Raw genomic sequence first — 144,179 nt, 5'->3', positions numbered from 1 at the left:
CAGTGATCTTGACTTTCCTTTGATGCGTCACAATAAAGGCTTTTTTATGCTTTTAATGTGAAGTAGCAACAGTTTGAGATGTTTGGTTTGCATGTAGCTATTAATTAACACAGCTTTAATGTGGGTGTAGGAGAGTGAACAGAGAAGCTGATGTTAATGAGATAACATAAAACAGTAATGTTATATTACATGTTACTGTGTAAATCCATTGAAGGGATTTTGCTGCAGAAGTGGCAACACTAACTTGGTTTCTTTTTATGAAAGGCTTAAGGATTATAACTTTAACCTAGATTGAGCAAATCAGAACTGAGAGCCACAACAGTGAAATGTTGCTTTCATAAGCAACAATTTCAGGAAGCACTTTTGGCACAGTAGGTTTAGGACAGCAGTGACGGCAGAGTTAAACCCAAGTGGCATCATCCAAGGCAAAAAAAAATGAAGCCAACGCAGAAGTGCAAAAACCTTCTGGAGAAGTGCTCCGGAGTGAGTCAGTCCTCATAGACTCCCATGTTAAAATACTCAGTTTTACAGCAGAAATAAACATGTTTAAAGGCTGCTACAAAAAGCACTTTTGGTCTCTGTAGCTAATTTACCCCTTCATGAAACTGTACAGGGGTGACTGGTTGTATAACTCACCTGTTTAAATGTTATTAAGGCGTGAATTTATGCATAATTAAGCTTTGAGTGACAGCTTGGTGCTGTCCATTGGCAAGCTCCTGCCACGACAACAACGTTGATCAGGTATCGTAACAATTGTGTAACCCCAGACTCACAGAGTATAGGTGTAGCTGTAGCAGTCCCTTTTATCAGTGTGTTTTCAGGTCATGAAGGCAAATTGTAACATTTTGGTTGCCCGAAAAAAGTCTTGTTCAGTGTTTGGTTGTACTGTAAGACCTTTCAAGAAGTCGAACATTCAGCTTTTCCGTGAAGTACATTTTGTTTTGATAGTTTAAGTTTGTTTTTTGCTAGCAAAAATTAGCACTAGAATTAGCATTATCACAGCTTACCATAGATTGTAATGCACCATGCTAACCAAGCTAGCAGCTAACATTTGGAGTATCTCCACCCTCTCGTCCAAAAATGGTCACTTCTGGCTCCAGAAATTCTAGATGGCGACATAGTGAACTCAAGGTCCAAAAACCAGTGGGTGCCATCACGGTGGCTATGTCCATTGTTATGTACTGTACAGTCTATGGTTTAACCCTGCCTTTACTCTCTCAGGAGAGGACGTCCTCTAAAACCTTCAATGAAGAAGTGCTGTGGAACTGCTGGTTGGAGTTTAACATTAAGATCAAGGATCTGCCTAAAGGAGCACGACTCAACCTCCAGGTGAACATTTAATTCAAAGGACAGGTGTAGTAGAGAAGAATTAAAGAACTCTGAATTCTTGGTCTTTGTACTCTGTAACTAGCTGTTATTGCTCTGCCCATTTAACCTCTCAGGTGAGCTGCGGGAAGCAGCCCTTGACACCAAACTCCAAGGGAGCCTCAGCCTACCAGGATAGTACAGCAGGGACAGGCAGCCATGATGGTGAGGTCTACTAACATTTAAGTGCCAACTGTATCTTGCTGACAATGGTTAGAGCAAGCCTGTATCCATTCGTCTGTCCATCTTTCAGGTAAAACCAAGAGCCGACTTCTGTACTACGTCAACTTGCTGCTGATCGACCACCGCTCTCTGCTGCGCCAGGGTGAGTTCATCCTCCACATGTGGAAAATGCCAGAGAAGAGCGAAGAGAGCAGCAGCAGCATAAACGCAGACAAGCTCACCTCAGCCACCAACCCAGACAAGGCCTCTGCCATGGCCATCGCCATCCTACTAGACAAGTACTGCTACCCTGTGGTGCTGCCCAAGAGTCGAGATGTGGGCCGGGACGTCGGGGCCGGAAGTGAGGAGGCAGAGGGAGGAGAAAGAGGTCAGAGAGAGATGCCGAATCACCTGAAGAAACAGTTTGAAGCTATCGTGGCCACCGACCCCCTGCATCCTCTCAGTCCTGAGGACAAAGAGCTGCTGTGGCACTTCAGACATGAGTGTATGCGTGACCCCAGGTACTTATTTTATTCTAAAGAAAATGGACTACAAAGTGTTGTATCATCACTGCTTTTGCTGTTCCTGGATATTCACTTTAGCCTCTTCCTATACTCAGGGCTTACCCAAAGCTTCTGGGTTCAGTCAGGTGGGGGAAACAGGAAGATGTTTTGGCAATACACCGTCTACTGGAGCGCAGCAGCGCGTGGGACAGCAGGTAAGAGCGCCTTCACACTGCAGCTATACGTCTTGAGGAGGTTCAGCGTCCCTTCACCTGTCGACATGTTGTTCCCGTTCAGTGGTCTGGATGTTGGTCTGGCCATGCAGCTGCTCGACTGTCACTACTCAGACGCTCAGGTTCGCTCTATGGCTGTCAGGAAGCTGGAGACTTTGGGAGATGATGATGTGCTCAGATACCTTCTGCAGCTCGTACAAGTGAGTATGTTCTATTCTTTCTTTTTAAGGCTGATGAGGCACCTCTTCCAGTAACTCTGCTGTTCCACCTGATTCACAGTTACACTATTTCACAAGCTCGCGGGGAGAGGCAGCTCAGCAGATACATGCTGCGTGTTTGTCTTCTGATGTGTTTCCATAGTTGACTCTGTGGTTAACTTTGCATGAGCAGTATGAATTTTGAGCAGAGGCCAACAAAGGGCCGTTTGGTCTGATAGGAAAATGACTCCTACCTTCACAGTATACTGTTGTCTCTGTGTCCTTTGAGCTTTAGTTATATGTGGAGGGTGTCCTTCTAAAATATATTCCAAGCTATACATGTAGAGAAATACTACTGCCTAATATTCAGGGTATTATAGATTGTTCCTGAAAGAGTGACAACTTGCTCTGCAAAGGAGTTACACTGTCATTTAAATATGTCTCCGGGAGGCATTCTGTTTTCGTGTTGTCTGTTACTCAAGAACGCCCTGAGGGAATTTCTTCAACAAACGTTAAACTGATTAGATTTTGGTGATCAAAGGTCACTGTGACCTTGCATCTGTCTCATTCTCATAAATGCAATATCTCAACAACACCTTGAGGAAATTTCCTGAAATTTGGCACAAATATCCACTTGGACTCACGCTCCTTTGCCCAAACCTGTATTTTTTTTTTTTTTTTTGGCAAGCTTACCCAAACACACATATTGAAGCAGGCAAGACTAGCCTTCAGTGGATGCACCCCAAACATTTCAGAGCAGAATATACTGCTTATTTTTCAAAATTTTGAAACCTGATTTTATTTGTTGGAGGTTTTTCAAGCATTAACATTTGGCTGGATTGTTAATAACACATATTTCCATTGTATGACAGAACATATTTAACATTTAACATATATATTCTTTAAGTCTGGGTAAAATCAGATATTATTTTAAGATAATATTGTAGTCATTTTATTCAAAAAGCACAGAGCCCTGTAGGTGATATTTTTTGTTTTGGCTGCACAAGTTAATCATCCTTTGGGAACAAGTTGATTATCTTGTATGCACAAGTTAGCCTATTATCTGGTTGGCACAACAAAAAATCACCTTTCAGCACTTTGGGGGCTCTGTAGTACAATAAGTAATGGATTAATCAGTGATAAAAAAAAATAGTAGTTGCTTCCCTTGTCCTCGATATAGAAACACTTCATTCAAGACATTGTTCTACTGCAGAAGCCTGAATTGCAGTAAAATGTTTGCAATTCTCAGGTCACGTGATCATACCATTAAATATAGTTTACAGTTTATCTGCACTGCTGCTCGTCTTCATCACTCCTTTTTCTGCCGTCTGTCTGGCTGGCTACACCTCTGACCCGTTGAACCGCTTTCTGCTTCCTTCACTTAACATTTGAATTGCAGTCCTGTGTGAGCACAATGAGCTCTTTATTTTCCCTGCACTTCCTGCACCACTGTTTGCCTCATCACTCTGTAACCTCTGAACTCAGTCTGTTAAAGATACCCTGTGAACATTTTTTTGTTTGTTTTGTAAATTTTGTGTGTCCCTGTTCTCTTGAAACATTTCTATGCACTTCCTACCTCACCCACATTTTTAAAAAATTGTTCCACAACATATTGTATGTGGCTTTGTTTACATCAGCTTCATCTCCTTGTTGTCTGTTCTGTTGGCAAACACATTGTCAGTTAAATCACAATTTACAAAATAACTTAATCTCCAGTAAGTCCAGTTTATTTACATATTTCCACTATAAAGCAAGGAGTGTATTCCGGGGGGTTGAATGGGTTTCATGTGACAGCATTTTTGTGTGTGTGTGTCCTGCAGGCAGTCAAGTTTGAGCCCTACCATGACAGTGCCCTGGTCAGGTTCCTGTTGAAGAGAGCACTGAGGGTAATCAGGACTAACAACTGTATCTGTTTCTTACACTGTCTTACAGTGTTGCCATTCCACCTGATGCTAGCTGCAGAAAGTCATTATGATTGACATTTACAGTTAAGTTTTTCTCCTTTTTTTTCTTTTCTCTCCACAGAGTAAGCGCATCGGCCATTTTCTCTTCTGGTTCCTACGGAGTGAGATCGCCCAGTCAATGCATTACCAGCAGAGATATGCTGTCCTGCTGGAGGCCTACCTCAGAGGCTGTGGTGAAGACATGCTGCAGGACTTTAGGAAACAGGTGAGACAAGTCATGTCTTGTACACGACTCCTTGAACAAAATGGTGTGTGTAGTTTCGGCTTGGATGATATCAAGGTACTACAATATACTGAGGTGTTTAGAAATCCCAAAGGTATGATTTTCAGAACTGTCAAGAGTACACATGCTACTCTTTTTATTAAACTGATACGGAGATGCTGTGTTAAGGTGATGTATTGCAGTGCACAGCACACGCCACCAGAGGTCAGTCTCTACTGGTGGAACAGGCAGCTGAGCTGAGAAAGATGGCAGAGAGTGGCAGGGATAACGTTCAGGGAGCTGTAAAAAAAAAATTAAACCCAGCAAGACTTGTCTATGTAGGCTAATTGCATTTTGGAAACACAGCACTGTAAACAATGACATACAAGCTACAGTGATTTCTATTACTAGTAGCTCAGCCTTTATGTTTTTTTTTCTTACATAAGTGACATCATATACTGTATACCCCTGAAAAAACAGATGCCGCCCAAGCCTAATGTAGATTTGAACTAAAACACAGTTCAGATTTACAGTCTGTCAGCTCTGTCAGTAACTGACATGATGAACTGATGCTCTCCAGGTGGAGATGACGGAGGCTCTGCAGAAAGTGACCCGTGAGATGAAGGCCATGTCCGCCGAGAAGTACGATATTACTGCACAAGGTGAGGAGGAGAAGTGAAACTTTGAAGCCATCCTGCTGCTCTGTAGCAAACCACTGATACTAACCTGCTATATTCAGTTCCCGTAGCTTATCTGTGAGTTTTGAAATTAAGACAAAAATTATTTTCTAATAAGCACAATATCTACATTCTATGGAGCAATTTCCTCTCCATACTGCACGAGTTCCTGCCTTAAATGTAGGTGTTAAGGACTAGAGGATTCAAATAAAACATATCTCCGTGTACTGAAGCTAAGCTGCATGTGTATGTGTGTTTTGTGCACTTGACAGTGGTGTTTCAGTTGCGTCAGAAGCTGGAGGCACTGCAGTCATCTGGTCTGCCGGAGAGTTTCAGAGTCCCTTACGATCCTGGACTAAGAGCTGGAGCCCTGATGGTGAGGGAACACAAACACACACACACACACACACTGGCAGTTAATCTGCCTTCACATGGAATCAAGCAAACATCAAAGCAGGTACCATTTTAGTTGACGATAGCAGGACAGTTAAATTAGGTGAGGCCAGCACACAAGAAGAAAATGTAGGTGATCTGGTCAGTTATTGGACATTACTGGAATAATCACATGAAATTAGGAACATGAAATAATTTCATTAAATGTATTTTATTCCTTTCTTTGTAAACAGTGCAGTTTCACCATTGCAACATATCGTCATGCATGTTTCATTTTAACATCTTGCCGTTCCGAGTGTTAGTCTTTCGTGTGCCATCTGGAAATTATTGTCTATCGTCTGTCTGCTGTTGCCTGATTCTATGTGAATGCGGCATTAGGGCTGCAGGATATGAGTAAAATACGCAATAACATGTACTCAGTTCTGCCTTTCTGCTGCTTTCAGTTTCCGGCTGCTAAGATACAACAAATTGCCTGTTGAATTACTAATGATTGTTACATTTTAAAGTGTAGTTTTCTAATGATACTCTCTTTCACCTAACTCAAAAAATCCCTGAGTGCAGTATCACAGTCTTGCATGATGTGTTTCCCTAGCAAGTTGACATTGCAATGACAGTAAAAACTATATATTGTGCAGCCCTATAGCAGTGGAGAAAACTATACACACTCATACCCAGGTGTCTGCAAGTAGAAAGCCAATAATAAGTTAAACGTGAAACCAGTTTCACGAGTGAAATAAACAATAATTGAAAGTGGACATATGAATAACTATATCACAGAATTTCAAGACAAATACTGTTCATGCACGTTCAGATCGAGCAGTGTAAAGTGATGGCATCTAAGAAGAAGCCCCTGTGGCTGCAGTTTAAAAGGGCCGACCCCAGCACTCTCTCCAAAGACCCCATCGGCATCATCTTCAAAGACGGCGATGACCTCAGACAGGATATGCTCATCCTGCAGGTGAGCCGCAGCACAGTCTCTAACACAGAAGTTAGAAGATTATTGCAGACAGACTCTTGAAAAGACTCATTTACCTCTTGTGTTCAGATTCTGCTGATCATGGAGTCGATCTGGGAGACTGAATCACTGGATCTCTGTCTGTTACCGTACGGCTGCATCTCCACTGGAAACAGAATAGGTCAGTTATTCAACTGGACTGGAAACTGGATGGAAAACAAATATTACAGTCATTCTGTGAGATTTACCCTTCCTATGTCTTTATTGTTTTATCATTGTAGGTATGATAGAGATTGTGAAGGATGCCACCACCATAGCTAACATCCAGCAGAGTGTTGTGGGAAGCACTGGAGCTTTTAAAGATGAAATCCTTTATCAGTGGCTGCGGGACAAGTGTGTCAGTGAGGACAAGGTACACATCACGACCAGCTGTCATGAGATTCAGCACAACAGATAACATAAAAATAATCATTTGGTTAATTATATGGACTGTGGAACAGAAACATCCGTCCATCCTTTCATTCATCCATACATCCATCTACTCACAAAACATTCAGTCTCCAGCTGCACCAGCTTCTTTGTCAGATGTTAGAGGAAGTGGCAGTGCGACAGACAGGAAGGAAGCACCCCTCAGGGGTCTTCCTGTCATCACAGCATTCTACTTTTAGCTGTGACATCTGCACCACCAGTGTTGCTACAGGGGTGCAGACTTGTCACCTTTAAGTGAAAATTGTCGTTTTCACTCTGAAAGATGTCATCTGTGTGATTTGTTTAGATCTCACGAGTTTTTGAAATGTAGGGTTGGTGGGTTAGGATCTGGTGTTAGGGGTTTGAGTTGTTTTGATTATACAATTTGGATGTAAGGTCATTTCCCTGTAGACCTAATGCAAGCTAGCCTACTTGTTATTCTAATTCCCATTTCTATGTATATTGTTCCTGACATTAGCGCTCTGGGACTACTCATTTAACGTTAATAATGTTAGCATTTAGCGATTACAGCACAAGTTAAGCCAATCAGCCAAAGTGCCAACTAACTCAACGGTTAACATCAGCCCCGGATGGTTGAATTGAATTGAATTCAATTCAGTTTTATTTAGAAAGCCCAATATCACAAATCACAATTTGAAAAAAATGGTAGAAACCACAGGAATGCCTCCGTGCCAGCTATAGCTGTAGCCGTGGCCTAAAGAGGTACACATCTGCATTTCCTGGCTGCAAGGTCATTAATAAGGTCATTAAGCGGCAGTAGCTCAGTCCATAGGGACTTGGGTTGGGAACCAGAGGGTTGCCTGTTCAAGTCCCCGTACTGGACCAAATATGGAGCATGGACTGGTAGCTGGAGAGGTGCCATTCACCTCCTGGGCACTGCCGAGGTGCCCTTGAACAAGGCACCGAACCCCCCAACCAGTTGGGGCGCCTGACCAAGGCAGCCCCCTTACTCTGACATCTCTTCACTTTGTGCATGTGTGTGTATTTTGGACCTGTGTGTTAATGACAAAAGAGTGAAAAATTGCCCTCAAGGGGATTAATAAAGTATATAAAAATTTTTTAAAAAAAATAAAATATATATATATATAACAGCTGAACGAGTTCTGCATTGATGCTAAAGACAGCAAAACCACCAAGACGTTCCTGTTTGTTGTTTTGATGAGCTTAATTTTAGAAAACTCAGCAGGGGCAACTGACTGTATTAATAAATGAAGCTTTGTGTTAGCTCATGCAGGACAGGGAAGTCATACACCCCAGCTGTAATCAGCTGACAGCCAGCTGATTGGATCATTGTTTGCTATGAGTCACACACCTTTCACAGCCCATTTAAATATGGCTTCCTGTTCACTTATCACTGCTACACCCATGCTGCCACACACTGTTGCCGCTGCTGCTGGCAAAGCTTTACCTCCACCACCCCAGCCTCCACCTTTCTAATTCAGAGCCCTAACATCGCTCTAAGGTCAAAATGGTATTTAATGTCTTGCTTGGTCTCACTCTTCTGTACCCAGGGGGTTTTCTGCATTGCACTCCCTGTTTGGTCATAGCATGCCGCTTGGGAGCACCTCAAGAGAGGAGCCTGCAGCGCCAAGCACAACTGTATTTCCTTTTTGTTGCAATAAAAAGTTAAATCTATGACAAGAGTGTTCCAATCTGAACTGCAATAATAACCCTAAAACTGGGTGGACTGCTCTGTTCGGTGCCTCCTCCAGCCCTGGTGCCCTATGCACAAAGTGATGCATGTGCCCATAGCTGACAGCAGTAAATGATGGCATGGAAAATTAGCCAGAAAGGTGATTTATCATGTGACGAACAGTTTCTCTCGGTCTTTGTAGTTCCAGCAGGCTGTGGAGAGGTTCCTGTACTCCTGTGGTGGCTACTGTGTGGCTACCTACGTCCTGGGTATTGGGGATCGCCACAATGACAACATCATGATCACTGAATCTGGTAAGGACGTTTTTGGTCTGCACTTTCATCTCACTGTAGGACAAACGAATATATTTAAATATAATATATATAATATATATATATAATATTTTTAAGCAAGTTCTTATGAAAATATTGATAAGTCTCAATAAATGTTTTCATTTTGTTCATCCACATCTACAATTTAATGTTTTTTTGCCACCCTAAATAGCTATAAATAGACTGAACTAGACGATCTAAATTTCAATGTTGAACAAAATTCCTGTCCAGTAGGTTTCACTTGTAGTTTTGAAATCAAATACTTCAATTAAACTGCCACGTTCTGTTTTTTAGATTTATTTAGCAGTTATTGAAACACATCCCATGCGGCCTTCAGGAAATACTGAAAGCTCCTTTGTGTTCCTGCAGGGAATCTCTTCCACATCGACTTTGGTCACATCCTGGGGAATTACAAGAGTTTCATGGGAATCAGTAAGGAGTGGGTCCCCTTTGTGCTCACACCTGACTTCCTATACGTCATGGGAACATCAGGAAAGAAAAGTAGCCCCAACTTCCAGAAATTCCAGGTGCAGTAAATGGGATTTTTTTTTTTTTTTTGACGTAAATACACAAAATCCTCCACACTTCGGGGTGGAGCTCGGTTCATACACATGAACAGATCAGATGCATTGACAGATGCACAAATATCCATCAGCCATTCTTTAAACATTAAATAAGTCAGAAAGGTCAACCTATATGAGATTTATTTGCAGAAATCAGATAGTAACCAAGTTACGATAATCCCATAGCTAGAGTATAGCCACTGTTGGCGTGATGTCACCTCCAATGGGACAAATTGAATGTTAGATCTCCTGCATTCGTGTGTATGAACAATACAGTCTGTATGCATTACACATCTGTCATCTCCATCTCAGGACGTGTGTGTGAAGGCTTACCTCGCCCTTCGACACCACACCAACCTGCTCATCATCCTCTTTTCCATGATGCTGATGACCGGTAAGACTCCCTTCATTGTAAAACACAAAGCCTTTTGTGTTTTGTGCCCTTTTGCAGCAGCATTATTAAAATCATGTCCTTTTCCTCCTGTGTCACACTCACACAACACTGAGAGTTTTGGCTTGGTTTAAAATGTAATTTTAGTTTTTAGATTTACACTATTGTCATATCAAACTTGCTGACTAAGTCATTCAGTGCAACCTTTTTTATTTTTGTCTGTCAAAACAATAAATACTGATAGATGTTCACACATTCACACTTATTTTTCGGCTGTTAACAGGAATGCCCCAACTGACTAGTAAGGAGGATATTGAGTACATCCGCGAGGCGCTGACTGTCGGCCGCAGCGAGGACGAGGCGCAGCGTCACCTACTGGACCAGATAGAGATCTGCAGGGAAAAAGGCTGGATGGTTCAGATCAACTGGTTTGTTCATCTGGTGCTGGGGATCAAGCAGGGGGTGGAGAAACGGTCTACTTAAGACTCTGTATCACTGAGGAAAGATTAAGATTTGAGGGTTTTCCTCTTAGGATTTTTACTTAAGGCATTTCTGTTTTTTATTTGATGTAAATAAGAGTCTTAAAGGAAGGCTCCAACAGAAGACTGAAAAGTCTAGAAAGCTATAAAAATGATCACACATTTTTGTTTATAAAGATTTTTAATTTTAGACCACAGGTCATCTCAAATATGAAGACATTTTAATGAAGAAGATTAATAAGGTCAGAATTATAACTAAGAGATGGCATGTGACCATCCTGTCAATACCAGTCATTTCAACTGTGGTAAAAGGCTGAAAAAGTCTGCAAGAGAGATTATGACACTGCATGTCTGCAGACTTGGCACCAAGATGCATAAATGCTGAATTAAATGTAATTATATTCTATGGTCAGGAGACGTAGAGCAGAAAATAATTTCCACAGGAGCGACTGTTGTCATTGCACTGCTTCAACCAAGTCAAACATTTACACCAAAATCAGTAGCATTTATAGGAGGTTTTTTTCTCTTTTGCCTAACTAATTGTTATGGCAATCATTGCATAAGTCTTTCCCTTTTCACAGACATTTTAAGGTGTTTCTTTGATTAAAAACAGTTTGCTATCTGCTTAACCACCCCAAACAGTTGATGATAATGATTTTGGTTAAATAAGGAACCCTTTCAAAATAAAAAACAGAGAGGAAACCCTTTTTTACATGAGCAAGGAAATGGATCTCTACACCCTCTATTTGTATCCTTTGACAAACCACTTCCTGTTCCTAATTGTCTCATTCAAAGCCATGTCCTGCTGAGGACACACATTTCCTTCACATTGTCTTATTTTTAAACCTTAGTACATGTTACACTGTTTATTGGATTATCGTCCAAAGCTGTTAGATTTAATATTAAAGAGAGAGTCTGTTAAAAAATGTTCATTATTCAAAACATTTTGTTATACTGGATATAGATAGCTTCATCAATAACTATTTAATGAGTCTGAGATTGATAATAATATAATACTGACGAAGCGTGAGAGTTTTATTATTTATATCATTAACAATCTTTTTATTTGCACTGATTGTTAAGGAATACTGCACTAAGATGTCCAGGTGCTCCTGAAATTTAAATTCCAAAACATATATTAAAGGTCAAATTTAATGAAGTTAATATATAACTACTGTAAAAGACTGTTAAAGGCTGTACGTTCTGGCTTGCTGGTGATATTCAGCACATGCTGGTCAGTGCTGGAGTCACTTATTGAATAGTGGAACATGTAAATTATTTCTTTGTCTACTGCCAAATGATTTGGAACATTTCAATTACATCATAAATTTTAAAACCTGTATGTGAGGTCATAGTTTCAAGCAAAGTAAAATCCCATACAAGCCAAATTTGATAGAATGCAACAAGTTCATAATGAACACATCTCTCAATAAGGTTTTGTTGAAATGAATCCTGACAAACGTATGAGATGGCAGCTGGAGACTGAAGCAGGTTAAAGCTGGGATAGGCAGTTTTATTTTGGCTTCATAGGGCAGAAATCCCACAATAGCCTTTAAACATGTTGTAATTCAAGTTGACTGAGGGAAAACGGCTGCACCTCCTCTTGGCTCTGTTTTCAGGCTTTAGAAAATCTAGCCCATAATGGGAGACCGTGGCCAATGGCAGGTCATTTCAGAGAGAGAGCATTCCTATTGGCTGTTCTACAAATGTAGATTTGTTTACACTTCCCTTCAGATGGTGAAAGCCTGATTCAGTGACAGAGAGCCAACAGCTGCCAACTTTGCAAAGCAACCCCCTAAAAAGGAAGATGGACTTATTAAAAGAGAGTCTAAAAGAGAGTCTGACAATAAACGCATAAAAAATATGTCAATATTGGCAAAGCGTTTCAGAGAGAGAGGATATGTTGCTAATAGTTTAGCCTTCTGCTAACCAAAGCTAAAGGCTCATGGCTGCAGCTTTAAGTTCACGTTTATGTAGCTTAGGTTAGCTAGAGCCTCAAATCACAGTCTGTCCACCGGCTCACTCTCCGCCGCTACAGACCATCTCGTCGGAGGGAGAGCAGGCAGCAGCACCAATGATGGACCTATATTCAGTGATGCAAGCAACTTTACTAGCCAGTGCAAACCTCAGCTCTAGGGGATCAGACAATCCTGACTCCCCATTGGATCAGCTAACAGGTTAGACCTGGTGTTGCCGTTGGCCGCCAGCTCACTGTGACACTCTGAGCTGGAGGGTTGCACTGGCAGAATTCAAGCCGCTACTGCCATAGACCAAAGGTCCATCTCTCGAGCCACTGCCTTCTCTCCTTCCGGAGAAGCAGTCCATAGCAGCAAGGAGTGAGGAAGAGGGACTGTGATGTGGCAAGCTAGATATAATGAAACAAGATTAAAAAATAAACCCGTGTATGGAAAACACTGGGTTATTGTATGAAGTGCGTACCCATGCCCTTGGTCATCTTGTAGGAGGGGCTTAGGAAAGGGAGGAAAGAGCTGCATGGGGAGGGTGCATTTTCAAATTCTGCCAGTATTTGTTGCCTTTACTTTATCAGATTTCTGCCAACCGCACCTTTGGGAGACAACATAAAACAAAAACCACAGTTAAATTCTGGAGTGTATTGATCATCACAGATTGTAGATATATAGGAAATGGATCAGATATTCTGTCACACTTTATGAGCATAAGTTATTTCCCAGTTGGAAATGAAAGCTACAGTAAGCATCAGAAGTTTGAAAATCAGTATTTTTTTAAACTTTTTTTTTTGTCAGAAAAACATTTTGTAATAAAATCTTTTGTGACTGCAAGTGCTTTCAAAAATTGTTGGTTCTATAAATAAAATTTCTACATTATTGTATCAGACAATTAAAGTTCTGTACTCTGCGGTTTGTTTTTCACAAGTCAACTACTGCTTGTTTGCATTTCATAGATGAATAATTTACATTCCCCTTTCTCGTATCTTCCATCTGTACATGCTTGTCTCAAAAAGGCCTCTAGAAAGCAGGAATATTCTGATCCTGCCCCAGATCCAATTTGAAGCTCATTTAAACTGTGATTATTGACTTTAACCACAAGATGGAGCAACACCACAAGTTTCAACACTGACACCATATCGAGCATCTCATCCTCTCCTCCTTCGCCTCTTTATTCCATAATTTACCTCTCCCAATTCCCCTCTTCCTTCCTGTCAGTTTCCAAATCACCTCTTCCCTTCTCCCTCTTTTCCAGCACTATTTTGACAGGAAGATTTGAGTGGGTGTGAGTGTACTGCATTAAGAATACATCTCTTTCATGTCACTGTCATGTGGCTGTAAACTGCTGTATATGTCTTGATATACAGAGTGTTGAGGGTCTAAATGGATTAGATGTATAAGCCTCCTCATTCCCCACAGCTTTACGGACACTTTCTATACTCTGCTAAATGTAAGCTTTTTAGCATGCCTATAAACTGTGTGGAGGTGTATCCATGAAGTGATGGGGCTGAATAGAGCGAACCAGAACCTTGCCTCCCTTTGTTACCTGTTTCTATTTAGCATTCTTATTGTTGCAGATGCATTTGGTGATGTTTTTATCTTCGTTGCCTCTGAGTGCCAGCTAACGTTAAAAAAAAAAAAAAATGTATCTTCAAGGAATCAGATTATCTGAAAAATGAAGAAAGGCAGCTTCTTTGTTAAATCGGCCAAGAGCCCTTTGATGAAATTACATGGCTGGATTTAAATTTGTTTCTACTGTCACATGAGCTGTGCTCTAGGATTATAAAAAGGGAAAAACCATCAGCAATTATATAAAAAATGATCAAATTCACACACTGAATAAGATGTAGTCTGTAACAGAGTCATTTAAAAGAAAAAAAAAGGAAAATCTAGTGTGAACATGAATGTGTAAGATGGGATTCCAGTTCAATTACTGTTATGCAAGGGCAGTAATGCAAACTATAACAAGTGCTGACCATATTCTGTGTTTACCTCAGAAGTCAGAGGTCAGATCTGGGATCGACTGCGCTCCAGTACAACAAGCCGCAAGATAAAGATGTTTTTGACAATACCAGTTCTAACCAGGTTAACCATTGTTAGCAATACCAGTTGATAAGAATGCAGAATGCTTTAGGGCACTATGATGGCATAAATAGTCAAACAAGTATGACATTTGGCAAGGTGTATCCTGACTCAAAGGGGAAAGTGGCAAAATAGGATTCTGAGGCTTGCTGCCATGTTATTTCAAAATATCACAAACACCCCCCCACATCACCTTCTGTTTAATATCACTGCACATAGAAAACTTCCCAAGATAATAAGCTTCAATTTGAGACCAAGTTCACCTTCCTGTCTTGAAAAATGGCACTTGCTTTGGCCTAAATCTGTCACTATACCTCAAATCAGAGAAAACAGAATTTTCAGTCACTAGCCCTCCAGAAAGTCAATTTCCCAGCACAGTGAACCTGGTAGTGTTGACTTCCTCAATGTTTTATGTTGGAAAGGTACAGTATGGGTCCCCAGTATTTAGAAACTGCCAGATGCTAATTTCCATATGTTGGGGAATTTGCATTGTTAGAATAATTAGCACTGATTAGCATTATCACTTATATAGAAATACAAATACAAATGGAATGCATCAGTCGCTCAAGTCAAAGTCATTGCTCAGGAGAGAGATTTTGACTTTACTTTGGAAAGTCATATCTGTTTTATACTGAAATCACTGATGCTAAATATTCTTTGCTAGTTAGCATCTTTAAATACAACCATTTTCATGCAGTTCATCCCATAGACTGTAGAAACAATGGACATAGCTATTGTAATGTCACCCATTGGTTTGTGGACTTTTGAAGCCTTGAGTTTGGCGTTATGGCCATTGCCATCTTGAATGAATGAATGAATGAACTTTATTTACATAGCACCTTTCATGCACAAAATGCAGCACAAAATGCTTGTAATAATGCAATAATTAATTGATAATTAATCAAGTAATACAAAAAAAACATATATATAAAAAAAATAAAGAATAGTACAACAGGTAGCTGCTAGTTAAAGGCTATGTTAAAAAGATATGTTGTGAGTCGTCATGTAAAACTGTCCACTGAGCCAGTAAGTCTAATATTTCAAGGCAGGGTGATATTTTTGGGACATAGTAGGTAAAAGAGGCATTCCCAAGGTTTTTGTAGTGACATTAGGAACAGATAAAAGGGCAACTGCTGAGGATCTCAGGGTTCGTGGAGGGACATACGGTGACGGGGAGTCCATGATATAAGAGAGGGCGATGCCATTAAGAGCCTTAAAAACCAAAAGAAGGATTTAAAAATCAACTTTGTGAAAACCCTGGCAGCAGCATTCTGAATGGGCTGTAATTTTGTAATGGCAGTTTTAGGTAGGCAAGTGTATAGAGCATTACAATAGTCAAGACGACTAGTAACAAAAGCATAGACAAGTTTTCAGCATCTTGCTGGCAAAGTAGAGGTGGTACCTTATCTATAATGCGAAATGATAAAATGCAGTTTTTGTTAACAAATTAAAATGAGCTTTAAAATTGAGATCACAATCAAAAATGAAATAAATAAATAAAAAATTACTTGGAGCCAGAAGTGACCATATTTGGGTGAGAGGCTGGCACTGTGTAGGAGCAAGAAGTGGATCTGACTGAGAGGCTGAGGACACAGTTGGCCGACAGTCTGTCGCTCAAAGTGATCTGCCATTAATTATATGTAACTTTAAGCCTTAATAATATGTAAACAAATGAGTTATGGAAAAATGTACCCCCTGTATAGTTGTCAAAAAGGAGGAAATTGGCTATGAAGACCAAGGCTGTACCAGGCTGTGAACACATTTATTTCTGCTGTAAAGATGAGCATTGTAACATGGGGGTCTATGAGGACTGACTCGCTTCTGGAGCCAGCCTCTAGTGGCCATTCAAGGAACTGCAGTTTTGAGCACTTGTGCGTTGCTGTCATCTTTCAGCCTTGAATGTTGCAGCTCAGTTCATTGACATGTTATCTGTATTTTGTCAGAATGAAAAGTTATCCCCTGAAAAGACTGTAGTCTACATCTAGCCTGGAAGTTATCCACCTGTAGTTAATAATCAGATGGGAGTTTTAAGGTACCCTGCGGAGGTTGTGACCACTTGATACACAATGTTGTAAAGAAGACCTCGTGCCAAATTTCGTAAATATATTTATTGTTTTTTTGAAAGTTTTTATGCCACAAGATTATACAAGTTACAGAGCATGTATGTGACTTCAGTACAACTACTCATCCCCCAGCTACAAAGAAGCACTATTTATAAAATGTGATGACAAATTGAGACCCCCACTACACACCCACACAATTATATATAGATTACAGAATACCTTCAGGTGAATAAGGGAAGAACAAAATTAGATAATCAAATAATTGTATTAATTATTCAAACAACCGGAAAAAGGGAGAAGGTCCCATAATGGGATATTAATGGGCTCCAACCTGCTTTTTAGAAAGTTCCTGTAACGAGTCGTAGAAATCCAGAATGGCCTTTCACATAATAACCAAGGTTTAAGAGGACGTTTTGTGTGAATTTAATTTTATAGCTTTAAAAAAATGCACAATACCTTTGACCAGACGAGGAAAGGACAGAGGAGTTTCTTTTTAAAAGGATCAAACGTCTTAGAAGGAGTGTTGTGAAAGCTATGAGCACAGGCTTTATTTAAGAGAGCACAGATTCCTTTGATGTTAAACCAGAGAGTGCACAGACTGAGTCCGGGTCAAATCTGGTTTCAGACGTCTCACTCATGTTGTCAGGTCTGAAGCTTACACATAATGTGTTTTGGTGAGTAACACTGAATCAAACGATGCATGAAAACTCCACAGGTTAAACCATACTGTGACTCCAGTGTGTGAAAAATATAACATAGCAAGCACTCTAAATGAAATGTCAGTACATTTAACACCTTAGATTTTGTATTAATGTTAACATTTTCTTAATTGAACATGTTTTATGTCATCACATAACACTTTGTTGAATGTCCTCCCACAGGATTTTATTTTTGTTAGCATGGAAGAGCCTCTAAAATAGCATTTAGACTGTTATGTGACTCGTTCACCAAATTCAGATGTATCTTTTTGATACTATATGTCTTGCTTGCTGACAAACAAACTGAAACAAACACTGAAGAAACTTTGTAGAATTAATGACCGCCCTCACAGGTGATTATTGATCTGTAACTTTAATTTTTAAGCCATATATTACAATTTTTCCACTGCTAGTAAAGTCACAGCTGAATGCCTCACTAGCGAGGTTTAAAAATCACTTCAAGATCCTTGATACAAAAATATTTTTGTATCCAAGACATACCTTGCTTTTGAAATAGTGACTGACTTTCAAGGTGCCACATTTGTTCACGTACGCTGTGGCTTTTATGGAATAACGCCCTCAGCTCTGACAGGTGTGTGCGAGGTTGGTGTGGGAGGAAACTGGAAGAAACTGGAGCGTCGAGAATCGATTCGCTCCCTTTCTCTATTATCTCTGGTTCCTCTTCAGGAAGACATGAACCAGATCAGACGACGGGGGAAATCACTCTGCCTGTGTGTGTGTGCTGATATGTACCCTATGCGTGACTCTGTGTGGAACAATTTGAGATTTAGATCTTCAGGGTGAACACATGTAGCTTGTCCTTGCTTCTCCAAGGGGTTATTTTAGGTTCAGGACCTGGGTTGAGGTTAATTGGAGTGAAACAGTACATATTAAACTATGGGTTCAGGTGATGTATAGAGCTAAAGGTTATGAACTAGGGAAGGCTCGTAGTCAGTGACGGCCATTACAAGTACTGAGATCCTTTAGTATGTGTGAGATTAGTACATACATGTTTACACATCTGCATATGGACTTCAAAGTAAATGTAAATGCTGATATACTGTATATGCATGTATCTGATCATGGTGTGTGGGTGTGATGCACTTCACTCTATTTATGTGGGCTGCCTCTGAGTGGTTCTAACAATATAAATACAGATTTAATGCTTTGCCTTTGAATTCACAGTGTGACCTGTGGATCTGTTGAACATGTCTCCATTCATGCATCATCTTTTTTGTATGTGTAGCATCGATTTGTTCTCCGTGTTTACAAGAAAATGCTAACTGCTAAATGTATTATGAAAAGGTTTATGAGCTAGTTTACAAATCAGTCCTAGTAATACCACTTGTTTGTCTTCCATGATGCTATTTCATAGTTACTATCAGCACAACTCTGCAACAGGGGGGGCCTGGGTTGGCAAGGTGAACCCAGGTTATTATTAGTGGAGAACCCCAAACTGTGTCCCCACCAGCTAAGCAGGGTAAGGGTGCTGTTAGATGGAATGGAAAGGAAAATGTACACCTTGCTTAACTTAGTATAAATAAAGCAAGGTGTACATTTTCCTACCGACATCACTCTAGCTGTTAGCTAGCTAGCAGTATAAACACAGATTGTGTTTGCACTGGACCATAACTTAACCAGGAACTCCACTCTTATTTTCCTTTTGGTATATCACAAACAAGTGGAGCCTTCAGTTCACATTTTTACTCACGTTGAAACATTTTAAACTCATAGTAACGTGACTTTGCCTTTATGTGAGCCACTTAGCGTGAATTTGCCTTAAATGTTATCTTGCTGTCTATAAAATTAGCTTCGCATTCAATCAGAACATACCTTAAAGAAGTAGTATGACATTCCCGCCATTCTAGACCATGCAGATACTTTACAGATTAAGTCCAATTTTAACTCTGAATCAGTCTCCCCCAAGAGGTTATCTACAGGTCTGAATAGTGAAGCCAATGTGGAAGTGCTTTCAACTTGCATTCTTTTAAAGGCCAGCAGGTGGCGACTCCACAGGTTGCAAAGTCGCTGGGCTTTATAGCCAATTTTCATAGTAGCCAAACAGTGGAATTACAAGTTGCGGGATCCATCAGGTGATCCCCTGTGTCCCTAAAAGACTTTTTCCTATTGACTTAAATGGTGAAAGAGATGTCTGTAAATCAGTGGATCAGTTGTTGCACTATCTGGATTTAATCTTACATTTCAACGGAGGGCTAAACCGTAAGTAGCCAGCTTGGCCAATGGAGTTCTATAGGTTTTCTGCTCTATGGGCCATACAGTGAGGAACCAGTGCCCAATTATCCGGGGAATTTTATACACTGCATCTGAACCAATTCTGACAGCAAAAATGCCAAACTTGAGGCTTCAAAACCTTAGTCTACAAATTAATGAGTGACACCTTGGTAGCCACTTCTATGGTCACCCCAGACTGATTTTAAAATCAGGCCAAAGTTCTGCCAAATGCTTTGTTATATAACGTGCAGTTTGAGGGAGGTAACAAAAACAAACAGAAAAACATTATTAGCCTAAACAACCAATTATCTGGCCGTCAGATGACTGGTTGGATTTCTAGCAAATTGTGGTTTGTGATAAAATGTTAAAATTACATGTTGGCACTGTGGAAAAAATGTCAATGCAAAGTCAATGGGTATCCTTTTTTGTGATGGAAACACTAATTCTCTGGGCTGTGTCACAAATGTCTGTGTAGGGTGTGATGATTCCATACAAACACAGGACTTTTGCACGCGGGACCACTGCTGGCGTTCAGTGTAAAACCAAAAGTAACGTAGGCCTATTTAACATAAAACTTTTACATCCCATATGAAACTCACCAAACTATAACCATATCACATTGTTAACACCGTATTTAAACCTGCAACTGTTTGTAATTGACTTTCCATTGGCATGGTTCCCGTGGTGAGAGTACGAAATTTTAACACATTACGTGGCACCACCATGTGACGCTGTGTTAAGAGGCTGTGGTCATTTCATAAGTTTTTGTGAGGTCAGGTTCTACCGTATGAACATGACGCTACTACCAATCAAATTTTGAACTATTGCTTTTTTGGACAGCAGCAGATGTAAAATGAAACGTTAATTTACGGATTAACATAAAATTGTGCAGGAGTGGTGTGTAACTGAATCCTTAATCTAATTCATACATAAAAACTTAAATCCAACAGAAGTAACTGTTTTGGGTTGTTTTTTTTTCACTAAAATGAGATCTTGTGACCGAAGCCAGTTATAAAATGTGCTTGAGTGAAGCCTGAATGTGCTTCAAAAATTACAGCAGCATGTAGGAGCCAGAAATAATCCCAGTAAACGTCCCTTCTGTGATTCTTGGGAGACATGTCCCATCATCCACACCCCACAGGGGCCTGCTTTGATCAAACTCTGAAACTTATGTCCTCATTTGGGCTAACACTGAACTTGACTCCTACAAGTCAACATTTAAGAAGCGCTAGCTGGGAAAGCTACGTAACATGCTCAACCACATGACCACTGAGCAGCCTGTAGTCTGAACTTGACCTTTTAACGCTTTCCTAGATTACAACACGCAGCCGTTAATATTACAGTCTTTAATATTTTACACCCTGAACATATCTGCACCCACTGTAACTGGACACTAGTAGTCAAGGTGTGTTTGGGTGTGTGCACATATGTGTGTGGGCGCTGCTGGTCCGTGTGCCACATTAGATACCCTTATTGACAGAATAAGAGGGTACATGGGAGTGTGTGCTGGTGTGGGCATGCTTTTGTGTGTGCAACCTGACACTGCCTCTCACACTCTATCTGTATTTAGCATCAGTTACCATCAGGTAGGACAATTAGTCACTGAGGAGGCTGGCCAAGCAATTAGACTGGGAGGAAGTAGAATGTGCAACACACACCCCTGCAGCACATTTGATCATTTATTTCATTAATTACTTTCCTTAAAATGGTGGAAAAGAAACTAATATCTCAGAGTACCAGTCGGATGGAGTAAAACATTGATATGCAAATGTCACTTGATCTCCTACACAAAATGAACACACACAGGCTGTTTTCACTAACTGTCTGTATGTTTTCCTCTGAAAAGTGATGCACCCAAATTCGTACATATCCTTTGTATTTTGAAAGGCTGCAGTCACATGACCAATGCGTTGACGAGAGGGTTAACAAGGAAGCAGTCACAAGCGGCCTTGTAACAATGCAGGTTGGGGTGGCTGGGTCACAAAAACCTAGACTTTCCCCTGGGACTTTAGCTTGGAGTCACGTGTGAACTTGGAATAGTTTTAAGCTACATCCTCACCATGTTTCTTTTCCTAAACCTAACCACAGTAACTTAACTTGCTTAAACCTAACCCTACATAACTTTATGTTATTTACGTATTTGTACATTAATAAGGACATAATGTCATTTGTGGGGCGCTAACTGTAGGATATAATTTGAACTGTCATACATGCATTTTCCATAGGATATCATGAGAGCTGTTCTATGAGAATATGTTGATAACACACAACAGTTTGTATGATATCCTAGGACTTTGCGGCTCACAAATGACATACTTAATGTAAAGTTATGTAATTAACGTAAAGTTACAGAGGTTAGGTTTAGAAAAAGAGACATGATGAGGATGTACCTTAAAATGATACAAAGTTCACACAGTTCTCAACAACAGTATCCTAGGAAAGTCACATGTTTTGTGACCCAATGACCACCCCAACCTGCCTTCTTAAGGGACTGCTTCCATCTCCACTCCCGTCAGCACATTGGTAAGGCTACGCAGCCCCTCAAAATACATGGGTTATGCACAAATTACTGGCTGGAGATTATGTGACATAGGTTCAAATGTTGGTGCACTACGTTTTGTAGGAAAATGTATGAACAGTGCATGAGAACAACCTGTTAATGTAGGCAACTTTGTTTCTGTAATGCATTTACAACATAAACTAAGACAAAGTCCTTTCCATAAGACATTAAGGCAACAAAAAAACCCCCACAAAAAGTAAATTACCATAAAAAAATGGAAAGAATAAAATATTTTTTAGTTTTAATTTTAGTAAATAAAGTAAATAAGTAAAGTAAAGTAATAAGCTTTGTAAGTGTACAACTCCCAAGGTCCATTTCGGCAACAAACACCCTATTACCAAGCTTGAAATTCTGCCGCCTAGATAACACCTTATACAATCTGCACATTAAATCAGCCCACTTTGGATTTCTGGGTCAATTGTGGGTGAATTCAGCAACTATGATGCTGTCTTTTGCTTACATCAGTGATGACATTTTGACTTTGCTACAACTCTGATTCGTGCCTCTGGTTGGCCTCTTCTTCATAGCAATGGCAGCCAAGACTCAAAGTAGCCTACTGTGGTATGTAGAGCCATCCATCATGCCAAACATGACAAACGCAACATGATCTCTCAGAAACAATGTTGAAATAATTACATAGCATAAATCACTATGATTGTTTCATAAACAGAGTGTCTGTTTTAATTTTAATTTTAAAATTGAGGATTTTCTTTAAAGAAAAATTTGAAAGAGGAACACAGAATTGGGAAAAACAATGTTTTTCAAAGGCTACGTTCATACTGTAGGGCAATCAGAATGGCCTCTCAAATCAGATCTTGGAGACAGACTTTGATCACATCGGATTGGTGTGTCAAAACATCACCATCATCTTTGTCACTGACCAAATCCCTATTTTTTGCACTGAAGCTCTGCTGACCATTTTCATTTACTGTTGTTGAAGAGAGTGTGATGCAGCTGACAGCTCTGGAAAAAAAAAAAAAAGAGATCAAGTGGACCTTTGAGTGTAGAGATTATTTTGTCACACAGTACCAGTATATTTAAAGCAATTCTTTGACAGACTGGAAGCCAGTTTAGACATTTGAAGACTTAATTACAACTTTATTAGGAGCTGAGCAGCAGCGCTTAGAGTGAGTGCTCTGAGAGCTTTTTGAGAAACACCTGAGAAAAGCCCTTTATAGTAGTCCAGCGCCTTTGAGAAAAAGGCAACGATTAGATCTTATTTATCTTTTTTTGGAGATTAATTCTCTGATCCTCTGCTGTAATTTTCTGCTGCTAACAGCCTCACTTTGTTGTCTCAATGAGGCTGTACCTTGGACCTGTCACCGAAGACCTTAAGTCTTTATGCAATGGTGTTGTGAGGGGTTCTTCGTGGGGGGTTGCCCACCCTGACACAATCTCTGGCTGACAATCTTTTAAAATAACAGGTGTTTCTAAACTGACTTGTTCCCAGTAAATGTTTTGTCTTTGCAATTAATGTACTCCTCAAATTAAAGAGGTATATTTGTCTTTTCAAGGACAGGACAACTAGTCTATTGAAGAACAATGAATCAGTTAACACATACAGATACATGATACATTAAAACAGGATTGTTGTGGAACTCTACATGTCAATGCTGATTTCAATCAGCATTGGCTATCCCAAACTTTAGACTCAGCAAAATCCCAAAAGATTTGCAACTTGACTTGGACTTGGACTAACATCAGTGACTCATGACCTCACTTGGACTTCAGCCTTTTGACTTGAGTATGCTTGATACCTTCATCCGATCCCAAAGATTAAAAGTATGTTATTTAAAAACTGTGCCATGATTTAGTTCATTTCCCTCCATTTCCTGAATCAGCTAACATTAACTCTGTTTATTCCCAGCAAGTTGACACTTGATTCCCCAAATCAACAATGTTTGAACCAATCAGACATCCTCCAATCACAGTACAGGAGAAAACCATGAAGAACTCACTTTACATCACTTACCAATTGGAAAAAATGATACCAGTTTGCGTATAATAACTGCAGAGTGCCTGGGTAAGTACGCAAAGTGCTTGGCTAGAAAATTAGAGACACAACAAATTACAACTTGCTTTAACAAATCAATACAAAAAATTTTTAAAAAATCGTAAATTTAACATATTATTATTTGGTTGAACATTTGGTAAAGAGTGCATTATGGCTTGTTTAGGACTTGAAACTTGAAGTTTAGGACTTGGTACTTGACGTGGGACTTGAGTGCCAAGACCTGTGACTTGCAAAGCAATGACTCAGTCCCATCTCTGTCAGTATGTGATTCCTTAACTCTCATATTGACACAGTTTTCAACTAACCTATAAACTATATAATAATAGAAATCCTGAAATTCAGTTATGGCTTTTATGTCTGGTGTACCACCCTAAGATTTTCAGTGGCTCCATCTGGCCACCCCTATGACAAATTTCTAAGACTGCCACTGTCCGTATATCACACGTGCCTCCCTGTTTTGGGTGAAACTCTTTATTGTATAACTTTAATTTGCATTAGGGCACCTCTCTCCTATCTTAAGCTCCACACAGCGGACCCTTAAGACCCCACAGGTTTGCGTCTAAACCTCAACAGAAGGCACAGTAATTAATGCACATTAGAGGGCCCAATAATCTCTGCTTGTCTCTGTGTGGCTGTAATTCCTTTGCAGAACACCCAATCAGCCAGCCGGTCTGTTACCCATGAGCCCCGGTGTGCAGTGTATTAGGCGAGTGTACACAATAAGCTGAGTTGTGGAGTTTCTGCTACCCAGTCAGCCATTTGGAGGAGCGTATTATCTCAGCAGAGCTAAGCCTCTACTGAGCTGAGGATTGCACTACTGAGTCAGAGTGTTGCTGTTGTTCCTCTCACCTGCTGCTGAAAGCAAACCAGCATGGCTGACTGACTGACTGGGAACTCAAAGACTGAAACGAGGCCTGCCTCTCGGCTGGTGTCACTAAGAGTTGAGGCAAAATGGCTCTCCGTAAATCCCCCTCCTCTACCTGTGCAGGTAAGTGTTGCGGTAACATATAGGAAACCAAGCAGGACTCCTTTGTGTGGCCTGTCCTGCCTGTCCCTCCTGTATCCTCACCCAACAAAAAGGACACAATAGACAGGACCACCGTAGACTAACCCACCTATTGTCCCATCCCATTTCCCCCCAGTGTGTGTGTGTGTGTTTGTGTGTGTGTGTGTGTGTGTGTGTGTGTGTGTCAGCAGGCCGTGTGGGGCAGCCGTCAACAGGCAGCTCTTTATGGCAGGCTGGGTATACAGTTGCATGTGAGGCTGCTGTAGTTTAATTTGCTTATTCATCCAGACCCCTCTGTGCTAATGTAGTCCCCTCATTGTCCTCAGCTTGTCTCCCAGAGGAACTCTTACACCCAGTTTGAACAGAATGACTCAGTTTTTAGGATGACTTTATCTTAGAGATGTGCTCCCTGGCAGTAAAGCTCAGGCAGGGCGGTAATCCGGGTTAGTCTGCATGGCTGACTGCGGCTGTGCTTTAGTGTAAGTGAGGTGACGAAGCTCTTATGGCTGATTTCAATTGACCTTAAAATTCTCATAAACCTTGAAAGGCAAAGGCTGAGTGAAACATCCCTCGCTGTTTAGAAACTGCCCAGAGCTGATTTTATTGGGCTGCTCCAGGGGAAACATTTTGACACGATGGCAGGCAGGCGATATTGACTGCAACTGGGGAATGATTTGGCAGCCCTGGGACGTCAGAATTTACTATCGAGCCTCCTGGAGGTTTTATGTTCCAAAGTCATTATTATACCGTATCTTTGACGGGAGATGGCCCATTGATAGCCAATAATGACGTCCCAGCTGTTGCACACACTGCCTTGCTTTGGCATCCAAACCAGGCTTCTCTGAACTTTGTTTACTCAGAATGGAGCGTGTGGAAAGTTCAATCAGGGCTGTTGGGTGGAAAATTAAAGACCCCCTCCAGACATGTTTGAAGACATAGAAATACTCTGCTAGGAATAACAATTTGTGGCTGATACAGAAATAATTACATCGTTTAAAAATGTTTAAAATTACTCCTTTGCTGTCATGAAAAAAATCTATATGTAATTTTTTTTTTTTTTCAATTCAAAAATTTAATTACTAGACTACCAACCCATTCTCATTTACAGATCGTCAAATTCTGATGCTTTGACATGCCCCTCTGCATCTCATAATGAGGCACAGGGCACAGTTAAGCCTATCTATGTCATGTACACATTATAATATGTGGTTAATGTGGTGAAACAGTCGCGATTAGGTTTCAGACAAAACATTACTTAGTTAGGTTCAGAAGAAAAGATCATGTTTTGGGTTAAAATAAGCATTTATCGATAAAAATGTCCATACGTAAATTATGTTATGTTACATTAAAACAACAGTGACTTTTAGTTTCACACATGAACTGTGGTCTCGTGGGTGAAAGTCTTGTTTTGTTTGACCTGTCCACCACCCCTCTCTCCCACCCTGTGCCCACTTTCTCTCTTTATACCATGTTGGTTGCTCTCAGTGTCAAGTATTCTGTGGATTGGTTTACATTAGAGTTAGCTGAAAGCCTGGTGCATCTCATAAAGATGCTAAAGTGTGCTTTTGGCGTTGATGTCACACACTGGGGTGTATGACAAAGTGTAAGTATTTGACAGCCTGGGGATGAGGACGGACTGAAGCTACTGTCTATTGCCTGAAATTTTTCAGTTCAGTGCACTTGAAGCTTCTGGTTTCTCACACTTATTTTACATTTAGGTTACATTTGAGTTACGTTTTGGATCATGATTGTCTTCCAAACTAGTTGTGATGTGTGACAAAATCCTGCTCGTACGTCCACTTGTTAGATTCCGCTTTAAAGGGGCCCTTTGGAGTTTTCTTGTAGACCAACAAAAGTTATGTTTATAGTCAGTGTTACTCACCATTGTGTGCACTGCAAACTTGTTGAATGCATTACCTTCCTCATAAAATATTTGCAAAGCTGATTTCAAAAGGTATACTATGCACAAATTGTCAGTTACTGTTTGTTATTGCCAATGAAAATGAAAGCCAACGCCAACACCAATGCCAATGTCAACCCCAGCTTTGTCTGCTTGGCATTTCGCCTCACCATATTTGCATTATTTTGTTGCTGTTCCACAAATTTCATAGCTTACTCTTAGATCTCTTAGATATGTGCTGTTTATTGTCTGGCACTGGGTTGCTACCCAACCTCACCTGTGCGCTGTGACCAGGAATGTCCCAAATGAAGCAAAATGCAGTAAGAAGGAAATAAAATACAGGCAGAGGGCAGAGTCTCTGCAGAAAAATACATGGCCTCACACTTCTTCTTGGTCATAAGTGATGACTTAGAGGGATTACTTTTAAACGAGTTATACATTGTTTGTTAGGATAACCCTGCATAGTATATCTTTAAGTGTTTACTTAGCTGTCTTTTCCTCCCCATTTTTCTTGGTGTCCTGCTTTGCTTCTCAGTGCATTACCACCATCAGAAAAATAGTGTGAAACAGGACCGTGAATCGCATCACCCACATGAGTGCATGTGCATCCTTGTGCATGTGCCACGGGACAAATAACAGGAGACCCGTTCATAAAAAAACAACTCCATAGCTTTAATATAGGTCAGAAACTCTACAGGGAACCTTTAAGAAGCTCAGAGAAACTATCTGTCTGCAGTGGATAAACAGCCAACTAGTGTCAAACATCCTTCTGCAGTAACAGAACACATTTTTGAATTTTTTTTCAGCAGATTTCAGCACACCTTCAAAAACAGGTGTTGCAGAACTTGCACATCACTTCAAAATGCTGAAAATCTTTACAGCTGCGATTTTAAATTAATCAAGATGGTAACAACATGAAACTAAAATAAGACAGGGTGAAGGCTTCCACACAATCAGCGAGGCAGAGCTGAGACAACATGTTTAAAAGCATCAGCATTAAGGCTTTGTGCAGTGCTGCTGCTCATTAGCTGCTCTCTGAAGGATGCCCTTTGTCTCAGCCATTAGAAATGACTGTGATAGAGAGAGTGTTTATCTTACACAATCAGTCTGAGAAGCAGGGGCAGTGTGAAATTCCAAAAGGTCCGGATATTATATCAAGCAACTTTTTTAGGAGACAGAGGAAGCTTTTTAACTCTTGGGCACACAAAAGGGGAAACAAAGTGAAATGTTAAATCCCAATTTAGAATGTTAATTCTCCATAAACACCTTGTGTAAGGAAATGTGGTATTAAACATGATAACAGAACGACATAAATGAGCAAAATGTATATTAATCTTTACATATTTTCTGACAAATTATGCTAAATGAACATGGGCAGATTATGTGGCAATGGGCTCCTGGGCACAGACATCCAGAAGGGCCCCATTGCCTCTTCTGCACTGGGGGGAAGACGCACAGACTTTGTGCTGGTTTTGCCTTCTTTGTTGTTGTTTTGTGTCTCTTGTTGGTAATTTTGTGTGTCCTTGTGGATTGTGTGTGTTTCTGTGTAATTGTTTAATTTCTCTTTGAAGTCATTCAGTGTCTTTTAGGGTATATTTGTGTCTATTTTGGTCGACTTGTTTTTCTTCGTAGTCATTCTGTGTCTCTCTGCATCTCTTTGTGGTCATTATATCTCCCTGTTGTTTTGTGTCTCTTTGACGGTCAGTTTGTGTCTCTTTGAGGTATATTTGTGTTTTGTTGGTCATTTTCTGTCTCTGTAGTCCTTCTGTGTCCCTTTGCAGTTCCCTTTGATGTCTTTGTTGTTGTTTTGTGTCCCTTTTAGACCATTTTGTATCTCTTTGTAGTCCTTCTGTGTCCATTTGCAGTTCCCTTTCATGTCTTTGTTGTTGTTTTGTGTCCTTTTGAGGCCATTTTGTGTCTCTTAGGGATATATTTATTTATTTTTTGGTAGTTTTGCTGTCCCTTTGAGGCCATTTTGCATTCTCTATGATGTATATTTGTGTATTTTTGGTCGTTCTGTGTCTCTTTGCAGTTCCTCTGCATCTCTTTGTAATTATTTTGTGCCTCTTTATGGTTGTTGTGTGTCTCTTCATACTTCCCTTGCGTCTTTGTTGTCCTTTTTTGTCTTTTTGAGGCCATTTTGTGCTTCTTATGGATATATTTATGTCTTTTTTGGTAGTTTTGCATCTCTTTGTAGTTATTCTGTGTCTTTTTGCAATTCTTCTGCATCTCTTTGTGGTCATTTTGTGTCTTTCTGTACTCATTGTGTATCTCTTTGTAGTCATTTTGTGTTTCTCTGTTGTTCCTTTGCATGTCTTTGATGTTGTTTTGAGTCTTTTTAAAGGTCAATCTGTGTCTCTGTGAGGTATATTTGTGTCTTTTTTCATTCTGTGTGTCTTTGTAGTTCCTTTGTGCCCATTTTGTGTCCTTTTATAGTTCCTTTGTATGTCTTTATTATCATTTTGTGTCTCTGAAAAGGTCCATTTTTGTCTCTTTGAGGTATATTTGTGTCTATTTTGGTCGTTTTGTATCTCTTTGTAGTCATTTTGTGTCTCTGTAGCTCCTTTGCATCTCTTCGTGGTCATTCTGAGTCTCCTTGTTGATACGTGTTCATTTTAGTGTTGCTAATTTGACATTTTGCAGGTAAAAGCCAGGGGACCCTCACAACCCCCAAAACCTATTTTGGGAATCTCTACTCGAAAATGTTCGAATGTCTGTTTCCATGTGCATAAAATGTGTTTGTTTAACCTAGTTTATACTTTATTTCAAAATCCAGAAACATTCAGCAACATGTTTTATTCTGTGATGCCCTGCTTTATATTTATACATGAGGGATTTTCTCATTCATTTCCCCTCCTACTAGATTCAAACTGGCGACCTTCCAGTTACAGGCCTGCCTCTCTAACCTCCAGGCTACTGAGCTGCTGTCAAGTGAGCAGTGAGGAACACAAACACAACTGTTGCCATGAAATCTCTGTCCTTGTAGGCCCAAAATACTTCAAAAGAGACATTATAAAAATATTTTCCCCTCTTGACCTGGTTCCTGCTCACTCACTATGTTAAAGTGTTGTCCAACTGTGTGTGGATGAGGGAGAGGAAGATAGAATGAAATAGAGCGAGCTGTCCGTGGTGCTGAAATGAGAGCACAGCACGTGGCCTGGTGCGTTACTATGGCTACAGCTGTCTGTATCCCTAAAATAACCATACGCACACATAGTAACCTTATTACTAAAAAATCTGTTGCAGCTCCTGACAACACAGCAATCAGCTTGATAAAGATGGAGGAATGTCTCATTTGTCACCACTGAACTTTAAACTCCTCCGAGAGGAGCTGTTTGGAAAAAATCACAGTTCTCAATATAAACAGTGGCTGAGCAACAAGTAATCTGCTGGTGTTTTCTTCCCTGCACTGTGTACACAATCAAACTCTTTTACCATTTACAATATTCTCTGTCTTGTGTTTTATTCTTTTATTTGTATTATATTGTGTTCTTTGTGTTTTGAGACTGATTGTTGAGAAGTGAGCTCTACGTAGGCTTGTCATTTGTGCGTGTTGTGTGTGTTTTGAGACAGGGTTTGTGATTGACTGACACACATATCAATTTGTACAGTGTGAAACAAAGCTTCACAAGGACACTTTGCATATTTGTGGCTTCAAATAATAGGAAATCGTGAGGTTGCGTCATAACCAAAAGGTCCTATATGTAGGTTTGATAAGGAAATGTGTGTGAGGAAAGTAGGTGGGTACTGCTCCAGCCAGCAGCATGTTTGATTAGCTTAGCATAAAGACTGGAAACAGGGGCAAACGACTAGCCTAGCTCTGTCCAAAGGTAAAAAGAAATAAATACCTACCAGCACTGCTATAACTCGTGGTTTACACATAACATCTTAGTTGTTAAATACATACAAAAGGTATTAAAATGACAGGTTGTGATTATAAGGGGGAGTTATGTGGCAGACTATTTCTTAGCCAGGAGCAGTAACTTCCTGAAGCCTACGCAGATTTCCTAGCAACCTCACAGTGACGACAAGTCTTCACTCCACCAAGAAATAGTTACATAACCCCACATAAAACCACACTACATCCTTTAAAAATAAAAGTTAAACAAAGACGATATAAGGTGTTAATTCTTGACATTTAAAGGAACACTTCACCCCCTTAACGATAATTTGTGTATCAATAACTCACCCCAAGCTTGAAATTCAAGCAGAAAATTTTGCTTTGCTTGCATGCCTCAACGGTGAATGAAGAATCCAAAAACAGAGAAAATTCTTAGTGAACTGAAGTAATGGGGGGCCGTATTTTACAACAGCAAAACTACATCAAAACATTTGTTTACAAACTCCATGCTGTATAAACCAAGTCACTTCCGCATATACTGTCTCGGGCACGGACGAGTGGTGCGCCTGAGCTGTTTATGTGAAAGTGTTTGAAATAGTGAGGTTTAAGCCAAAATGCGTGTGTTTGGGAAGTACTGAGACTTGGATTATACTGCACAAGCTGTGTGAGAGTTTGTAAAAAGAGTATGTTTGGAATGGAAAGGACATGGAGAGCATTAGAGTAAGGGAAAAGAATATGAAAATCGCAAATTTGCACATAGGCCTACCATTTTCCTGTATGATTTGTTTTATTATTATTATTATTATTATTATCATTATTGTTTGTTAGCTAAGTTTATTTGTGTATTTCTTTTTTGCTCTTGTTTTAGTTCATGAAAAATACAAAAAAAAATATAAAAGATTACAATAATAATGTGGAGGGTGCTCAGGGAGAGCTTGCCCAGGGTGCCGAATGTGTTAAGTCCGGCACTGCCTGTTTCCTGTCTTTGTGCTAAGCTCAGCTAACCAGCTGCTGGCTCTGGTCTTATGTAGACATGAGAGTGGTATTGATCTTCTCCTCTAACTCTGGGCAAGAAAGCGAAAAAGCTTATTCCCCCAAATGTCTTGGAGATCAATGAGCTGTGGGGCAGAGACGTTTACTTTTATCTCTGGTGAGAGATGCAACTTAAGATGCAGCAACAAGTTTCTCCCCTGGAGGCTTTTTCTTCCACCCTTAAAGTTACCACAACCCATGTATCATAAGTGTTGGCAATAACTGACAGCTGGCAAATCAACCAAATTTGAGAACATTACGTTAATAGTCATGCTGTTGTCTCAATTATTTTAGGATAGAGACACATCCTCATCCTTTTTTTATTTTTATTTTACGACTATTCTGAAATTCATAAATGGGAAGCAAGCTTGAAAGTTTCAATACGGCTGGTTTACTTTGCCTCGGTAAACAAAAGAAAGCTGCACAGGACAAGATGTGAAAATACACCTGAATCAATACAGCTGAATCATCCAAGAAGCTCTAGTTTCACCTTGTTTCACTTTTCTGTTTTTGTGGCCCTGGTGGGAAATATTTACCTGGAGTAAACTGGACCCAGTGTCTATAGATGCACCTCTTCACCACCTCCATGTCTAAAGTGTTGAGTTTTAGTGACTAATTTCTACTTGCCTCAGCATAGAGTTCCTTTGTGTCCAATCAAGATGCTGAGTTACAATCTTTGCATTTCCAAATAAATGTCTTATAGAATCATGGACCAATGGTGCAAGCTTCATGCGAGTGACCACAGCCCTCAGTGAGTCCTCCTCCATCCACAGCGACGCCCTGTATCATCTGACCAAGGACATGTCCGGGATGGGACTGGACCCCATGTCCTACAGCATCCTGGAACCTGAGCCTTATAAAGAAGAACCCTGGACTGAGGAATCACAGAATTTGTTACAGGTGATTAAACGAACACATAAAGTGTGTGTTGGTAAAAAACAACACATTGATGTACTTTTCCTTCCTGTTTTGGGAACCAGTTTAAGGTTAAAGCCTGCTCAGACACACTAGGAACAACTTGTAAAAATGAGTTAATCATGTAATATTTCCTGTGAGGGAAACGTATTGCATACCATTGCATCATTTTATGACTCAGCATAAAATAGAAAGAATCTCATTAAAACGACTTCATGACTTTTAATCTGTTATGATGATGGAGGGAGCTGTTCTCCCAAATTTGTTTCTCAAGATGTTTATTCTTGGAGTCTTTCAAAATAAAAGTTGTAACTGAGATATCTGGACCTGAACTGACTTTGACCTGAATTTCAGTAAAAAGCATGAACACATCAGTTCAAGGTTAATGTTAGTTTAGGGAAAAGACAGCTGAGGATTAAGGCTGATATTAGAAATAGGTTAATGGTAAAGCCTGAGGTTAGCTGCGCCTCAGAAGGTATCTGTGTGTGTGTGTTTGTGTGTGTGTGTCATGAAATATCACCTAAAAATACTCATTCTGAGGAAGACAGAAATATATTCCTGGGACAAAAACTATGCTTCAATTACATTTTATATTATTTTTGCTTCTGTGATTATGATGTAGCTATTAGGAAAACACAGGTCTCTCTCCAAGTTACATCAGTGGGCTGTCTAAGCAACCAAGGCTGCTCCCTCTCTCCACACTACAAAAAATATACATCTTAACCTGTCATTTTTAAAAATGAGAGCAAGATAAGTATATCATTTTTAAAAAATATGAAATAGGGGGAAAGGGGCTGCAGGGAATGATTACGTAGCTCTACATTTTAATGCAATTTTTTTTTTTCTTTTTTTCTGTCAGGTAAAATTTGAGATAGCCTGTAATGTATATCAGGAACCGGTCAGTCCACAGAAATGGCTCTGCCCCTGACAAAGTCTATCCTAGGCTGTGTCTCAAATCGCGTACTTCTGTACTTACACTTAATATTTTGAGTGCATAAGTGCATTCACACTGAGAAGTTTGGAAAAATGCAGTGCACTATGAGTACCCCGATGGTGCACTCAAAATGGTCAAGAAGTTGAGTGTGGAACCCTGGACACTTCTCGCCATCTTGGCTACGTAGCGGAAGGGGAGGGACCACTTTTCAAACTGGAAATAGCGGCCAAGGAGTGTGTGACTGTGAACGCCGCTGCATTGTACAAATACATGTGTTTTTTGCACTAAGCACCACTATATCGTTGTTGGGTATAAGCCAGCAGTATGTTTACTGGGTGTTAGCAGTTAGCAGTCTGTAATGATTTGGTGCCGCGAACGATAACGCTAATGCTAATGCTAGTTTGCTAACTAGCTAATTTGCGGTCATCATTTCCGGTGAGTGCAAAACAGCCGTGTTTGGTTTGAGACAACACTACCCTGTCGAAATTCTACACCACTACACCAATGAGTACGTAGTGCACATAGTATACTACACTGAAGTGTACTAACGGAAGTATGTGATTTGAGACACACCACTAGTTTAGATCACAGACTGTATAATAAAAATGAATGACATGACAGCTCCCCAAAATTGAAGCCAGAACATCTTGATTGCCCCCTGGTGGCTGGCTGCAGTATAGGTCATAAATCCTGCCCCCTCCATGTTAGCAAAAGTGAAAGATCAAAGTGCACATCAAATAAATTTTTCCCAAAGATGGTTTCAATCATTTTAGGTAGTTCTTATCACATTGCTGTTTGTTCAATTTTTGGTTTTTCTTATAAGTTTGGTTCTAATTTGTTATTTGATGCTATACAAAGGAGGTTTGATGTTACGATTAACAGCTATGTATGCCAAATGATGCGCTCACGATCAATGGTGCTGCTTGCGATTGGTCTGACGTGTGTATGGATGGGAATTTGACACAACAGAGAATGCTATTGTGCAGACTCTGGCTCCAAATGATGTCATCAGCACAAAATGGCAGCGGCTGTAACTGGGATATTTTGGCTTCACTTTTGTACAGTGGAAGGAAGTTGAGACGCGTCATCCATCTTTATATAAAGTCTATGGTTTAGATCAGCGAACCTTTTAGGTCATGTGGCTGGCTTTTTTTTCTGGCAAAGGCTGTGTACAAAAAAAAGTGACTAATACCATTTTCAAGAGTTTTTTTTTATTTTACAGCTTTTTACAGTATACATTTGACTGTAGAATGTTTTTGTTGTTTAACAAGTACTAATGAATATTTTGGTTCAAAATAAAAATTGTCTTTCATTAGGCTACTAATGGATGAACATGTTCATACTACAGGCTTCCAGGGGCCCTTTCCATCTTTTCCCCCCTTATGGGCGGCCCTGTTCATAAATAATCAAAAATATCTATAAACACTTGAAACCACACAGGAAATTATTTGAATTTTCACCAACTTGGCAGAAATATTTTATTCTATTTATTTTTTTATTTAAAACGGAATTTTGAGACTGAGCATCACAACCAAAACAACAAGCTGAGCACAGACATTTTTTACAGTGTGGCATACTCCGTGCCAAAAGCGCCGGCGGTGCGCAGGCAGCCTCCAGATCACACAGCGGGATAGATGGGTATCACCAGCATGCGATCAGGCTGCTGAGTCTATATGTGTGTGCTCAGCCTCTTCTATCTCATTGATCTACTTTATAGAAAACAATGAGCCCTGGTGCAGATGAGCCGTCGCTCCTCTTGGACTGTGGACTAACTGGAGTGACCTCAGGTGTCATTTGGGGATGACGGGGGTGAAGGTGGTGATGATGAATCTGGCTGTCTTTTTCTGCGAAAACCGCCAACTTTCACTCCCTCTCTTCTTCTACTTCTTCTTCTTGTACTTCTCTATATGTCTTTAAAGCGCAACAGCATGCAGATCTCCCCGACTGAAGACAAGATCCCTGTAAGTACAGCAGTATCCATCCGCCGACACTCTGTTGCTTCTCTCGTCTCTGTCTTGACTTTAATTAGCTTCACCTGTGGCCAGTCTGTGTTACGCCCTGCTGGTAATAGTTTCACTGTCATTTTACATTTGGCGACATTGTTGTGAACTCCGTGCTGCTGTTTACGGTAAGCTGACTACAAACAGAAAGTCTAACTATTACTGCTGTGTGGGAGACTGTTAGACCCAAACAGGCAGCACGAAACGACAAAACATTTTAAGGTAGCAAACAGGTGAGGTTCTGTAAAAGATTTATAACCTTCTGGCAACCTTCAGGAACATTTTGTTAACCCTTTAAAGAACACGAGCATGTGGGAACCTTCATGACTCTGCTTGGCTAAACCAAAATGGGGATTTTCGCTCTATGTTCTTCATTATAAAGAAGTGTCAGCAAACAGTAAGCCTTTGGAAAGTTCCAGGAGTTTGAAGGTAGCAGCCTGCATCAGGTATACTCAACTTTGCCCGGTGGCCACTTTTACAAAATGACAGGAGGCCAGGGGCCAGTTAATAAACAAACATTATTAATATTTATCTGTAGATATATAATACATGAATTTCCTGTGCTAAGCCTTTCGACATTGTCCTCACTCATGTTTGCTATGAGGCAAATCCAGTTGTAGCTGTCCCGCACAGGTTAGCTGGACTGTATGCAGGGGTGTTTCTAGGATTTGACTACGTTCAGGGCTTAGCCTGGAACTCTACTGGGGGTCCATGGGATCCTCCTTGGGCACTTTTTTTCTTTAATAAACACCCTCTGTTTTGATGCTTTTATCAGTGCACTCTAGGACCTTATTTACATTCAGAGTACCAAAAAAAAGGTTCCTAGTGTGAATCAATTTATTTCCATTGTAAATTAGAAAATGGTCGTTGGGCAAGCTGGTACCCTCTCTGCCCACTAGGGTTGTGCCATATCATCTTGCTCACAATAATACCAGTATCATTTTTTATATGATATGAAAAATTCAGATTGTGATACTCGCGACTTGTTGACATATTTATGTCATACTGTTACCCATGGCAACAACAAGCTTGGCTAGCACTGAAATTATTACAGACTCTGCAGGGGCTTCCAAAAAGAGGAGCAGCTTCAGTAATGTGCAATAAACTGTGGTGTCCTGAATATTTTATGAACAGCCCTGAACTTCTCATGCTCTTTTAGCGGGTTACCGCTCAGAGGGAACTCATTCAGCGGCTCCTCTGGCAGCAGCACAGCATCTCTCCTCTACTGTCTCGCTGTGCACACACAGGAGTCAGTGTCATCAAGTGATTTCGTCATAAACCAGGAGCAAGAAATTTCAAAAGTTTTAAATACCCTTAAATATTGTGATGTTATTTTCGGGAAATATTGCCCACCCCAACTGCCCGCAGGCTGTTCAGTATCACTAGCCTACATGTACCGCTCAGCTAGAGCTGTTCCTAACGACTAATTACCCTGATGTTTAAACTGAAATTTAAGTCAGCTTGTTTAAAAGTAAGAAACACTGAGAAAACAGTCAAAGTTGTGCACAATTTTAACCTTTAAGGTTAAAACCCATTGCGTATATAACAAGAGCCATAGGAAACTGAAAATATCCAAAAAGATAAAGGCGGAAATTGTTCCACCCAACAGGTGCAAGCAAGATATCAATCAAATATAGTCTTTGCATGCCTTATAAGAGGTCGAATCAATTTAAATAAATGAAAAAACCTGTGTGAGAGGACCATGGATGCCTGAGGGCTTTCAGATATTTTAGCTAATCTAGCCTTCGAACCAACAAAGCATGTAACCGCATCTAGATCCAAGCTAAACTTAACATTGAGTGAGGGAGTCCTGTGAACTACATTTTGTGATGTTTCAGCATCTATACCAAGGATGGTAAAATCAGAGTAAAAACTGAAGTTTGTCCACTCAGTATGATAGAAAAAACAACGTTAGCTGTTTGGCTGGTGGGAAATGGTGAGGCATTTTTTGATTGCACACACAAACAGTATAGGCCTAAAGGAATGGATTCTGGATCCAATTCGCACTATCGTGGTAGTTTTTTTGTCATACAGTAGAGAATGGGAAGTAGAAGTTGTGATACATTTTTTGGGTGGGGGCTCCATCTCTTAAGGTACGCATTCTCTGACAGGGGGTTGCTCGTTGTGATGAACAGACAAAGAATTATTATGTTCAGAACAGAATATACGCATCGGCTTTACAGAGTTTTATAGAGAGTCTGAGCTCATTGTTTAGCTGTCCAGCCCTCGACTTAACAGTTTTGTTCTCTCCCAAGGCTCTTGTAGTGTCTTACCAAATGGCAAACAGACACAGTACAAAGCGCTAGCTGTTGAACATGGTGGAGCATTTAGCATCCAAAGTGCCATATATCTCCCTGGTTTTCCCTTGAAGTTGGTGGAGACCAAAAGCAGAGCTAAAAGAGAGTGAATATTCGACGTTTGTTTACTCTGTGGCAAGAAACACGACTCCAAATGAATGCTAATGTCAGTCCATACAAACTGTCTTTTATACATTCACAACTGCTCGCTGAAAAGTTTACCAAATCAATTTAAAAGGTGATATGTCATTGCTGTGTTGATAACTTGTTTCTGCCGCCCCAAGTGGCCAAAAAACTCATTGCAGGTTTAAAGCATTTCTTCATGAATCTGGGAGATATTTTTCCCACACATGTAAAAAAACAAATAGTTATTAAGGATTGATTAAGCCACTAACACTAGCATTTTTTTCTGTTTAGCAAGACCCAACCAATGACAGAGCTACAGTGACACAAAAGATGAAAGATTAAGCTAATACTGTGTACTCTGTGGGAAACTTGAGCTTGACGATACATCTGTGCTCATCTACTTATCTATCTAATTAATGTAAGTGATGTTGCATTATTTATTGTTTTAACAAAATAAAACATTATGACTACATAAGGATACAGCCTTGACAAACACACACTGTTTATGAACAGAGTAGAATTTAACTCCATATTTTAAAAGCCTGTCCTGCTGATAAGTAAGAAACCTGCTCTTAGGAAGTTAGAAAATCTCTCATCCTGCCCAGAGCCTATAGAGCATTCCCTCTTGTGTCGTCCATGTTTAGTCTCCCTCTCTACTTTCCCTCTGTCTAAATAAAGAATAAAACTGCCAAAGGTGAGCTGACTGCCCACTCTGCTGCTGAAGGTTTTCATTTCAGTGTTTTTGAGAACCTGCCAAAAGCCACTTGTGTTTGCGTGTGCTGACAGTGCAGAAGATGTTTAAGTTCATTCAAACAGTTATTACATAACTCCACTGCTGCGTAAAGGTTCTGTGTATGCTGGCTTTAAACACTATGTACTTGTTAAATTGATTGTGATGCCTTGCAATTGAGTATTGTAAACAAATGGTAATATGATGGAGATGAGGGTTTCCTCTAACATCAGGTTCAATGGTAGGTGCTACTGTGCCACTGTTTTACAGCACAGCTCGCTTACTGTATATTTTAAATTCCCTTTTGGTTTCTCTTGACTCCCTGCAGGTCGTGGGTTCCATTTCAAGCCCTCAGGCCGGCGGGGAGGGCCTCTACTTCTCTGATGGCAGACGGAAAGTTGATTACGTTCTGGTCTTCCATCAGCGACGGCGCAGCTCCATTCGATCTCGCGCCAGCACCTCAGTTTCACACGACAGATTATCCATCGTTTCCAATGGCAACTTTCCCCCTTCGGCGGTCTCAGATGCGGCAGCAAGAAGAGGCAGCGTACGGGGAGGGGATGCTGCCAGTGCCGGCGAGGTGTTTATGGAACTTGGAGGTGCAGGAGGGAACGAGTTAACGGAGCCAGCTGACCATGAGATGCGTTTAATCAGACAGGAATTTGAGGCCAACCTGGTGGAGGCCGGCCTGGAGATAGAGAGAGACAGAGAGGTGAGTGTACATGTGTGGTCATGCTAATGTCCATGTCCTACCCTTCCTTTTGTCTCCAAGACATTGTATTGGTACCGAAGATGGGCCCATATCTCATACTTTTTATACATGTTATTTAGCAGCTGCGACAATGTCCTGACAGCTGGTCTTGTTTTCACCTTGTAAGTCTGTTTGTGTCTGTCATTGCAAAATGTGGTCCTGGAGACACCTACCATAGCGGGAACTACCACAGAAGCTGGTTTGAGTATTTTGCCAAGTGTTTGTGTATATGCCTGTCTGTCTGTCTGTGGGAACATTTTGTCAACATGATTGCATCACAACCAAGCAAGATGCAGTCAGGAAACTTTACAGGTCTGTAGTTGAGATGAAAATGAAGGCCGAGTTTGAAGAACGGTGTGATCCGAGCGAGGGGTCCTGAAGTAGGGAAGTAGGCCATTGGCACCCCCACTTTACGCCCCTGTGTAGTCGAGATCACAGTGGGTGAGTTTGAAGATGGGTGTTGTCCAAGCAAAGGCGCCAGAAATAGTGGGGTAGGGAAGGGGCCATTTTCCCCCACTTCATGCCCCTGGCCCAAATTTGTCTTAAGTTGCGCACTGCTTTATCGTAGCTGGAGTGATCCCTTACAAGATGGTCTCTGGTATAATGTAGGGGATGCAGTTCAGATTGGTGCTTTTGGTGTGTACTCTTCCTTGTTGGTGCATTAAAAGGTTTGTAGAAAACAACCTTGGTCTGAAACAAGCTGTTGTATGAAAGGTGGGAACATTTAATGGAATAAAAGCCCACTGTGCTCAAGGTTGAAGGTTTTTACTGTCTTATGTGCATTGTACAGAGCAATGAGACAGTGAAAGTTATAGGCCTCAGGCAGGCTCACCCTGTAACAGTCAAATAAAATAGACAATAAACCAAACAAGATTCAAATAAAGATTATAATAAGAATAAAAGATGCAATAAAAATAAGCAATATAAACAAACATTTTGGCATCAGGAACATTAGCTAAAAGTCGACAGTTAAACCTGCTTTCATTTATTTTTTGGTTATTTAGGAGCAGCTTAACAAGCTGTTCACATTGATGTGTTATCACCTTAGTTGACATAGCAAACATGTTAAAAAACAATGACGACGACAGAGTCCGGCAGAAACTGAGCAACATTAACATGAATTTGAAATAGTGTTTTTTGCCATCTTATGAATGTCTATCACTTTCCTTTTTAGCTCTGTTTTGGTCTCCACCAAATCCTGAAGAATACACACACCGGCCACTTTTTTTGGGTACATCTGTTCAACTGCTCGTGAATGAAAATAGTAAATCAGCCAATCACGTGGCAGCAACTCAATGTATTTAGGCATGTAGACATGGTCAGGATGACCTGCTGAAGTTCAAACCGAGCATCAGAATGAGGAAGAAAGGTGATTTAAGTGACTTTGAACGTGGCATGGTTGTTGGTATGAGACAGGCTGGTCTGAGTTTTTCAGAAACTGCTGATCTACTGGGATTTTCACGCACAACCATCTCCAGGGTTTACAGAGGATGGTCTGAAAAAGATAGAATTTCCAGTGAGCGACAGTTTTCTAGGCAAAAATGCCTTGTTGATGCCAGAGGTCACAGGAGAATGACCAGACTGGTTCAAGAAGATAGAAAGGGAACAGTAACTCAAATAACCGCTCGTTATAACCAAGGTATGCAAAAGACCATCTCTGAAACAACAACACATCGAACCTTGAAGCAGATGGGCCACAGCAGCAGAGGATCACACCAGGTGCCACTCCTGTCAGCTAACAACAGGAAGCTGAGGCTACAATTCACACGGGCTCACCAAAATTGGACAATACAAGATTGGAAATACGTTGCCTGGTCTGATGAGTCTCGATTTCTGCTGTGACATTCAGATGGTAGGGTCAGAATTTGGTGTAAACAACATGAAAGCATGGATCCATCCTGCCTTGTATCAACTTGAACATGACAATGAGTTCACTGTACTCCAACGGCCTCCACAGTCACCGGATCTCAATCCAATAGAGCACCTTTGGGATGTGGTGGAACGGGAGATTAACATCATGGATGTGCAGCTGACAAATCTGCAGCAGCTGTGTGATGCTGTCATGTCAATATGGACCAAAATCTCTGAGGAATATTTCCAGGCAGCATGATGAATCTATGCCACGTACGATTAAGGCAGTTCTGAATGCAAAAGGGGTCCAGTCTGGTACAAGCAAGGTGTACCTAATAATAAAGTGGCCGATGAGTGTATCTGTCCTTTTAGCTGCTAAATACTCCTCTCTGTTTACCAGCTAATTGCTGGCTTTGTCTGCTTGCTGTTTTGGGCTGGATTGGTGGTGTACAGTAGGTTTAAAAGAGCTTTTTGCTGCAAACAGCTGTGTGTTGCAGCCGGAAACAATGCTGACGAGAGGGACACAAAACATGAACACTGTGGGCCTCAAAACACAATCAATGAGTGCTCCATAGAACTGAAGGGAACTGCAGGGTGTCTTATTTAAAAACATGGATTGGTGAAGCTTTGAGTAAACTATAGAGCATTAGTAGGAAATGGTCAAAATATACAAACCACTAACATGTTCCCTTGCTGGTCTGCTGGCAGATGATGTCAGACTTACATTTTGAAAAAAGCAGTAATCTCCCTACAGTTGATCTATTCGATCACAATACCTGGAGAAGTAATCAGTATAATCTCGGACATTATCCAACAGCCTGTGGATTGATATACAGACTAGATACTACAGTTTGTACAGACTGTAACAGGATTTTAAACCCTGACACAGGAGCTGATGTAACTCTGTCTTGAGCTATTTAAGGTGAGCGCCTACATAGGAACCTAGCTCAGATGGTAGAGGAAAGAGGTGGGTGAGACTCAATGTGTTGTTAGGGATGCAAGGTGGCTATCACACCAGCAAGAGACAAGTGTCATGAGGAGGTTTCTGTTAAACTTTGAAATCTATCTTTTATTTCCCTTTGATGTTTTATGCACTGAGCCGTTTCTTTTTTAGTCACCTTACTGCTGTTGGACAAAATAACAGAAACACCAGGTAAAAGTGTGTGTCAGCTTTGAAGCGAACAAAGTGCAGGCACGATCATGACCAAAGGGACGCTAAGATATCCAACTGTACCTGCTCAGCTTAAGCATGTGAATGGAATATTTTTTCTCAACCAAGAATATGAAATAAGATCATGTCAGGGTGTAAACACTATCAACAGGCAGTAATTTGCACCTTGTTGTGCCATGCTAAGTGACAACAGTTCATTCACATGACCAAAATAGGAGTTTTCTGACTTTTTTTTGCAGAAAAATTAGCCCATATGGTGAGCACAAGGTTGAAACATCTTACAGAAAAGGACATAAACGCAATGGCCTTCCTTTTTACCCCACAAATCCTTTATTTTTTATTCTAGAATGATTTATTTCAGCTCTTATATTGACATGAAGTGTCAATACAAGAGCTGTCAATACAAGAACTTCACACGGAGGCTCCGGTTTAGACCCCATGTGTTCCTTTGGCAATGGGTCTAACCTTAAATAAATGACATTTATGGAGGCAAATATCACAAAAGGTTAAATTATAGATATCATATTGAGGTGGCAGAATGTCAAACATGGACCAACTGCATTTTACTTGCAAGTTATCAAAAGATAGACGGACATAACAGGACTTTTCTTTTCAAGAACACCAAACCTTCCTAATAAACTGACCACAGAATAATTAAGGTGAAGCCTTGATAGAAAATTTTCCACAAAGAGGTATTTTAAGAATTGCAGACTGCCCTGTGTCAGAAACAGCTTGTATCCAGGGCAACACACACAAATGCACAAGTTGGTGCACCAAACCTGAGCAAACTGAGCAATGGAGAAAAAAATCAAGTCTGAGTCACTCTGCCTTGTTCAGTCATCCAGAAGCACTTGTGAGGACAAAGGAAACCTTCAGCCAACAATGTTTACTGTAAATAGTAGGGGTAGATGATATGGCCGAATTTTTCTATCATGGTATATGTCACTTTATATCATGGTAATGGTTGTATATCTCAATACAGTACATGCTGTACTATATTTTTTTTATTTGGGACTTTCATACAAACTACAACAAAAAAAAACTGCTTCCCATCGGACAACACTTCCAGGTATTATTATTTGCAACTTCACTCTCCTTTATGTCTGCCCAAATCACGTTACCCTGCAAGGCGGCAGGGTTCATGAGATCATGCAAGAATCCAGTCCTGATTTGCTACATACCCTGCCTCGAATTGGTCTCATGGTAGAAACGGTTTTGCCAAACCTTTCTGCTGGGCACATTTCTACTGTCATATGTCACACAGTATATACTGGCATTTCACCCAGACCTATAGCCAGTATTGTGGATCTGTATTGATCATATGGAAACAACTAGGGATTGTCCCACTTGATTTGATCAGACCAAAGTTGTGAAGTGCAGAGTATTCGAACTGAACTATTAAGTGTATCTTTTCCTAAGATGTATCACACTCTATCCTCTGTTCTGAGCTCCGTTCATGTTCTTTTGAAAATTCATATACATGGTGTTAACTCTCTGACCTCATGTGACCTACACTGCTAAATGATAGTTTATAGCAGTGGTTTTTGAACTTTTTGTGCCCTTTTTGCTTCTATAACGTGTTCACTCTTATCACGACGTAAGACAATAAAAATAAGAACAAATAAGACAAGTAGCTTTTGTGGTACTGTCTACTGACAGGTTTTTTTTTCCTCTTTTCTTTCAGTTGTAGGTCGTATTCACTGGTGCTTTGTTGTAATTTGCTCCCACTGACGGCTTTCTCCTTTTAAATGTTATCATCCCTCACACTGGCTGCCAATCAGGGCTTTTGATGCGTCACACACTTAGAATTCCCATGTGCAAACGGTGACAAATAGGTTCCCAGTTAAGGTTTTTTAAAAACATTAAAATTCAATTCAATTCAATTCAATTCAATTCAATTCAGTTCCATTCCATTCTATTCCATTCCATTACAATTTTTTGCTTCTTTGTGAGGAAATGGTCGCGCACAACATACTGATAGAGTCCATTAAAAATTCATTCCTAACTTTTTGTATAGGCCCAGTTGAATATTGCAATAATGTGTGGGTATCACAAAGTCCCACAGCACACCTGGATTGGCGGCACACCATTTGAGAATGACTGGTTTACAGAATATAACTTACCTTTACTGCACTTTTCTAAATGTGATTCCGTTACCTTCCTGTAAGTGGTGGGGGTGGGGGTGGGGGGATATGCTAACCCAATCAATTACTAGGGGAGTACATCACAACTTTCGTTGTGATATTATTATCGATTAAATTGGCTCCACTAACACATGAAACATAGATTAACAGCAAGAACAATTAAGATGTGGCTCAATAATTGTCAAGGTTCATAGACAGAACAATAATTTTGTTTTAGACACTATTTTTTAGCTCAGGCCTGTGGCACTTGCATTATTGTACACAACTTAATGAGTTGACGTCAGGTGAAGCCCCACCCTCAGTGAAACACAGAGAGGAGAGGAATCAACTGTAAATGACAGTAAAACACAGTAAAAACTCTCCCCTACAAATGCAAATCATTCATTTCGAAATTAATGGTTAAAAAAAAAGAAAAAAAAAAAGAATATCTTTGACTTGGCAGGGCTCCTGTTGACCTTACGGCCGACCACGCCTGTACGATCACGGGAGATGCTGCGTCCGATCTAAACTTCTTTTCCATGCGGTGTTTGCTATTTTGTCTCTACCATCTTTATATATGACTGGGATTCTGTTTATTTTTGGTGTTCGACTCCACATGAGGCTGTGACGGTTTCATGTGAGCTGGCAGACTTAAATTCTAGTCGCTGTAGCCAACACAGCTGCTGCACTGACCCCTTTGTATCGATTTACCAATTTAGCCTGAAACGGGTAATTTTGTTTTGACATGTACAAATCGCTTTGCTCTGATTGTATGTTATGCAGCAACCAGTACTTGTGTGCGAGAGTGTGTGGTTCAGTCCTTCTTTTGGTGTGTGTGTGTGTGTGTGTGTGTGTGTGTGTGTGTGTGTGTGTGTAGTAGGTGCTTGGCAGGACGCACAGTTTGTGTGCTCTGTGTTCTTGCAGTGGGGCTGCAGGCTCACTGCCACAGAGTTGTACAAACGTAGTTATTGTTAAAGTTCCACTTGTTACCAAATGAACTGCTGCTGCTCTTTGGCTCCATCACTAAGAGGAATCATTTGGGATAATGAAGTGTCTCTCACATCAGCTGTTGGAAGCTGCAAAGAATGGGCTTGCAATTTTGTGAATTGTTACATCCTTAATACTGAGTATTAGAAACAGGAACAGTTATACAATGTGCTAATAGGCTCACACTGTTCAGGGCAGAGTTATCTGCACATATGCAGTGTAGTCTGACTTTTACAGTGTCATACCAGTGGACAGAATTAGGGTTTTCTATGTGAGTGTGTAATACCTATTCCGCTAAACACATGTGACTGCGCGGACATGTGTGTGTGCTGGCTCGCAGCCAGTTGGCAGTGTGTGTGGTCTGCAGGCTAGTATTAATCAGATTGCTGACAGTGTGGCCACGGAGCCTAAGCCAGGATGAGATTAGCTGACTGACTGATAGCTCCTTATCTCATCTCGTGGATTGAGGGGTAGATCGAATCTGCTGCCGAGAGCAGCCAATATAAAGAGGAAGACCTGCTTTCCAATATCCTTCATTTGAATGTAGTGAGGGGTACTCTTACAAAATGACTGACAAACATAATTACACTCCTTCCATCAGCTAGATGTGGTTGTAGGAGGTTCTGGCAGAGAGAGGGAACATTGTCTGATAATAACTGCAGGTTTGCTGCTCACTTAATCACTCATATAGATAGAATCAGAAAATGGAAATGCATTTTCTCACCAAAGTCCATGTGCAGATAACGAAATAATGTCGTAAATAAAAGTTTTTTAACTTTGATGATAATCCACGAGGGTCATGCATCAGCATCAAAAGGAAATGAATCTGCACCAGGATGATGCAGCGGAAACATTTTTTGTAATTTGAACTAATGAACTTACATCACAGAGGCCGAGCATTAACCTCTGACCTGTTGGTTTATAAGGGCATTAAGCTCATGTTTTATTTGCTCTGGTAGATGTGTCTGGTCCCCCTCCCGTTCAGACAGATTTCCAGCAGGCCTCAGATGGGTCAGGTGATCACAACTGTTATCTAACATAGGTCACGTTTCAAACAGTGGTGGACACCTTGTGGAAACCTTCGCGCAGTACGCTATATACATGGTAAAGCCTTTTTTTTGCTTGTGCACCCGAGCGCTTGGGACACAACCAAGATAGCCACAGTGGCGAAATGGCAACACTTGTTCAGACACATTGATGCTATGCCATCACAGCTCATCTCTGCAAGCTGTCGTCTGTTCACATTGGTCTGTTGCTCAGCGATATGTCACATGTTTAGCTGCTCTGATTGGTTGAAGGTCTATCTAATTGCTATCAGAGGTATTTTGGTCTGCAGCTGTTGATGACACTCTTTCGAAATCGAAAAATGAACTGAAAGGTTCCAGACTAATTCACATTTGTGATTTGGTTCTTTGATGTCAGGCTAATTAAATGTGTGCTAAAAGGCTTTAATGGACATTGTTTTACCTTTGGGGGAATTATGGGTCATCTGAGAAAATGGCTAACACAGTTTGTGGGCCTGGTATTGGATGACAAACCTCCAATTTTACTTTCCTCCACATCTGTTCTTTAGCATTTTTAAATGAGTTTGGGCTCAGCTCAGCCTCAGAGATAGGGTGAGGAGCTCAGACATCCGGAGGAAGTACAGCCACTGCTCCTTCGTGTCAAAAGGGGTCAGCTGAGGTGATTCGGGCATCTCATCAGGCTGCGTCCTGGGCGCCTCCCGCTGGAGGTGTTTCGGGCACGTCCCACTGGTAGGAGGCCCCGGGGCAGACCCAGAACATGCTGGAGGGATTACATATCTCAACTGGCCTGGGAACACCTTGGGGTCCCCCAGGAGGAGCTGGAAAGTGCTGCTTGGGAGAGGGATGTCTTGGGTGCTTTGCTCGGCCTGCTGCCCCTGCGACCTGGCCCAGGATAAACAGAAGAAAATGGATGGATGGATGGAATGGAATAGGACTCCTCAGTTTGGCTTTGTTTGTCACAGGAGGCAGAATGTGGCACCGAATAAACCAACCATTCAGCAAAACACCACAGTGATTCGAGCTGTTATTGACAACCAGGTCAACAAAGATCATGACAGTGTTATATTGCAAATACACACTGGCCAATGTGGCAGTAATAAATAACTGATTATTCAGACAGTTTGAGGCACTTCATGACTCAGAAATAATCCAAAATAATCCCTGTAAATTGACACTTCCCAAGGCTTGATTTTTTTTTTCTAAAGTCAATGTTAAGCATCACAATACAGCAGTATAATATTTACATGGATATTAAGTTCATCATGTGATTTACTGCATAATTAGATAATTTAAGGTATTTTTTAAAAAGTAGACTGAATCATAACGTGTTTAATATCTTAAATATGTTTAAAGTATTTAATTGTTGGCATTAGATGAAAGCCAAAGCCAAAGTATTTCTGTACCAAACTAAACTCTCCTGTTTGTGTCCAACCTGTTTGACTTCAGATTAATTGGATGCTGGGAAAAAAGAAGAGTGCGTGTAAATGTCAAACTTGTTGACTGTGTCTGAGGATTATTGAGTTGACCTTCGATCTCTGAGGGACAGCCTCCTTCAGAACGCTTTTAATTAAATCAGAGCAAGATGTTAATTCAAGGAGTGGAGCTGGGACTTTTGAAGAGTTCAGTCTGTGGGGGCTTGGGAAACAGAATGAGCAGGATTAACTGTTTGGTAAGACTTCCCTCAGGTAGAGAATGATTCTCTCCCAACAAATTGTTTGACAGGCGGCCGGGGAGGAGCACACTCGTCTGTACTGCACCTGTCTGCTCAAATCCTGCTGCTCCGCTGTGTCGTGTAGAAATGCTGATAATCACAAAACGTATCAGAATCACAATACTAATGATTACTAAGTGAGCACGTTTTTCTTTAGGAGGGAAAAACATTTCAGGCAATTACTGCAACAGTTCTGATGCTGTGAAGATTATTTGATATGAACCCACAGACTTACAGTAAGCATGTTAAAGCAGCTTAGGCTCAGTGTATTACAAATATAAACCCCCCCATGGATTAAAAATGCACAATACAAACAGTATTAATTGGCCCTGTTTACATTCAGAGGTGTCTTGTCAATGGTTTTACAGATGTCTCTTTTTATGGGTGCTTTTCATTATGCTAACTTATGCTTCCTCCAGTCCTCTCTCCTTCCGTAACCCGGATATTATTCCTCCTCTGCCACCATAGAGGACCTTCCAATCCCTTAAATGCATGTCAAGGACATGAGGAGTGGGGAGGCATCTTGAGGAGCTTAGAACGAGGAAACACAGGTGTATCCGGGTTGTCTCTTTCTCACATCTGTCTCTCAAATTCTCGCTGGGAGGAGCTAAGACGCAAGAAGTGTGGGGAAGCAAAGAGACACATTAGCGTAATCAAAAGCGCCCTTAATAGAGTTCTAAAACCTGGAAGTGAGTTAGCATTTTAGTACTATTGGTTCCTTCGTCTCAGAGTCAGAGTGGGTTTTTTTCAATTGGGTTTTTGTTAGATGCCTGAAATAATGTCTGTGGTTCACCAAATTTAAGTGCCCTCCATGTTTTGTTCTACGACATAAAATATGTCAGTAAATCCCCCACTCATGAATTTTCAAGCTTTTAAGCGTCTGTGAACAAGTGGCTTAAATGAGACTACAGAACATCATCACACGGAACACGGCTTTACAGCCTCGTTGTAGTGGCTACGTTGAAGTCAGCGACCAGGGTATAGTTTGTTTATAGCCTAATGTTAGCTTTTTACTTCTGGTGATTGCATTTCCGCTTCAAAAAATCATAAAAGTGGTATTCATTTGTGAACATTATGTTAGCTTATTTTCTGCAATAGTCCAAAATCCAATGGAAAAATCCCGCAGGCTTCCTGACAAGAGAACCAGGGCAATTTTTAGGGATGCACTTATTTATCGACTGAACATTGGTTTGGGGCGATATTTGCCATGTTAACTGCCATTAGCCTGTTGGCAAATAAGATGACATCCACTGACAGCAGTAGCCGATGTCTTTCTGTTGTGTCACATCAGTTTTGCACAGGCTAAAAAGCAGGGCTTGACACTAATGGCCACGAACGTAAATTAATGAGAGAGAAGAATACAATGACTGTTTGCTAAATGGGCTCTGTGATGTTATTGTTGTATGACGATGGCTAGTAGAAGCAATATGGGACACTAGAAAACGTGTTTGGGATGAACGGAAATCTTCCGCAGGACACCTTTGGGACAAAAGGATGCAGTGAACTTATTATTGTGGCATCAGAGGATGCATCCTGTTGATTCCTGATAATGCTAGATTTGAATAACAAATCTTGGTTAAAATGAGCAGGAGGAGCGCTAGTTAACGTTAGCTTATAGCGCTAGGTGGCTGCAACTAACAGCTCACGAGTTTGCATTGAATTAACTTAAAATGTGTTCAGCTGTATTCAGTAAAAATGAATATTGGGCGAAGGTAAATTCTAACGTCCTCATGATGTGTTCAAAATAATCTTGTAAAATGTAGTTTTTTTGGCAACAAACTTGAATAAATACAGCTGTTTGAAGGAGAAATTTGATGTTTTCACAGCAATATAAAATAGACATTAAAGAGGAAATAATGATATATAGTAAAAAGGGTTTTCAAGCAGTTATTTTTTAAAAGATACTTTTCGTGTGAAAGGTTATATTCAGGCACGGCGCCAGGATTTTTTCTCTCCCGGTGTTAAGGGGGAGCTTGACCGATACGTGGGGGTGCTAAGAAAATAATTGATTTTCATGACTTCAGTTACTTTATAAGGAGGTTCTTGTTTTTTCCAATAAAAGCAGCTATGATGCACAGCACAAGCATTTTCGATATAAAAGTAGTTTTAACTGAATTTGGCCAAAGAATATTCAACAAAATAGTTAAGCCTAATACAAGTGACCACAAGGCAATGGCAAAAATGTTTCACGTGCAAAGGTGACAGATTCAGCACCGGGCAGCGCCCATGCGCCTGCCAATAACCAGACAATACATCCAAAATGCGACAGCAAGTGTATTTATTCCATATGCATAATTAATGAAAACAAACAACTATGCATTGGCAATATTGTTTCGGATCACAACATCATAACTTAAGAAATTAAATTAATAGTGAAATTAATAACATAGGCTACAAAGTGCAGCCGCAATGAGAAGTGCAAACAGCTTGTGTCTAATGATTCGGATCGCAACATCATAACTTCAGAAATTAAATGAATAATGAAATTAATAACATAGGCTGTAAACTGCACACACTAATGATTTGGATCACAACATCATAAGGTCAAAAATGGAATTACAAAGGCACAACGAGAAGTGCAAACACCCTGTGCCTGTTAACTGGGCACACATTTAAAGAGCGTAAAATGAATTGGCTCATCACAATGTTGGTGATTATATTTCTTCTACTGCAAACAAAAATACATGTCACGTCCTGCTGTGCATTCGTTACAGTGTAACGCATTAAATGTCACATCACATCACATCAAATGTATCACAACCAGTCTATGATCGCAAAGTCAGGAAAAAACTCACTTTAGTTGTTTTAAAGGAGGACGATGCGTCTGTTGTTGTGGTTAAGTGCAAATGAGTCTAAAATCTTCTGGACATCCAGGACCTTGGTTCTTTCTGTGTGTATGGACAGGCAGGCAAGGTTGCTGAGTCGAGGGTTTGCCATTCTGTTTCTCAGGTAGGTTTTTACGCGCTGCATGCAGGAAAAACTGCGCTCACATGAAGCGGAGGTTACAGGCAGTGTAACAGATATGCGCAAAAGTTTATAGATGTCCTCAAAGGAGTCTTTGTAAGGTTTAAGCATGGATAGAAATTCCTGTGTGCTACTGACTGTTTCACCTTGTTCTTTTTTTCTTTCCAAGAGCCGGCGCATTTGGTGCACCTCGGCCAGCAGGTTGTCCTTTTTGATCCCATACAACTACGCCATGGGCTCAAGGCTCTCCTTTTCAAGGAATGTGGCATTTTTGGGGTTGAGGGCTGACGTGCCCATGAGAACTGCACCTGCTTCTGTTGAAAATCGTCGTGTCATTTCATTCACTAGTCGGTCAATGACAGGGTAGAATGAGGATGTTTGAAGTTTATCCGGAGAGGACATGGATGGATGTTCTGTTTGAATTGGAGCTTCAACTACATAGTCCTGCAGATGGCGAGGCTGTTGGGATTGTCTCTTCTCTTGTGGGAGCTGCGGTGGTTTTGCGACACCGACCTTTGTGCACAGGGCCTCTGCCTTGCTCCATATGGCTCTCCAAGAGTCCTCTGTGCGCTTTTCTTTTAGGCCTGTGATGACCGAGTGCGCGAGGTCGGTGGCAGTCTCCAGCAAAAGATCGGGGGACTGTAGAGTGTCAGACATGAACTTTGCTGTACAAAAAAGATCCTCAAACAGGATAAGATGGAGGATGAATTCAGCATCAATGAGTGAGATTAATGACCGTGCATCAGTGGATCTGCATGGATTTGGTTGCGCCTTAATGTCATTTAAGGTTGCAGTGATGGCGGGCAAGGTTTTTTGCACTGCCCACAGTGAGTAGTACTGGGAGGACCAGCGCGTATCAGACAGTTTCTTAAGTTCAGTGGGCTGCTGAGAGGGCTCAAGTTCCCTTTGCTTCTTAATGAAATGGGCATGGACAAATGAGCCTGAGAAAAACTTGTACATGTCTTGCACAATAACAAAAAAATCCCCCGCTGGCTTCACATTTCTGACACAGTCCACCAAAACAAGATTCAGGTGGTGTGCATGGCAATGAACGTAGATTGCCTGAGGGACCTCTTCTCTGAATTTCTCTTGGACCCTGTTGTGAACACCGGACATTACTGCAGCGCCGTCATAACACTGAGCAATACAGGCAGTGTGATCAATGTTACATTTACTGAGAGTGTCTTTGATTGTAGCAAAAAGTGACTCTGCATCTAAACCGTCAGCTGGCGTGAAATGGAGAAATTCTTCCACAACTTTATCATTTTTCACGTAGCGCACCACCAGAGACACTTGTTCTGTTTTACTCAGGTCCTTACTTTTATCTACCATCAAAGCAAATATTTCAGCATCTTGTATTTCACCACTTATCTGGTCCCTAATCATATTTGCCATAATGTCCAGTATTTCATTCTGTATATCATGATGCGTGTACTTCACATTTCTTGGATTATCTGATATTTTCTGTGCAACTGTTTTGTCAAATTTGCCTATAATCTGTAAAAGTTCAAGGAAGTTTCCCTGGTTGACAGCCGTGTCATTCTCTATGTCTCCTCTCTGTGAAAGTCCCTGGTATGCAGTGAAACGCAATAACTTCACAACTGCTCTCATATACTCTTTGTTCTCTTGGACTACTTTTGCATGTCCATGACTCAGAGCATTACATATTGTTGAGCCAGACTCTTTCTGAATAGTCCACTCATTCCATGCTGCCATAGCATATTTATGCTCCACACTAGCATTGTGTGTCTTGAATGAACTTGTCGCCTTCTTCCAGTTCTGGTAGCCATCGTGGGTAAATGCTGCCTTCTCTCCATGGTTTCCAGGATGCTGAAAGTGGCGGCATGCAAAGCAAAAAACACGGTCCTTAGAAATAGAATATTCCAGCCATTTGTAATCCTCATACCATCTACGATTGAAGTAGCGATCCTGCTGTCCAACTTTCGTGGCTGGATAATGCCGAAGAAGAGGCCGCCTTGGTTCATCAACAGGTGACTGGCTTAAATCAAAGGGAGCAGTGTCTGTGTCAGCAGTGCAGCTAACGGGGGCTGTAGAGCAGCTAGCAGCGATGGACTGCTCTGGAGCTCCTTCAGGTGCTGGCTCACGTATTCCTCTCTCAGATTCATTTTCCGAAACTCCCTCTTCTTCTTTGTCCCTCTGGGAGACTGGGTCTTGGTCTTCATTTTCTACCTGCACTCTTTTTTTCTTAAACATAAAATGATCCATTGCAAGGGACTGCAGGCTAGCTAGCCTTAGCCTAATGCGTGAGTATAAACAAAAGACTCCCCCCGCCCCTCCCCTCTCACCTCTGACCTCTCACACACAGGTTATGGTAGCCTACACCAATCAATGGGGTACAGGCGCAGCACAAATATGCAAGTGGGGATTGCACTGGAACAGAATGGCTACTTGTGAACTTTCTAATGTTTTTTAACTTAAAAATATATATTATAAAATATAAAATAAAATGCTTGAGGGGTTTAACTGGGGCTACACAGATTTTTGATGGGGCTATAGCACCCCCTAGCCCCGGTGTAGCGCCATGCCTGGTTATATTGAAGGTTGTTTCATAAATTTGTAGCCTAAAATTGAATTTGTGTTCATTCAAAGGTGGCTTAAAAAGGGCTTAATTACCTTTAAGTTATTTTTTAAAGAGTCTAAGCACAAAAGGGGAAATATATAACAACAAAAACAAATTAAACATTGATATCACTATTGGTTATCGACTGTCAGCCAAATTGTTTTTTTAAACATTGTTTTCTGCCCAGAATTTCAAAATTGGTCTCCCCCCAATAAGTTTAACTTCTGGGCTGGTCTCTAATAAATATCTCTGCACTAATCTATACATCCATACGTAGGGGTGGCTAAAGTCTATCCCAGGATGAACTTGGGGTGAAGCCACTTACTGCCTATGAAAAGTTGTGAGTCTGTTTTCAGGCTGACACATTTTCCAATACCTACATATACTTGGACTTTGCAAGGAGAGGAGTGCCCTATTGCTCCAGTTATAAGATAAAGGAAGACATTTTAACCATTAACAACTAACTGTTCAGCTTCTGAAAGGCAGTAGACAGTGTTGAAAGGTGACAGAAAACTAAGTTTTGAGGCTGCTTTTTAAAAGTCTGAGTACAGCAACAGGATCATAAAAACTCAAGATAATGGACACCCTGACTGTTACTGTGGCAACTTCAAACTCCATGTATTAGGGATGAGCCCAGTCTACCTTTTGGTACTCTGAAGTAGACTAAAAGAGTCATGTAATGATTTCTTTTCAGTGTGTTCTGCAACTTATGTTATAGCTCAGCAGCAGAAACCTGTGGCTTGCTATTGCTATTGGTATTAATCTACCAAAAAGAAATGCTTTGCATCATGTTGTGAGTCAACACAAATGATCAGTTCAGATGTATGTTTAATTGTAGCCTGTAGTTGCAGAATGCATCAGCAGTCAGTATATCCAGGTTAATCCATACATCCGACCACCTGTAGGTCTTTAGGAGCTCCTGTAATGTCAGCGCCCCCACAGCCTTTAACCCAATTCAATGAGTTCTACTTAGAACCACCTGCCACGCAGTGTTTCTCTTTGTGTTGCTTTGTGGCTCTCTCTTTGTCTTAATTAGTCTTTCTCTGTGTGATCCATCACCCTTTGTCACTGTCTTTATCTTTCTCTTGTTCGCACCATTCACACTCCTCTTGACTCCTCACTACTTCACTCTCTTCCCAGCCATCACATCACCCAACCGATCACCTTCTCATATTCCATGCACACCCCCTCCTCCCATCCAAAAACGCCCCTGGCTGCGTCCTAGTTACCCCCCCTACAGAGATAAAGAGCTAATTGGAAATCCCTCTACTAATTAACCTTCTCCAGGCTGAAAGGTATTTATATCCCTTGCTTTTTGATGGAGCGATAAGGGAGGAGGGAGGGGAGGGCGAGGAGGGGAAGGAGGAGGAAGGAAAAGGGGGCGAGAGATCTGAGAAATTAATGTGAGCAAGTGGGTAGAAAATAATGGATGTTGGTAGGAGGTGGGTACAAGTATGTGAGGGAGGAGAGCGAGGTGTAGATGTGGAAGTAAAAGGATGAAGTCACTGTAGCATTTGAACATAATGTCAATGAATCAGTGCTGATTTTTTAATTTTTGTGACAGTGCAATAAGCTCCTGAAGTCAGCTATCAGTTTCCTACTCTGCAAATTTACTTCTAGAGTCACCAGGTCAGATCTTACTGGTAAAAAACTTTGTAATGTGAAATAGGGCAGGGCAGTATATTGATATGATATCGACATGGTGATAAGAGAATAGCTATTGTCTTAGATTTTGGATATTGTAATACTGTAAGTGTTGTCTTTTTGGGGGTTTTAAAGGCTGTATTACAATACCATGATGTACTGTAAAACTTAATTAAAAGCATAGTCCCAATTAAACGCCCAGTCCTTTTTACTGGCCCAGTGTGGCTGCACATTTTGACAGATAAACGCCTGTCTTTAATTAGACACCTGATCTGGTTGCCAAGCAGCTAAGAGTGCCGTAACACTCTCTGATGTGCTGTCTGTCGATGATCAAATGACTGATTCATAACTGATATATTACCTGAAGCTTATAATAGCCATACTGGTTTAAATAGTTAGACTGTATTTCCTGATGTTTGCTGATCAACCGTTTTGTGTGAAAGGAATTAAAGGCCTGTCCCAGATATAGGCCCACTGAGTTCAGTGATTTAAGCGAATAATAGCCTGGGCTATTAATTGAAGTTTAACGGTCATTTTCTGAACTTAATGGACTGTTTTAGCTTCTCTGTTATCTGCCTTTACCCACTCAGTCATCATATCCACATTACTGGTGATTAGGGATGACTATTGTTAGGATTTTATCGATACTACTCTTCTTGGTACTCCATATTGGTTCGGTTCTTCATTGCTACTGTAATTTTTTTCCCCCTACTAAATAATAACAGAATTATTGAATTTTTAAATAGAACTAAATATTGTTTCTAGAGCAGCAACAATAACGTTTACAACAGCAAAGTCATTACACAAACTCAGTATCTTGCTGGAAACAAATCTAAACTGTCAATAAAATGAATGATATTCCTGACATAACAAATAGTGAGTGAAGTTTAGACAGAGTGAAGAACACAGACATCAGTCCGAATCAGTCATTCCTCCTCCTGTCCTCCCTTCACTTCCCGTTGCTGCTGAGGTGATTCACTGCCTGCAGATACTGCTGGTAAATTGTAAGATGCGTAGCAGACTAAGATAATCAGTCTACATGCAGACAGCTTTTGTTTTAGCTTATTTTTAACAATTTGCTTTTAGCTGAGCTAGCGCGTTGAGTTTGTGTAAAACATGACAGTAGTGGCGGTGGATGAGTTACTGCGGATACAGCAGATAAAAACATTGCTTTCCATGTGTTTATGCTTGTTGAACACGTGTATTAACCCTTTGAAACCTGAGCTTGATTCCTTTCTGAAAGCAGCACAAGAAAACTGATGTTGTTCCAGGTTTCAAAGGTTTAATAAAGTATTGGCTTTTTATTGGCCAAGGGTTTATTGCACTTACAGCAATGAGCATAAATGTCATTAAGTCGAGAAATCTTCAAGTTATTAATACTTTGGAAGCACCGATAGTTGACATTACAATATTGTTGCAATATCGATATTGTTAAAAATATTCAATTTTCAATTTCAATTTTATTTATAAAGCCCAATATCACAAATCACAATTTGCCTCACAGGGCTTTACAGCATACGACATCCCTCTGTCCTTAAGACCCTCACAGCGGATAAGGAAAAACTCCCTCCAACTGAGGAGGGATCCCTCTTCCAGGACGGACAGACGTGCAATAGATGTCATACAGAACAGATCAGCATAATAAATTAACAGTAATCCATATGACACAATGAGACAGAGAGAGAGAGAGAGAGAGAGAGAGAGAGAGAGAGATGCAGGTAATGACAGTAGCTTACAACAACATTAATGAAAGTAATAATATTATAGTTATAGTTCTGGCTACTGTGGTACAATATGTTGAAAGTATGTATTAGTATCAGACAGTATACTTGTGTGACAATAGTCATATGTGTATAATAACAGTAGAAGTATGACTAATGACTAATGATGGCAGCAGCAGCAGGAGGCATCTGGCGGGACCACGGCAGCAGCACAACCACACACGTCACACTGTCCAGGCACCGCTGCGGTATGAGTTATTCTGAGAGACAGTGGAGCACAAAGGCTCCGGAGAAGAAGCCGAGTTAGTGACATCCAGAATGGCCGAGTTAGCAAGATGCAGTAATAGGATGAGAGTGAGAGAGAGAGAGAGAGAGAGAGAGAGAGAGAGAGAGAGAGGGAGAGAGAGGGAGCCCGGTGTATTATAGGGGGTCCTCCGGCAGACTAGGCCTAAGTCAGCCTAACTAGGGGCTGGTACAGGGCAAGCCTGAGCCAGCCCTAACTATAAGCTTTATCAAAGAGGAAAGTCTTAAGTCTAGTCTTAAATGTGGAGACGGTGTCTGCCTCCCGGACCGTAATAGGAAGATGATTCCACAGGAGAGGAGCCTGATAGCTGAAGGCTCTGGCTCCTGATCTGCTTTTGGAGACTTTAGGGACCACGAGTAACCCTGCGTTCTCAGAGCGCAGTGTTCTGGTGGGATAATATGGCACTATGAGCTCTCTAAGATATGACGGAGCTTGACCATTTAGAGCTTTATAAGTTAACAGTAGGATTTTAAATTCAATTCTGGATTTTACAGGGAGCCAGTGCAGAGAAGCTAAAACAGGAGAAATATGATCTCGTTTCTTAGTTCCTGTTAGTACACGTGCTGCTGCATTCTGAATTAGCTGGAGAGTTTTTAAGGACTTACTAGAGCTACCTGATAATAGAGAGTTACAGTAATCCAGCCTTGAGGTAACAAAAGCGTGGACCAATTTTTCTGCATCTTTTCGGGTCAGGATAGGCCTAATTTTAGCAATATTACGCAGATGAAAAAATGCAGTCCGTGAGGTTTGCTTTAAATGAGAATTAAAAGACAAATCTTGATCAAATATTACTCCGAGGTTTCTTACGGTAGTGCTAGAGGCCAGAGCAATGCCATCTAGAGAAACTATGTCATCAGATAAAGAGTCTCTGAGTTGTTTGGGGCCAAGAACAATAACTTCAGTTTTGTCTGAATTTAACATCAGGAAATTGGTGCTCATCCAATTTTTTATGTCTTTAAGGCAGTTATGGAGTTTAGTTAATTGATTACTTTCTTCTGGCTTCATCGATAAATACAACTGTGTATCATCCGCATAACAATGGAAGTTTATAGAGTGATTTCTAATGATGTTACCTAAAGGAAGCATATATAGAGTAAATAGGATTGGTCCGAGCACAGAACCTTGCGGAACTCCAAAACAAACTTTGGTACGTAAGGATGATTCATTACGAACGTCAACAAATTGAAAACGATCAGATAAATAAGATTTAAACCAGCTTAGTGCTGAACCTTTTAGGCCAATTAAGTGATCCAGTCTCTGCAGTAGAATTTGATGGTCAATTGTGTCAAACGCCGCACTAAGATCTAATAAAACAAGAACAGAGACGAGTCCTTTGTCTGAAGCAATCAGAAGGTCATTTGTAATTTTAACTAGAGCTGTCTCAGTGCTATGATGCACTCTAAATCCTGACTGAAATTCCTCAAATAAATTATTATCCTGGAGAAAATCACACAAATATTGTTAGATTTCATTTTCTCCATATAGTCAAGCCGTTATATGCGCACTGCATTTCTACTGTTTACCTTGTAATTGTCCTGATGACAAATAAAATAACTTCCAAAAGTTGCAAAATCCTGTCTGTCAGTATTACAGATTATTTTGCACTGTCTTGGCGACCGATAAAGTATTAATTTTTCACTCCAACTGGACTTCCTGAATCCTACCTCTGACCACACTCAACAACACAGCTGGGTGTGGTCTGTTCTATTTGTGACCACAGCCATGGTACTAAAGTGCTACACTACATCATGGCTGCACAAAGCTGTTACCGACTGCTGGCAGTACTCACAGTATTATTAGACTGGGTGCAGTTATCCTTGAGTTGAAACATACATTTAGTTTGTCTTTAAATAACTTCATGTATCTCTAATGTAATAAATATGTTGCTCAACTCCAATCACTGCTCACATCTTCATCAAAATGTCTGGGGTGATGCTAGGTAATGCAAGAATCTTCCCTGTTGACTTGAAACGACATCCTTGAGACAAATAACTCACTCTTGCTGGTTCTGTGCTAACACTAATTAGTTAGGACAAAAACAACAGCTGACATGAACGCAATATCAGACTAAATAAAGGAGGTGAAACCATAGCAGTTCAGTGTCGTTATCAGGTTACCACCTTCATGCATCATTGAGCTTCTTCAGTTGATTTTAAAGTTCTACACTGTAGACTTTTAGTCCAAGTTAAAAATGTTAAAACAAACATTTAGGTTAGCTGCAAACATGTCTCATGGATATCCATATGTATGAACAGGTCAGGTGGCTTTTTGCTCCTCTGTGTCCCCAAGTTGGACAAAGGACAGTGTGGATGTGAGTGAGGGAGAAGATAATGAAATATAAGAGGAGGAAGAGTGACAGTCAGTGAGTCAGCCAGTCAGTCAATCAGTCAGTGAAACTGTGTCTAGCGGGTAGCAGAAGGTACAGTAATATATGTGAGGAGGGGGGGTTGTGAGGGGGAGTGAAAGATCTCAGGAGAGTAGGAGTCGAGAGAGGAGAAAGGGAATCGTTTCAGGTTTCCATCATTTGCCATGCCACCTTTCTCTTTTCACCCCTGCCCCCCCCTCTCGCAGAAGCTGATGGGGGTCTGAGGAGGGTAAGGTTACCTGGCTGTCGTCCTCTGCTGGCTCGCTTTCATTTCTGGTAACACTCTCGCTCACACCACCACCAGCTCCATTATGATTTTGGAGGAACTGTTTTCACTGCTGCTCACAATTAGCGCTTTGTTTATTTATTTCTGTTCTCCTTAGTCAACTGCAGAGAGGCAGAAGTGGGTTTGTTAATGCATTAATGTTCATAATTCAATCACCTACCCTTTGATGCTATTTGGAGCTGCTAATTATCAAAATTTCCTAATGCATCTTAATGCTAAATAATAATTACAGTGTGGGCACTGGACCATGATTCATTTGCAGAACACGCTAGATGAGTCAGGATTTTATTTGACATACAGTAAATACATTATATGTGTTAGGTGGGGATGATGATAGGAGCATGAAAAGCATGCAATGTGTCAGGAACAGGCTGCAACAACAAACCGGCGAGGAAAACAGCTCCAGGCTTTGCTTAAGGAACAGAGCCTACATCCATCTTTTATAGATACCAGTAATGCTGCTGGCCAAACTGATCAGCCAAAGTGTTTCAGTGGGTCAGGTTGAAGGCAGGGATTGGTTGTGACTGGTTCAGATGTGAAGTCTTACATAGAGTGTGGAATATTGTGTAATCTGAAATGTTGCAGCTCCAGAGGCCAGTTTTAAAGGTCTGGAGGCAAAAGCAGTTGAGAGGCAAGTGCAGCACACACTGAGGTCTGTCAACTATATTGGATTGCAAAACAGTACTGACAGATGGCCTGGTAAGCCAGCAGGTAGCTTCAGCCAAGCAATCTGGTTATATATTTCCCAAAACATAAAAGTTTACCGTATAAAAAAAGAAGACTTTGGATGACTGAGTGCCTTGTGTCTTGTTGGGATCAATTTAAAGAAACAATATGACCCATTTGCAGCTCTCAAGCATCTAGACCAGGGATACTCAACTTGCGTTGCCTAGGGGCCACTTTTGCATAATGACAGGAGGCCAGGGGTAAGTTAATAATCAAACATTAATAATATAAATATATAAGTAATAAGGGATCCTCCCCAGTGTGAATCAAGTTATAAATGTATTTATTTTTTGTGAATTACAATATGGTTGGCAGGCCACCATATGGCCCCTATTGTTGGTCAGATGTGGCCTGCGGACATACATATTGCATTCATTTAAAAAAATCATTTGTTGAGTGAGAGTCTGTACAGCTTTCGGACAAATCAATCTACAGCTTTAACATTAATGAAAATAACAGGAAATTACAACAGCGATAGAAAGGAAGAAATACACAATTGCGGTATTTATTGATCTGAGGAAAGCATTTGACACTATGGATCATACCATCTTAAATTTTAAATGACATACATATGGGGTGAGAGGAGTATACTGGTTAAGCAGCTATTTAGATAACAGACAACAATATGAATAGTTTGCTGGTGATACATCTGAATTATTGAAGATTGATTGTGGAGTCCCACAAGGCTTGATTCCGGGGCCTAAACTTTTTATTTTGTATTTCAATGACATACGTGAAATGTTAAGTTGCAGGCTGTGTTGTTTGCAGATGAAACAATTGTTTTTTTTTGCTCAGGAGATGTTTCAAAGTTTTATCAGGAAGCATTAGAAATGAAATGGTCAAATTTAAATGGTGTATTGATTAATAATAAGTTATCTTTAAATATGAACAAAGCTAAGTTTATGGTTTTTGCTAGTTGAAAAGAGGATGAAATAGTTTCACTGTCTATAGATTGAGTTTATATTGAAAGAGTGTGTAATGATGGAGGATGAACTGGAAATTATGTAAAGAAAAAGGTAATAGAGTTGTGTTGCTGTGTATCTGATTGTTGTGCATTAACATGAGTGAAATAAACTGAAAGATGAACTGAACTTGTATCCACTGAATCTGACCAAATAACTAGGAAGACATGCTTATTTTTCTGTTCCTGAAGATTCCAGACTCCATATAATTCATTAACATCATATCATATCTTAACATGAAGTCTTGTTTGTTTTTCAGTTAAAGACCCACGGTCCCAGCTTCACTCGTCTCCATGCGCCCTGGCCAGTACTGTGTCGAGAGGCTGAGTTTCTCAAGATTAAAGTTCCCACTAAGACGGTGAGACCTCAGATCTGTTTTGATTTTCTCAGCAGTCAGTGGACACAGACAGGGGGTCCTTTTCATTATGCTACCATGTCTACTTGCTTCCCTCACTCGTGTCTCTTCCTCGTGTCTTACCTCCTGCCAGTGAGGATATAATAGAGAGACGCAAGGAATTGACGTCAGGATAGAGGAGCTGAAGCTGCCAAATGAGAAATCCTTGGTTCCATAGCATCAGTCTTTAGGTCCTGACACACCAAGTTGACAGTCGGCTATCGGTCAGTGTTGGGCTGTCGGTAAGCATCTGTTGCCCTAGTTGGTGTGCTGTGTAATGCTGTTGCCCCTCGTTGGTGCAGATTGGCTTTTTTGTTGCCAATTCACTATGTTGAATTGGCAACAGAGATGACAGAGCCTGTCAGTGAATGAAATCACTGATTGGCAGTTTAGCTCAGTGCACGAGAAGAAAAGAAGTGAGGAAAGTAAACAAACAGCTAAAGTGGAGAGGGAGTGAGACTGAAACAAACTTGTTAGGTAAAGTAAGATTATTGTTCTTTAGCCATTGAGCTCTTTAGAAAAATGGTTCGTGATGGTTTGCGTTATTGTTCACTGGTGCACGGTAAATATCCTCTGTTCTTTCAATACTAGATTATGTTGTGAATGTGATAACTGGCTATCTAGTGTCAAGATGGTTGTCTGCTTTGCCTTTTTGAATGGCGATTACAGACGACTTCCATCTGCTGGTGTGAAGACTTATTTGCTCTCAGGCAGACGCAGATCGTACCTGCTGGTTGGCTGTTGCCTGTAGTCTTTGCGGTGTGTTTATGTGCAACTTTTTGGCTGAGACACAGGAGGAGACACAGACGACACAGCAGGGGGCTGTCATCATCACCTGTTCCTTGAAGTCTGTTTGATGTGTCTTGGCCTTTAAGTGACATCAGTTACTGTGCCACATGTGGAGGTGGGGCATTTATACATAATGCCACTTGATAAAAGACTGCCGCGTAGGTGCATTTAAGGGATTGAAAGATCCTCCATGATGTGGAGGGGGAATAATTTCTGGCACAGGAGAGGTGAGAGGATGTAAGGAAGCATGAATTGCCATCAGTGAAAAGGACCCATTGTGTTTCTGTGTTAGTCTGTCTCACCAAATTTAATCAACAATCGTACAGAGACACTGATATTTCATTTTTACCAACCAGTGTTAATGTTGTCATCTTCAGGACTGGAAGACACTTATTCCCCAAGTGTCCAACAAGCGTAACTGGCTGACTCTTTTTGTGTTATGTGTTTCATCAGAGTTATGAACTTAAAGAGGAAAGTGGCTTTGGGTCCAGTATGACTACAATGTGGAGGAAAATGAACCAACCTTTCCAGCCTAAAGTACCACACCAGGACCATGATCGCACCAAATTTCTCACACACTGCTTCTCCAGAGACAAACTTCACCTGTGAGAGAGAGACACACACACACACACACACACACACACACACACCGTACCACGCCCTCCTTTAATATTAGAAACCAGAGATAAACAGAAGTCAGCTGATTTTAAAACAAGACTATAAAGTTACAAAGGCTCACTATAAAGGAATACACGTTTTTGGTAGATTCTCTTGGTCCCATACTTGCTCCTGTAGTCTGTGCCAACACTTTGAAATACACTATGAAGTTCTAAAACCTTAGTGTAAGTGGCCATGCTAACCTTGATTCCTATGACTTACTGAGGGATGGTGGGTAGCCCGTGCTATTGAAGAAAATAAGATTCTGTAACAACTCTTGACACAATGAGATTATTTATGATATTTGGCTAAAATTTGTTCTTTTGTGTTCTTTTTCTATTTTAAATCATGGTTTAAATTAATGCACAGTGTTAGCCTAGAGTTTTAGAGAGTATACTTTAAATTTAAGAAGCTCTGATAGTATAGTATACAGTATTTCATCAGACACAGTCATCTACTTGGCAGACGTTTTAGTTTTTGGTCTTCTTCTGATCAATTAATGGGTTGAGTTGACTGATAGGATCCCAGTTAACCTAAAAATTTCATTAAAAAAAAGCTGTGTATGTTTGCATGCTATACACTATATAGATAGAAGGATGTAAAGATGTACACACAGAAAATGCACACCTACAGATTTGTATTCATTGTCTGTTTCTTTCAGGTACAACATCACATCTAAAGACACATTCTTTGACAACGCCACAAGGGGCCGAATAGTAAGTATTCATTCAGATTTAAATATGATTCACCTTAATGTTTGTCCACGATTAGCTTGTATCTCCAGTCTGGTATTCTTGCATCTGTCTTAGGTATATGAGATCCTGAGACGGACGGTGTGTGTACGGACCTGTCAAACCATAGGTGAGGATACCAAACAGTTCATGTGTTTGTGTGTATCTGATAAATATATGCAGTCTTTTCTAGCACCATGCATTCTTCACATTGATTGGTACACTTTGGCTTGGTCAGTGATTAGATGAATGGAAGAAGGTGGATTCAATTCTGGATGTAATATACTTGCTGCAGGCATAAGCATCTGCCAAATGTAAATGATTTTTCCGTTATGTTGGTCCTAGTCAAAAATGGTGCACTAAATAATTGATGAGTCTATCCACCTATGTTGGCAAGCGCCAGGAATTGCAGCAACACAATGTGAAACTTCCTCTGCCCACCCATCTCATCCTCTTGAAGTATGCTGGCCTGTAATTGATTAAAAACAGCAATATCAAATTTTGGAGATTCCTCACTATAAGAGCAGAGGTCCAATGAAGAGTTCATGAATCACAATACTAGAGCGAAACCTGGTTTGCCTTTATAGAAATGCTTTATGAACCTTTGTAGTGGATGTGTTGTGATACCGATCTGTGATACATACATTCTTTTGAAAATGCCAGTCATTATGAGGTTGTACTCTTTCAAAAACAGGACTGGATGATATGGAAAAAATCAAATACCAAGATATTTTTGATGAAATGCCTCAATATAGTTTTTTTTGCTATATTTTAGGGTTGACTTTTGGTGCCTTAAATAATATTTACACAATGAGATTTTTCATGAATAACCGTAAGTAATGTGGATATAATGACTAAGTGGGTAAAGACAAATAAAAGAACAGTCTGGTAAGTGCAGAATATTACATATTTTTACTGTAATGCAGCCTTTAAAACCAAGAAAAGACTACACTTACAATGTTACGGTATCCAAAATCTAAAATGATATCTAGTCCATAGGCATCAATTGTGTATGGCAAAAAAAGGATTAAAATAAGATCCTAATATCACTTGTATCACCTTAAATTAGATCATTAATGCTCAACAAATCTCCTCTGGGCAAATATAGACGTAGCCTATTAATATTTCACATTTTGAGTGTTTGCTTGTCTGTGTGCGTTTGTGATTGCGCTATGTATTACTTATGCGTAACGGGTCCATAATATGCCCGTTAGTAAATCTGAGTGTCAGTGAGTAACTTATTTGTTCCTCTATGATTGTTAACAGTGTGTTACGGAAGTATTTTGCCCAGCTACTTTAGATAAATGCTCAACAGCCTGTACAAATGATACCTGTGATTTTAGGTGTTTTTTTTCCTGCATCAAATGAATTCAAACATGTTACTGAAGACTGAAATCAGCCTGTGTGGTTGGGCCTTTGAAACTACAGTTAATTGCCTATTTTGTCCACATTTGTCTTTTGTTTTGCTATGTTTTGAACACCCCTTGGTTGCTACTACTAAAAGTAGCATTTAATACAATGTGTTTCTTTATTTTCTGTAAAGTTTAAACCGATTACCCATGATAATTAGACCTCCCCTCTCTGTCAGCTGTGCTCAAATAAGCACCAAGGTAGATACGATGAAAGCTGTTTTTCACTGTTATCTGCAAGTTGTGCCTTACCTGCAAACATTAGATGTTGTGAATGTGCATGAGAGCCGTTTCCAATAGCGTAGTGTGTCCTTGACGTCATGTTACTTGTCATACCTTGGCTTTGGTCTCAGATAACAATATCAATATATATATTGATACATTGCCCAGTCCTACCTGAAACTGGGGGTTTGTGCTGTAAAACTAATCAGTAGCCTGGTGAATTAAAATCCCAGCACCAGGTATGATAATAAGTGAAATCACAGAGAATAAGCAGCAGCTTGAGTAAAAGGTGTATTGTCCCTTTTTAGGGGTGAGATAAGAAAGTAAAACCAGGTGCAGTGGACGACTTGTGTAACATGTTTGGCTGAGACACTGCAGGGGGAAGTCAGCTGTCAGCTCAAGGTGGTGTTGTGACTCTCAAACATGTCTGGACTTTGATAGACTACAGGTGAGCTGGGAGGTGATAGTGATATGTCCACCGGGAGGTCATTGGGGAGGTGAAGTGAAGTGAAGTGCAGCTGGTGACCCAAACAAGGAGAGCAACGATTGCGTAATTGGACAACATCTGTTTAACCCTAATTTGTTCTGTCTGGGCTTTGTACTGCAGCAACACTTTGTTCAAATGGGGCTGTTCCTAGAAAGTGGCTTCACTTATTAACACTTTAAACTGCAGACGTCCACTGGGATGATTAACTTCAGCAGTGGTGTCAGTTGTTTATGACTCTAGATCTCAAGACTTTCAGCAAAGTCTGCATTCATGCTAATGCAGGTGTTTCATTTATATGTATGTAGATTTTTATGACATGCAAATAGCAGCTGTTTATGCATGTATGAGACCCATCAGTCCCATATAGCATCGAGCTGACACTCCTTTCATTTCCAGTGTCCACCATATGTCTGGTTGGCGTTTCCATCACAGCAGAAGGTCTTAGCCAGAGGGTACTGATGGTGCTGCAGGGGAGGATGGGGAGAGAAATGCGAGTTGCATCTCTTTAACCTCTATCTTCTCTTTGCTCTTCATTTTTGGGTGTATAATTTTTATCACACACACAGAGCCCACTCTTCATGTGTCCGTTACCCTCTTCCATCTCCTCTACAAGTGGGTCACACTTCCTGGGTCAGGCAGAGATTGAAACAGGGGCCTCTGGGAGTTGTGGTTGTATCTAGCTGGTTGAGTGTGCATTCATGCATTTGAATGTGTGTGTAAGTGTGTGTGTTGGTCGTGAGTTTCATTAATAGCACAGCTAATCACTGTGTAGTTCCCAGTCCCCCCTTTGAGGCAGTGATAATTAATTGATTAATGACTTTGATGAAAGAGCCAGTAGCGAGTGCCAGGTCATCTGATGTCAGTGTCGGTCCTGACATTCACAGGTCAGGCCATCACTTCCCACATGAAATTTTCCAAAGACTAAAAGCGGGTACCTACGTAACCCTAATGCCAGTCTGCCTGACACTGAAGAGCAGAGTTAAAATGATGCAGGCTGCAGGGTGTGGCCTGATGCCACATCAGACACAGCTGGGGTGCAAAGGCCACTTTTTAACACACAGCAGCTGAATTTTAGTCTTTGTGGTTGGTGTGAATTCAGGAGAACTTGCTTTTGGAATGTGAGCTGAGAGCAGTACTAGATGTGAGATAAATAACAGGAGGTGCTCTTTTATAATGGCTACCACTTTATTTCATGCCACATCTTGGAGCACATTTGGTGTAAACCCTCTCCTTAATGACACTATTACTTCACCATCTGCTTTGATTTATGGTTTAAAACTCAATCTTCAGCCCAAGCCACTACTGAAGACAAGAGTTGTTTTCGACCGTGACTTCTCTCCAGTGGATACAGAACGTGATTTGCATGAAAGGGGTATTAAGAATTCAATGATGATTCGGATGACAAGGCTGAAGGAGAAAAGCACCTTAAAGTGATGTTTAAATACTCCCTTGGGGTTGTCTCTGTGTCTCTCTCCTTTCCAGGCATCAGCACATTGATAGCTAAAGGCGTGTATGACGCTGCCTTCCCTCTTCATGACGTAAGTGTGAAGCCTTGAATTCCCAGTAGATGGCCATTGGTTTCAATTTATTTCACCACAGCATTCAATTTGCAGAGAATGGAAACTTTATGGATAAAGAAATAAAAGTGAAAGCGTTATTGCATCTCATTTTTGTCAAACTGGTTACATTATATTTTTTTTTTCAGCTAGCAGGTATTGTAGAGTTTGTTTAGCTGTATGGCCAAAAATAAGAATCCAAGGAAAGATCAAGTTCAGATTTTCAGCAGCTGACACAAATGTTGAAGCAATTTACAAGAACATTGGAAGCACAAATAAGGAACATGTCTCTGCAATCTGTGCTCTCAACTTCACGAACATGTTATGATGCGATACACAAAATAGGAAAAGTTAGAGATACACTTTTGCAATGTATTTCCTGTTCGTAGCAAATCTTAAAGGGTAGCTTTTTTTTTCAGCCTGGACCCTATTTTCCCATGTGTTTGTGTCTACGTGACTTATGGGAACAACAGTTTTTGAAACTGGCCCAGTATTGAGTGAGAGGCCTGGAGCAAAACAGGCTTCAGTGTAATCACTAGGGGCATTTATGCACCATCAGTTTACGTTCACAAAGAACGCTTGTTTTTGCCACCGACAGGCTCAGCTTTTCATTTTAAGTGTCTGAAAACATTATAGAAAGGGACCTACAGAGATAGACATTTTTGGTAAAGAGAGAGAGATCCTTTTTGTCTAACCAGAAATTGCCATCTCCAAACCCACCAGATTCCATTTAGATAAGAGACTGATTTTATTATTGTGTAACACAATTCATTCAGAGTCGACAGAAACAAAATCAAACTGGAAAGCCATCTTGGTTTGTCTTCCCACTCTTCCGACAATCACCAACTCTGGTTTGGTTGAAATAAACCCTTAATTCACCCAGTTACATGTGAAAATACTCTGGCACTATACACACTAAAATTACTCTCTATTTAAATGGAGTCCGGTCGGTTTGGGAATAGAGATTTTGCCAACAACAAGCTCTTTGAGTGGATGTAAATTGACAGGGCATAATTGGCCCAAGAGGATACATTGCAGTCTGTTTGTCTCACTGAGTGCTGGACCAATTTAAAAAAAATGTTATCTCCATTTTTCACTGAGACACAAAAACATGAAAATGGGTCCAGGTTCAAGAATATTGAAGTCACACTTTAGTCTCTAAAGGCTGATTTTCCTTTTCAATAAACTTCAACCATTGCAGGCAGGAAATCAGTCCTAGAAGTTAACTCAGCATACAAGGGTTATAGTTAACATGCTAAAAAAATATTCTTATTATTATTATTATTATGATTATAGTATATATGTGTGTGACTGTGTTAATGTGTGTATTTCTAAATGTTTCAGTGAGTAATTGAGTACAACACTCTCTGTTCTAGATCTCTCTGTTTATTATGCCTGTGTGCACTCATGTTTTTCACACTCTCTTCTCGTTCCTCAGGGTGACTATAAGGTCATCGGACACCTTGAGGAGAGGAATGACAGACAGGTACGCCGACTCCTCTCGTTCTCACTCTCTTCCTCTGTTCTCCTTTCTTCCCTCTGCTTCTCTTCCTCTGTTCTCCTTTCTTCCCTCTGCTTCTCTTCCTCCTCCTCTCCATTCGTCTGTCTAATGAAAAACTACAAAAAGACTACCCCTGCTCTAGTTCTTGAGAAAGTGACCTTGCTAATGTGATACAGTGCTGGGGCCATTTAGTGTGCTATTAGACAAAATGTCATCTAAAAGTGTACTGCACAAGACCTTTGAAACTGCTGCTCATAGTTTCATGAACGCGATCGTCATCTTCTATCTTTTCTCCTGTTTTCTTTTTTGAGATTGTTCCTCCATCCCATCTGTGTAACACTGTCACAGATTGGAGTTTAAGTTCAGTAAACATTTCTCAGAGGCAGAGCTGCGCTAAAGGCAAGAAAAAAACTTCATTGACGACTTGAATTTCAAAGGACGGAGCAAAGCAAACTATTTTTGGAGTGTATGTTAGCAAAAAACAACCTCAATCTAAATCTGAATAAAAAGTATAAATAGCAGCTTCTTCTTTTTCCATTCAGTAATCATCATGACATTCATGTTTTGGACATTTAAACCAGATCATTTATTGTGATATCCCTTCAGCATCAAGAGTGTCAGGCTTCATCATATCATCTTCCTCTTCCTTTACTCTTTTATTCTTGGCTTTGGCATAATGTTTCTTAAACAGTTCTTTGACTTTATCCACTGAGGTTTAGCTCAGCCTATCACATTATTTCTGCCTCCAGATCAGCTTTGCCTCTGAGGATTGTTTGTTGATTAGCTAGTAAACTAGTAAACATACAACATGACAACATCCACCCACACTGACTCTTTCCTGTCTGTTTGTCAGACTCTGCATGAAGAGTGGGCCAGATACTCAGCCTTTTACAAGTACCAGCCCATTGATCTCGTCAGGTAATGAGACCACACAGCTCCTAAATGTGGAAAAGCACACCAGTGACTCATTATTTGTAGCTTAAATGTGTTTGATAAGATAAGTGTGATAGACTTCTTGAATTTGATTAGGCAAAGACACATTGCCACAGCTGTACAGATGTTGCAGTGCATCATGGTTGTTGTAGATCACTAACAGACTTTTGTTATTTGGTAGGATTTGACCTTTGAAATCTACAAATTGTTTGACATTACATTCAACTCTGCATCACAGCACAACTATGAACACCCCAAGTATATGTACATGCTCATTTGTACATTGAGAGAGTTCTTAATCACAATAATCATACCTCTTCTTCATGCTAGCCGTGAAGGACTTCCTTTCTAGCTCAACTCAATGGAATTCCCTCTCTGGGGATTCCATCTTTCCAAAAACTTTCAATGTTCATATAGCCTGTGTCCGAAATCGCTCACTATGCACTGCATGCCCATTGTATTAGAAAACACAAACCACAGGGAAACTTGTTGTGCATCTTCCAGGCATCTTTGTTGCCAGATAATGCTTAAATTAGCTAAATGCTAATATCATGATGCTAATAAGCTGATGTTTAGAAGGTATAATGTTTATGTGTGTACCAAGTTTCACGGCCACCATCCAAATAGTATCTTGGATATTTCTCTCTGAATCACAGGGGTGGAGTGAATGACTGATTGCCACAAATCTATGGCAAAACGAAAAGCCCAATCCATGTTGTACCCATAACAAAGCTTAATAATTACATTATGTAATATGTCATCCATCTGTAGTGGTGTACTTATCTCAGCATTTTATATAGTGTTTCCCAAATTGCACATCAGGCAGTAGACTCACAACTAACGTTATTCACCTCTAAAGGTATTTATGACTTATTGACAAACAGAGCTGCCTTGGCTGCTTTGCTTTGTGTGATATGTATGCTGGCGTAGTGTCTAGTGTTTGCATAATATTTCACTGGAAAAAGCATGGAATTCACATGCTGTTGATTTCATACTAAGGTTTTGGACATGATAAAAAAAATCTTGCATACTGTTTTAGTGCACCAAGTAGCATTTTAGTATGGGATTTCAGGGACAGCTTTACTGTATATACTAATCCAGTAAGGCTAAATCATCTATCAGAAATTAGAATCATGGTGACAGGTTGTATAAAAATTTTGATTTGACAATTTTTTCTACAAATACAAATAATTTCTGAACGCTTACAAAGTGTAATTTCTCAGTTTTTGACAGGTTCAAGGGCTGACTTACAATCACATACTTACTGATTATCATTTGAAAAGTTCCACACATCACATGTGATATCTCAAGAACGCTTTGAGGAAATTCCCTCAAATTTGGCACAAATGTCCACTTGGACTCAATGATGAACCATTAGATTTTAGTGGTCAAAGGTCAAGGTCACTATGATCTTGCATCCGTCTCATTCTCGTGAATGTGATATCTCAGTCCCTCAAATTTGGCACAAATGTCCACTTGGACTTAAGGATGTACCAATTCGTTTTTGGTGGTCAAAGGTCAAGGTCACTGTGACGTTAGAAAACCTGTTTTTTGCAATAGCTCAAGTATTAATACACTAATTATGACAACATTTCAAACAAATGTCTAATTGGATAAAATTATGAAGTGACAGCCTTTTAGTGCAAAAGGTCAAAGGTCAGCGTCATTGGGACATCATAATGTTCTGCAAAAACACTTCTCTTGCCATTATTTTGCTTTATATCTCAGAAGGGGAGACATTTGGTTAGATACTGAATTGTGACACTAATCTTGGGTGTCCACCTTAAAACTCTGCTGATTGTATAGATCTTCTGTGCTGCTGGGGGGAAGATGTGTGTGAAGCATCCATGTTTTAAGGATATGTAGCTTCTGTTTAGCAACATCCATATTGGAAGCATTGGCCACTGTCATTACTCCATATGAGTCTGGACAGACATGGATGTAAAATGTAGCTGCACCTTGACTGGCTCACAACGGCATACAACCACGAGGCGTTAGTTTTACTTCTGTTTACCCCAACCTATTTTCTAATCTGACTCTGGATGCAGAGATGAATTTTTTGATATCATTCAAACAAAACTACTTGTATGAAAATCACAACATGCATCGATGACTCTTAAAACAAAAAGTTAATTGATAATTTACCGTTTCACCTGTAACCAGTGCACCTTTTTCAAAAGGATAGGCAGTCTGAAAAGGACGCCTGTTCCCTCAGCAATGTTTTTCTTCAGTTTTCTCTCTTTTATTTCTCTCTGTCTGTACTCTGCTTTGCTTTTTCCTTTACCTTTTACTATTTTTTTCTCTGTATGTCTTTTTTTTTTTACTCATTTTAGTAAGTGCATTACTTACCATTAGCTGGCAGTGAGATGTCTGAAGAAAAATCTTGAGCCTGCACATTTGCAACACACTGGCTGTGCAGTCGCTGTTTGTTTGCCTGAGATGCTGAGTGAGAGTATGTAGTGGTTGATGGTGACAGCTTATTGTGATTACTTATCTGATGGACATTTGCCAACACAATAGAGTAAAGTTGTGCTGTGGCTGTAGCTACAGTATCTATCACCAGATCTATCTTTCCTCCAGATAAAAGTGTTGTTGGCTGCATGGCCCATCAGTAAATGATCAATGTTAATTTATGAAAATGCATGAAAAACACAACTCATCTGTTAAGAGAGTGATTGCTGGAAGACTGGAACACGGTTGGTGGGTGTAGTTCGGTAGACAGAAAATAGTTACAGCATGAAACTACTCAGAACTTTGAGCACCACAAGCTGAGTGCCATCTAGTTCTATTATACTGGAGAGAAGGCAGACATCTTTACGGCCGATATCTCCAACACTCGGCAACTCACACCAAAACGTAGAGACTGAGAAATAGCACTACAGGTAAGACTGTTCCTAAATCCATGCCTGGGGCTTAGGTCTGTCAGTCCTAGTATAGCAGGCAGAGTTTGTACACAAATCTGAAAGGAGGTGCCTCGTGAAAAGCTCAACGTAAACAACAGAAGCCCTAAATAAAACATTGGCATGCTTTTACTCTATTTCAGGATCAAACACACTACGAGGAATCTCACACCTGTGTTGCATGCTGCTTAAGTCTACATAGACTGATCTGCCATGACCATGACCTGCTCTGTCACTTTCACCCCCTAATCCCTGACCTCTGACCCCACAGGAAGTATTTTGGGGAGAAGATCGGTCTGTACTTTGCATGGCTCGGTGTTTACACTCAGCTGCTGATACCAGCCTCCATAGTGGGAATCATTGTGTTTGGCTACGGGGTGGCGACAGTGGATACTAACATACCCAGGTACCATAAAGTGCACCACAGCTTCATTTGAGGAAGAAAACTACTGTAAAACACAACTTGTATATTCAGTGAAGGTGCAAAATAGGACAAAATCCATTTGAGACTACATTTTTTGCTACTCAGTTTTGCTTGGCTGACACTACTAACACTAGTCTGTGAAGATGCTTCAAATGGCTGTGAGACTGTGAGGAGAACATTTCCCCTGATTTTAACTTTGAAGATGTTAAAAGATAAAAACAACATGATGTCAGATAATATACCAACATTAGAAGGATGCAGAAAATCTGGATCTCTTCCTACCTCAATTTAAATGTATGCACACGTGCCCTTACACACACACACACACACACACACACACAGCAGACAGGGATTGCCCAGATACCTGCAGTATCTGGCTTAAGACAGGGTTGTGTGGGAGGAACACAGAAGGCACTGCTGGCAGTGTGTGTGTGTGTGTGTGTGTGTGTGTGTGAGTGTGTGTGTGTGTGTGTGTGTGTGTGTGTGTGAGAGTGTGTCATGAAGCATAAGGTTCATAATTCAGCCTACACAGAGTATGAATCAGGTCAAAGCAGAGAGGTTTGTATTGTAGTTATGTGTTAAAAGTTCCATTCATTTCTAATAGTTCAATGTTACTCCGGGTCCTTTTACTGGGGCTGAATCCACAGACAGGAACACAGAACTTTAGTTCATTTGATACTATTTTAGGTGCAAGAGGCTTAGATATATCGTATCAGCTTTAATTGTGAAACATCATTGGACCTAGGTGCTCTGTGAATTCACTTTTGATTTCTTCCCCCTTCAGTCTGGAGATGTGTGACGAGCGTCTCAATTTCACCATGTGTCCTCTGTGTGATGGAGCCTGTGACTTCTGGCAGCTCAGCACCGCCTGTGGTACCGCCAGGGCTTCACACCTCTTTGACAACCCCGCCACCGTCTTCTTCGCCATCTTCATGTCTCTGTGGGGTGAGGTTGTTCGTGTGTGTGTGTGTGTGTGTGTGTGTGTGTGTGTGTGTGTGTGTGTGTGTGTGAGCAATTGGGCTGAATGTGGAGTTGCTCTTTGATGTTGTCTCATCTTATGACCTCCTTCACCTTAATATGTGGGCTGTGGTCGATCAGTCAGAAAAACATTCTATGCCTTTTCCCGAACACTTTTTCTTGACCTTGATGGAAAACATCATGAGGTCAAGGAAAGATGTAATAGACAGTTTGTAAGGACCAAGTAAAAGACAACTGCGTTGCTAAGTGAGTCCAGCTGCACTAGGCTACAAAATTACGTGACGGCGGATGTTATTGACATGGATATGCCATGGTGAAACAACAGTGTCCCAAAGATAATCTACTAAAAGCCCATCATATGCCTTTTTTACATAGAGATTTCACTAAAGGGGCACTGAGAAGTCCCTACTTTACACCGCCTTCGCATTTTTACACAGAATCAAACAATGGGTGATTTTAAACAGCATGTTGGTGTCCCGGAAGCAAAAGAGCAGTGATGGACATGACATGTAACACAACGGTCAGCCTCTAGTGTGACATACTGCGTATGCCTCTGCAGCACTTAATGAACAATAACAATGGCAATAACAATCATTTACTGTTCCTGTTATATGTCAGTTGATCTCGTCCTCTACTTGGAGGGTAAGAAGCTTCCAGGACCTCATTGTTTTACCAATTTGTAGACATTTTCAGCCGCTGTTCTTCCTCTTTGAGTTAGCTGCTAACTGCTATGGAATACTTTTTGTGGATCGCACACATAACACATCAAAACACGTCAAAATGTCACACCTGTCCTATCCATGTTCCTTTCCTGCCAGCTGTCCCTTTTACACAGAAGTCAATTTGGTGTCTTTACTGCCTCTGCTGCCAGCTTGAAGGCGAGACAACTCTGTACCACCATTCCGCAATTGTATTAACAACAGTACGGTGGATTAACAGTACATAATCCTGGCCTTAAACAGGAAGTGTAAAAGGGGCTATAAATACTCCACCCTATGTGTTCTCACTGTGTTATTTCATGCCGCCTATGTAAACATGGACAACCTGGTGAACCGCAAGCTTCCCATCACAGAAAGTGAAATACTTGTCACACTGAGAATGGTTGCTCACTCTCACCTTCCTGTCCACTTATATTTATGGGCATGAATCCCAATTAGAATGATTGTATGAAAAATACTCATAAAATGTATGCAAGATTACTATCAGATAACAAAGGGTCCAAGACTACTCCACTCAATGAATGGCCAGTAACCCATTCAGCCAGCTGAGCAGTATATCCCGATAGGCCTATTTAAAATTAGTGGCCTATAAAAGGGCAGCAGAAGTGTATCAGAGATATAGAGCAAGATCGGAGATATGGAGCTTGCTGCTGCCGTGTGGCTCACCTGAAGACAGTGAAGAGACATTCAAAGGAGGAGGGTATTACTGAAGAGACTCCTGGCATTGCTTTCACAAATGGTAAGAGGATGCTGATAGGAATTTTGAACATAGATCACAGAGCATGCTTATTCTGAACATAAAGACTAACTGGAGTTTCTTCTGCATGTCTAATGTGTTCCTATGTAGAATAATCTATCAGTAGGTTTAAAAGCACACAGCATACTGGTGTCACTTTTTGATCCTTTTATCCCTCTTTAGCCACATCCTGGCATTTCCCACCAACATCCTCACCTGCATCATCTAATCACCTAACTGCTTCCCGATCCCTCTCATTAGAACCTGCTCTGCCTATACCAGCCCAGCTTTTTTTTTACTTGCCAGTTTGTCATGTTTTTTTATGGTTATCCTTATGCCTGTAGTCTTGCATAGCCAGACCTTTCTCGTGTTGTGCTAGCACTAATGAAAGATTTGGCTGAACCCATCATAATTCCTTACAAGTGTAAATAAAAGTACACTGGGTTGTTTGTATTTTTTTAAACCAATCACAAGTGAGCAGACAGCACTAGAAATAAAGGGACGGTTTGTGCTCAGGTGCTCCTTGGGTGCACTCTTGTTAGCCTCTTTAGGTGCACTTGGCCTGATGGAACTTTTTGGATACACTCGAATGAATGGCTGCCGATATACAATAGAACATTTTCATATAAAAAGCATGTCTCCTCTTTTCAACCTCCTTGGCAGTGATAAGTTCAGAGAGAGAGAGAGAGAGAGAGAGAGAGAGAAAGAGAGAGAGAGTTGAAACACCGGAGCGAGTCTCATGCCGGTGGATTAAAAAAATGGTGATAGTCAATTTATACTCAGTGTTTGTGATAAAGTCTTTTTTTTTTCATCACCCTTGGAACAAGCCGTGACACATAGAGTATATTCGATATATCACCCACCCGTTGCTCAGAGGTTGTTGTTGTTTCACGGACAGTGCAAAAACCAAGTCTGGAGATAGGTCTGGCTATGCAAGACTAGTTTCATGTAGCTCAGGAAGCTCGTTACCATATAAAATAATTGGCCAATGACAAGCTTACATAGTCCACTTTACACATGCATTTACACTTCATTGTATTTACACCTTGCTTTGTCTTGTACAGGAGAGGAGCAAAATATATACTATCCCCAACACCCATGTCCCACAGATCTACTTAAATCGATTGAAATGCATGCGCTTTGACTACCGTCTGTCTAGGCCATCTATTGAGAGACCGGTAGCCCTTCTCAGGAGTGAGCAGACCCATGGCTGGATCTACTGGCTGGCATGCGGATTGTTTTACACCTTTGTCTCTCAGGTCTTTGTCTGAAACTGTATATCAGATGTGTGACCCAGACCTGTCTCTCCTAGACAAAGTAGTTCACTTCCCCACAATGGCACAGAGTGCTAAGGTTGGCCATGGCTCCCTTCACCTTGACAACAGCCCAGCCATCAGCCACTGTGTGGTAGTCATTGATAATTGCCTCATCTGCATCAAGGCTCCCATTGGTCCACAGACACAAGGTTACCTGAACAGGAAACTCTTTTCTCACTCTTTTCAGTTTCAGGCATTCTGTGACAGCCCTGGCAAATTTCTGGACATATTTGTTGGTTGCTGTGATTCAGTCTACAACACCAAGGTGCTAAGAAATATTCCAGTGTTTGTTACAGGATACCAATGTCTGACTGCACCAGCCAACCTCATTACCTCATACCAGTACGGGGAAGAGTGGAGGTGCGCTTCAACGCTCCCCATGCCAGAGCCTAATCAATTATACAGAGGGCCTTTGGCATGATGAAGGCATGGTGGCGAGTGATCTTCTCCAAAACTCTTAAGGTGGATCACACCTTTCCTCCTAGTGTTGTTGCAGTATGTGCAGTGCTCAATAACATCTGCATCACTGCTGGGGACATTCAAGCCAGCTGAGGAAGAGAATCTAGTTCCACCACCATCAACACCTATGCAAGGGGATTAACATGGAAGACAGACTAGCAGCACATTTTGGTTTTAGTCAATAATTCAAGAACTTTTCTTCAATTTTTGTTTGCACATTAATAAATCAAGAACTTGCCTTTTCTTTCATACAGTATTTGTCATATTTATTACAGTGGATCTTTGTGTGAGAGATGCAAAGACCATGGGATGCCTAAGAAGAACTAAAATCATTAAAAGATGCTCCTGACATCTATTGCTAATGGCCATCTTGTAAGAGGTGGGAGGAAGGTGCTTGTGCAGCACAGTGAGTTCGAGACAGCACTTACAGGTGGGCTAGGTTTTCTTAAAAAAAACAAAAAAAAAACCAAGTTCAGCAAAAAGCTTAGTTGTGATTCATTTTGCTCGCATAGAGCAACATCCCGTGCTTTCTCCTCTTTAGCCTGCTTTTTGAGGAAGGCCATCATGCTCCCGCCCCTCCTCTGCCTTTTTAGTGGGTTGCTCGGAGCAGGTGGAGGGCATGGACCACTCATCGTTATCTGTGCCAGGCAGGAGGGACATTTGTGAAGGCTCTTCACAACTCGGGGATGAGGCTTCAGCAGCAGTCTGGCCATGGTTTGGCACCAAGGATGAGGCACTGAGGGTGGGGGGCAGAATGGGTGGCCTCTCTCCAAGTGCCTCACGCATGGCATCAAACCATGGCCAAGGACCTGATGTTGCCTCACCACTGTCCATGTCAGTGCTGGTGAAAGGATTCTTTAACTCCTGTTAACACCATGGATAACAGAATGTTACTGAAAGATACTTGTGTCCAGATCTTTCAATCTGCCCACTCCACTAAGTTGAGGTAGTCATCTGACATTATGACATTATACCTTTTTCTGGGTTGAAAAACAATCAATCCAGTGAGCACCGTGAGCGGACTAACAGTCAGCCAATCAGTGCGATGAGCTGGACGAACGCCATTGTCAAGAGTTGTCAAGCTTTTTCCCAGAACCAATGAGGAGTAATAACATCAATGGCAACCACTACAGACAAGACAGACTCTGCTATTGAGGCTGTTGTAAATTGACACGTCTGCTCAATATCGCCCGACGTTGTAGTTTGATTTGACTTGTTTTCATGTCTTTGACTCAACTCAAAATGATATATTCAGGCATTTACATTGGTATCCAGTGATTGGTTAGGGAAATCAAATCCCATTCCCCAGTGGAAGTCATTTCAAGTGGAATCAGTGGGAGACTGAAGATGAGAAAAACAACTTGACAGTTCTGTCTGATTTTAGGTTATACTGAGGGCAGAATGCACGGGACCAATAATAATGGAATAGGGCTAACTTTTACTAGCCATTTAATGTTTAAGTAAATTAAGTGTAGATAACTACTGTAATAGGCCCATTACATTATGCTACACCATTAACTACAGTAGTGTAGCGTTCAGAGTTTTCCTATGGGTTTAACATAATGTTGAGACTTCGGAACATAGAAGCATATGGAAAATGTTTAATCAGCAATGGTAACTTACATGATGGTCTACGTCTCTTGTGTTTATCATGTTGATTGGTTTTTTGTGAACGGCCGAACACTGCATCACTTTAAATGTTGCTGCCACAAAGAATTGTGAGGCGGCATTATCTCCTTTCCTTTTTGTAAAGGATGGTCCAGTGTATCCAATGCTCCAGACAATAAGAAAGAAAGCACTGAAGCACCTTTCCTTAGAGAATTTGACCAGCTCTTGTCATGGCTGCCACTTGGGTACTTCTGGGCCATTTCACTAATTTATGAACCGTCCTAAGCAAAAAAGATTATTCGACCACAGCCCACATCTTGCTAAGAGCAACAGGCTAAACGACACACAGCAAAAATACATTTAAAAATGAATCTGGACAATCTAAAAGTTTTATATGCAGCACAAACGCTATGTAGTCAGTTAATTGTTTTCTTCAATTATCTGATGCATACTGTAATCAGCAGCTTAATTTACGTTTGTCCCATTTTTCTTTCTGAAAGTGAGCTGCCATGAGAGCATCTAGTTTACTGTGAATTGGGCTTAACAGTGTGCTCTTACAGCAGGAAATGGGAAAACAGCTTTTTAAGGTCTTTCAATGAAAATTGGTGAAAACAAAAACAATGACTTTTGCCTGAAAATACATTTTGACACTGGAAACTGAAGTGTGATTGTGAGATGTGTTTGGAAGCTCCAGAAAAAGCTACTCAACTAGATGTTTTTTCATAAAACTATGACCTTGATAGATTATGGAACGCCATTCTACTAACTTTATGGTATGGATTTGTAAGACCATGAGTAAATAATGTTTGTAAAATTAGGCAGTAGGAAAGTGAAATTTCCCCTCTTATCTGTTCATGTGCTGACAGTCTTCATTTTAATCAGCAGTCAGATCAGTGATCAGCTGCCAAACCATAAATCCTAAAAAAAAACTGCATCTAGCTGTCAGTAGATCTTGAGATGATGCTAATTATAAAAATGTTCATCAAAATGACTTGACTCTTTTTGTGTGTTTGTGTAGCGGTGCTGTTCCTGGAGCACTGGAAGCGCCGTCAGATCAGTTTGAGCTTCAGTTGGGATCTGACAGGCATCGAGGAGGATGAGGTATATGCAGTACATACACATGCAAAGAAAGTCACTGATACACAGTGATATAGGTCTGAATACACGCAAATAGTAATGTGTTCGTTCATATAAACATACAAACACATCAGCTGTATCACAAGACAGAACACTGGACAGTTCAGCACAACTACTTATTTTCTGTGACATTGTTTCTGAAATTTCAGTGACAAGGTTTTGCCAGATTATTCATTGCCACTGTACAACATCAGTGCACAACATCTACAGTATGTTTAAGGTAACTGGTCATGTTTGACGCATCTAGAACTCTTAAAGTACAATCTACCTCCCGCATTGGCATATTAAACAAGTCACCTGCTGCAGAATTGTCCAATATGAATGTTCCACAGAGACTAGACTGAAATATACAGATGCAACATACACACACATAGAAAAAACACACACAGATACACACATACACACACACAGGTAGGAGCTTTTCTCACACAGACTTGTACATCATATTCACATATTTGTCTCTTTCTCCTATTTTTCCCCTAGGAACATCCCAGGCCAAAGTACGAAACCATCCTCCTTCAGAAAAGACAGCGGAAGCAGAAAAATGAAAAGAAGAAGAAGAAGAAAAAGAATGAGGTAGGGAATGTTAGAAACCTCCATCTTTCTCATAAAACCTGTTTACTTAACTCACAAGTGTTTACTTTATATAATATGAACAATGTATGAAATCCATTCTCGTAGCTGGACCTGACTGTCAACAACATCAATGGAGAGGTATTATACAGTAAACTCATTTTTTTTTTCACAATATGTATGACAGACTTTGACATTTATTTGAATAACAGCAGGTTTTAAAAAAGATACACATGATATTCCCACCTTGCCTCATGATTACAGTAAGTATACTTTACTGCATTCTGTGGAAAGATAAAAACAGTATTCACTTGATTATGAAACTCTTCCACCTGGCTCAGTCTTCACATTTGGAAACAGTTGGTTCCTGCATGGTTCCTGATAGTTTGGTGTCCAAAACGTGTGGTAGACATTAGTGTGATAGTCTAATGATTGGGAATGATCTAGATTCCCTCTGTAAATTGGGTCAATCACATTGAGTCCTGCTGGCCCACATAGACTTTGCTTGGGTGACAGATGGCTTCTTGCCACGGGCTAATAAATTCACACGGTACACAATGCCCACAACACCATCTCACAACCTGATCTGGGGAGAAAAGTTGGAAACCTGTAGGATCCCACTGGTGTTTTTTTATTTCAACTTATGGGGAGCGTGTCAACATACGCCATCTGCTGGTTGGAATTCAAGGAAAAGGAAAAGCACCACAAAGTTTCCCTACAAGGAATTGAAATGGTTGATTATATACAGTTATACCATGATCACTGAGAATTCTCTTTTTTGACTGGCCTTGTGTTGGGTTGGTCTTTGCCTCAGTTTTCTTTTACAGTCATGGAATGTGTAATGCCTACCATACACGTAAAGACTTTGAAAAGACTTGGACTAAAGTCGGTCAGCCTCCAATGTCAAAAGACAATGTGTTTTCATTTTCAGTCACCAACTATCAGATTTTGCAAAGACTGAGGATCTTGCAGGGTCACTGTTTGCAAGACTACAGCTAGATTCGTTTTGAGATTATTGCCCATCCTGCTCCTGGTGGAAAATATTAGGCTTAACTTTCTGTAAGAAATATGACATATTAAGGGCCTGTTTATACGGTTCGGTATATTTCTGAAAACGGGTATTTATCTTATTATTTACACGTAACCGGCATTTTTCTCGACGAAAATGGAGATTTTCAAAAATGGCTTCCAAAGTGATAATATCCGTGTCTATGGAGACGTGTAAACAGGATAGACGGAGATTTTGGAAAACGATGACATTGCAAACCAGTTCGCACATGCCCATTAGGCGCCCGGGAACCACAACAACAATGGCGGATATATGCGGGGTTGTTTACATTTTGTTAGCACTTCTGGGACTACTTACGAGCTTACAAATGAACTGCTGCATCAACATCACTGCTACATCGGCAAACAACGACGTCTGCTGTGCCCAATATTAGTAAGTGCATAGCACCTAACTATGCTACATAAGGTTAAAATGTAGTTTATCATTGTTTTTATCACTAGCGCCAAGAGGAAAACAAATCACTGTGCATGCACAGAATGTTCTTCTATGGTGTTCGACATATGGCGTATCGTCACCTACTGGCCTGGCATGCTAATTGCAGTGAAAAGCTGCTGCTTCTGCATTTTTGTGTAAACATATCGTTTTTACAACTGATTGTGTAAACCCGTTGTTTTTTTTTATACGGGATAAATAAAAATCTGTTTTTATCTGTATCAGTATCTGTAAACAAGGCCTAAGTATTCCCTCCATGTCTGCCAAAACAGAGAACTCTAGAAACACAAGATAAAAGGCGTCATGTTGACAGTATTCTTGTCAATTCTGCATTAGTATAACCAATAAAGAGAAACTGTATTTGTGTACAAACTTTACATTTGTGTAACTTGCTACCAGCCTCCGTTGGTTAGGTGTTCTTTTTTAGTGGGAGGAGACTACTGGAATGAGAGGCAAACTGAAAATGAGTCTATTGTTCAGTCTCCAGCCTCACCAGTTTCCAAGAGAACTGAGACTTGTCCACGTTCTTATGCCCCAGAGTCCCCTCCATGGTTACTGTCGACCTGGTTTGCTGCTTCCTGTTTGGTGCTGGAGAGAGTGCAGCCATTGGTTGTTGACTGTGTTCACATCATTTAACTTTAGTACATGCATGAGCCAAGACTAAAAACATCTGATAATGTTAATTAAACATGTCAGAATGTCAAAACGAGAAAACTGACTTTGCTAAAAAGTGACAGACTTAACACAGGTCTAACACAAGAGTTTTATGACCCCCTACATCAAATGATTGAGATCACAGCAACGCGCACTGACTGAGGTGGAACTGTCATGGTCAACATTAGAAATCTGTCTGTGCAGTGAAATTGCTTGAAAAGTCAATGGTGGCATAAATCGTCAGGTATCCTTTGTGTGCATCAGACATTTTTCAATACTAAGACACATTATGGTACTAAACTAAATTATTATTATTGTGTGTGTGTGTGTGTGTGTGTGTGTGTGTAACCTGTCCCTCTGTGTTGCAGCCAGAGAAGCAGGAGGATGGGACAGTGACAGGGAAGGACAGATGGAGGCAAAAACTACTGTCTGCCATGGCTGCAGGAATACCGGTAACCCCTCCTGTCCCTCACCTTTCTCTTCCTCTCCCTCCTCCTTTCACCTTCCTTCTCCTCCTTGCCTTCCTGTCCTTCCTCACCTCCCTGTCCCTCTCCTCTCTTTTCCTCTCCTGCAGGCTGCTGTCTATCTGTTCTTCTCTTCCTGTCCCATCCTCTGGCTTCTACAGTCTCAACTCTTCAGGTATTTGTTTGTGCAACTTTCTGAGCACTTTTTTCACATTAATCTGTAATCTTTCTGATAGTCACAGCAACAAACTGAGCCTTTGTAATCCTTTCAAGTCTCTTTGTGGGACTAAAAGCATGACAGAACTGTTATTTCAGCGTCTGTTGCCTGAGTGAAGTTGACCGAAAGATTTCCTGTCCTGTGAGAGCTTATGTGAGCTTCTCTCTTCCACTAATGAGGTAGAAATGACATCCATAATAATTGAAGGTTTTTTATTCAAAGCAGTCTGCTGGGATGTCTATATTTGGAAATATTTTGCTTCCTAAATTCAATATTTCCAGTGACTGATCACTGTTTTGCAAGTAGGTGTTTAATACTGGACCATGTAACACCACCAGTTTTTGTTTGGAGAAGTGACAGTATCCTCAGTGATGGATGTCTCATTTTTGGAATGAAACTTCTCAATTATTCTAGATTTTGCCAGCAGTGAAGTAACAGACTGTGCTTACTTTCAGCAGACAGAGACAAACCTGTTATTTTAGACAAATACAGTCTGTATCAACAAAAACAGAGGCAGTGCTGTCTAGAAACTCCAACAGGTGGAGCGTGTTGCAGAGCAGAGGGAAAAGGTCAACAAGTCAGAGAAGCCAAAACTTTTACCAATGTAGAGTCAAGTAACCAAACCCTGCTTATAGTTGATGGTATGTTTGAGGACCACAAAGTTTTCCATAAGCACTCCCTGTCTTCCTGATAGCTGAACATTAAAACATTGCCAGCCGACTGCTTTCTTACTGTTTCAAGCTTAGATTTCAAGACATGTCGCCATTACTTTTTTGGCCTTCGTCTTTTTTAGCTATATCTTTTAACTGGATGGAAGATTTTAGTCATTGAACGTCTTGATCGTAAGTTATCAGAGAGACAAGCTGAGTTACCATTAGCATCAGCTCGGATCACAGCCCCCCCTGACCTCCCTGTCAACCAAAGAGTGTCTGAGAGACACTAATTTTTAAGATGAAACTGTTTTATTCAGTTTCAATCACCAAGTCTGTTTATTTTGGAGTGGAAGAGACCTCTTCAGATAATTCTGCTACCGCTAAAAACCTGGTCAATTGAAAGACTAAAGCAATTCTAACCTTTAAACAAGCTAGAAACAAGCTGAGCTAACATTAGCAGCAGCTTAGCTAGCACCTCCTCCTGCTAAAGAGCGTTGAAGAAACCCTGATTTTTTAAAACAAAACTGCTTTATTCAGTGCTTGCTGTTTCAGTAACTGGGTCCGTTTGGAGGAGGAGACCTCTAATAATGATAATAATACATTTTATTTGTAAAGCGCTTTTCATGGTACTCAAAGACACTTTACATTAGTTAAAAACAAGCAAAATACACACAAAATCATTCACACATATTAAATGCTGTTTTGAAAAGATAAGTTTTGATGAGTGATTTGAACCGAGAGAGGTCAGTGCAGTGTCGAATGTGTTTGGGGAGAGTGTTCCAGAGGGAGGGGATGGCTATGAAGAAGTCTCTATCGTCCAAGGTCTGGTGCTTGGTCCTGAGTGGTGGAGTCAGGAGGTTGGCATCAGAAGAGTGGAGGCTGTGGGAAGGAGTGTGGCGGTGGAGCAGGTCAATGATGTATGAGGGGGCCTGGTTATGGAGGGCTTTATGAGTGAGGAGAAGGACTTTGAATTGGATGCGTTGTGGGACAGGGAGCCAGTGGAGGTTCTGGGTACAGGGGTGATGTGCAGAAGCGGGTATGGGTGAGCAGATGGGCAGCAGAGTTCCTGATGTATTAGAGTTAATTAGGACTTTGGATAATGCACCATAAAGAACACTGTTACAGTAGTCTGCGGATAATTTGGCAGCTAAACTTCAGAAGATCAGATCCAAACTGGTCACTGGTCACTCTGACCACTGACCAGTCAGATCACTGGGGAAAGAAAATATCCTGACATGGAGAAAGTCCTGAGTAACACATAAACAAGTTTATAGGTCAGTAGAATCATTGTATTGCTCCAGGCTTTTATTTCCGCTCTGGTTTTAAAACTGAGCTTTTCACAAATGGAGAGATTGTTTGTGTCACTAAACACATGATGATGATTTTAGCTTCATTTTAATTGTGCATACTTTGTTTATCCTGCAGTGATATCTGACAGTGTGGCTGATTTTGCCTGATGATGAATTATAAGCCTCTGTTGTTCCCTTTTCCCCCTGTTGGATACTGTGTGAGTGTGAGTTAGGGAAGTCATACACAAACAAAACACATGCTGGTTTAAAAGACATTGCTAAAGATTGGCAGACAAAGAAACTGCATTTATTAATATTTAAGTATAAGCCTGGAGATATTCTGTTGTTTGTTATTGTCAAAAAATCCCTTGAAAAGACCAAAACCAACTCCCTCTGTGCCATACAGCTGTAATATTGTGCAAAAATCACATGTTAAAAGGCATCAATGTTGCACCGATTATTACGTCACCATCACAAGCAACCTGTAGTTTATTCTGGGCCTTTATTACTCACTTGATTCCAAATGCGTGTTAATCTACGTCTGAAAATAGTCCCCAGTAAATGCACTGCTTACTCCTGTTTGAGTGATGATTGTTAAAAAATTACACTGCCCATCAGTTTCAGGAAACTACTGATGTGTTTGTGACCCGCTGTTAAAGCTTTCCATCTTCCATGAATGAGTTAAGGGCTGAGTGCCACCGACAGGTTATCTTTAACGGTTGTAATCCCACATTTAGCAGGCATTTTGACTCATCAGCGACAGGTGTAACTAATAACATTAATGATAGCTTATTGTGCTCGCTGGCTCACAAACACCTCCCGTAAATGAAACCGAGTTAACAGTAATTAATGTCATTAGTTACACCTGTGCTCTTCCTGCAATAACAAGTACATAATTCTGCTGCGAAACATGTCTGTATAACTGCTGCTGGTGTAACTATATTTCTGCACCTGCAACCAATTGTCTGTGGGGCTAAACTGAAAAGGACAAAGAGTGCACAGCATGAAAAGAGACAAAGACAAAAAGACAATGAGAGAGACACACAAATAGACACAGAGAGAGACAGAGAGAGAGAGAGAGAGAGAGAGAGAGAGAGAGAGACTTGGAGAAGCAGAGGGATGGAGAGTAACAGAGGGAGGGAGGCTGAGTGGGAGTGAGGCATGCTGGGCTGGAAGCCAGGGGTAAGATTAGGGAACGTCACTATGGCGACAAAGAAATCTCTTTCTCTCTCTCACACACACACACACACATGAGGCTTTTGATTTGTTACCTGAGACACTGAAATGTGCTGTAGGATCAAATCTAAAGACATTAGCTACAATACAGTTTATATTCAATATCAATAATATTCATGACTACTCAGTGTACAAACCAAAAACCATTAATTTGGCAGTTTAGCGATTATTTTAAAGGCCCTGGTCTTAACGTGACAAACATGCTGCTCTTTCTGCCTTTTTTTTGTTACCTTCTGGTTTATTTATTAACTGAAGCCATCTCTGCATCTCAGTGACGGACAGTTCTCTGTCAAAACTTTTCACATCATTTTTTAAATTAGGAGCTGTCAGTGCTGATAACATGAGACGTGTCCAAAGAGCTAAAATAAGATTATACATACAAGACCATTTTAAATATTTTAGCACTGGAAAGTATGAGTGTCTTTGGAAATCTTACGTAACCTCATGATTCAATTCTAATACAATTTTTGGTGCCTGATTTGAATCAAATTCGATTCGATTTGAAAAGGAGGGCACAGTTTTCAGTCCTCTAGTATGCTATATTGTAAGACAAACCATTTACTGACATCCTTATTACACTGAAACACAGTATGAAACATATCCAAAATGGTCCACAGTTAATTTGAAAACACCTTAGAGTCTCCTGTCTGTATGCGGATAACAAAATGAGGGGGAGGTGGAGTGCTTTGTTGTGTTGTCATTAAATCAGTCTGATTGGCAGTTCAGCTCAGTGCACAAGAAGAGAAATGGAAAAGAGGAAAGCAAAATGGCTAATGTCGAGAGGGTGTGAGATCAAAGCAGAGTTGTTATATTAGGTAAGATTTTTTTTGACCACTGAGAGCAGAAACAGTTCGGAATTGTTTGTGTAATTGTTCAACAGTGCACAGTATATATACATTTTTCTTTCAGCATCAGGCTGTATTGTCAATGTGCTAACTGGCTAACTAGCATCTTGAATCCGTCCTGTCACTCTTCTAGTTTCCCTTTTTGAATGACAAATACAGATTACCGCCATCTGCTGGCGGGTAGAGTTATTTCCTCTCACGCAGTCACAGAACATACATGCTGGTTGGCCGGCAGCTGTAGTCTTTGCGGTGTGTTCATGTGCAACATTTTGACTGTGGCACTGGCAACGTGAGGTGACGCATCAGTTGGTTTTCATTGCCACTAGTTCTTAGAAGTCGGTTTGATGCATCTGGGCCTTTAATCTCCAAATTGTTGATGTAGCAAGTATTCAGAATACACACCACATTTGTCTCACAAATTCTGTTTAAACATCAAATTAAAACATGACCACAACTGCTGACTTTTGTGGAGATGACACAAGATAAGCTAACAAGATAGGCAACATGGATGCTCTGTTGACTGCCCGAGGGCTGCACTGCCCTTGCATTTGAGTTCCACCATTTACATTCATCAATTATTTAGAAAATCAATTTTTTAAAGTTTTGAATCAATGCTGAATTGTCCATGTCCGCATCCCAGTGCCTCTAAGAATCCAGTTTTTCTCCCATCCATGCTGCACATTTTGCATCTGACTTACAACCATTCTTTGCCAGTTATTACAGAGGTAGCATTACATGTGTATTTCTGTACTCTTAAATTTATCTGTCTGTTAGAAGACAACAGATAGACAGAGCAGCTCTTGTAATCTGTCACTGCAGCACCTCGCAGTATGTAAGGATGGGCATGACTATACAACTGTGAGGCTTCCAAATACACAACCATTCAGAATATTAGCAACTACACAACCCACAGCTTCATTTGTTTGCATTTCTTAACTGGATAGTTATAATTAAAAAATTCTGTCAACATCTTTATAGCAAAAAACCACGTGAGCCCCAACATTTAGACTGATATGGATTTGTAAAATGTGCCACCTGTAGTCATCAAATGTATGAGTAGTTTAATTATAAAGGATAAAGAAGCATTTGTGTGTGTAGGATGAGCCTCAGTCTGCTGCAACCTTAGAAAGGATAAGTAGGTAGAGATGATGGATGGATGGATGGATGGGTAATACCATCCCGGTGGTGTGTGTGTTTGTAAATATCTTTGGCAGTCTTGCAACTGTATAAGTTTGCACATGAGTTAGAATGTTGTGTGCTCTGTATGCCAACCAGGGTGTTGACACAAGGCGAAAAAGAAATAAAGAGAGGGAGGCTGATAAACAGAGGGAGCGAGTGACAGAGAGAAATAAAAATGGTCTCTGTCATGAGATGAAGGCTTTCGCTGGGCTTTCCTCAACGGAGGTAACAAGCCAAATATAACACCTGACCCATTTTCTACTACCATCCTTTGTGACGGCTGTCCCCACCAACCATCACACACACACACTCTCACTCCCACTAAGAAAGTCTTTTTGTCCTTCAGTGAGTTGATTTGTCAAGTTCATCAACCTGTTTGTGTGTGGGTATAAAATAGAGAAAAAGCTCTTAGGGATCTTGCTTGAAATTAAGACTCAGCCCAAATTAAACAGACAAGTGGCTGGGCATTGAAAAAAAAACTAGAGATGCACTGATTGTGAAATTCTGGGCAGATACCAATGTTTAAAATAAAAATTAGACTGATAACCAATACCAATACAGATAATTTTGTTAATTTGTTTTCTTTTTGTTGTCATGTATTCCACAAGTCAGTCATACCTATTCACGAGACAACCTTTAATATTCCATTCATTCACATGAAAAACATTTTTTTTAAACTGCTTCAAATATCTTTTTACTATATATAACAAAACATTCTCCCTCAAACAGCTGTATTTATTTAAACATTTTCACCAAAAACTAAATTTTACATGATTACATTTGAACACATCATGATATCATTATGATTTACCTTCACCCAATACTAATTTTTATTACATAAACCTTTAGTGCCTCATAATGTAACTTGGTGCAGCCTCCATTTGCTGTTGATTCCAGTCACTGGCTGCTAACAGCTAATGTTAACTAGCTCTCCTCCTGCCGATTTCAACATGTATTGATTGATAGAGTTTAACGTGTCATTTGGTCCTGAGGGTATCCTGGGGAAGATCTCTGCTTGTCCCAAACACTTTTTCTATTGTCCAAGGGATGAGAGGATGCCGTAACCTTGATCCCCTGAATCTTATTTGCAGATAGGCTGATGGCAGTCAGCAAGGCGGATACTGGCCAGTACTGATGTTCAGCTGTTATATCTGTGCAGTCCTAAAAAAATGTTGACATCAAGTTATTAACATTTATCAAACTGTCCTGCTCAAGGGCCGATTTATTTCATTCTCTCAGCCAGACTAGGAGGGACCATTATGGGTCATTTGCATATAGAAAAATACAGAGATTTTATAGTGACAAATGTAAACAATGGATGTTTTTGAAAAATCTGTCCATTATTATCTATCTTTACCAAATGTTCCTGATGAGGGAAATTCCAGTTTGAACATTTTAAAGAGTGTGTCTTTGATATTTGAACAGTCACATTCAGGTATGTTCAATAGAGACAAATAACTTGTGTCTTTGAAGCTTGTATGTGTCCGTCCAACGGAATATTAGTCAACAGACATGTTTGCAAAGTTCTAAAACCTATATATGATAAACACCTTTAATTATTATTTTGTTAGTCAATAAACTTCCTTCTTGACAAAGGAAGCAAAATAGCCACATGTCAGAGGCACAGAACCTTAAAAACATGCCTCACCGTCATTAGATGAATTGATCAAATATATGTCATTTGTTTACATTACCTTACCTAATGTGTCGCCTTATCTCACAACTCATTTGTATTCAGAGACACTTAAGGATATGCAGGAATATTCTACACTAAAATCAAACCCACTCAGACAGAAGTTAACAGGAGCTCTTATTGGCCAGAGTATAAAAGGACTCTCAAGTATGCTGCTTAATGTGAAATTCACTGCTTCCATGATGTGTCTGAAAATTCACAAAGAATCACTTTGATATAAAAATACATCAAAGTGACAGATGCAGTGCTCAACATGCAGGGGCAGGGTGGATAAATGTGTTCTCTGTACAGGCGACATTCTCCACATATATCACAAATTTTAAATGCAACTGCATCTATTGCTGCATCTCTGTGATTGTATATACTGTGATAGAACTGGTTATTTTAGTTATTTTGATATAATTACTTATGGTAAGGATATTGTAATCTCAAAGGCCCACTTTTTAGCTATCAGAGCTTTTGGTCGTAAGGCCCTGAAACTGCTAGAGCCACAGACCAAGGGTCTGACTCCAGAGCTGCTGCCAGCTCTCCTCCGGGGAAGCAGTCCAAAGCAGCGGGGAATGAAGGGGAGGGACAGAGGAGTGCTATCTAGTTCTTGTCTCATTTGTGATCTGATAGACAGAGTAGGTAAGGAGGGGTGAGGGAATGCGCTTTGTGCTGCACTACAATAAAATTAAAGAAAAAAGAGTGTATGGGAAACACTGGGTTACTGTATGAGGTGCATGCATATGCCCATGCTCATCTGGTGGGAGGGGCTTAGGACAGAGGCGAGAGCTGCAGGAGGAGGTTGTATTTTCAAATCTTTTTTTGTTTTTGTCTTTTCTAGAAAACTGCCTACCCTAGCTTTAATTTTTAGCCATAGAGACTTTGTAATAGAAATGCTGGTGATATGTACAGTTGGTTTTCTTCGGTTTAAACTGGTTGAAAATAGCCTATGGGGGTCTTTGCCAACCAAACTTGGACTCAAAGTCACAGGGATTCACATTTATCTCGTTCAATAGGCACTTTTAGCAACTTTTCATACTGCTGGTGACAGATTCACCTATATTGGATTAAGTCTTAAAAACAAACTGAAGCACATGAGGAAACACTGCAGAGCTTAGATAAACTGATGACAATTTGACAGTTAAAAATGCAGCCAGATTCGGAGGTTAGGGAGACATCAGTACTCAGAGTCTCGGTTTGCATCTTAAACATTTTCTTGGTATTATTCATAAAACAAAGAGGAAAAACCTGAGCTGCAGGAGAAACATTGCATCAGGCTGTAGAAACTCAGTGCCATACACTCCAGCACCAGTCTTCATAAGGGAATAATGGCTGAATATTAGCCAAAGAAAGCAAGCAATAAACAGGGGCTTTACCTTTTCACTTACATGTCTCTTTTACAGCTGTGTCATGGCTAAATGGCCTGATACAGCAGCACTATCATGTAAAGCACAAAGCATCAAGATAAAATATATGAGACAGACTTATAATGGATTTAATAAAATGTAAAGAGAAGAGTTATTAATTAAACTAAATAATATGTTTAATTTACTATTATTTAAAATGCACTATGTTCAGGTTTAACTAAACAGTGTTAAAGTAAAGAGCAGTGTGTTGGATTAAGTTGAAGATTACTGTGTATGTTATTGAAATGCTAGTGTATAGAGTAAGCTTGTACTGCAGGTTGCACTGTGCCAGTATACCCACTAGATGGTGTTGTTGTCTTATATATTAGCTTTTAATGAGCCAACTCCTCGAACATCATTCTGTGTCTGTGTGTGAAATTCCTACCTGCCTTTGCCTTCCCATGGAAAAATATGTGTGTATGTGGGTGAAGGAGGTCACATATGTCAGGATGGAGATGCAGCGTTTGTTTTTGCAGAGATCAAACTGTATTTTACCACAGACAGGCCAGGAGAGCAGCTTTCCTTTTGACACAAGTAGGTCAGCTTTTCCCACTGGTTTTAAGTTCAGGGAACCATGCCACACTAACTCTGTAGCGTGAGTGTGAGAGAGGAGCCAGCAGGTTAGAGGGCATCAAGAAATTCTGACATGATTTTTACCCTCCTTTTGAGCACCACACCATCTTAAAATAGAAAATTCAGAATAGAGTCCAGCTTTCAGAACAATGTCTTTGGATGACCAATGCTCGGAAAGTTTTTCCCTACGTCTCAGAAAAAATCAAGAACAGAGCAAAGTCAGTGGTGTTAATGTTGCACACTGATGAACTGAATGTTGATAAAATACAGTTTAGTCTCACCTCGACAACTCCCAACATGTCTTTATTTTATGGAGAAGGGGGATAAAATAACAATACAGTCCTCCCTTTTGTTGCTACTCCTTGCCCTCCTCTACAGGGAGGTCAAAGATCAGCTTATCAATAACAGGCAAATGGCTAGGTCCTTGATTAAGTTTTGTGTTGGTCATGTTTATTCTAGTCTTTCTTCTTATTGTAAGGATAGCCCAAAGCTGGACCCATGGGCCAAAGTAGGCCTGCCGTAAGGTTGGATTTGGCCTGCCAGATGTGTCTTTAAATATGTAGGATCCCTAATTATTATTACTGTTTTCATGATCTGAGCATGGTGGGCAGAGTGACACTTTGCGTACTGAGTGAGTTAAGAGAAAGCGGCACATGGACAAAATGCATTTCAATTGAGAGAGCTTGGGATCCTAGTACTGTTTTGCATCTTAAATGGATTGTTCAGATTCTCTTAAAGTGGGGTTGTACAGGGTACTTATTTGTAGTCAGTAGATGTCGGTCAGAACGCCTGCAGTTTGGAGAAGCAGGCTGGAGTCCAACATAGAAGCTAAGCAATGTAGTGCTGTAGAGGGATCAGCAACAAAATGTATTTTAGCCCCCTAAAAACAAGTCCCACCTTAAAACATCCATTTCAGTTTAAGTATATGCTACACTGAGAGTATTTCCACTGCTGTAGTTTAATGTCAGACAGTAATTTCCAACTAGAAAATAAGCTGTTATATCATGTCACTGAAAGCCAGACTCCATTGAGAAAAACAATAATTTAACATGTGTGAACACAGGAGCTGCCGGCCTACCACTGCTTTGATTAGTACGTTTGTTTGTGTTATTATGTGACTTTGGCATTTGAAAGGGTTGATTCAGATTTACCAAAGTCACACAGCAACACATACAAACTAACTGATTGAAGCAGCAGTAGACCAACAGCTCCTGTTTTCAGCATGCTAAATTATTGTTTTCTAAATAGAGTCTGGTGGCCTTGTATAAGCATGAAAGCAGCATCTAACTCTCTGCAAGAAAGCAAATAAGTATATTTCCCAAATTTGTCAAACATGCAGCACAGTTTTCCAGATTATTTACTACTCATTTATACTTCCAAGTGCATATTTTCACGAAAAAAGGCTGTATTAAACCACGCATCATGTACAGGATCAATATTTTTGATTCACTTCAATAGTACAACAGCACTTGAACAAAATTTCCCACATTATCGCCTGGGCAAATAATTCACAGGGTCCATGGAATGGAAACATTTGTTCCGAACTGGTCTCTAAATGTAGGATTCAGACTGTATAACGGGCCATTGTGCTCCTTTATGTCTCTCTGTTGAGATGTGGTAACACTTCCTGTGGAGGCAGTGAAATACAGATGGCTGCTGCTGCTTCAACTCTCCATTCAGCTTTTACAAACCATTTGAAAGGAAGACAACAAAAGTTGATAAAGGTTTGGCCATTGTACTAACTTTCCTCTCTTGTCCCTCCCGTGTCCTCCTGTCCTTCCTGTCAGGCTGCCATAGAGAAGTTGACCTGGAAAGACCGTCTCCCTGGATACTTCATCAATGTTTCCTCTATCCTCTTTATGGTTAGTACATAAAAATCAGGTTAATGCTGTACTTAGGATCATACATTTGTCAGTATATATGGATGACAGCACTTAAAATAGATTAATAAACACGTGTATGATAAGCTAATGTACATAAGTGAGTATATGACTGACCTACATCGATGTGACCTTTGAAATATTAATTCAGTCTCTGCTCTGTGAGTATCAGACAAATATGGTCAAGTAATAACTTATTTATTTTCTTTCTTTTCCTCCTCTCTGCTCCCAGTTTGGCTTGACGTTCTCAGCAGTCTTTGGTGTCATTATCTACCGCATCACAGTGTCAGCCCTGATGGCGATGAGTCCTGACCCAGAGACCAAGTCTAATGTTCGAGTGACAGTGACGGCCACTGCGGTCATCATCAACCTGGTGGTCATTCTGATCCTTGATGAAATCTACGGCGCTGTGGCATTGTGGCTGACTGAGCTAGGTACAGAAGAATATACAGTTTTATGCTCTCATTTAGTTATGCTGTCTCAGCTATTAAACTAAACAGAAATATAAACACAGCACTTTTGTCTTTGCTCCCATTAATCACAGGTTTAAGTTAAAGATCTGAGACTTTTTAAGGCACTGAATGGATATATTTCTCACAAAGTTTGGTCACAGATTGGTTAGAATTAGCATTAGTGAGCACTTTTCTTTTCCAAGTTAATTCATCCAAGTTTTGCTCCGTATAAATAAATAGTGAGACATTTTTTGAGACAGCGATGGTTAGCTTAGCTTAGCCCGACAACTGGGAACAGGAGGGAGTCGTTAGCGCTGCTCCGTCTAACGATAAAAATGACATAATGACCCATCAAACCACAACTTGTTTTGTACACAATATCCAAACAAGATATATTACGTTGATTAGTGAAACTTGGACGTGAATATTTTCATTCCTTTGGATAGTGCAAGGCTAACTGTTTCCCCCTGCTTTCGGTCTTTGTGCTAAGCTAAGCTAACCATGTCTCCAGGCTCTATCTTAATATTTACTTGAAAGATTTGAGAGTGGTGTCGATCTTCTCATAAAGCTTAACCTTCAGCAAGACAGCGTGTAAGGTATTTTATAAAATGTCAGACTTTTCCCTTTAACCTAACCTTACCTTAAAAACACCACCAATGAAGCCTCTTGAAAATAAGCTAGTCCAGGTGACAATTCTTTCCTCTCGTAGGGCAAAAAAAAGGCTGCAGTGGATATGCTTCACTTTCATTTTGCCCCCTTAAAAATAAACCATATTGCCATCAGCAATGATGATTCTTCGTCAATGCTAATGGGAATCCGTCATTGGAGTTTTTTACATCCGTGATGACAAGTTTCAAAAATGAGACCAAGATACTATAAATAATGAGAATACTCCCCCGGCACCTTGCTAAACAAAGTCAGCATTTTACATGTAGTCATCATCTGTGTGTGTGTGTGTGTGTGTGTGTGTGTGTGAGAGAGAGAGAGAGAGAGAGAGAGAGAGAGAGAGAGAGAGAACAGAAAGAGTTTTTCTGGCTCTTGGTGGACAGTTTGATGAAACTTTGATGTTTTCATGCTCCAGTCATCCCATCAGTCATCCCAGGAGGTTTCAACCACATTTACATTCATATTCAAAACCTCTGAAATAGAGGAAGAAAAGAATGGGAAGCAGAAGTGTGAGAACGAGGGAGAGTGTATCTGTGTGTGTGTGTGTGTGTGTGTGTGTGTGTGTGTGTGTGTGAGAATATGCCATGTGAAAAGTGCTAGTATTTTAACCTACTTCCACCACAGTGATCATGTTATGACTCAAATTCAAGAGTCAAACTGACAGAATCACCGCTTCACCATTAACTGAAAAAAAAACCACACTGTAGAAAATCCTCAGCATCTCTTTAAAGAAATAATGATAGCCAAACCTTGTGTCTCAAAAACTCCCCTTCATTTGTCGTTCTTTCCATCCCCCTTGCTGTCCTCACAAAACAACACCATGTCAAGTCTCTCTGACAGTTTCACTGTACCTGTTTTTCAGAGATTCCTAAAACAGAAACCAACTTTGAGGAACGCCTCATCCTCAAAGCCTTCCTGCTCAAGTTTATGAACGCATACGCACCCATCTTTTACGTGGCTTTCTTCAAGGGACGGTAAGTCCTGCATTCGTGTGTGTAGGAGTACATTCGTGCAACGTTATCCTGTGAAAACCATGTATCTCCAAAGCATCAGTTTTCCTAACCCAACAGCCACAGCAAATGTTGGCAATGTACATTTCTACAAACTCAGGATACATTACATTTCTACGTTATTATGTAGTGGATACATTGAATTTTTATGTTTCAACAATGCTGTGGTTATGTTCAGGCACAAAAACGTAATGTAATGTTTGGAAAGATCATATTTAGACTTTTTGGACAATTTTGGTGCACATTCACGGTTGGAGAAGCCTTCAACGTCTCGGTAAAAGATAACTGCTTTTCATGGTACTATCCCTGGTAGAAACACCTTGGCAGTGGTCTCGCCTAGGTATCACACCATCCGCTATCCCGTCTACCTCGTGATGGCAAAGTCAGCTCATATACTACATCACTTCAGAAATGCTGATTTGATACATATGAAACTTACAAATGTGACATATTTGTGGTTTGCAGAAACATACAACGCAAAACTTTTTTTTTTTGTGGTGACTGGGCTGGTTTTCCATGTGCTTGTTTTGAGCTTTGTGACAATGCATTTTTCAGCTGTCTAAATGGGGTTATCCAGCTGAATAAGGAGAATATTCTCCAACCATAAAAGAACATTTATTCCCTTTGTTTGTGTAAAAAAATTGGAATCTCCATATTTGGAGATGCATGGTTTTCTGTGGGCAGCGATGACATGCTTTAACATGCCTGCTGGATTACACTGGATGCTATAACACAAATACATCCATTTCAGAAATAAAAACACATTGCTAACGGGTAAATCCAAATGAAGCTCCTCAGTCGTTGTTGTGTGTTTTCACAGGTTTGCTGGTCGACCTGGAAATTACGTGTACGTCTTCAATGATTATCGGATGGAGGAGGTTTGTGTCTTTCTTTGTATCAGTGCTTTTTTTCATTTGGCTGAGTAACTGAAACATAAAGTGACAATGAATAAGTGTACAAATGAAGTGTGTGTGTCCCTCAGTGTGCACCAGGAGGCTGCCTCATTGAGCTGTGCATTCAGCTCAGCATCATCATGCTGGGGAAGCAGCTGATCCAGAACAACATCTTTGAGATCGGCATCCCGTAAGTAGACCACACTCCTTTTTTGCATTTGCTAACTTATTATGATGTTTTTAAGATCTGGAGATGCTGAATGCACAAGAGCAAGTAAACAAAAGTGGGATACTCTGTCTGATCTCTCATTGTCTGACACCTAAACACACATACAGATGCTTACTCAGAAGCGTCCCTCTTTCCTTTTTTGTTACTATTAACATTCTTCCTGTGTCTGTACAGTGGTGCTTCATCTTGTGTAACAGCTCAGCTCAGGGGTCAGAGGTCGGCTCTGTTTATAATTACTGTCACACACCAGAGGAGCCTTTTGGCTTCAGGCTGCACTGTTACTGTTGCTGTAAGCACAGCTTGACCTCCGGTACTGTCAGGCGAGTCTCATCAAACACTGGTTTCTCCAGGACGTCCTGAGGGATCAGCGAGCCACGGCACAAACCATGATACCATCTACATACCATCTACTCATCTGCTTTACATTCATCCACTTAAAAGCTTTGACACCTGGGAGACGACCAGTTAAACCACGGTCTCATACTGTGGGCCAGTGTGAGGTTTTATGGAGAATGTCTGAGCGGTTGAGTGAAGCCAGTACATTAGAGGTTTTCACAGGTTTAAAAAATTATACCTGACCCTAAAAGCTCCCGTCTAAAGATGTGAGAGATAGACAGATAGATAGTAGGAGCCCACATCCTCCCAAAGAGGACTCAGGTCTATGGAGACTTCATAGTCACGTCATTCTGAGCTCCCACCCATGAGACCAAAACAAGTGTCTGCCCACAAGAGTCATGGCCTGTTGAATAATAAAAGAAGGGTGTGTTTTTTCTGCATTTGGAGGAGCCCGGGACAGTCTTGTTGACTCATTGTGACATATTTAGGTTTGAAATGTTCCAGAACTTGCCTGAGAGTTGTCCCAATTTTAAGTTTTCCTCAGTATCACAGTAGTACAGTGATAGGTGTCTGTATATCCATGTTTACATTGCAAACAAGAACTGCTAATAACTAATTTGGCATACTTTATATGATTTGAATTTGCAGTGTTGTAGAGGCTACTTTGAAACCATAGTTTTGCAAGCTGCCAATCACTTCAGACTGGGAGAAGAAACTACAGTACAGCTACCCTGGAAGGAAATTTAGTTTGGTTAACTAAAGCTACTTAGAAAAAGTAGTTTGAACTACTATGTTGAAAATATTCATTTTAACAATTTACATGTGATACAAAATTACAACAAAATATTAGGGCTGTAATCAACTGAAGAAAATCTTTCCCGTCACAGGGCTTGAGGTGAAGTCTGTGTTCAGGCAAGTGGAATACTTTGAGTGAAATATAAATGTGATCTCCAGTGTAATATATCTGAAAATAAACTGCACACTATAACGCTTTTCCAGCTGAGCTGTGTGCAATTGGCCGTCTCGCCACAGATTGTTCAACAGGACCGATGAGAAAAATCAGACATAAAAGACATTGGTGTGATCCTCTTCCTTTCAGAAGCTTTATCATCCAGTCTTGAACTGCAGTGTCTTTTTGGAGACTTAATTAATATGATTAAAATCAATCCATAATGATAAATCCCACACTGAATGTCCTTTGTGATTATTTATCTGTTTTCCAATTGAAAATTAGTTTAAAAATGTTTAATGCGCTGGGCTTGTCACTGTCAGCAGCCATTCAATCCCAATGGAGAAGGGGTGGGACAAATACCACAAAGACCAATGGTCACAGGGGACAAATACAAGTACTCAACAACAAGAACTGCCATTTCCAGCTGGTTAAAGAAATGCTCTGATGGACACATGGCCTTAGTAACACCAGTGATTGTCCAACCAATGAGAATTTGGTCAGACAAGAACATGTCGACTAACCAATCGACCAACTGACCACAATGTGACAGCCCCACAAAATATAGTACAAAAAAGTCACAGGGCAGCAAAAATACGGCTCAACTGAGTTTATTGCAAAAATGCCCACTTGTTCACAGGTCTTACATAAACAAATGTGCAAGGAATGTCAGGTGTAGTTTTGTACACAGTGTCCGTCAGAAACATAAGTCCAGGTGGAATTATTGCACCAAGCAGGGTTTCTCAGTCAGCCAGGTAAAATAGCATGCAACAACTTATCTTAACATTTGTTAATGAATACAATTAATACTAATTCATAATCAATACTTATGACTAATTGAGGTCAAAGGGAGTTTAATTAAAGTAAAGAAAGAATGGGTAAATAGAATTTAGAATCCATGCCTTTCCTTTTATGATCCTAAGTTGTTTGTAGTTCAAAGTTAACTACACAAAAAAGGCCAAAAAATAAAGTACTATGCAAATACGAATGAAGCTGAACTACCAGCAAACTATTGCAAAATGTAGTTTTTGTATACTACCACTTTAGCTACCCTAGTTCACTACTCCGCAACACTGCCGATTTGCCAAAAATATGAACAAATATAGGCTAAAAAACAACAAGCTGTAGCACACAGCGCACCTCAGTTTCAGAATATGGGGTGGGCATTGTCAACACGTTAAGTGTCTCTTTTTTTTTTGAGGGAGTTCAGTCAGACGTTGAAAACCTTTGGTATATCACATACAGTGTAACAGGAAAAATACACCACTTGGTTTTGTGTACTTTACCTGTCCAAATTAAAGACATACCTAATAAAAGCCAAAATTCTTCCAAAAATATATATTTTTGTCATTTAAAATTAAGCTGCATTAAGTCATTTCCACCACTAGAGGGCAGAAAATACATAACAGATCCACAAAAACACTACACCGAAAGACTGCCCACAATTTATGTATCCTCAACATAGTAGTTATGATTTACCTGTTGAACAATTGCCTGCCTACACATAGAGCAGACACCTGCTGCTACAGTATCATCTTAGGGGTCATGTTTCTGGCATCTGATGAATATATACATTTTTGTATTTAACACACAAATATATTCAATGATTGAATTTTATTTCAGTGAAAGGTACTATATCAAATAAATTCATTATTTATTATTAATACATTGTAAGTGCAGTATTGATGGTCCTTTGCAAACCCAAACTCCTGAATAAATATCTCAGCCTTTAGCTTCTCTACCAGCGACCCCATTCACAAGAAAAATTGCGAAATGCAGGTTGAATTAATGTTTTTATATTAACTGGCACATTACCCAGTAAAACTTCTGGTTACATTTTTGAGGGATGACTTGAATTTTTCACAGCATAAATGTCTTGGTAGTAAAACAATGTTATTGCTACAGAAAGAGAAAAAAGGAACACCGGGCGGAGGAGGTGGGAACATACATGAAACGTGCAGATGGAGTAAGAGAGTCCTGACCTACATCAGAAACCTCTAATCTCTTTTTAGGCCAGCAGCAGCAACATGACTGTGTGTGCAGTGTGTGTGTGTCCTCAAACTGTAAGCGTGTGTGTATGAGCGTGGACACGTGTGTCTGCATGTACTTTATGTGAATATGTGAATGTTTAAAGGAAAGTTACATTTATACTTCCACCGCCTCCTCGAAATGTGCCGTACAAACTCCCCTGTGCGGTGTGTGTGTGTGTGTGTGTGTGTGTGTGTGTGTGTGTGTGTGTGTGTGTGTGTGTGATTACCACTTAAATAATGCAGTCATGCATGTAGCTGCTTTAATCAGTAAGAGTTTTTATTAAAGCAGTACACAGTTATATGCATATACAACCAAATGTACACATATTGCACACATCAGTGTCGTCCTACATGCATCATTTTACATGTTCATATATACAGTGCATATGGACAAATACTGTACACACACACTTATTTCCAGTTGGACTTATTTCCACTGGGCCATGTACTTACAGAAAGACACGCGTAAAACTCTTGTGTACCTGGTTCTCTCTGTGCTCTCCCGCTGCGTTTCCCAGCAGCAGTTTGTTTGCATCACACAGCTTCAGTTTTCAGTTGAACGCCAGTCTGCTGGCCGCTCTCTTCAGCGACCACTTTTCTTAGAAAACAGTCAGCTTCTGGCTGTGAGTCCAGTTGGCTTGCAATAAAATGTTTAGCATTACCAGTGTAAATACCTGCTTGTGTGTTATGTTTTAGAAGCAGAAACCCCGTCCGCCTCTTTTGTTCCAGGGAAAGTTTACTGAGTACACATCCAACACGTGAACACCACCCTGCTTCACATTCATAAATTATAAACACTGCAGGCCCTGTGCCTTGTAAAGTAAATACAGGTAGTTTATTTGTTCAAGAGACATATTTGTTTTTCATATGAATCAGGATTTGAAATCTAATCTTCCAGCTGCAGAAAATGTGCCAAGTGCAGCTTTTAGCTTAGAGAAATACCAGATTCAGTGAAACGATACAATTTAACTTACCTTAAACAAGCAAGACAGTTTCTGTACATCCATGTGTGATATCAAGTAATAAGTTCTGTTCAAGCAACTTTCAATCCCTGTCTGCAATTACATAACTGTCTCACTGCACTAATCTAACCACATTTTAAATCTGGTTATTCACAGTTTTTATTTGATGTACATTTCTTTACTTTAGATAGGACTTACTGTACACTGAGTACGTGTACACACACAATACAGAATTATTAAGTCTTAACCTTGACTCTTTCCTCTCCTCACCTTCTCCTCCACCTCTCCCTCCATTCCAACAGGAAGTTGAAGAAGCTGGTGCGTGCGATAAAGGATAAAGCACCAACGGAGAAGGAGCTGGAGGAGGAGAGGCCTCCACAGCAGTGGAACTTGGACTACGCCCTGGCTCCCTTTGAAGGCCTCACGCCCGAATACATGGAGATGAGTGAGTCTGCACACACACACAGAGAAAAAAAATAACTTCATCAGTAAAGAATAGCCATTGAGTCAACATACTTTTAAAACAAGTACTCAAATGATATAACATCTCTCACGGCACTGAGAGGCGTTTTATCATCTGTATGTGCGAGGACCTTCTCAGGTAAAAGCAAGCCGACTGCCAAAGAAAATGTTGGCGCTGTACGTGTCTGCTAATCATGGATATGTTACATTTGTACAGTATTATGTAGTAGACATGCAGAGACTTGTCTTTACGTTTTCGTAACACTGCAGTTAACGTGTGATTTTCTTAAGTCTCAAAAATCACGTGGTTATGGTTATGTTTTGGCTAAATACACCCAGTTTTGGCGGCACAGTCGTAGCTCGAAATGCCGCCAATGTCTTATTGGCTTTTGGTGGCACACTCAGCACTGAAGTTGCTCCCAGTGTTTCACTAAAAAACACCTGGTTTTAGTGGCACAATTGCTGCTGGAACTACTACCAATTTTTTTTGCTAAATACACCCAGTTTTGGTGGCACAGTCACAACATGAATTGCTGCTGATTTCAGTCTGAAAAACAGCCAGTCTGGGCGAAATGCTGCCAGTGTCTCGCTAAAAAGAGCCTGGTCTCACTCCGAAGTTGTCGAAGTCCAGCACTTGGGCAGTGACTTGCGGCGTCAACGAAAAAGGCGTCCTTTCACGTCAGTATGATACGCGGCTGGTCGCTGTTAAAGTTTAATGGCGCCCGGCAGTGTCAGGGGAAAATGCGGCGGGACAAGCACAAATGCTAAGGCGGTGAATGTCTGTGTGGGGAGGGCGGGAGGGGTAGTAGATCGAACAAACACCGACTTTCACCCGAGAGAGCAGTTTTCATGTCCTGTAAGATTCTAAAGCCAAACCGTGTTCTTTTTTCCTAAACCGAACCACGTGATTTTGTTGCGTAAACCCATGTGTGTTGTTGAAGGGAAAAAAATGTCAGTGTCATTTATTTTGAAAGAGACTATGTAAACGTTATATCTCCTGTGAAAACGGAAGTGTATCTTGAAAGAAGAGAACTTGACACGATGTCCCAGAATGTCAAGAACCGACTCACCCAGGGTACCTTGCACATCATATGTGGACGTGGAAAGTTCATGAATAAGCACGTCAATATGTGCGAGGTCAGGGTGAGAATGTTTTGCTAAAAAACACCCAGTTTTGGGTTTCTAACAGTACTCTGCAGCTTGGCAACCTTCTTGCCTAGGTGTTACGTCATCCACCATCCCCTCCAGCTCCTGATAACAATATTAGTTCTAACACACGTAATCACAACTGTGTCATTTTAGAAATGTTGCTATGATACATATGAAATGTACAGTTGTAACATATCCAAGGTTTATGGAAACTTACAATGCCAACATTTTTTTTCTGGTGGCTGGGTGGATAAAAGGGCACACCTGGTATGAGGAGCATATTGATGATATTTGCATGTTGTTCACACACACTCATCAAGACCATGCTTGTTAACAGCATTTGTCAGATGTTGAAATACCTTATGTTGACCTGACAAAAACCTTTACAGGAGACATGAGTCATGACTCTTTTAGGTCACAACAAAAAACGCACTTTGTGATTTAGTTTGTACTTGTTGCATTCATCCACCTGCAAAAGGGCACACACACATTGTATCCATGTCCATCACAAACCAAAGCACATAAACACTGGAGATTAAAAATTTTCCTCTCTCAGGCAGAATCAATCTCAGCTGTGTATTTAAATCAACATGTTTAATGTTTAAAGCCAGCAGGTAATTAGCAAGTGACACATTATTTTGAATGGCTTTCACTTTCATTCATAGCCCTTGTCTTTGCAGTGCTTTGGTCCAAATGCCAGAATTGGATTTGCCTTCACTTTTTCAGGCACTTTTCTAGTTATTCAAATAGAAAAGGAAAATGCGCCTTTGTTGTTTCTGAGCTGTCTGAATTTAATAGGAAATGACATCATGTTTATACAGTACAGGCCTGTCACCAGCTGTCGGGTGTTTGCAAATGGTCAGGAGGAGCATGCCATCATGTTGGGAGGCTAAGAAGGGGCTGACAAAACAGCTTTCCAGTATAATGTCTTCAGACAGGCTTCTGTAGATTTATGGGAGTCTACAGGAGTAAGAAGAGAACCACACATGCTGCAGTGTGGGCTCTTAAAGATATGTAATCTAATTTAATCAATGCAGGGTTCCAGTCATTTAATTTCAAGAGGTCCTATTACATATTTAACAAATTGTAACACAACGTCCAACTTAGTTTAAACACATTTGTTGCATTACATGGCTTCAGTCATGGAAAACCCCTAAATTTTTACATTAGTGAAAATAGACCCACTGTGGAAAACTGGCAGTGACACAGCCTGCAACCACGAGTCTGTCTTTACTGTTGTTGGCACAAATAAAACATGGTCGGGGAAAAAAAACTGTTAACCAAACGTTATGCTGAGGCTCATTAAATTTCACCCTGACAAAGAGTGGCAGGCAGAGAAAAAAGTATAACTTAATAACAAAAATGAGATGAAATGAGATGGAGGAAAATGTATTACAATGACATGAAAATAAAATTAACATTATTCATGGTTTCCCTTAATTTTCCTGGACAGTGTGTCAGTCTGCTAAACATCATTAAGGTCATTCCCAGGTTAAGTAGTTTAAAGGAGGGACAGTTATGTGCCAGTAAAAGTTGACTGATTTACTGGAGGAGGGAAAAGTTACTATATGGAGCTGGCCACAGGTGTTAGGTTGTTATGTCTGAAGGTACACACACCTACACTCACACAGTTACAGTCATCCCTATTTTACCCTTACTACCAGCAACAGTCCTAACAAACCAACACCTGCGTAGCCGTAACTTTTCATAATGGAAAATAAGATTAAAGCAGCTGTGCGGAACTTTTTACCATTAATAAAACTGCCCCTAGTTCGTATCACCCCCCCTTGAAGATCCGCATATTTATTTGAACCCAACAGCGACAAAAAAGCCTTTCTCTATATGGATATTTAGCGTAGCCTCACTCGGGTCGGACACAGCGGAAGTCAGCAAACCAGAATACAGCACCCGAGGCCGAAGTGATTCTGCTCGCCCGCAGCGGCCTGCAGCGATTATCCACAGAAGAAGGAGCCGTGTTTACAGTGTTCTTCGAGTAAGCAGTACACAACGGGCATTGCTGAACACATAACACCTAACAGTTTTACCAGACCTTGGTTGTACTTTTGATGTCATGGCAAATAACGAAGGAGCATCATGTAAAATTATCTGTGACTGTGACCATGAACACAAATATACAGCAGGCAGTTGTCCTCAGTTTATAAGAATTTCAGAGTTACACCAGAACATTTATGAACAGGTCTTACTTTACTACTAATTTGTGTGTAACGTTAGCATGTTAGCATGTTTCCACTAATTACTTGGACTGACCTAACGTTAGTAGCGTTAGCTTTGCAAGCGAAGGCTGCAGGTAACAGCTTTGCTGTGTTAGGATTATGTTATGTCTTCACTGTGTATCTTCACATAAAAGAATACTCCGACCATATGGGAGTTATGCCCTTTCTCTATCATTTTCATACTGAGACAACATGATCGATATCTTTTTTGTGTCTGTACGTCCAGTGGCTGGGTCTCAGCGGTTAGCATTGCGCTTATAGGGGGTCAGTACGTCCTACACCAGTGAGCAGGCACAGACGTAGCTTGTAAACAAAACTCAGCTGTTTATTTAGCCTAGCAATATCTCCGGACTACAGTAGCTGCAATGGACGACTTTGAACGTGATTTTGAAGAGTTTCTTGTAGCGGACACAGATCCAGAGCCATACCTGTTTGAGCTGGACTACACAGATGAGGAACTCCATGTGTTGCATGCTGAGCAGGTGAGAAGAAAGGCTGAATCCTCCGCTCCCTCGGTGCTACCATCGTTGGGGAGATATATCATCAGGAGGAAAACCGCTGCAGAGAGTGCATCACAAGGATGAAAACTTTGCAGCAATCACTATCCTGGCGTGATTGAAACTTTTTTTCATGTTCCTAAGATGAACTGGAAAAAAAAAGCCCCAGGCCTACAGGAGCTGATGGACAGCTTTCACTCGGGTGAGTAATATCGTCCATGTCGTCTCTTTGTTTGCTTTTACCGAGTAACCTAGCGTACCTGTTCCAGAGCAAGCTGCAGCTGTTGCTCACCGGTGTATCCCTCCGCGCAAGATGTACTGACCCCCTACAAGTGCCATGCTAACCACTGTCTCAATATGAAAATGATAGAGAAAGGGCATAACTCCCAAATCGTCAGAGTATTCTTTTCACATAATAATGCGGACTCAGCAGATGACTTGTTAACTGTTTATTCCTCCTTACACCGAACATACACGGCAGAATAACTTGAGGCTCACACTACTACGGTAGCTTTAGTAGCTCAAAATACACAACAGATTAGATTAGATCAGAACAGAAACACGACAGGAGAATTTACTGAGTAAATTTGCTGTTTCCATTAATTACTTGGACTGACCTGACGTTAGTTAATCCTCTCGCTCTCCAAAACAAATGCATGCGGTAATTGCCGGCTGCTGTCGGAATTTTACGACACCAGGCTGTGGGTGTCATACCACTCCGACCAAAGGGGCGCTATAATCAACGAAAACGAAAAGTTCTGCACAGCTGCTTTAAAAAACCCTTAAATGTAAGTGTTTTGGGTAAATTTGTAATCAGACATTTGCAGATGACAGTCGGCAGGTCATAAAAGTTATTGAAGCTACAGTAGACAACTTTTATAAATTATAACTAACTGTTACATTTATGGAAATTGTCACTATATTCTGACAGCGGTAAGTGAGGAAGATAAGATATGAAAATATCAGGCTCCTCCTCCTCTTAGTGCTCCTAATGGCATTCACAAGAAAACTCCGCACCTGAACAAAAACAACCAATCAGAGAAAGAAGGAGTCTTCAACTGCTCGTGCACATGCTGGGCTGCCAACAACAGCATATATGGCAAAGACAAGCAGCAGCGATGTACAGTATGGAGGAGAAAAGTCTGGATGGTTCTTGAGTGGAGGGAGAAGCAATGTGAGACTCCATTAGGTGCTTCGCCTTATCAAAATCAATCAAAACCTATATGACTGGATCATGTGGGTATTTAATTTGAAATGACAGACACAGAAAGTGGCCATGATCAGCAGTCAGACAGGAGTCCTGTTAATTTACAGGGCTGGTACCTATGGTTATTACACAGGCTAGTTAATAACATGTCGGGCAGGAAATCCAAAGTGTGGGATCATTTTGAGAAGGTGAAGGACGAACCCAAGGTGATGTGTAAACTCTGCAGACAAACATTTGTCATCATTTGTCGCCTACAAACATGACGTATCATCTGAAACATGTAATTAGCTACATGCCGATTAGCCACTTAGCACAATCATTACTGCTTTGCCAACAGCATCATTAACAGGGGGCTCGCTCAGTGTGTGACGTGCACTTGTAGATAAAATATAGGCCTATATTAATGAAGGTTAAGATTAGGTTAGGATACTATTCTTTCTCAAACCATGAACTCAAACCATTGTGTTGCCCCGCCCCAAATATATAATTTAATAATTAAATTAATATCGTAAACATGCGGGCGACTGAGTAGTGGCCCTAAATAATGACTACTGGTATACTAGGAAAACTCTTAGTCGGGGCAGCCCTAAAAATAAAGTGTCAAAAGGATCACGTGACATACTACAGCATACCACATTAGGTTATTAAAGAACAACTGAACAACTCAACGCAGACTTTGTCTCTTGGGACACAAACACCGTTCTCCTGGTTGAAAGTCCTGTGTTTGTTTAGCCTTTCTCCCCTAAGTGGACTTTGCTCCTGTAATAATTACCACAGCCACTACAGGTAGCCACCTAACAATAAATGTCAATATTAGTTATAGTTTCTGCTTGTGAAAACAACCTATGTTGTCCTGTTTTAGATGTGAACAGTCTTAACTGATCAGTTGATGAATTGATTTTACCCAAGCGGGTCTGGGGCGGAAAAATTAAGACGATGCGGAAGTGCCAAATACTGAGTTCTCTGAACGGCCACATGAGGCTGGCTCCAGAAGCAAGTCTATACCCACAGACCCCTACGTTAAAAAGACCAACTTTACTGCAGAAATAAACATGTTGACAGATTCACATACAGCAGGTAAATGTACAGATGACTGATAGTGTAAGCTAATATGGCCACGCAGCTTGATTTTTTGCAGAGCATTTCCTCCAGGTCAATGGAGTCAAAGTGCAGCAGAAGTTCAACAAACATGCAGCAACAAGCTTGACTTCAGAAATTGGCAACTGCTGTATGTGAAGGATTGTGAACTAGCAGAACTGGCTGTGAGCCTGGCCTGAGGTCAAAGCCATAAAAAAAAAAACAAAAAAAAAAACGACAATTTTGGTTAAATTATAAATAGCAAGTAAAGTTTTGTTGGTAAAATCTGACGACGTATTCTTGTGTTGTCCAAAATAAGCTGAGAAACCTCTGAACGGTGGACCAGGCTGAGTGCATTAGAAATATCTGTACTGCAGGACTCAAGAACTGCTGAAAACATCTTCAGATATTTGGACAACTATAATTAGGAAAAGCAAAAAGCTTTTACTTGTATCTTAGCTGCGATCTGTTTTGTTTGGTGGAATCAAGACCTGTGTTAACATCCTCCAGAGTTCAGAATAATCTAGATGGTATTGTGATGATGTGTAGATTTTATGTGATATGGAGTGAGGACAGAGACGAGGGTTGAGGGAGAGAAAAAAAGAAGAGCGAGCTGATGTCCCTGCAGGGCACAGCAAGGAATGTCAGAAATGTCTGAGCTCTACGTGCAAGCATACACTCACACATAGCTGTTAGATGTATGAATGGGTAGTTCTGGGGTTGTGTTAACTCATTTATTATTTGTGTGTGTGCTTGTCTGTAACTGTGTGTTGTATTGATGCATTCGTCTGTGAGACCTGGTGCTCGTGTCAAGGTGTATGTGTCTTCTCTGTGTGTGCCTGGGCCAACCTTGAACCCGTCAACCTCGGCTCAGGTAGATAGCGAGGTTATTCTAAGCTTGCCCTCTAGCGCTCGCTGCTCCACTGTCGTATTTTCTTCCTCTCCGCTCTTTGTCTCCGCGTGGCGTCCGGAGGTTAAGCCGTCAGTCTACCGCTCACTGGAAATCCCCGTTCCCACACTGCTTAAGTTCCACTGCTGCGATCAGAGACATACATGAGCCAGAGTCAGGCAAACTGCCTTGTCTTTCTCATGTTTCCTCTCCACATTCTTAGGAAGCAGGTGGATGCTGTTTTGGTCATTTGTTTAAAGTTTGTAGCAGCAATAATGTGATAAAGGTTATGTCTTTAATCTTGCCCACAAGCCTGGGATCAGCCCTGTTTCTGTATACACCAACCAGCGTAGTGGGTCGAGGGATACGTTTTTAACCAGACTTTCTGTGTTTGCTATCACCTACCTCTGTAGAGTCATGGATGGATTACTAAATGGGCCTACCAGGCACAGGCCCAGCGGCCCAAGGCGTTAGGGGCCCCATTGGCCCTCCCCTTGAAATGTCACTCAAATTAACACGTACCAGCCAGTTCCATACTCTAAATGACAGATAAGGAATTGCAAAGAGATACAAAATAGCTACAAAAAAGGGCAACAAAACAAACTCAAAGACATACAAAATGATGACATAAAAACACAAAAAAACTTCAGTGAAACACAAAATAACTACAAAAAGACACAGAATGACCTCAAAGAGACACAGTATGACTACAAGGACACATAATGACCAAAAAAGACATAACATGACTACAGAGAGCCACAAAACAACTTCAAAGAGACACAAAATGACCACAAAGAGATGCAAAACAACCTCAAAGAGACACAAAATGACTACAGAGAGACACAAAATGACCACAAAGAGACACAAAGCAACCTCAAAGAGACACAGAATGACTACAGAGAGACACAAAACCATCACAAAGAGAAACAAAATGATTACAAAAAGACACAAAATGACCACAAAGAGACACAAAATGACTACAGAGACACAAAACCACCACGAAGAGAAATAAAATGATTACAGAAAGACACAAAATGACCACAAAGAGACACAAAACAACCCCAAAGTGACACAAAACGACATCAAAGAGATGCAAAATGACCCCAAAGAGACACAAAATGACCAAAGAAGACACAAAATCACTACAAAGAGACACAAATGAGGATACACAAAACAACTTCAAAGAGACAGGACCACAAAGATACATAAAGACTACAGAGAGCTGAAAAAACTATAAAAGAGAGGCAGACCCACCGCAAAGTTTGTGCGTCTCACTGCTGTTTTAGAAAGGTGGTGGGGCCTTTTGCATTTCTGTGCCCAGGCGCCCATTGTCTCATACTTTGCCCATGTCTAGTGTCCTCAGACAAAAACTACTAGTTCCAGAGCAGCCTTACTGCAGCTTATGTCGAACCGTTCTGTGGTCAAAGGGAAGCTGGTGTGGCAAGCCTAGACAAATCTTTAAGGCACCCCGGTTCTGATTATTGAACTGCTATTTAAGGTGCCGGTTGTGAGTAAAGAAGCTGCTGCCAACAGCCCTTTAATACTAATACCCAGCATTTGCGTGTGTGATTTTGATGTTCTCTACAATAAATTCCTGTCAACTTTACTTTTAATTATCAGTCATGAATGTTGTGTCTCTGGCTTATCTAATCAGACTGACTTACATAACACACACATAGTTCCACACATTTCCTAATCATAAAAAGTCCCAGTTTAGCTGGTGCAGTGGAGTGTTTAACCTTAAAAGGCATCATTTGAACCACTGAGCGAGCCTGAACAGACAGTGTGACTCCTGACCAGACAAATGACCATTCACAAACGTCAATCTGTTAGCGTCTTAGTGGCAGCTTAAAATTTGTGTTTCCAATGTTGTGAATTCCTGTCTCACATGTCAGGCTCTCTTATGCTGGCAAACAGCAGAAATGGATGGTATAAGTGGTTCTTTTCCAAGAAAAAGCTGCAGCCTTGTACAGAGGTGTTGCTTGAAACACAGGAAGTTAGCTTGAATCTTACAAAGCATTTATAATTAAGTAAACCTTTCTTATTGTGGGCATTCTGACGTCCTGTAGCATAACACCATTCACTGCATGCAGTCTGCCATGTTGCATTTTTCAGAAAAACAGACATCAGCAAATGTTTTTAGATATCGTATTTCAATGGTTTTGTTGCTGTAGAAAATGCACCCAGTGGAAACTACTGTAATCTAGTATCTATGGCAAGTAAAGGAAAAACTCTACACCACAAGCAGTAAATCATCCATTGATCTCCTTGCTTTTAAAAGCAGTAATTTTTTACCATCAGTGCTTTTAAAGCTGCAATAGGCTATTTTCTGGAAAAGGTTAAAAAACAAACAAACAAAAAATACAGAATTTGAAAAAAAAAACAGGTATTTCCTGCAGCTCTCAACTGTCTGTCCTAAGCCACTCCCACTGGACATCCACGCATTTGCACACAAAGAGCTAGTAGGAATGCTAGATTTTCTAAAGCCTAAAAACAGCGAAGAGTAGGTGCAGAAGTCTATTTTTCAAATTGACCACTTGATTTACAACATTCTCAAAGGTTTTTAAGCGATTTTCGCCCAATGATGCCACAAAAAATCCTGACTATGCTACTTTAAATGAACACTGTTGATTGTAGTGTACTTTCCATGATATTTACCATTTTTTAAACATGGAGAATATTGTATATTATTAAAAAATTCTCTCACATTATAATTATTTTGTATTACTATTTTAACCATAATGGACAAAGTACGAGAAATAACATAAATGTGATTACAAATATACTAGGGCTTAATTTAAACTGATTACATACATCAATTTTTGCTGTCAAATTATTTTAAAAATTTCAATTCAAATTAATTTTGGCAGATGTGTTGTAGTAAAGCTGCTGAAATTTGGACACAATTGTCCCCCTGCCCTCTACCAAACTGGTCTGCAGTCCATGACAATCCATTTTGCAAGGGAGCTAGTTAGTCAGGTAGACATACTCAGTTTGCGTCTGAACGTTTGGTCAAGTGTGCTTTGATGAGGCTGGCTGCTAGCGCTAGCATCAGAGGCTGTGCTAGCTCAGACCTCCAGGCTCGCTGCTAAATGCTTTGTGGTGAGGTGATATTTCAGGCTCGTAGTAATCCGATGGTACAAAAATTCCTTATTGTAGAAACTGCAGAAAATGGTGCCCCTATCAACAGTTCCATTTTAGTGTTTTTTAAACGTAAATGCTCCATTCATGGGATCAAGCAGCGTCTTTTCGTCTGCCTCCATCATGTGACAAAGCCACTGTGGCCTTCAATGACGCACCGTGTCAAAGAGCACCACAGAACGGGATTAATCAGTATTAATGTTTTTAGTGCGTTATTTTTTTTTCTGCGATGAATTAGTGTAGTGGTTAGAGCACTTGTCTTCCATGTGGAAGGTCCGGGCTACAAATCCTGCTGGGGACGACATCAGCAAAGGCATGCGGTCACAAGAGGTTCCCACCGCCGAATCAAACAGGATCAGTTTAATCTGAGTCAAGTCCTCAACAAGGGCATGTCTCAAGCCCATTGTAGACGGGAGGTTCCAGGCGCAAAAAAGCGGATTCAGTTACTTTCAATTGAGGCATTTTGACAGCCCTAAAATAAATACATCCAACTTCTGGTACATGACTCTCACATAAGGTGTTGATGCTCCTGGAGTTACCTTAAAAATGAACTTCAGATCTCCACTTCATTGTCAGGTGGATCCAATATGTCTCTTTAACAAATTTGCTTTTAACAAAATTTTGGAAGTACCAATCAACCTTCAAAGTTGGCCTGAGTTTAGGGTAACCTCACTGGGATGTGGTTTGAAATAAAGATGGAGAAAGGATAAAGTGATAATCGATTTGCCACTGTCTGAAAACTCTGCTGCAAGGCAGTCACAGAGGTATAAACATATTCTAATGTTTACAGCAGGACAGTACTAGACACACATGATACTACTATGACGTAAACTTGAACCTCACAAGCGTGTGATTTGTTTTTCTCCATCATGCTGCAGTAAAAACTTGAAGAAAGTCTTTGTTTAAAGCATGCCTTGCAGTGGAAAATTATTACTTGGCTCATCTCTATGTCAGTCATAAAGCCAATTACAGAAATTCTTTCAATGGAATTTTAATGAGTGATAATTGTGTGTTTGTGAGGACTCCAGCAGCAGCTGGAGGCTGTGGGTCCGCACTCATTTTGGATACAGATATGTACATTTGAATGTCATCAGCATAATTATGATAAGAAACAATGTTAGAAATGCAAAACAACAAACAAAAACAAAACAGGATGTTCATGTTGTGTTGTTATTGATCTCGTGCATATGTTCCTAATTTACTGTATCCATTCGTGTGCCAGTGTAAGTGTACGGAGGGCATGGAGCAGACATGGCCTTCAATTCCAGGCACTCAAAAGCTAGTACAACATCCCCACCATGGTCTCATCTGTTGAATTATACAACATCTATTTATGACATATACATTTTCACTTTCAAACTTATCTTACAGCATTGACGTTCAATAAGACTACACCTACTGTAGGATGTTTGATGATTGTTTATCTCTTTTCTCCAGTAATCCAGTTTGGTTTCGTCTCTCTGTTCGTGGCTTCATTCCCACTTGCTCCGCTCTTCGCTCTGCTCAACAACGTCATCGAGATCAGACTGGATGCCAAGAAGTTTGTTACGGAGCTACGCAGGCCTGTCGCCGTACGTGCTAAAGACATTGGTAAGCTAGTGTGACAAAAAAAGAGCGCAGCTGACTCATAATACCACATTCTCCCATATAATGAGGGTTCTATAAGATATCAAATAATGGCAGTGGAAAGATTTGTTATGGGTTATAGATGCGACATTTTACCAGTCAATACAGCACAGGATTGGATGGAAGCTGCTAATGACCAATACATCTGTTATTTATATGCCAAAAAAACCCTAAAAATATTATGTATTGAATATAGTAAAAAACCTTGGAAAGGAGCATCTGAAACATCATTGGACACCAAAACTCTCCACTAAACCAAACTGACGCCACTTGAAAGTTTAGCTTAGTCATGTTACATCATGCTTCCAGTTCTGACCTTCTCTTTGAACTTATCTGGGTAACGTGAAGAGCGGCATGTCATGCTAGCAGCACAGTTGTGGGGTCAAGTCCGTCTGTCTGTTCACCACTGTGGTCCAGACCAAAATAACTCAACAACTTTTGGTGGATTGTCATGTGTTTATGTACAGACATTTATGTTGCACCCAGAGGCTGAATCCTAATCACTGTGGTGATCCCATGTTTTTTTGTCTCTAGAGCCAACATTTGTCTTATTTAACCCTCACATAAAAATGTAATCTCATTGAGACATGGGGTCTCATTCTCAAGATGGTATGAAGTTGATATTTGTGGTTTTAGTTGAAATTCCTCAGCAACTACTGGATGGATTGCCATGAAATTTTGTAGAAAGATTAATTTCCCCCCCTCAAGAAGGATTGTTATAACTTTGGTGGTCACTTTAAGGTCCAGTGTGAAGGATTTAGGGGGATATGCTGGCAGAAATGGAACATTATATAATAAGAATTAGGAGTGTAACAAAGCATTTATTCGTATTGAACCACAGGTACGAGGCTTTTGGTTGGGTATGCATTACAGACCGAACAATACACTTAACTATCCTATTACATTTGGGAAAGAAAATATACAACCTAAACTGTGTTTAAGATAATGTTCTCAGTGCCACTGCACTCAACGAGGAAACATGCTGTCTGCCCCTCCCATCCCCAAACCAGAACATTCTACTGCAGTGAGACATACTGGGAGGCAGCTACGCTAAGCTAGCTCGTTGGAAGATGGTTAACAAGGTCATTACCAGACCAGGAATAGAAGAGCCTCTGGTAACCGACAGGTCTGGTGTTTGGAGCCATTTTAGTTTTATTGTGAATTTTGAGGATTGTGGTGACAGAGCTGTGGATAAAACCACACAGAGCCACCACACAGCTACAGACGCTTCTTAGCAGCTAATCCTGTAGCACAGTAAAATTCATGACCCCCAGCCAAAACATGAGCTGAAGCACAAGTCGCAATCAAACCGAACTGTTAATTTTGTAAACCGTTACACCCCTAATAAGTTTATTTACTTTAGTGTATTATCACCTTAAAATAAGACTTGCTGTTTTTGTTACCTTAGAATGAGCAGTTTATATCTACATAGGGAGCAGGTCCTCATGTACAAAGATCGTCTTGTTGCACCGCCATGTTTTTACAGTACCTCAGAATGGACAAGACAAACACTGGCTCTAGATAGGGCGTATCATGTTTTCGTGTTTTTGCGTCCACCACCACAGCTAGCAGCTCCTTCCCAATGAGCAGTGTCAGGAAAACGCTGGGGAGTGACAACATGGACACAATTTTGCACACACAAAGGGCAGAACAACAATGCAGTTGTGCTTTTGAATTGCATGCTTTATGTAGAGTTCTGAGAACAAATCCACCAGCTGTCCGGCTTTTTTTTTACTGTTTAATACACATTTTGTCCTAACTAATCACTTGAACCATTCTCTCTCCTTGTCTCTCTATTACTCTTCTGTCTACAGGTATATGGTACAACATACTGAGTGGAATGGGAAAATTCTCAGTCATCATAAATGTAAGTATTAGCGCAATGTACTGCTTTATACCATCTGTTAATTGAATTAGGGAGAAAGGCACATTTATGCACAAGAAATGCATGTATTCGACAGTAGGTACTCTACTTAATGTGAGGTTCTACAGAAAGCACTTTAAAGGGACAATTCTCCCCAGTATCAAGAATACATATTTTCCATCTTACATGTAGTGCTATTTATCAATCGAGATTGTTTTGGTGTGAGTTGCTGAGCGTTGGAGATATTGAACATAGAGATGTCTGTCTTCTCTCAAATATAATGGAACTAAAAGGGACTCAGCTTGTGGTGCTCAAAGTGCCAAAGAAATCCATTTGAAATCCATTTGGTTCTCAGCCTTTTTCTTGTAAAGGAAAATTTAATTAAATTGAATCACATTAGGTCACAGACCCCCATCTGATTAAAATATTGCTTCAATAACCTCCATCTGAAAAGATTTTGGTTGTTAGATTTTATTAATTAGCTCAGGTAAGCTAGCAGTTTTGAACTATTAGAACAGTGGTTCTCAACCAGGGGTTGTGGGACCCCCAGGGTCCCTTGAGGGAATTCCAAGGGGCTGAGAAAAATGGGAATAGTTTATTTTCACCAATTAATTCACTATAGAAGTGAGTCCAATAAGTAATAAGTAAGGGTCATAAGAGTGACTATTCTGATCAAAGGCTCCACCTAAACAAGGTGAGTTTATTAAATCACAAACATCACAGACTGGAATTATGGTCAGAGGTTAACTAAGATGGTAAAGATGATGTTAAAATCACAGTTTGCTCTGGGATGTCATCCGTGATGACCCTATGAGATCCCAGAATCATCTGAAACACCTGAACATGCTGATCTGTAGAGGTCACGGTGTTTTTTGTATTTGTGGAGTCAGGAAAGTTCTACTTGGGATTTGTCCTTGGCCAGCTAACCAAATCCTATTCCGTTTACTTTTAATACTAAAGAGATTTGTGTAGGATTCAGAAAAACAAGCAGCAGGAGTTTTTATTTATTCTAGCGCTATGGGGCATTGGACACATACACAAGCGCTTAAGCTGCCCAGGAGCTTAAAAGCAGTGGAATACCTAGAGCAGAATTTCCCTTTTGTGCATGTATCTTATAAGTTCTACATACCTTACTTAATATTACTAAATGAATATGTTTCAATGCATTCCTGAAATATTTTTTAAAATTAATATTTTATGGGAGCTGTGCTTTTGAATTCTGAAAATAAGGTTTGAACTCCTTCAACTCTTTTACATAAAGGGAAGGAAGAGATATGACAAATCACAAGTATAACAAGATAAAGCCTATTGTTTCATGGTGTATTCATTTTTTTAAATTAATTTTCATGTCAAAAATGTGTCATTTTCTCTCTGTCTCTCTCTTTCTCTGTGGAGGCCTTTGTCATCTCGTTCACATCAGACTTCATTCCTCGCCTCGTATACCAGTACATGTTCAGTCAGACTGGCACCATGCACGGCTTCATCGACCACACACTCTCGTACTTCAATGTGTCCAACTTTAAACCTGGCACGGCACCGCAGAACTCAGACCATGGAAATATCACTGTCTGCCGGTAAAAAATACACTCACAAGCATGCATGCACACACTTACAAGTAAAGATATTGAGAACAGTACTTCAGTCATGATATGCTATACTACCTTTGTGACTGGCATTAAATACAAATGACAAATCAATATCAGCATTAATCAAAAAAAGCTGCTTGTCATGAAATATAGATACATATTCATATACATATGCATACTCACACACTTACTTGCACACACAGCCCAAGTTTTTTTCTAGTTTTCCGATATGTCTTTCCTTTTACTGCCAGCAGAGTACTTAGTGTGCATTCAAGGAAACAGTCAAGTCAATTAATCTATTTTTACATCACAGGAATTTAGTTTGGGGGATTTTGTCTCAGTTTCTAAAACAGCATTACTTTGTTTTGACAGAACTTAAAGCTTAGACCTTAACAAATACATAAACACCCCTTTAGTGTCTGTATCAACAACGAATAGCTGCCATCGTCACGTTAATTTCAAGGCTAGACAGAGGGATGTCTCTGTTTCTTCTTTGGTTCATTGAGTTAATGTCTACTGTATTTACAACTGATTTGTTTCTCTCCTTAAAAGCCTTTATTCATATTGAGAGAGCTCTTGGCAACACCCTAAATACTATATGCACTTTCTTACATTCACACAGAAGCAATATGGAATAATCACAACCCTTTACTGTTCACCATTTGCTGTCACCAGATCTCTGATTTTTTTTTTTGCACTTAAAGAACACAACACTGTCTCTGTTTTGTGCCATAAAGCAATCCAGGAGATTGTGTTTTTGTGATAGCAGAGTGAGTAATAAAGCAGCCATGGTTGCAGAACTATAGACATAGCTGGCTTTGTATCTTGACAAAGTACTAAAACGCTTAATTATAGTGAGTGCAGTGGGAGTTAAGATATCAGCATTTGATGCATATAATAACATATCATCTGCATAAAGCAACATATAGTATCATATTCAGTGATGTGTATGAGCAGTTTCATTTTCATGTTTATTTGATAGGGACAGATACATATACATAGAGAATTGCACAGCAATTAACCAATGCAATGTATCACAGCATTTGTAGTTGATGTATTTTATGAGTAATAACTCCTTTTACTAATTGCTTGAGGAAGTACTTGTAGATATAAACAAATTAGAGAATTGTGCACAAACCTGTATGGTGGACTGGGATTACATTAATTCAGGTAAACCTGTGTGGTCAGGTTGGGCATTTGCAAGGGATTAAGAATAGGTTTTTACACTGTGCATATACTTTAAAACCAAAGCATTTCATGCCCACAGGAAATCTCATTATAGATGAGCAAAGGTCTTTCTGCATTTAGCAAATAAACTGCACAAATTTGTGTTGGAGCAGGGATGGAGTTGATGATTTTTCAGATTTGCATAATGTATGTAGGAAGAAGAGAAACTTAGTTCTTAATTTTTTTTCCCCCTAAGATTGTTGAGCATAAGTCCTCCAGCCCATGCAACAACATAGGTCGTATGTTCCTACCTCTGAATACGTCCCACAGGAGTGTTTTCCTACTGCGTAGTTTTGTGAGGCAAAAAACTCCTTGGTTAGGTTTAGAAAAAAGATAAAGCACTGGCTTTAGATAAGTATGTTTGATACTAAAGTAATGTGATGTACATCGACTACCTACGTTATATTGTTAAAACAACTTAACGTTGACTTTTGGTCTGACTTAGGACAGAAACACTGGTCTCTATATTAAAGTCCTGAGTTTGCTTGACCTATCCACCCACCCTCCAATGGTAAGCAGACTTTGTTGCTCTTTATACTACATTGCCTGACTTCCGAGTAAATATGAGTCATTATTTCTGCATTTGTGGTGTATGACCTACGTGGTCGTACTTGAGAGGTGTCCAACCAGTCTCAGTGAGCACTGTGCTGTTAGTAAGGTTTGCAGCTTTTTCAGTTGGCCACGAATGTCGTGAACAGCCACTGAATGTGAGAATTACACGGAAGATGACAAAATATCAGATTTTGGTTGGTGATGCAGATGGGGTTAAGGCTGACGTTCACACCTTCACTCAAACACTACTAAGTCCCTTTGAATCCTAAGACAACAAGAACGGATGTGAAAGTTCTTTTCACAGCTCCAATGACGCTCGAAATCATTAGCTCCAAGAGACAGTGCACTATTGTATCATCTTCGCATTTTCACTCATGCCAATGGCAAGCATCTCTTTCATAATATCAATATAAAGCGCTGTAGAGGAAAAGGTCATGGATGCCGGCACCCACAGACAGAGGTCAACCTGCTGTTACATAAGACAGTCGTAGAATTACAATGCAAGAATACAGTCTTTGTGCAAATGTAGTGTGGTACGTCACGCCCGAAACGCGTCAAGAGACTGAACGCCCTTGAATGCTTATAAGCATGAAATTGGCCGGAGGATGTTCCTGGAATGGCATGTGTGGTGCTGTATAGTGTATGTACAGGCTGTATCCAGGCAGTGTATTAGCTGCTTAAGGCAAATGATTCAACTCTGTAACACAAAGTATGTCAGATGCTCCAGACAGTTTGTTTCTTTCTTTTTTATGCCTCCATGCCGGCGACAGCCGAGGGCAGAGCCTTTATGTTTTCAGACTGGCGGGTTCTCGTGAACACAATATCTCAGGAAAGCTTTGAGGGACTTTTTTTCAAATTTTGCACAAATGTCCACTTGGCATCAAAGATGAAGTAATCAGATTTTGGTGGTCAATGGTCAAGGTCACTGTAACCTCACATCCGTCCCATTCTAGTGAACAAGTTATCTCAAGAACACCCGGAGGTATTTTGATTATATCTGGCACAGATGTCTACTTAGACTCAAGGATGAACTGATCAGATTTTGGTGTTCAAAGATCACGGTCACCTCACAAAACACGTTTTGTCTGTAACTCAAGAATCCATTTGCTAATTATGTCAAAATTTCACTCAAATGTCGAACAGAATAAACTAAGATAAATCGGATAAAAATATTATATCCAAAATGTCAAAGGTCAACTTCACTATGACATCATAATGTTATGCAAAAACACTTTTATTGCCATCATCTAACATTATAATTCAGGACCAGGAGGGGAGACATTTGGTCGGATACTGAATTGTAAAACAAATCTTTGGTGCCCACCTTCACCACAGTACTCATTGTATACACACAGACCTTCTGTGCTGCCGCACTGAAGATGTGTGTGAAGCATCCATGTTTTAGAATTTATAGCTTCTCTTTGTAGCAACATCCATGTTTGAAGCATTGTCTCTTTGCATTAGAATCAGCTTTATTAGTTACAACCCAATCACCAGAATAAATCTTGGCATAGTATGTTTCTGCAAACCATAAATACATTACATTTTCACATTATCATGTTACACACATTTAAACTTTGTATCTTTATGTTTCAACAACACTGTACTCTACATGTGGTTAGGTTTAGGTGTAAAACCCATGTGAATTTGGTTAGGAAAAGATCATGTTTTGGCTTTGACTTTTGGTAGGGAATCCTGGCCGGAAATTGGCGATGTCTCTGTAAAAAGAACGCTCTTAATGCATGCTTTTCACGGCACTATAGCCGGTGCAAATACAGCAGCGGGCCATTAAAAAACACCCGTGTTTAGGGGCTTTAAAGCAGCTGCAGCTTGACAGGTATCTAGTCGAGGCGACACCCCATCCATCTTCCCTCCAAATGTTGATATGATACATATGAAAAGTACAAATGTAACAAATCTGTAATTTACAGAAAAGTGCAATACCAACATCTTATTCTGGCAACTGGGATGATGCCTGAAATGTAAAAACGAAAGGAATTTGCCTTTGTTTTTTGCTTCCCTCAATCAACTTACACACTAATAGACATACAGCAAAAGACAAACAGCAAATCTTAACAAAGTCAAGTTAAATCACTTTTATTTATACTGTATATCCATATGCCTTACATCAAAAATTTGCCTCAAGGGGCTCAACAATCTGTACAGCAGACAATGTCCTTTTAAGTTGCACCATGTGACAAAGCTCTTTATCAGTACTCAGCTCCTCTGTAAAGATAGTCTCAAAGTCAAGACAGCGTTTTTCTCACTGGAAAACCTATCCTGCTATATCATTCATTTCTATATAGTTTTTTTTTGTTTGTTTCTTTTTACATGGGGAATTTTACAGCCTGGTTAACCCACACAGAGTTTAAAGCCTATGACTCCCCACCAGTAAGTTTGAACTGAAGAAGCCTCTTGGATGAGAGGTGAAACGTCTTCAAGAAACTGGAGCAAGTCCAGTTGCCTTCGATATAGCACTTAGGATTACCATGACCTGGATGAATGAGAATCTTCACCAACATCTCACAGGAAATTATTCACTGGAATCATACATTTCAGTAGAAATAAGAGAGGAGAGGAAGGAAGTAGAGAAGCACTGCTGTTGGATGGATGGATAAATAGATGGGTGGTGTGACAGAGGCCAACCACTGAGGTATTAAATCTTTAAATACATTTAAAAACAGCAGGGTGAGGAAGTTGAAGACAGTTTCTGTGTCAGTGGGCCGAGCATCACTGTACATATCTGCAGACATGGTTTCTCTACTGTATTCTCATTGCTAGTCCAGTGCTCCATAAAAATGTGGGTAAGCTATGAATTCTTCTTGGTGGTCAAAGTGTTAGGAAATTTGTTTCAGAAGATTTCCAGAGAAGGATGAGCTGTCACTCTTTAAAGGCCAGCTTTAAACTTAATTCATATCAGCCACGAATGGTGGTTAACCACTTTTTTGGGATGCAGCAAAGAAAGGATTTAAATGAAAACAGTACAGATGCAGTGTATACAAACAGTATGCTGATTATGTTATTATCTAGAAATTACATAATACAATCATCAAGTACAGCAGTAACAAAACAGCAGCAGTAGATCAGTTTGAGAAATGTTGAAAGCAAAAATCCTTTTGATAAATGTGATATTCTGTCAGTCACTACCCAGAGCTCATGACCATAGCCAATCCAGAGATTTAATAATGTTCAGTTTCCTGACCATGATTGATTGTTTTTGCATAAGCCAATAAAGATGACCATTACTCAGGCCCCGTCTACATGTTTAAAGATCACTTTAACTTGGATATTTCCCAACTCTGTTTAAAAATAAATCTGTCCACATGACCTTCATTTTACAAAATACCATAGTCCACACTTTTTAGGCAAAATAGACCCCAAACTCTCACTGACTCTCTGCTGCAGTCTCCCCTCTTCACATAGGTAGTAATGTCTACAAGCTGCCAGATATCTACCAGATATCTTATCACCGTTGATTCCCCTTCCATGTAAGGACAAAGAAGCTCACTCAGAGAGTCTAAGAGTGATACTTTGGACATGTGACAGTTTTCCTTCCACTCCTCATCAACAAAAACACTACTTTTGAAAATGTCTCACCATCTGCCGGAATGACTGGGCCTGATCCAAAACCATAGTTTCTGGCAGACTTTAAACCGTAAGCACTGAAGTGGATCATATAGGTTTGGGTGCAGCAGACGCCTCCATTCATCCATTAAGTGGTGCAACAACACTGCTAACAAAACACAAATACACACTAAACACTAAAAAGACTTCCTTATAGTAAATGTATTTGCTTGTTGCACTTAATGCCGTGTTTCAGAGGACAGCTAAGAGGACTTTGCCCTGCCTTTTTTTCAGGTTCGCTTAGCTCACTCATTCCCACCTGGGGGCCCTGACCCTCAGTAGGGGTCGTAAGGCCATCTTGATCCCAAGGGGTGTAAGAAAACTTTATATTTATAGACAAACAAAGTCAAGTTATATATATATATATATATATATATATATATATATATATGTATATATATATATACATACCTATACCTCGGCATTTCATTTTTGTGAACACAACTAAATAAAAGATGGAAGACCTGAACACCTGAACACAATCTTTGTTCACAGTGCCCTCACTCTCTCCTACACTGCCTCGTCCTGCTTTAGAAAAGAACACAGTTAAAACAACCAGGGCTAATACTGAATTTGTCAAAAAAGAAGCCTATTATGTACAATTGTTAAAAAAACAAAAACAAAACAAAAAAAAACATAATAAGGACAGAGAATTGTATAAAAAGTTCCTAAGAAATGTCAGGAAAACTCATCTCTGATGTAAAATTCACAAGACAGGCTCTGCTCAAAATTCATCCAAACCTTCTGCAGTTGTTAGGTTCAACATTTGGATCAGCTGTACAGTTTATTAGTTGTTCTGTACTTTTATTGCTGTACACTGAATACAGTATGAAATTCATAAAATATGTCACTTAATCAGGGGTAAAGGAAAATGTTGGGAACCACTTAGTTAACTTGTTTACTGTTCAAGGTGCCTTTTACATGACATGAAAATTTAAAATAACCACTATAACTCTCTCCAAAAATTATTTATCTTTAAAGGTGATACAGGTCATTGCCCCTGTTAAGGTACTATTGAGCAAATATTAAATTCCTACCAGCCTCTACTGTCATTTGGCTGACCTCCGTGTGAAGGGGGCAAGAGAAAAGTCAGTTTCCCCACAGGAATACACTTTTTTCTCTGTATTCCTGACATGCCCTGACGTCACTTAGTTTTAAATCAAATTATATTTAGCCAAGGGAGCTTCACAGTAATTTGCAGAAAGCAAAGAACACACATGCAACATAAACAGATAAATTAGGCAGAATTAAAAGACACAGGCTGAGTTAACCACAAACCCTGGTGATTAGAAGGATTTATATGTTGAAGAAATCATAGTCTCTCCTTGGACAAAACCTTAAAAAGTATAACGATAGCAGACTTTTAGGCTTCTACCTGCTAATGTCAAGACAGGGCTTGTTCCCTGAGCTGACAGGAAGTTGGCTGTGGTTAAACTTGTATCACTTCGAAGTCAAGTGATATCCAAGGAATTATGGGATGGATTATCATGTCATTACTTACAGGATGTTTCCCCTCGGTGCATTAGTAGAATATGTTTTCTTCTTTATTCAGTGTATTTGGTTCAGGAATAAGATGAGTTTAGGAATAAATATGAATGACTAAATATCAGAGACACATTGGACCATAATGGTAGTAAATATGTCATCCTACATGAATTATGAAGGGGTCTCACTGGGTATGATAATTTATGTCCCTACAGTTTTGAGCTTTACCTCTAGCTTCTTTTTTGTGCATGTCGGCGCTAAAGCAAAGAGGTTAGATGTTTCAATTGCCCTTGATTGATCAAGATTTTATAAGTGGGGTTGAAGGACTTACACATGAAACATGAATTAATGGACAAATGACAAAGCACCCCCATCAGCAGTGGGTTCATCAGGACAACCTTGGAAATGTGAATGTACAGTGGTGAGATGAATCAGTCTTGTAAGTTTTTGAGTCTACAGCCAAGCTGGCAGCTCTGTCAGGCTGTCCTCAGCAACAGCTGGGCTTTGAGCTTTGAGCTTTATTTAGCTGGTGAAATGTTGTAATGTACTTAGCAGTAATTGGCACAGAACAAAGTATGGTTGTACATGATGGGATGTCATTAGTTTTGCTGGTGTTCCGTGATAAACCAAAGTATTGCACAAATTGAAATTCTGATAAATATTTGAGGGAATATCATTATTGCAGTTAATCCTATCTATCCTAATCCTAAGAAGGACATTTATGTGCAAAGTGTCATCCATCCAACAGCTGTTGAGACGTTTCACCAAAAAACAGACATATCAACTTAATGGTGTCACTAGAGGTAAAGTCAGGTGATTACCAAAGTCACTAAAGCCCCGTCTCCACCAAACGCTTTCAGTATGGTACCTTTGGAACCAAAATTAGCCCTTCAGACATGGTATCTAGACCCTAGCATTTGCACCGCAAACAGTACTCTTAAAGGGAAATTTCGGTTTATTTCAACCCGTCTCCTATCATCCTAAATTTGTTTCATGTGACTAGTGACATAGAAATAATAGTTAGCATGTTAGCTGTTAGCCTAGATAGAGCCATAGTGTCAGACCTGTTAAAACGTAAGTGAACGGGCATACCTTCAAGTGCAAAGTTAGTCCACTAAAGAAGCTTTTTTTTCCACAAAGACCGCCTCATATCGTTAGGATAAATGTCAGAGAACATATAGAAAACGACATGTAAACATGTTGTCTTACCTTACCGGTGTGGTGCCATGTTTGTTTACCATCTAGCTCTACTTTCTAAGCGCAGCTGAAATATATCTCGCCAGCTCTAGATAAAGCCCAGCTGGATACTACTCCAGGTGGAGGTGTCTCATCCTCGGTCACATCCAGACCTTGAAAATAAGGCTGCAACCGGTCCCATTTCTTGCAACAGAGGCATTCCTCTTCTGTGGGCACTGGGGCACAGCATTCACAGGTACACCACCCATCTCCAGAGCTACGCAGCCTTGCAGCAGCCATTCCTCCTCTCTCGTCCTCTACCTGTTGCGCCTCTCTCTCTCTCTCCTCCTCCGTTCTTCAATTTCACGAAGCTCTTTGTCAGTGTATTCTGGCTCAAATAAATAAGGGCGGCCATCAAATTCTGCAATATCAAATTCCTCCTCCACAAAGTCGAAGTCTGGCAAAAAGTCAGCCATTATTCTATAAATCTTTCATTAAATAAATGAATGAACTTTTCAGGCTACTGTTCGGTTCTGCCTTCCAGCTGTTGCTGCTTGTTCAGGCATGCTATGAGATCGCTGCTTGTTCTCACGATGTTTTGGCCGCGCTTTGGAAAGCAGAGCTAGAGGGATAAACAAACATGGCAGCACACCGGTAAGGTAAGACAACACGTTTACATATCGTTTTCTATATGTTCTCTGACATTTATCCTAACAATATGAGGCGGTCTTTGTGGAAGAAAAGCTTGTTTAGTGGACTAACTTTGCACTTGAAGTATGCCCGTTCACTTACGTTTTAACAGGTCTGACGCTACGGCTGTATCTAGGCTAACGGCTAACATGCTAACTATTATTTCTATGTCACTAGTCACTTGAAACAAATTTAGGACGATAGGAGACGGGTTGAAATAAACCGAAATTTCCCTTTAAATGTTGTCACTCACTGCTCCATCCAGCACTCACTGTATTTCCTCATTACCTGTGACACAGATGGAAGTCTGTGCCTCTTTTATCATCCACAGAACGAGGTTGCACACCGACATTTTCAGAATAAAACATAACAGGCTGCAGTTAGAATCTCTCTCCAAGGTATATGTAAAAATAGCCAGTTTGTGCATTTAGTCCTTGTAAGGCAAGCTCAGGGGTTTGGTGTTGATGGAGCCCACAGGAACAACTTTCCATGACGCTTTTCTTTTTCTCCGAGTGAGGATTAGAATATATAACGTTCACATAACCTGGCAGAAATTAATATATATAATCACTGGAGGATCCACTCAATATTACAAGTGCATGCCATATAACAACTAGAGTAATGGTCAAAGATGTTGTAGAATATTTAAGGTGTGTTGATTGATTCATATCTTTACCTCATGCCTTGAGTAACATTACAAGTTAACATTTCACCTTAAAAGTCACTGGCAGTCACCCCCTGCAAGAGGCAACAAAACATCCTTTATTTTTATAGATAGAGTCTACTAATAAAACTTGACGGTATAGACAGTGGTTACATGAGCCTCAAAACCAGCCACAACTCAGCCCTGAGGAGAGTGATCGTTCACTATTGACCAGTCAACGGACTGCAGTGTTCACAGCTCCACCTTTTAGTACCAGATCTGTGTGTTAGGTGCCCCTAGAGAGCGGTATGGTAAAAATGGTAACAATTAGGAACAGTTCCATTGGTACCATCCACAACTTTTCACAGTGGAAATGGGAAAAAAGCTTACCTACCTGAACTGTACCGTAACGTATTGCTCAGTGGAAACGGGGCTTAACCCCCAAATTCCACCAGATGTGTGTGGGTTGCATCTGCGCTCCGGAACAGCAGAGGCAATATGTTTCAATTCTAGTCAATGTGCCTCCACCGGCTGCGGCTGTGCTACGTTCCGGCTCCATCACAGCTGCGGCGCTCCAGAGCCCTCCGCAACAGATACGCAGGACTTCTGTTTTTGCCGGACGCCGGAGCACAATGCAGCAATTCAGCACAGAGCAGATCGTGCGGGGCAGGAAGTCGTGCACAGAAACAAAATAAAACCGGTTAATTTTCAAAATAAAATACACAGTGCGGATCATATTTCCTTGCACTACACCTTGAAAACGTCATAATGGGCAGAGGCAGGCCTGAAGTCAACAGGTCAGAGGTTTTCAGATGTCATTTCACCCCGTTGACACCATGGACGAGGAGATATTAATCATGGAGGTGCACCGAGACGTCTTCCCACTACTCCTCTGGTTTTGTGGTTCTGTTATTATGATTATGCATCAATTTGCGAGATCTCGTGGGTCCTCGTGACTCCCGCTGTCCGACGGAGCTGCACCGCTCCACACAGCAAACGCAGCCGGTGGGTGTTGACGGACAGCGGAGCACGCAGCGGATAACCAGCGCAGCCATTCCGCAATGGACAAGCATTCATTGGGATTCCGGCATTAAGATGTTTTCTCTGGGCAGCATGGATGTTGGTACCAAATTTAAAGGTTATCCATTCAGTAGTTTTTAAAAAGTCTCACTAAAATCCCCAGATTCCCAAAACCCCATGGTGACGCTAGAGGTAAAGTCAGGGGATTACCAGAGTCAATAGGATGCATTCTCTAGGGACCATGAATATCTTCAGAGTTTTATGCTGATCCATTTAATAGTGGATGGATGGAAATATCCATCTGGACAAAGTTGTGGACTGACCTGCATTTCCATCCCCAGAGCCATTGCTAAAAATCAGACAAAAGGTCACTTGCCGATATGGAGCATTGTGACACAAAATAACTCAAAGTTTAGCGACCATGCAATGAGTAGTGTATTATACATTGTTTATCACTAATGTTTGTTTTTCCATGTTCAGTCGAAAGGACAGTGTTATTCTCAAACACTTCATCTGTGAGATGGTTGATTGATGATTTGTTTGGCTGCATATGAGCACCAGAACTGTCTGAACAGCTGCTGAAGTTACCGTATCGATACCTCCTTTCCTGACCATAAGTCCAACTCAATGTATTTTTCATTTGATTCCTCCAAAGTTAAGACTCTTAAAGGCATTTACTATTAGATCATGATCTTTATTGGTCAAAGGCCAATCTGAAATTTGTGCATGGAAATTTTGTAGCAATTTCCTCCTCTTCCTCTCTGGGCTCAGCCAGGAGGAAGTAATAAACCGAAGAGGCATGGAAGTGGTTTTTGATCAAAGTAATCAGGATGTCAGAGTTGCTGTCACCCTTTTCTGCTCTTAACAGTTCTAAGGGAAAGAGTGATGCTGAGCAGCAGAAAAATGAGGACGAAAAACAAATTGTGGTGAAGCACAAACAAAGAGAATATCTGAAAGAGATCACAGAGAACTGAAAGGCAGATGCATTACATATGAAAGGCACATGTTCTTGCATAAGATAGAAAGATACTATTGTTGTAGGTCATTGATGTGAATTATAGTGTCACCTGACAGCGACCATGTGCTGTGATGAGGGGCTTGTTTGTGTGTGTGTGTGTGTGTGTGTGTGTGTGTGTGTGTGTTAAGGATGGGAATTGTCTGACCCTTGTTTGTAAATATATTCCTGGATCCCAAGGGGCACTGAATTGGAAGCAGGAACTCTGAGGAACACACACACACACACACACACACTTCTCACTATAATCTCATTGGTCTTTTGAAAGAATATTGAGTTAGATGCTCCAGTTGTTGCTGAGCTGCACTTCCATAACCAAACATGGTGCGTCTACAAAACACACATACACACACACACACACACAGGAAGACAGAAAGAAGGAGAAACATGTCTTTGATTAAAATATGTTATATTTAATTTCACACAGACAAGTTATATTAACTGGAGTATGACAGGAGGGGGAGGTCTTGTGTTAAAGTTTGGTTCACATTTGAAGTTGATCAACAAGAACACTGTCAAATATTGGCGAGAAAGTGAGAGGAAGATGAATAGATCAAAGAAAAGGAGAGGGAGACGAGCTGACTCTCACGGGCAGCATTCCTCACTCATGACTGTATAAGGAGAAGGAATCAGACACCATAAGACCCTGCTGACACACACACACACACACACACACACACACACAATGCACACACACATTTCGCCCTCCCTCTTATTATTTCTATACTACGAGTCAAGTACTTAGTGAGACAATCAGGCCATTTCATCCATTTTGGCTTCAGAGGATTTGTGTGTGTGTGTGTGTGTCTGTGTGTGTGAAAACTTTGATTCACTCCGTCACATTAATCTGACATGATAAACTACTGTGTGTATACTAAGGGACAGTTTCCAGTGTCATTGGTGTTTCTGCATTCCCAGTTCTCATGAATAGAAATCATTCATTACATTATTTACACCTTTACTTTTATGACATGTCAAAATCTCTTTGTGTAAAAGGACATATTGCCTGATAGGGCTGTGATTGACAGGAGGTGGAGTGTAGCTAATGGTTGAGATATGACAAATCAGACACCTGGACAGAATGTACTTTACAAGCAGAACATATTTATTTATAGCCTGATATTACAGTTCTGGTGAAATATGCCATCTTCAGACTCTGATAGTTGTAGATTATGTTCATTAGCTGATTTGAGTGTGAAGGAATGAGAGGTCTGATTTTGATGTGAGAAATGATGTGATGTGAGTTGCTTGAGCTTATTAATACCACTCTCATTCCTGATTGTCCGTTGTTTTGACAGACAGGGACGTAAAAATTCCATCATAATCAGTTATTATCTGTCATTGTAATTTTATTTTTGAAATAAGAGACGTTAAGTTGTGTTTTTAAAGCTTTGCTACAGGCATCCTGTGATTTCTCCACGTTTAATCACAGCCATGCTCTGGTTGACCATTCTTGAAGCCTTGATGTGGCTCCGGCTGTTTTGTGTCAATTTCTGCACTTTCTGCATCTTTGTGCACCCTCAGACAAATCCGTTACTCATGTTAGCTTTTGTACAGATGTCGCAGAACATTTTTCTGTCTTTCCTTCTCAGCCATGTGAACTTATGCTCCCAGTGAGCCCAGTAAGCTCCTTGCTGCCACTGTTCTCCCTATTAGCTGCCACTGGCTCATTAACGCAACTCTACGCAACTTTATTTATATAGCACCTTTCATTCAAACATGCACTCCAAAGTGCTTCACATGGCAAAACTGGGACGGCACGGACACAAGACAATAAAATAATAAGAAAGCAACCCAACGAAACCAGGACAAACTAACACAAAGATTATTAAAATCCATAGTATAAAAAGTAAATAAATAAATAAGATAGAATAAAAATGAACAGGAGAGATAAACCTATAGTTAAAACGTAAAAATCAAGATTGTAATGTTACTCCACATTAACAGTCAGATTAAAAAGATAGGTCTTTAATTTTCAAAATACAGAGAGAGCTTGCATCCTAATATTTAGAGGTAGCAAATTCCACAGAGGAATAGGGGCATCAAAACAGAAAGCGCTTTCACCAGTACTTTTATGGGACACGTGAGGAAGATTTAAAAATAAAGCAGTGGAGGACCTCAGTGACCTGGCTGGAACATAAAATGACAGAAAATCTCTACTGTATGACGGGGCAAGGTCATTTAAATCTTCATAAACACATAAAATATTCGCTTAAAGCAATAATTGTCTTTGTTGATTTGAACAGTGGTCTCCAGCTTGTCACACCGTCCCCCATCCCGGCCGACTCCCGATGACAAAGTCAACTCAAGTAGGCTCCATGTTACCAGAACTATGTCACTTAAGAAACGTTGATATGATACCTATGAAATGCACAAATATAACTAACCCATAGTTTGCAGAAACATGCAATGCCACCATTTTCTTCAGGCGACAGGACTGAGTTTTAAGATGACTTCCTTAAGTTTTACATGGTTGTCAAGCAATCTTAAAGTGAACAAATCTCCAGGAAGTCTCTGCTCCCGGGCCAAGACATAGTCTGCCACATGACTTCCCTGGAAAACTGCTTCATTTACCCTTGTGTGGCGTTGCAGTGTGACAGTGAAGATGAGACATGAAATGGTGGCAAAAAAAGGAGCAACAGCATATTAGTCCAGCAGTGCTTAACATTAGTAACAACAGCTTTTATCTTCACGTTGCATTTATGCAATTGGCTTTTTGGCTGGATCTTAAAGTCATATGACAAAAGGCAGACTTATAGTTCAAAGTCAGCAGTCAAAAAAATGTGGTTCTTAACCGTAGCAATAAAGGCGCAGTTTGTTTTTGAGGTAGACGAATTACTGGCGTCCTACTTCCATGTTCCCAGACCCTTACTTGGCTGGGGTTAATCGTGCTCCAGCCTCCATAACCTCCACTCAGTATAGGTTTACATTAAACACAAACAGCAAGCAGCCACAGTGAAAGTTATGTATTTTGTGTTGGCTAATGTTTGCCAGTTCAGAAACTGTATGCTCCATACATTCAATGGCCCATCATGAGGTATCAGCATAGTGAGCAAAATTGTCCTGAAGAAAGCATGTCATGGCTTAATTGCCTCTTCTTCCATGTTTGGCACAGATTTTTATTTAATCTTGATCCTCTTTAGTTTCTATCTTCTGCTGGGTCATGTGGTTAAATGAGTGATAAATATGGAGACCGCTCTCTCTCTACATATATATCTATATCTCCACGTGATGCTGATCTTAGTCTATAAATCTCAATGTCTTCTTTACATTCAGTGGTTTAGGAGGATGCATTTTTTCCACCCAAAGATGTTATCATGACTTACAGTGACATGGTTTCTCTCAACTATTGCCTTGAAAGGAATGTTACTGTATATGCTGTACTTGGCATCCCATGGGGGGAAACTGTCTTCTAAAATAGCTGTTGTGGAAATGAAGCCCAAAAGTATCGTAACATAAAGCCAAGAGAGTCTGCAGAACCCACTCCTACTCCAGAGTCACTCCCCGCCCTGCACTACACACTCCTCTCCTCCCGACATATTTCAGTTTAAAGGCATGAGTAAAGTATTTTATAGACCATAACTTCTGTGCAGCAGGCTGATGGTCGGATTAGTAACCTGAAATTTAAAAAAAACGTGATGTTTCTGGATTAGCTGCTCAGATTGTCCTTGAAGCAATCTGACTTTGCTGAATATCCATATTAAAAATTACAGTTTGATAGTTGTTTGTTTTGTACTCCTTAGATTGGTGTTCAGAAGGAAGTGTTGTAGCCTACAGTGCAGAATAAGTCAGTAATATAAAAGCTGGAAAACAACTGTATTGTTGTTTATTGCTTTATGATATGATTATGTGCAGCAGGTTTGTAAGCAGTTGCAGACACAACTCCCCCTCAGCTGTCAACTCCGCTGGCTGCTTTGCTGAAGACATGATTTTGATTGAATCCTGCTGTGTTCCTATATATTTCCATATGTGAAAAACTGACTGCATTCTAAATAAACCCTCAAGTTGAGCATAAAGAGGGCGAGACCCTGTTTATGTTACGTAGGAGTGATTGTATCCAACAGGAAACAGCTCAGTCAAACTTATCCATCAACTTGGCTTCGTACCAGGAATAACTGAACACAGTTCAGTTTTTACAGAGTAGATAGTGACAGAAAATAACAAAGCAAAGTTTTTCCACTTCAGACTCCACAGTTTATGGTTAATAGTGCAGTGAAAAAATGAAATGTTATTAGTGTTATAAGTTAGTAAGGCGAAGAAAAACACCCAAGTCAGAAACATTGGTGGAATACACATAGTGAGACATGCTTGACTCTCTGCAGAGCCCTGAAGCCGCACCCTGCTACTGCACAGAGCAACAGAATGCCTTTCACATCTTTATTCAAAGTTTATATTGGATGTGTTGCGTGTCCAAATTGCATCAATTACGACATTGCGCATCCCCAGTGATACACTCGTTAAATGTGAAGTAGATCAAATGAACAGCTGTTGAGATATGTGAAGGACACACTGAAAGACGGACAGACAGAGAGACGGGCAGATTCCTTGCTTTATTGTTAGACAGTTGTACGTTATGCTCCTGAGACTGTTCAGCCACAGAGACGCTCAATTGTTTTCTCTCTACGTGTGTATGTCAAACAGCCCGGCTACAACTTGACATCATTGTACTTTGCTCTCTGATCTTTATTTTCTGCGCTGCAGCCAACAGATTCAGCGGCAGCAGATCTGGCGCCTGAACTGTCCGACTGCCACGAGTTGCATTACACCACGTTTTAATTTTTATTGCCTCTTACAGTCTGCTAATGAAAGACTTGCACCACACTGGCAGTCTGTGCACTTAGAAACAAGGTACACACCAACACAAGAATCATTCAGGACTGGTTGGATACGTGATCGCAGCCTGCCAGCGACAAAAGGGGAAACTTTATTTGCAGTAACGTTGAACCAATATTTATTTGTTTTATTTCTTTGTGACACAACAAAGCATAGGCCTACTAAACACTACTTACTAAAATATGAATGAAGCAATACAAAGACTTAATTTCATCAATGACTATAAAGGAATGGCTCAAATGTTTTTATTTATGTATTGTTAGATGTGTTAGATCCTCATTTTCCTTAAGCCTTGAACTAGAAGAATAAACATACTAAAACAGATAAACAGCTGTTTCGTGCTGCTGTGTGTGTGTGTGTGTGTGTGTGCGCGTGCGTGTGTGTGCGTGTGTGTGTGTGCGCGCGTGTGTGCGTGTGTGTGTTATACCGGACAGGACAGTATCTTCAACCTACCCAGTCACATAAATTCTTTCAGTCTTTAATCTGACAGCTTGAAACCAAACACATCTCTTCTCTTTATCTCTTTTTTATCATCCCTTCTGTCATCTCCTCTTTTCTTTCTCTGTTTCTTCTCTATCTCAAAATGCTCCTCTTATTCTCCTGCCTCTGTTCCTTACCTTTGTCTTGCTTTCTTATTCTCCTCTCCTGTCTTTTTCTGATTCCTTATCTCTGCTTTAATTCGTTGCCTCAACATGTGGTTCGAGTTTTCTGCTGTTTGTTTTGCCAGCACAATAAATAGTGTTTACTACAAAGAAAACAAAGGAAAGGAATCCTAATAAAGTTTATTGCACTTTGAGTCTGGTCCCAAGCTGTGTGGAGGAGAGGGATGTTGTAATGAGACTAGATCTCAGCCAGGTACAGATAAGTCAGGAGGGAGGAGAGTCTGTCTGAGGCTCTGCACTGCATCTCCCAGTCAAACAGTGTGGGCGCCCTCCGTGTTTTATGGGGTGGTGCTTTTGTTTAAGTGTTTCACTCTGCTCATGCACTTGATTCCAAACAAAGCTCCACCAGGCATGAAACAATGAAACAATAGACATTTTTATCATCCACACTCTGTTTTTTTTCTTAGGTATAAAGATTACAGGGAGCCCCCATGGTCTTCAGAAGCGTACACGTTCTCCAAACAGTACTGGTGTGTCCTGGCTGCAAGACTGGCTTTCGTCATACTGTTCCAGGTATGAGCTCATTGTGTACACTGGTTAATTTCTATCAGCTCATGTGTCCGGGGTTCAGACATTTAAGACTGTTTTAAAGCACAACAGACATACGGAAGTCAGTCAGACATCTTTAACAGGTGCACACACATGGCTGGAACTTTTCAGCGGCATCACTCTCTCATTACTCTGCAGTGTAGTTGAAAGCATACGCTGCAGTTAAATGTAACCGATCTGTTCAATAAAAAGACAGATAAAGTAATTGTGCGTGCATTTGTGTGGGCTGGTCTCTTTCAATTAGGTGAATCACAGTGTACTCTTATCATGATCGGGAATATTACCAGATGACTCAGGCAGATAGCGAGCAGCTCATCTGATAAACATCCGTCTGTCCGCCTGCACACTTCACTTACATATGTCTACCAAATGTCCTTCAACAACTAAGCTGTTGGAAAGGTTTCCTTCATTACTGCTGCAGATAAATCATTCTCTAGTATCAGACACATGGACAGAATTCCTCAAAAGTTAGATCAGATCAGACTAGATCAGAGATTTTGTGCGGGAAGGTTGCAGGGAGGACATAGAGAGATATATATGAAGTAAGGTGAGAGAGACAGGTGCATGCAGTTATAAAAAAAAAAGCTGAATTAGTGGGGCAGCCCCTTGAAAATGAAAGATTTAAATCATGTGGGACACCCCTCAGTTGACTGAAATTGCTTCAAGTTGAGCAGTCTTTTTTTATGTGGCTCATCACTGTGCTTGGCAGTGTAGTTCTGGGGAAGTTTTGGACCCCAGATTTTGCTGAGTGTGAGTGCGCTTGACTTTCACGAGACTTTTTTTTTTTTTAAAGATTATTTTTTTTGGGCTTTTTGCCTTTAATGTACAGGACAGAGTGAAATGGGGTGAGAGAGAGAGCGGGGGTTGACATGCAGCAAATGGTTGCAAGCCAGAGTCGAACCTGTGACCGCTGTAGCGAGGCATCGCCTCTGTACATGGGGCACCGGCACTATCCACTCTTTGGTACAGACAGCTGCTGACATGATGCAGCGGCACAGAGAAGGAGAGACTGTGCACTGTAAGGCCATGAGATAACATTACCCTCTCTGTTCTGCTTAGAAGCAGCAATGTTACAGCTCACAGCAACTTAATATGACACAGTCTCTGGCTTTTGCTTGATATCTAGTGTCAGCAAAAAATGTAATCGCACATTTCCAATCGGTCGATAGCACAGTTAGCTTGTCGGCCATATTAAGCAAACGCTCCACAGGCCAGGCTGCCCCACTGAGCCTGGTCAAACTTTATATGGACAAAAAAATAATTCAAATCCCAATCATCTAATATTTGTATTGACCAGCCAAATCTAATTGGACTGACAATTCTGACGAATAGCCCTAGAAATTAGTCACTGTAGTTTATTGTAGGTTGCCCCCCAAGTTTAGCCTGCATACCAGCACAACAAAATATCTACTCCTTGTGAATCAACCTCCATAGATCCGCATAGAAATCAAAGAAAAAAGACGCTCCTTATAACCCCAGAGCTTGCTTGAGAATCATCACGTTCAAAGTTTTCTCTCCTATCACAGTAATCCATCGATAGTTGTCTATACATCCATGGTTACACTGAAACAGGAAGTTCTAATAGCTAATTTCGCAGTCCTTCAGTGTTGCCAATTTGCCCAAATAAAGGCTAAATTTTAGCCATGGCAACATTATACAGTTTTTTTTTTTATGCACACCGTAATGCTCAAACTGAGAGCATGTTTATCCCCAGAACAGAAGAAAAACAAAGAAAAACAGGTACAACAAAATCCAATGAGATTTACTTATTCAAGCTGCACAAACAATAAGGCTCAAAATGTTGTTCTAGATCCTAGATTCCTTATAACTTCACAGACTTTAAGACTTGTCATTTTGATGACATTGTCACTATGTCCACACAGTAGTACATCAGATGGTTAGTTTGTGGAAAAAAATCATGTTTTCTCCTCCTTGTTGTACTTCTAATGGCATTTCCAAGAATCCACCGGGCCTGACGGAAAACAACCAATCGGAGCCAAGGAGTCTCTAACGCAACTGTCATTCATGTCACTCATCACTGCTTGTGAACTGTGGTCAAACTGTCAAATTCAGCAGCTCTGATCAAATGTAAATCAAGATTCTGTTACTGCATTGCATGTTTCTTGCCTCAGATGTTTTCAGAAACATATTTTAGTGTACTGTTTAGCTGTAAAATGAGAGAGTTTGCTCTGCTCTGTGGGTGGAACTTAGTTTTAGCTAGACTGTGTCCAACATTTTTGGCCAGATCACAAACTTTTTCATTTTACAGCTAAACAGTATGCTAAATTATGTTTCTGAAAACATGTTATTAGAAGCACTATGAGGAAGCAGAGGAACTGGATTTTTTTTCACAGATTATCTGTCTTATGTACTACTGTGTGGACAGAGTGACAGTTAAAGCAAATATGAAAAAATAATTAGGAAAGTTACCAATGACAGCTTTAAAAGAGATCTAAAACTTACTTTATTCCTCCACTTGTCACTTTTGTTATCCATCTCCTTCCCTTTCTCTTCATCTCTCCCTTTTCTAGAATCTGGTGATGTTCCTCAGCCTCATGGTTGCCTGGGGGATCCCTGACGTTCCCAAAACTGTCGTGGAGCAGTTCAAACGGGAGAAGAAACTTCTGGTCGACGTCTTCTTACAGGAAGAGAAGGAAAAATTCCAGCTCATCCAGAGCTTCTTCTCCAAGGACACCACCCTGCAGCCAGACAGCCAAACGCTCCACCCGGGCCAAGGCTTGACAATCCCGAGCCGCTTCAGTACCCTGCCCCCGGGTCTGATGCATGGCTTGCAGGGCTTAGCCGGAGAAGGAGGAGGGCCGAGGGCCAGGTGTAGGGCCGCCAGCTTCAGCTTGTTCACCCCGACACCCAGAAATGAAAATGAGAATTCAAGACACACAGCGGTGTGATATGTAACACACACATCTGTAGGGGCTCTTGAGCTAGGCCTCAGGACTGGAGAACATGTTACTCGGGTGATTCAGTTTGTGAATGTCTTTACCTGTGTCTTTTGTGTCCTGGTGTGTCTGACACTAGTGCTGTGATTTTTTTTTTTTTAAGTTACAGCATCATTTTGAACAAATTTGAGTTATGTCCACACTGGTTGAATGGGTGCCCATGTGTTGTTCCTAATTGCACCGACTGTTCACCTGATAAAGTGTTATCATTTTTACTTTTTGGTAAAAATAAATAATTTAGCAAGGCACACTTGCTTCATAGCGTAGTCAAGCAATAATTACAGTATTAGGCTGAACAACTGAATATTACAAGAACTTGGAAGAGACTGGAGATAAAGACAGACTCTTAACAAATGGACAGATTCAGTGATGAACACTTAATCAACAGACTGATGGACACAGGCTCATTACTAGGGCTGGGGACTGTGAGAATTTCCTGCTTTACGTGCTTATGCTCTTTATGTATTTTTGTTTTTAACAGAATTTGTAGCAGCTACGACATTTCACATTTCCTGTACTTTTCAATACATGGTACTGAAAACACACATGAGCCTTCCAGAGGAGCAAATCATTTTCTTTACTGTTTTCCAGCTGATTTTTCTCTGTAGATTTCAGGAACCACATCGGATCATTTTCAAACTTTACTAAAATTGTAATGTTAGTCAGGCTGGTCATTGTTTCTCTGCTCGACGTATTTGATGATCAGATGCACATGCCAGTGTGGCACTGTGTTGCATGCCACTTATAGATCATAGACAGTCCAAGCTCTAGTTTTAGAAATATATTATCTGTGAAGCAAATGTTTTTCCTGTTAGCATATGGACTTCACAGCTGTCAACTGAGAACAGGATGATTTAATAATCTAAATGGAAACAGAGAGCCAGCTCTTTTGCAAATTGTGAATGACAGTGAACTAGAAGTTATCTCACTTACAAATACTTCCCTTGACAATCTGTCCTTCATTATGAAATACCAGACTGTATATTTCCTGCAGGTAAGTAATAAATCTGGGGTACTACCACACATACAGAGGAGCTGCGTCATGCATCAGAGAACTTGTGCAACCTCTGGCAGCCATGTTTGAAGTCTTCAGCTCTTGAGAAACACTGTCAACTGCATTCAACATACCATCTGTTTCTTCAACCAGTCACTTCATCACTGATAGATATGACTGATTTTATGTTTAGATATTAGATTGTTAGCTAACATAGGCCTACTATCTGGTCTAACTATTGCTGTATAGTTGTTAAAAAACCTATTAGCATTCTAATTAAATTCATTTTTTGCATGTTAAAGTTAAACTGAAATTTGAATTAGCACTTTTTGTACAAGGAAATACAGGCTATAATGATACTGCAGCGGTGTGTATAATTTCAATTTTTCCAAGAAAAGGATAAAATCTGTTACCGACGTATAAGTGGAACCTGTCTTTTGGCAGCAGTTGATTGATATTCGAGGGCCGATGTTGCTAGGGGACATGTCAACTTCCACTACCACTACCCATTGAAATACATCACAGAAGGAGGATTTATTTACATTAATACATAGACGATTTCCCCAACCAGCCCACATGTTAATTAGCTACTGTGAGTAATTTACGACCTCTGTCCCTTTATATTAAATACTTTGGAAAACCCATTGTACTGTGTAAATGTATCTTTCATTCAGAAGTGGAAGCTAGCAAGATAAACTGACTAGCTTTTTACTCTGTAAGTGGAAGCTAATTAGCCTAGCTTGCTAACATTAGCACTGATCCCCTCTCGACGCTTTTGTCATCCACAGCTCCTGCAAGGTCCATGTTCGTCTTGCATTATAGAAAGAAGAGGGTCTTGCTAGCGTTACTTGTCTGTCTTTATGGGTATGAATTAGGTTATGGTAAATGACCAGACTGTCGAAACTCACAGCAACAGGTAGTCTGTAAACCCTAACTTGTAATCACACAGTAATGTGTATGCAGTTCTCAAATCACTCAATCACTCAAATTACAAATAGCTAATAACATCAACCCTTCAGTGTAACTGCCTATATCTGCTGGAATTTAAGTACTAGGCTATTAGGGAGCATTGTTAGTGCCTACCCTAGATATTGGAGTGCTCAGCTTACCAGAAATGACAAGAAAACTGAAGCGCCATCATGTCAGAAAAAAATGAATGAAAATTAATTAATTCTTCTTTTTGGAAATTCCAATTGAAAAAAAATAAGTAGCCTACATAGGTCAAAACAAACACCAATAGCATTTAGCCCACAGTAGTATTAGTTGTACAGTACAGTATGCCGATTACTTAGCAAAAATGAATTTAATTTCAGTTCAACTTTAACCATGGATGTGTCAAGAGACCTGGTTATGGTGTAGCAGTGTTAGTTCTGCTGCCAGTTGTATCTTGGTATCCGAGACACATTGGCAGTCTTGTTGGCCAGCAAGACTTTTGGGGGTACACACCGGGTTTGGCAACTGTCTTTGGAATGAAGAGGCACTCTGTTGGCACACCATATCCAGCTCTCGTTATGCTAAGATGCCGACATGCTGTAAACCTTCAGAACTATTTCAGAGGCCTTGTAACTGCTCTTGTATTTTCAGTACAACACAAAACGCAACATCTGTCTGCTCAGTTAGGATTCAGTGACATATTGTTAACTTAAAATGTATTCACAAGGGAATCGTGATAGTGGTGTTATGCTAGTTTTTGTCATTCAGGAAGACAAATGTTTATCCTTCCCTGATACCCTCCTTACTTAAGCTGGTGTAGAAGTTCTTTAATACATGATTGTTAGATGGATTATGAAATAATTTTTACATGTTGTGTGATCTGTTTTGCTTTTATCTCATTGGTCTGTTCTTTTTTTATTTTGTATTTTGGCCTTTTTTGACCAGATAGTCCTTGTAAGATTACCCGGTCAAATGACAAGTCCTCAGAAAATAATAAACATACAAGGCTGACGCAGGTTTCTGTGCTTACTAGAATGTGGCATTGCAACTAGTTTGATAGCATAGCAATATATTCAGACAATCCTACATGTATGGATATAGAAATACTTTTCTGGATGCACATCATATTGATAATTGTCATTATCATAGGTGCCTGTTAACTCTTGTTGGCTTATCTACTCTTAGAACCCCTTTATCTTTTGGCACCGGGTGAGGTGAATCCATCTCAGCTTTCCTACTGGTTGTCCCAATGCAGAAAATACAAAAGCAAGAGGACTGCCCATTTTTCTGTCAATCATGCTAACTCAATTGTAAAAATTCACTCTGTTTAAGCTGGGAAACACTATAATAAAATTTAAAGTCCCTTTATGACCAAGAAAACCCTGACACTTACCTTGTGAGATGGTGGAGACCAAAACAGGTATAAAAGAAGAAAATAGTCCATTGTCCAGAAACAGAACTCCTCTCAATTTCTTTATAAAACTTGGCATAGCTGGTATGTTTTAGGGCTGTGTTTCTGAGGGTGTCAGAGAGTATTTATCCCACCTAGTGATCACAAAATGTTTCATTTTCTGATTAAAGGCCTTTGCACATTGAGACTGTTTTTTTTGTTCCAAATTGTCACGTTTGAAAAATAAATACGACCTCATATCATTTCAATTATGTTTGCACAGACTCAGAAACTTTCATCCATCATTAAAATGTTTGTTACAGGTCAACTTTCTCCTATCTTTGCCTACGTGAAAAGCCTTTAGAGAGTTGTTTGACCAAGAAGCTGCAAAGAAAATGTGGCATAACCTGTGGCACACAAATCGGTACTAAAAGAGAGGAGTAGGGTACACAGTATTATTTCATAACTCAGATAGCTTACTTTCAACAGGTCAGATAGTTATCAAGTGGATGATGATGACAAGGGTGTGACAGAGGGTGAAGATGGCACACAGACAGAGAGCATGACAGTGTGGAGACAGAAAGGGTGGATAGCTCAGCCCCTTCAGCTGTGCTAAATGCAAGATGAAGAGAGAGTGGTGACAGGCAGGGAGGCAACTCCAACAGAGAGAAGCAAGGGAGCAAGTTGTCTTTCCATTCTGTTTCGTATTTTTGCAACAAATAAAACGATGCAATGCATCAGAGTCAGCGTGCCAGGTTTCTGTGCGTATCTTTTTTTTTTTTTTTTTTCTGGTGATGGATTTAAAAAATGCATTTAAAAAAATGGACTCAGCGTGCAACGGCCTTAAGTTTCTGACCACTTCATAACACAAAGAGTTTTGAACAGATATATGACTTTGTTTTACAATGTGGTGGGATTAACATAAAGTGGGTCAGGCTACAGTTTTTGTCCATGAAGGGATGAAATAAGACATAATAAGGGAGCTCACTGCTGTTTCCCAAACATCAAGGTAAATTCATACATGTCTGAAACAACTGCTCTCACTGGCATTTTTCTTAAATCAGTAATCAGTATGGTGCAGTAACCCTGCTTCAGTCTTTTAATTGCACAGTTCAATTTTTACCACTCCTCGCACATTGTTACTGTGCACAGCGGGACACCACCAATGTTTTATGTTTGTCAAGTTTGCGTGTCCACACTGAAATCTGTTAAGACACAGTATTAAGACGTGATATCACATTTGAAGGTTGTTATTGTAATGCAGGCTACATTGCAGCCTGTGACGACTGATGGGGACAGTGAGTTCTATTCTGATGAGAATATGGATAAGAACCATAATGAAAGAGTAGCTGACTGATATTAAAAACACAACATTTATATTCAGTGTTCTGGAGATTCTCCTAGATGTCTTTCAAAAGCTCTGCTGATACTTTTATAGTAACTGATAAGCAGAGTTGGGTAGGCCTACAACACGTTTCAAAGTAACGCGTTAGAGTACTTTGATTACTTTTTGCAGTAACGAGTAACCGAACGTGTTAGTTTGCTGTTTGAGTAATCAAATACTTAAGCACATTTTCTACAAGCCATCAGTTACTTCCATTACTTTTAGAACGCTGGTCCTTCAGCTCCGAAACAGCAACGGCTGTCTTTTGTCTCTAATAAGGGAGATAATATTAACCTATCAGACCGAAAGAAGTCGTGAAGCTTGTGGCTCGCTACGTTGTAGGAAATGCTGCCGTTGTCTATGGTGGAGTCTAAAAAAAGGTGGAGGACTCCTTGACAGACAGGTCAGACTCAGGAGGACTTGCATTAAGTCTGGTACACACTACACCACTTTTCTGCCCATTCTGAAAGTCACTATGTCACATGTGGAGTCATAAAATCGTGCCGTGACTAGGCCGACAGACATGCCACACAATTATCCCCGATCGTCTCTCACGACGTGTGTGATGTCATCGG

At 40.4% G+C, this 144,179-nt stretch overlaps 2 protein-coding genes across 2 annotated transcripts in view; both read left to right on the top strand.

Annotated features, from left to right (window-relative positions):
* Positions 1-13,416, top strand: part of pik3cg (phosphatidylinositol-4,5-bisphosphate 3-kinase, catalytic subunit gamma) — a 17,271-nt gene extending 3,855 nt beyond the window's left edge. Inside the window, exons 9-24 of the mRNA XM_033615303.2 lie at positions 1,222-1,329; positions 1,443-1,530; positions 1,619-2,048; positions 2,147-2,245; positions 2,328-2,463; positions 4,281-4,346; positions 4,486-4,629; positions 5,207-5,288; positions 5,576-5,679; positions 6,508-6,654; positions 6,742-6,832; positions 6,933-7,063; positions 8,976-9,087; positions 9,475-9,632; positions 9,981-10,062; positions 10,343-13,416. Of these exons, the coding sequence (XP_033471194.1) occupies positions 1,222-1,329; positions 1,443-1,530; positions 1,619-2,048; positions 2,147-2,245; positions 2,328-2,463; positions 4,281-4,346; positions 4,486-4,629; positions 5,207-5,288; positions 5,576-5,679; positions 6,508-6,654; positions 6,742-6,832; positions 6,933-7,063; positions 8,976-9,087; positions 9,475-9,632; positions 9,981-10,062; positions 10,343-10,542 (2,178 nt within the window). The 3' untranslated portion in view covers positions 10,543-13,416. The remainder of the gene's footprint in view (positions 1-1,221; positions 1,330-1,442; positions 1,531-1,618; positions 2,049-2,146; positions 2,246-2,327; positions 2,464-4,280; positions 4,347-4,485; positions 4,630-5,206; positions 5,289-5,575; positions 5,680-6,507; positions 6,655-6,741; positions 6,833-6,932; positions 7,064-8,975; positions 9,088-9,474; positions 9,633-9,980; positions 10,063-10,342) is intronic.
* Positions 13,417-25,037: 11,621 nt separating this feature from the next.
* Positions 25,038-139,446, top strand: ano2b (anoctamin 2b). The gene is made up of 26 exons (XM_078165133.1): positions 25,038-25,142; positions 32,637-32,833; positions 35,702-35,743; positions 39,264-39,647; positions 62,367-62,465; positions 63,744-63,895; positions 64,609-64,663; positions 64,757-64,808; positions 68,279-68,334; positions 69,791-69,838; positions 70,707-70,771; positions 73,958-74,092; positions 74,895-75,055; positions 80,945-81,027; positions 81,547-81,639; positions 95,119-95,193; positions 95,444-95,645; positions 97,192-97,303; positions 98,160-98,217; positions 98,322-98,422; positions 103,041-103,183; positions 114,832-114,984; positions 116,835-116,887; positions 118,280-118,458; positions 135,805-135,910; positions 138,478-139,446. Exons 1-26 carry the CDS (start codon positions 25,106-25,108, stop codon positions 138,853-138,855), a joined length of 3,219 nt encoding a protein of 1,072 aa, XP_078021259.1. The 5' UTR covers positions 25,038-25,105; the 3' UTR covers positions 138,856-139,446.
* Positions 139,447-144,179: the final 4,733 nt, after the last annotated feature.

The sequence above is a fragment of the Epinephelus lanceolatus genome, chromosome 23, assembly GCF_041903045.1.
Source record: "Epinephelus lanceolatus isolate andai-2023 chromosome 23, ASM4190304v1, whole genome shotgun sequence".
Lineage (NCBI taxonomy): Eukaryota > Metazoa > Chordata > Actinopteri > Perciformes > Serranidae > Epinephelus > Epinephelus lanceolatus.
The sequence above is the reverse complement of the archived record's forward strand: the minus strand, read 5'-3'. Positions and strand labels throughout refer to the sequence as shown.

Coding starts and splice junctions, on each gene's coding strand:
- ano2b (XM_078165133.1), top strand. CDS start 25,106: ATGGCTCTCCGTAAATCCCCCTCCTCTACCTGTGCAG. Junction 39,648..62,366: donor AGATAGAGAGAGACAGAGAG/GTGAGTGTACAT, acceptor TTTGTTTTTCAG/TTAAAGACCCACGGTCCCAG. Junction 95,646..97,191: donor ATTGTGGCTGACTGAGCTAG/GTACAGAAGAAT, acceptor CCTGTTTTTCAG/AGATTCCTAAAACAGAAACC.